Raw genomic sequence first — 144,179 nt, forward strand, 5'->3', positions numbered from 1 at the left:
CATTCCCTCCAAAGAAATCCCAGGGCTGATCTCCTTCAGAATGGACTGGTTGGATCTCCTTGCAGTCCAAGGGACTCTCAAGAGTCTTCTCCAACACCACAGTTCAAAAGCATCAATTCTTCGGCACTCAGCCTTCATCACAGTCCAACTCTCACATCCATACATGACCGCAGGAAAAACCATAGCCTTGACTACAAGAACCTTTGTTGGCAAAGTTATGTCTCTGCTTTTGAATATGCTATCTAGGTTGGTCATAACTTTCCTTCCAAGGAGTAAGTATCTTTTAATTTCATGGCTGTAATCACCATCTGCAGTGATTTTGGAGCCCCCAAAAATAAAGTCTGACACTGTTTCCACTCTTTCCCCATCTATTTCCCATGAAGTGATGGGACCGGATGCCATGATCTTTGTTTTCTGAATGTTGAGCTGTAAGCCAACTTTTTCACTCTCCTCTTTCACTTTCATCAAGAGGCTTTTGAGTTCCTCTTCACTTTCTGCCATAAGGGTGGTGTCATCTGCATATCTGAGGTTATTGATATTTCTCCCGGCAATCTTGATTCCAGCTTGTGTTTCTTCCAGTCCAGCATTTCTCATGATGTACTCTGCATAGAAATTAAATAAACAGGGTGACAATATACAGCCTTGATGAACTCCTTTTCCTATTTGGAACCAGTCTGTTGTTCCATGTCCAGTTCTAACTGTTGCTTCCTGACCTGCATACAAATTTCTCAAGAGACAGATCAGGTGGTCTGGTATTCCCATCTATTGAAGAATTTTCCACAGTTTATTGTGATCCACACAGTCAAAGGCTTTGGCATAGTCAATAAAGCAGAAATAGATGCTTTTCTGGAACTCTCTTGCTTTTTCGATGATCCAGCAGATGTTGGCAATTTGATCTCTGGTTCCTCTGCCTTTTCTAAAACCAGCCTGAACATCAGCAAGTTCACGGTTCACATATTGCTGAAGCCTGGGTTGGAGAATTTTGAGCATTACTTTACTAGCATGTGAGATGAGTGCAATTGTGCAGTAGTTTGAGGATTCTTTGGCATTATCTTTCTTTGGGATTGGAATTAAAACTGACCTTTTCAGCCCTGTGGCCACTGCTGAGTTTTTCAAATTTGCTGGCACATTGAGTGCAGCACTTTCACAGCATCATCTTTCAGGATTTGGAATAGCTCAACTGGAAGTCTATCACCTCCACTAGCTTTGTTCATAGTGATACTTTCTAAAGTCCACTTGACTTCACATTCCAGGATGTCTGGCTCTAGGTCAGTGATCACACCATCGTGATTATCTGGGTCGTGAAGATGTTTTTTGTACAGTTCTTCTGTGTATTCTTGCCACCTCTTCTTAATATCTTCTGCTTCTGTTAGGTCCATACCATCTCTGTCCTTTATCGAGCCCATCTTTGCATGAAATGTTCCTTTGGTATCTCTGATTTTCTTGAAGAGATCTCTAGTTTTTCCCATTCTGTTGTTTTCCTCTATTTCTTTGCGTTGATCGCTGAAGGCTTTCTTATCTCTTCTTGCTATTCTTTGGAACTCTGCATTCAGATGCTTATATCTTTCCTTTTCTTCTTCGCTTTTCGCTTCTCTTCTTTTCACAGAAGGTCACATAAATAGCAGTGGTGGGATTATAACTCAAATCAGTTTAATAAAGCACTAAAGGGACTTCCCTGGAACTTCTTGCTTCCAATGTAGGGGGCCTGGGTTCAATCCATGATCAGGGAACTAGACCCTACATGCTACAATTAAGAGTTCACATGCTGCAACTAAAAAAACAAAACAAAACAATAAAACCTGCATGCCACAATGAAGATCAGAGGTCTCGTGTGCCAGAACTAAGACATAGCACAGCTGAATAAATGAATAAATAAGGCAATGAAAAGCAGTGCTCTTTTAGATGTACATCCTGATGTTACTAAGATGGCACCCAATGAAAACATCTAATAATCTCAATACTACCTAATTGCTATACTACCCTTATTTTTCTCATCCCCTATTGTTAAAAAAAGAATCCACAAAAATAATGTGAGAAAAACCATAGTGGGCTTTAACAAAACAATTGTAAATCCAAACAGAACCACTAAAAATTTTCCACTGGAAGGTGGCCTGGAGGCAATCTCATTATCATTTTTCCCATGAGCATCTCCCATGAGGATGCATTTAATTTTATTGTTAAACTTGACTTTTAAGACTTGTAAAAAGCAACATTTACAAAGTTTTTAGCAGAGTCTCCCTTAAGGTAGGAGATATATAGATTAGATTAGTCTGTGTTCTCAGGCATGTTGGAAAGGGAGTTATCTTGGGAGTTAAGTTTGAATTTAGGGACTGTAATCTCAACCCAGGAAAAGTCTGTCTGCTTAACTAGAATACTTGTTTTTGTCCCAGTGGTCTAGTGAATACCCTGCATTGTCAAAATGCTTTGTAATAGCTGAAACCCACAGTATGTGAGAACACAAGGCTGTAGGTGGGATGCTGGTGGCATTTGAACATCCACATAAGAACTAAGCAGGAATCATTTTTGTGATTTTTCTGCCTTTGTTCAGAATCATAGAAGCAGAAACACAGAACTGGAGGGAATATAAGAAATCATCTTGTCTAACTCTAGAATTTGGGGGATTTTCCTATTAAAATGATTTCTAAACAGCTAACATTCAGTGTGTGTGTGCTAAGTCACTTCAGTCATGTCTGACTCTGTGCCAATCTATGGATGGTAGCCTTCCAGGCTCTTCTGTCCATGGGATTCTCCAGGCAAGAATACTGGAGTGCATTGCCATGCCCTCTTCCAGAGGATCTTCCTGAACATTCAGTGAGCTCTTATGCTCAATATTATGCAAGATATGTTTCATTGTTTAAGTTTCACAATTCTCTGAGTTGGATATTACTATTTACAGTTTATAGATGATGAAACTGGGTCTCAATAACTTGTCCTAGGTCACACAGCTAAGAAGTAATATATTCAAGTCTGAAGTCAGGGCTAACCAAAAAGTCTGTGCTCCTTTCATCCCACCACTGATTTCCTTGGTATAAAGTTTCCATCTTCTCTGAGGAACTTGTTGATATGTTAATAGTTATTAATAACTACTACTGGTGTAAGAAAAATTGTGAATTAGATAAAATCTGCTCTTAGTATCTTTTGAGTCATCATCGTAACCTTTTTACACAGTTGGCTCATATACCTTGGCCCAGTGTCTTTAAGACGTTTTTCCTTTGTCTACCATTGGGATTTTCTCAGACCCAAAGATGCCATGGAGAGAGTCAGGTAAATTAATACTTATGAATGTGAAAATGGGAAATTATTCAGTGAGTACGTTTTAGAGAAGAGGTACACTTTTTTTTTTTTTTTCCTAAGACAGAGTTAATACTTGTGTCGAATTTATTGAGGTGAGATTTTTCTGGCCAGTCTATACAAAGTTGTGTGGGATCAAGTCTGTTATGAAGTAGAGAGAACCACATCTGTAAAAATGTATTATTAATGCTCAGATCTTCTATGTTATCTGTTTCATAACTCCTGATAGGTTAGCCACATAGGTACAAGAAATAAAAATGGTACATCAGGAGGTGTAAAGAAAGTTTGAGTTCTAATGTAATACAAGTAGTTTATTATTATTAGACACAGAGAAGTTTAAGAATGCTTGGTTAAAGGTTTTCATTCTTTTTCTGCATAAAAATTTATAAAGAATATAAAATGTAGTAGCAGAAATAACAGAATCGGAATTAAGTAGTCATGATAGTATCAAATCAATTTTGAAATCAACTGCTGATCTCTATACCCACAGCACTTCACTCATTTCATTGCGCAGAAGAAGTTCAAATGGCTTGAGAGTTTTACAGTGCTCCCACTTTATTACGTGGAAATATGGAGAAGTTCTTGTTCTAATCATAATGCCTGAAGATTATTCTATGTCAAAGCAAAATTCACATCTGAAACCCATGTGTTTAACATCTGCAAAAGGAGGGAAAAAGGAAGGTGTTATCAATGGATTACCAAGCTCTAGATATGATTAATCTTCCACGTGATATGGAAACTTAGGAAAGAAATGGAAAATTATTGTTATCAAATACATTTTATGTTTAATAGTTTCAAAGAAAAAAATATACACACATACATAGAACTATACATGTGCATGAATGTCTCTATTATCTAGTGTGCCAAATTAGGTGATAAAATATGATAGGAGGAGAGTTAACTAGCTCCAAGGCAGGGCAATGAAGATAAACTGCTCTCCTTACAAAGGAAAGGTAAACAGCTTCTGATCCTCCATATTTAGAGAAATCTAGTGAAATAACTCCTTACTAAATTTCAGAAGCTGTGATGATCTGCTTCAGTAAAAAGAAACTGTGACTGGGCTACCATCTTTTTAAAGTTGCAATGGTTCACCCTCACCTGCCGGGATACATCTGGTGTTTGGGAGGGTCTAGGTGAGTTGATAAAGACACTGCCATTGCACCCTTCCGCTCTTTTGATGGTGCTGGATACTCTGCTATTCTTCATAAGAAGTAGCCTTTCCTCTGATTACTTCTGCTTATTTACCTTAGTGGGTGGATGCAAATTTCAGAGACTGCCACTATAATCTCTCTCATTCCAACCAATGTGAGTAGCTTCATATACTTTCATCAATTATATATTTAGGACCTGTGGAAATTACCAAAGAATAGGCTCAAAGACCTTATTGGACCCACAAGCAGATGATCCTGTAAGTACATTGATTACTTGGCTTCCATAAACTCTCATTCATATTGGAGGACTGAGATGCTGTTCTACCTTTCCTGAGAAAGTCTTGGTATTATTGACTCCCCCATGGCCTTTACCCTGGGCAGTGTCTTTAGATTTCTCTGGAGCAAGAAAAAAGGAATAGTTGCTATATATGCCTGAGTGGCACTAGAGGGTGATTCTTCAAAGGAATCTAACCTCCCTTTCAAACAATGTTATAGATGTAAAGCTGCAAACTGGGTAGAAAGTAGTGGTTTTCCACTACAGTATTGACATCAGCCTTTTGCTCACCAGATTTCAATTTCTCTTTGTACACAAATCAAACAACACCTTAGTCAGCTTTTCTTATATCTAAGCTCTGCAGACTTCATGATCTGTTCACCATCATGAGGTCTCTATGTCTTCAGTGCATTAAACATCACTTTAGTCTTGATACCATGATGATGCCAATGCCTCGCCTCTGATGGTTAGGAGTTTCCCACAGGCTTCTGCATCCTGGAGCCCAGATCTATGGTAGACAACACTCACCACCAAGGTTCTCAAAATTTCCAGTGTCCCCTTAACAACAAAACATTTATCTCTGAGGCCAAATCAAGGATGGAAAGACAAGAGCACAGAAACAGAGAGAGGAATTTGGTATGAATCAGTGGGCAATCAGTAAAGAGAGGATTTAATAAATAGAGCTGTAAACTTGGTTCTCCTTAAGGAGAAAATAATTAAATACCTGGATTGTATTCCTATCTCATGCCATACAAAAATAAATTCCAGATGAAGATAAATTCATATCTTAAATTTGAAGAGCAAACCAAAACCAAGAAAACCAAAGAAAAACTTCATGATCTTAGATTAGGAAAAGACTTCTTAAACAAGAACACACATGCACGAAAACAAAAGGCACGAAGTGAGGGAAATATTGATAAATATTACAACTTAACATTAAAAACTTTAATACAAGAGACAACCCACAAATTTAGAGGCGATCTTTTCAATATTTTAGCACATGATTTATATCCAGAAAATTCCAAGACCATCTACCAGTAGGTTAAAAAAAAAAGATACAAATAGTATGAATAATAAATTCATAGAATAGGTAATCCAAATGGTAAATGATAATGGCAATTAAAGTAGTAATGAGTTACTATTTTGCACGTCAGATTTCCACAACTCTACGTTCAAATGTTCTTTAGATGAATTTGTGGGGGAGAAAGTGGTCTCCCCATGCTGTTCCTCTGCCATCTTAGGACCGCCCCTCTCCACAACTCTAAATATCTCAAGAGTGAGACAGAGTGTGGGCTAGTAACAGTTAAACAGGGCTAGAGGTAAAGCTGCAGATGATGACTGCAGCCATGAAATTAAAAGACGCCTACTCCTTGGAAGAAAAGTTATTACCAACCTAGATAGCATATTCAAAAGCAGAGACATTACTTTGCCAACAAAGGTCCATCTAGTCAAGGTTATGGATTTTCCAGTGGTCATGTATGGATGTGAGAGTTGGACTGTGAAGAAAACTGAGCGCTGAAAAATTGATGCTTTTGAACTGTGGTGTTGGAGAAGACTATTGAGAGCCCCTTGGACTGCAAGGAGATCTAACCAGTCCATTCTGAAGGAGATCAGCCCTGGGATTTCTTTGGAAGGAATGATGCTAAAGCTGAAATTCCAGTACTTTTGCCACCTCATGCGAAGAGTTGACTCATTGGAAAAGACTCTGATGCTGGGAGGGATTGGGGGCAAGAGGAGAAGGGGACGACAGAGGATGAGATGGCTGGATGGCATCACTGACTCGATGGATGTGAGTCTGAGTGAACTCCAGGAGTTGGTGATGGACAGGGAGGCCTGGCATGCTGTGATTCATAGGGTCGCAAAGAGTCGGATACGACTGAGCTACTGAACTGAACTGAGGGGTAAAGTATTTAATACAGCTGAATGCGTTCCTATCCTACAATGCAGCAGTTTCATTTCCAGGATGATTGTAATTGGAACCACACAGAAAATGTCTTCCTCTTTAGTTTGTCATGATATTCAAAAGTCCTGTAAACAGATGCTTGTCTTTAGATTAAGTTACTGTTTATGAAAGTTCATGGCTGAAATACAAATATCTTTCATTGAAGGAATATACCAACCAGCAATGTGGATTATTTGATTGGCTTAACTTTTCTCTTTGACAAGAGTCCTAGGGGAGGATCCATGGGAAGGACAAAAAGAAACGTTTTAGAAGTAAAAATGCTGTTGAGAGGGGATTCAAGGAAATGACAATAGGCACACTGTCACCTTTTCTTTCTTGTCCAAGTTTGATTTAGCTGCATTGTCTCAGTTAAGTATTTATTGGGTTTAATGAAACCTTTGGTTTTGTGGGAACATTAGCAGAGAACACTAATGGGGGGCTTCTTTCCCAGTGAGCTCAGTAAGCACTTAGAGGGGGAATTGGAAAAAGGACTGTAAAGTGAGAGACCCAGGGATATTACTAAAATGATAAGCATTGTGGATCAAGTTTATAGGAGGAAGGTAAGCTTAGCTATATTTCATGAATGTAACTGGTCCCACTGGCCTTCAGTGGAGATGTGGCTGAGTTCCTAGCCTTGAACTTGCAGGAGTAAGGGCAAGGGAGACTCCCACTGGTTTCTTAGCAACAGTCTAGAGCCCATGATAGGGGTCACTTTTACTCTCAACTATTTGGGGGACATGCTGCCTCTTAGAGTAACCAGGAACCAAAGCCCTAATGAGTATAGCCAACAACAAGAATATAAACATTGTTGTTGTTCAGTCACTAAGTCATGTCCATCTCTTTGCAACCCCATGGACTGAAGCATGCCAGGCTTCTCTGTCCTCTACTATCTCGCTGAGTTTCCTCAAACTCATGCCCATTGAGTCAGTGAAGCCATCCAATCATCTCATCCTCTGTCGTCCCATTTTCCTCTTGCCCTCAATTTTTTCCAACATCAGGATCTTTTCCAGTGAGTTGGCTCTTCGCATCAGGTGGCCAAAGTATTGGAGTTTTGGCATCAATCCTTCCAGTGAATATTCAGGACTGATTTCCTTCAGGATTGACTGGTTTGATCTTGCTGTTCAAGGGACTCTGAAGAGTCTTCTCCAGCATCACAGTTCAAAGGCATCAATTCTTCAATGCTTAGCCTTCTTTATGGTCCAACTCTCACATCCACACATGACTACTGGAAGAAATATAGCTTTGACTGTATGGACCTTTGTCAGCAAATTGATGTCTCTGCTTTTTAAAACACTGTCTAGGTTGACATAGCTATTTTCCAAGAAGCAAGTGTCTTTAAATTTTGTGGCTGCAGTCACAATCTGCAGTGATTTTGGAGACTAAGAAAATAAAGTCTGTCACTCTTTCCATTGTTTCCCCATCTATTTGCCATGAAGTGATGTGGCCAGATGCCATGATCTAATTTTTTTGAATGTTGAGTTTTAAGCCATCTTTTTCACTCTCCTCTTTCACCTTCATCAAGAGGCTCTTTAGTTCCTGTTCACTTTCTGCTGCTTAAGTGGTATCATCTATATATCTGAGGTTGTTCATATTTTTCCTGGAGATCTTTATTCCAGCTTGTGATTCATCTAGCCCAGCAATTCATAAACATACGAAACAATAATAACAATAGTAATATTTTAGTGGGTCCAAAAGCCTGAGAAAAGATACATGAAAAACAGATCATATGTCCAGTGAATTAGAACCACTGAAATAAGCAGATGGGTGCTCCAATCAAGATGACAGAATAGAAGCATGTGGAGCTCACCACCTTCCACAAATACATAGAAAATACATCTACATGAGGAACAGTTCTCACAGAATACCAACTGAACGCGGGCAGAAGATTTCAGAAAGCCAAAATTTCAAGAAAGATCTCCCAGTAACTGGGTAGGATGAATGAAATAGGTAGATTGACAACATGAACAAAAAATAATAAATGCGCTTGAAGAAAGTAAAGTTGACCTACTTACACAAAGAGAGATCTAAATGAATTATAAAAGCCCAAACCATACATTTCAAACTAAGTAAATTAGTGGATGGGATATCTGCTGCAGTGATAATGTAGCAACTGACTTATCTAACTTATCTTCCCATAGTAAACAACCGAAAAACAGAATAAAATAGATGAACAATAGTCTTCTAACTGGGCAGCAGGCTGCAGCAGGGAGAAACGCAGATGAAACTGGTGAACCCTTCAATCACACTGTACTGTTGTCTGCAGGCACTTTCCAGACCACAGCATACGGAGGGCCTTCCAAGCACAACACAGTAATTTCACGATCAGAATTTGGGGTGGGGGGCGGGGGCGGTCAGGGTACCAGAGGAGAAAGAACCAAGCAGAGAAGAGCTCCAGAAATTTGCGTTAAGAGTCCCCTTGACTCTGTTATATCAATAGAGTGAAACTACATAACAACTCCAAGAACTCACATAGATTTGGAAGATATCTGAGTTCTGACTAGCCAGATTGGACTGTCCTTGTTGAATTCTCAGGGAATTCAATGAAATCCCAGAAGGATCTTGCATTACTATTAGAAAAAAATGTAGCTCCAGCATAAAGATAACTTTAGATCTATGCTAAGAATGTTTAAAAATAGTCCTTCAGAGGACCAGGTATGCCAACTGATTTGTAATTTAACTGTAAATCCAAAACAGAGCCCAGCACTCCTGAAGGAAGAAAATATATTCCAGTATTTAAATGTAAATTTCACAATATTCAGTATTTAAGAAAATTACTAGATGTGATGAGGCAGAAACAGACAATTTCATCAATAGAAACAACTTTGAAAATGATAGGAATGGTAAAAATATAAGACACAGACTTAAAAACAGCTGTAGAATTTACAGGAAATCATGAATAAAATGAGAAGAGAAATAGAAGATATAAAAATGACAAATGGTACTTCTAAAAGTGAAAAATACAATAACTGAAATGGAAAATTTACTGCAGAGGCTTAAGAGCAATGTAGATTTTGTAGAAGAAAGTATATGTGATAGACACAATTCAAACTAGGGCAGAAACAGAAATGAGATTGAAAAAAAGATGAACAAAACAGAAATTAGTGAAATAGAAAATGAACAAATAAAACAAGCAGAAAATTGCTTGTTGAGCAATTTTCTCAGAAATTGCTGAGAATATCAGCAAAATTGATAAGCTCTAAATAGACAAATCAAGTAGAAAAAGAGACAAGACATAAATTGTCAATATCAGGGATAGAAGAGAGGAAGTTACTGCAGATTCTACAGATGTTAAAAGGATAATAAGAGATTATGATTATGAACTGTAGACTAAGCAGAATAGATAACCTGAATTCCCTATACTTATTAAAAAAATTGAATTCACCCTATAATTGAATTATGCCCACCTCCTACACTCCCCCAAATCAAGGTAAAGGTGATTTCACTGCTTAATTTGATCAAATCTGTAAGGAAGAAATAATACCAATTCTATACAAACTCTTACAGAAAATGGAGAGGCAGGAATACTTCCCAACTTGTTTTATGAGTCCAAAAGTTGATTTGTGACATTGTGAGGAAAACAAGCTAAAGATCAATATCCCTCATAACATAGATATAAAAATCCTTAAAATATATTAGCAAATAAATCAATAACTATTAAAAAATGATAATACATCATTGAAAAGTTAAAGTCTCACAGTTGTGTCTGACTCTTTGAGACCCCATGGACTGTAGCCCTCTAGTCTCTGTCCATGGAATACTCCAGCCAAGAATACTAGAGTGGGTTACCATTTCCTTCTCTAGGGCATCTTCCTGACCTAGAGATCGAATCCATGTCTCCTTCACCTCCTGCATTGGCAGGCAGATTCTTTACCACTAAGCCACCTAGGAAGCTGGCCAAGGGCATCTACAAATGAGTAAATAATATGTAAGAGAGGATGGTCACATTAATTCAGATTCAAATGAATGGCTTTGAAGGCCATTTGGAAGAAATATTTGAAAACTTATAATAAAAGTATGAAGAGTTGGAAATTGAAAGAAAAAGGACAGAAGGCTTATATAATGGATTCAGAATACATATCATAAAAATAAGCATTTTAGAAGGATATGCAACTGATAGAAGCAATAATTGAACAACTAATATAAGAATTTCCTTCCAAGTTGAAGATTTGAATGCCAGTTAGGCTGGACCAGTTAAACTCAGAGACAGGTAACAACAAAAGGAAACAAAGAGAACAGAAGGTAAGAGACACATGTAATCCATTCAAATGTCCTAAAATTAATGTTATTATAGTCTCAGAGGGAAAGAGGGAAGAGCACTGGACAGAGCAATATTTGACAACAATAGTGAGTCATTTTTTCAAAAAAATTGATAAAAGAGGTCAACTTACAATTTAAAGGAACTTAGTGAACCCTAAGCAGAGTAAATAGAAAGAAAGTCATGACTAGGAACATCAAACCAAAAATAATAGGAAAACAATCATAAAGTCAACTGGGCAGGTATAAATTGCTTTTAAAAGATGAAAATCAAAGTTGATGGCTGAATTTTCAACAGTATTATAGAAATCACAAAACAATGAAATGACATTCTTTTAAAGTGCTAAAAGATTCTGTCACCTCCTGTCATTTTATTTTGTATTCATTCAAATGTGTTTTTTCTTGTGTATATTATAAAACTATATTTTATGATCTCCTACCTAAATAACTACTTGCAAATGACTTAAGGAAAAAAAAAATAAAATGCTAAAAGAAAAAAAAACCCTGTCCATTGGGAATTCTACATTCAATTAAAACACCCTTCAAAAGTGAAGTACATACTCAATGGTGAAAAGTTGAAAGCTTTTCCTCTAAGATCAGCAAGACGAGAATGCTCCCTCTCTTCACCTTTATTCAACATAGTATTGAAAATCCTAGCCAGAGAAATTTGGCAAGAAAAGAAAGAAAATTCATTCCAAATCAGAAAGGAAGCAGTAAAACTCACTATTTGCTGATAATATATTGTGTACTTAAATTTAAAGATTTCACCATAACCCTGTTAAAGTGAAGTGAAGTCACTCAGTTGTGTATGATTCTTTGCGACCCCAGGAAAGTAGCCTACCAGGTTCCTCCGTCCATGGGATTTTCCAGGCAAGAGTACTGGAGTGGGGTGCCATGTCCTTCTCCAGGGGATCTTCCTGACCCAGGGATTGAATTTGGGTCTCCCGCATTGTAGGCAGATGCTTTACCCTCTGAGTCACCAGGGGAAGTAAAGAACAGGAAAGCACAAACCTATTAGAAGCAATAAATAATTCAGCAAAGTTTCAGGATATAAAATTATTATTAAATTCTATAAATCTAAATACTAAACAGAAAACTCAGAAATCAACAATTCATAAGTTTTAAATTGAAAGCAGTTATGTACTCACGATGAAACTTTGCACCATCCCACCAAAGATGTGAGTCATATTTTTGTCCAGCATATCCACACTGTGTAAGCCACCTGTCTAGTGGTCACTTGGTAGCTGTCTTGCTTATAAGGTCTACTGTGGTGGTGTTGCAGTGCTTGTGTTCAAGTAGTTCTTATTTTACTTAATATCACTCCTAAGTGCAAGCTTAGTGATGCCTGTAATTTGAATTTTCTTTTACATAATTTGCATAATTTATAAACTAAACTTTATTATATATAAGCATGTATAAGAAAAAATGGTGCATACAGGCATTCCTCATTTTATTATGCTTTGTGAATTCTGTGTTTTTCACATATTGAAGGTTTGTGGCAACCCTGTGTTGTCAGTTGATGGTTAGCATTTTTCTTTTTAGCAATAAAGTTTTTAATTAAGGTAAATACATAGCTTTAGTTAGACATAATACTATTGCAGACTTAATAGACTACAGCATAGTGTAAACATAACTGCACTGGGGAACCAAAAATGGTGTGACTCTCTTTATTGTGATTTTCACTTTATTGTAGTGGTCTGGCACTGAACTTATATTATCTCCAAGGAATGCCTGTTTGAGTTTGGTATTATCCATGGTTTCAGGTATCCACTGAGGGTCTTCAACTGTATTTACTGAAGATAGGGGGAACTACTACACAACAGAAAAAGGACTCTCTCTTCAATAAATTGTGCTGGGTAAACTGGACAGCCACATGCGAAAGAATAAAACTGGAATTCTGTTTTACACTATAAATAAAAATTAACTCAAAGTATATTAAAGAGCCTAAGACCTGTAACCATAAAACTAGAAGAAAACAGAGGCCATAAGCTCCTCTATTTTGGTCTTGGGGGGTGGTTTTTTTGGACTTAATGTCAAACGCAAAGGCAAAAAAGTAAAAACAAACAAATGGGACTATATCAAACTAAAAGTTTGGACATAGCAAAGGAAGCCATCAACAAAATTAAATGGCAACCTAGGGAATGGGAGAAAATGTTTGCAAATCATATACCTGACATAGTATATCTGAAGTATATAAAGACCTCAAACAATAACAAAAAAACAAACAAATTAAAAAATGGGCCGAGGATATAGACATTTTCCTAAAGACACGCAGAGGTAAGCAGGCACGTAAAGAGGTGCTCAACATTATCAGGAAATGCAAATCAAACCCAGAACGAGGTTTTTATCTCTCATCTGTTAGAATGAGTATTTTAAAACGAGAAGAAATAGCAAGTGTTAGAGAGGGTGTGAAGGAAAGCGAACACTTGTACACTGTTGGAGGGAATGTAAATTGGTATGGCCACTATGGAAGACAGTATGGAGATTTCTCAGAAAATTAAAAAAAGAACTACCATATGATCCAGAAATTCCACTTCTGGGAATATATCGAAAGAAAACAAAAATACTAAGTCAAAAAATATCTGTACCCCAACTGCAGCTTATTTATAGTAGCCAAGATACAGAAACAAACTAAGTATCTATTGATGGGTAAATGGATAAAGAAGTTGTGGTACTTATACCTGCCCTGGAATATTATCCAGCCATAAAAGGAATGAAATTTTGCCATTTGTGACAACGTAAACGGATCTTGAGGGCATTATGCTAAGTGAAAGAAATCCGATAGTCAGAGGAGGACAAATACTGGATGGTGTCATGTATCTGGATGTTTTTAGAGGGAATCTAAAAACAAACAAACAAATCAAACTCATAAATTTATTTATTTATTTTTTTTTTTTTTTTTTTTTTTTAATTTTATTTTATTTTTAAACTTTACATAACTGTATTAGGTTTGCCAAATATCAAAATGAATCCGCCACAGGTTTACATGTGTTCCCCATCCTGAACCCTCCTCCCTCCTCCCTCCCCATTCCATCCCTCTGGGTCGTCCCAGTGCACCAGCCCCAAGCATCCAGTATTGTGCATCGAACCTGGACTGGCAACTCATTTCATACATGATATTTTACATGTTTCAATGCCATTTTCCCAAATCTTCCCACCCTCTCCCTCTCCCACAGAGTCCATAAGACTGTTCTATACATCAGTGTCTCTTTTGCTGTCTTGTACACAGGGTTATTGTTACCATCTTTCTAAATTCCATATATATGCGTTAGTATACTGTATTGGTGTTTTTCTTTCTGGCTTACTTCACTCTGTATAATAGGCTCCAGTTTCATCCACCTCATTAGAACTGATTCAAATGTATTCTTTTTAATGGCTGAATAATACTCCATTGTGTATATGTACCACAGCTTTCTTATCCATTCATCTGCTGAGTAATAAATGCTGGAGAGGGTGTGGAGAAAAGGGAACCCTCTTACACTGTTGGTGGGAATGCAAACTAGTACAGCCACTATGGAGAACAGTGTGGAGATTCCTTAAAAAACTGGAAATAGACATGCCTTATGATCCAGCAATCCCACTGCTGGGCATACACACTGAAAAAACCAGAAGGGAAAGAGACACGAGTACCCCAATGTTCATCGCAGCACTGTTTATAATAGCCAGGACATGGAAGCAACCTAGATGTCCATCAGCAGATGAATGGATAAGAAAGCTGTGGTACATATACACAATGGAGTATTATTCATAAATTTAGAGAATAGATTGATGGTTGGGGAGTGGTCAAAATAGGTCAAGGTGGTTAAAAGGTACAAACTTCCAGTTATAAAATAAGTAAGTAATGGTGACAATGTGTAGCAGGGAGACCAGAGTTAAAAATCCTATTTTGTGTATATGAAAGTGGCTAAGAGAGTAAATCTTAAATGTCATCATAAGAAAAAAAGTGTAGGTATGTGTTGTTATGGATAGTAGCTAGATTTATTGTAGCAATTATTTTGCAATGTATACAAATATTGAATCATTATGTTGTATACCTGAAACTAATATAGTGTTATACATCACTTTTTTTTTTTTTTAAAAAGAAGCAAAATTAAAATGTTCTCAGACAAAAAGTGCTATGGAAATTTGTTGCTGGTATACAATAAAAATTAGTAAATGAAGTCATTTGAGAAAAAGCAGTCTCAGAGAAGAAAATAGAGAATACATCTTAAGGTAGTCACAAGTGGAAACAAAGAAGTTAAAGAGAGAATGAAAATCACTAGAAATTAATTATGTTGATAAATAGAATACTAGCTGTTTAAAACGAAAGTAATAATGTATTATGGTGTTTATATCTCATATGGAAATATCATATTAATTGTACAAAACATGGGAGGGATTAAATGTTGTTACATTTCTTCAGCATTCTTGTATTATTTGAGAAATGCTAAATATCTGAATTTAAGTAAGACTGTAATATGTTAAGCATCCACTAAAAGAAAAATACAAAATGTTCTAACTACAACACTAAAGTTAGATAAAGTAGGTAAAAAAGAATTTTTAAAAGTATTTCATTAATACAAACACGGCAGGAACGGAGAAATAAAGCAGACAGGTGGGATAAAGAGAATACATAAAAAACAGAGAAAGTAGCAGAATCAAATTAGTAATAGGAAAATGTAAGTGGTAAAAAAACTCCAATGAGAAGGCAAAGATTATTAGGTGGTATTTAAGAAAATAAGACTCAACTGTATCCTATTTACAAGAGACAAACTTTAAATATAAGAATATAGATAGGGAGAAGGTTAAAGAATAAATATATAATAAGACATATTAACTCACAGAGACTATACTCATCAGAAAATTTAGACTTTAAGGCCAAAGATTATTTCATAATGAAAAGAAGAAAATATAATTCTAAAATTATGTGCAGATAGTAACAAAGTTTTAAATTGTATTAATCAAAAATTGGCAGAAATATTAGAAGAAATAGACAAATTCACAATCAGAGTTTAAGATAAGGCAAGTAGAAAAAATTAGTAAAGATATACATAATTTGAACAAACCTGACATGATTGACATAAGGAAGAAGACATAAATTTTTTAAGTGGCCATGGAACATTGAACAAAAGATAGTTTATACTGAGCTATAAAAAAAATCTTTGGAAATATTAAAGGATTGGAAACATAACAAACTATGTTCCTTTGCCATGTTGGAAATAAGTTATAAATCAATATAAGAAACACAGCTAGAAAATCTCCCCAAATCTGGAAATTTCAAATTTTGAGGCAGTACATTTCAATATAACTCACTGAGCCAAATGGTAAAAACTCAATTGAAATGAAAAAATATTCTGAACTGAATAATAATGAAAATATAATATATTGAAATGTATAGGGCATAGAGAAAACAGTATTTAAAGGGAAAATATGAGCTTTGAATGTATATATTAGAAGGATAGTTGACAATCTATGATCAAACTTTTATTTTAAGGGGTAGAAAAATAACTGCAAACAAGAGAGAGAGAAGAAGGATATGTGAACAGAAAAAGAAAAATAACTGACGTGGAAAGCAAAGGCACGATCAAGAATATTGACAAAGCCAGAAGTCATATGATGACAATTAATGGGTCAACTGGACTGGACCACAGGGTGCCCAGATACTTGGGTAAACATTATTTTGGGTGTGTCTGTGAGGGATGTTTTTGGAAGAGATTAACATTTGAATCAGTAGACTAAATAAAGCAGATTGCCTTTCCCGAAGTGGGTGGGCCTTTAATTTTGTAAAGGCCTTAATAGAACAAAAAGGTTGAGTAATAGGGTATCATTTCTCTCTCTGAGTCTTCAAGCCGGGATATCCTGCCTTCACATTTGAACTCAAACTGGAACTTTCATCATAAGTTCTGTTTCTCAGGTTTTTGGACTAAGACTGGAAATATGACACCAAGTCTCTTTGATCTCCAGATTTGTGACTGCAAATAATTGGACTTCCCAGCCTCCATAATCGTGTGAGCCATTTCCTACCAGTTCTGTTTCTCTGGAGAATCCTTACTAGATTTTGATACCAAGAGTGGTCTTCTTGGGATTCCTCAGCCTCTATAATCCTGTAAGCCAATTCCTTATGAGAAATCTCTTTATTTACATTCCTTATTTATTCTGTATTACTGGAGAACCCTGGTTCTCAAGTTGCATATTTGAATATTTCTGTAAAATTTTATTAACATCTAGAAAAATTGATCAAGAAATAAGAGAAATAAAATAATTATTACTAAAAATAAAAAATTTGTCATCACATATTTATGATATATGAAGTTAACTAAAAATATAATAAAGTATATTTTGTACAACATTAAGAATAGGTGTAAAACTTTAAATGAAAAATTATATTAAAAACATAACTCACCACAAATGACATAAGAAGTAATTGAACCATCTCAAGGCTTTTCATCTATTAAAAGAAACTGAATTCTTCTTGTAAAGAAAACTCCATGAAGAAGACAACCTGACTGGGAAATTCTTCCAAATATTTAAAGAAGAAAAAAGTATCAACCAAACATAAACTCTTTAAGAGATTCCAAAAAGAGACAACAGTTCTTGCTTCATGAGTCCAATATAATCCCAACACCAAAACCTAAAAATAACATTAAAAGGAGGTAAAATTAGAGGCTTATATCTCTTATGAAAATAAATGTGAATTCTTAAACACAAGATTAGCAAATTGAATCCAGTAAATGTGAAAAGGGTAATAAATCATGACTGAATAAGGTTTATCCAAGGAATGCAAGGTCAGCTGAACATTTAAAAAAAAAAATCAAACAATAAAAAAAAATCACTTTAATTCATTGCATTAACAGAAAGGGAAAATAATGTCATTGCAATATATATAGAAAAGCATTTGATAAAATTCAACCCATATTCATAAGAAGTACTCACAGAAAACTGGGAGTAGAAAGGAGCATCCTTGACCTGATAAAGAGCACATATAAAAAATATACAGCTAAGCTCATACATAGTGTTAAATATTGAATGTCTCCTCTCTCCTTGAGTTTGGGAAAAAGAATGTCCACTATCACCATTTCTACTCTATTCAACATTATTCTGGAGGTTATATCCAGGACAAAAGAGCAAGAGAAAGAAATTAAAGTGTAAATATTAGAAAGAAAGAAACAAAATTGCTTTTAAGAAGACATGAATATATATATAGAAAATCCAAAAGAATCTACAAACTGTCATATTTAATATTTGAATTTTGCAAAGCCTTTTCAATATAAAATTATTTGTTATAAAATAAATATACACATTTTTAATATATTTCCAGTACCAAATAGTAAACAAATAGTATCAAAATCATACAAATTTCTAGGAATAAGGAATTTGAAACTAAGGAAGATATAAATATCTGGAATAATATTTCATTTTCATGGAATGCATGAAATTCATTATGCATGTATGAAATCAATGTCTTTAATGTAATTGTTGGAGGAAATCAAAATGTCAGAGTTGGAGGATGCAGAAGTCACCTTCCCTTACAAATGTGTCAAAAATACACCTACAAGTGGAACAGTTCTCACTGAAAACTGGAGACTGGCAAAAAAAATTCCTGCACAAATGAGGTTGTAAGAGAGATTCACATGGGATCAGGTAGGAAGGAAAGAAAAATGATCAGGTTGGGATCTGCATCTCAGGGAGGGAGCTCAGAGAAAAAGGGAGATTAAATGGGGAGAGATCTTGCTGGGGGTGTGAGCAGTTTGAAAGACATATTGGGCATCCCAGTCCTGGGGTCCTGAATGGGAAAGACAAGCCCCCTTGGCTGACTGGAAGGCTGGTGAGCCTAACAGGAGGACTTTTAGGAACAACTAACAGCAGGAAGGCTAGACTTCATTCAGGAGGAGTGTGTGTATCCTCGCTTGCTCCTGAGGCACGGTGGAGAGGGGGTAGTAAAACTGTGAGGATCGCTGACTGGCTTTCCTCAAATGCCCCGGTGTGTGTCCCAGTCTGAGCTGAGGGAACACTCCAGACCCTGTTTCTTCATTTTGCAGCTCTATGCTGGAGCCAGGGCTGCCATGACTGAGGAAAGAGGGCTCAGCTGTGAGAAACGGAGGTAGCTTAGACCCCAAACGGCATCTGAGCAGGGTGGGGGCAATCCTTACTGGCACTTTCAGAAGAAGCCCCAAAGCCTTTCTCCAGCCAAACTCCCACAACCTGCACCCCGTCACGTGCCAAAAGCTCATATAGGTGCTATTTGCTCTAGCACTGCTCCCCTCTGGGGTTAGAGTGTTGGTGCTCGGATGAGAAGAGCTCACGCTTAAAGAAAAAAACACAGGATGCATCTGACCCTCAGGGCTCAGCTCTAGCTACTTGAGACCACTCCACTCGTCCCCTTGAGCCTGGTGACAGCCACTGAATGGGGGAAACCCGGCTTAACATCTGGTTCCTACCCTAGCTCACGCGTCTTCAGCCTCACTTCTTACCAAAGTGACTAGCTGCCAGGACACACTGAGGTAAGCTGTGACTTGGGATCATGTAAAACCCAGCTCTCTCCCTAAAGCCACTCGGCACAGGCAGAATGTATAGGATGCTCCCACATGAGATTACGTCAAGATTGCAAAAGATTTTTGTTTCATCTAATTTCAGAGAGACAGAGAAAGTTGAGCAAAATGAGAAGACAGAGGAATTGGTCCCAACTGAAAGACAAGAGAATACCTATGAAAAACAACCAATGAAACAGAAACAATTTATCTGGTAAAGAATTAGTAATAAGAATGCTAACTGAAGACTTCCTGGTGGCTCAGACAGTAAAGCGTTTGTCTACAATGCAGGAGACCTGGGTTTGATCCCTGGGTTGGGAAGATTCCCTGGAGAAGGAAATGGCAACCCACTCCAGTACCCTTGCCTAGAAAGTCCCATGGATGGAGGAGCCTGGTGTCCATGGGGTCGCAAAGAGTCAGACACAACTGAGTGACTTCACATGCTAGCTGAATTAGGGAAAAGATTAGATGAACACAGAATTTTCACAAGGCTAGGAAAAAAAAAAAGAACTAGTCTATTTTGGAACTTGAGAATATGATAACTAAAGTGAAAAACACACTAGAAAGAATCAAGAGCAGACTAGGTGATACAGCAGAATACATAAGTGATCTGGAAGACAGAATAACAAAAATCACCCAATCAAAACCATACTGTTGTTTTCAGTCACCCAGTTGGGTCCGACTCTTTGCAATCGCATGGACTGTAGCAATTAAGGCTTCACTGTCCCTCACCATCTCCCGGAGTTTGCCCAAGTTCATGTCCATTGCATCGGTGATGCCATCCAGCCATCTCATCCTCTGATGCCCTTTTCTCCTTCTGTTCTCAATCTTTTCCAGCACCAGGGTTTTTTCCAATGAGTTGGCTATTCACATCAGGTGACCAAAATATTGGAGCTTCAGCATCAGTCCTTCCAATGAGTATTCAGGGTTGATTTCCTTTAAGACTGACTGGTTTGATCTCCTTGCTGTCGGAGGGACTCTCCAGCACCACACTTCAAAGGCATCAATTCTTTGGTGCTCTGCCTTCTTTACAGTCCAGCTCTCACAGCAATACAGGATTACTGGAAAGATCATAGCTTTGACCATATGGACATTTGTCCGCAAAGTGATGTCTTTGGTTTTCAACGCACTGTCTAGGTTTGTCATAGCTTTCCTGCAAAGAAGCAATGGTCTTCTAATTTCATGTGCAGACACTATCTGTATGATTTTAGAGCTTAAGAAGAGGAAATCTGTCACTGCTTCCACCTTTTCTCCCTCTATTTGCCATGAAGTTATGGGGCTGAATGCCATGATCTTTGTTTTTTTTTTTTTTAATATTTAGTCTTAAGCCAGCTTTCTCACTCTCCTCCTTCACCCTCATCAAGAGGCTCTTCAGTTCCTCTTCACTTTCTGCCATTAGAATGGTAACGTCGGCCTATGTAAGGTTGTTGATCTTTCTCCTGCCAATCTTGATTTCAGCTTGTAACTCATCCAGCCTGGCATTTCTCATGATTTGCTCAGTGTCTAATTTAAATAAACAGGGTGACAACAAACAGCTTTGTTGAACTTGCTTCTCAATCCTGGACCAGTCAGTTGCTCCATACAGGATACTAACTGTTGCTTCCCAACTCACATGCAGGTTTCTCAGGAGACAGGTAAGATGGGCTGGTATTCCCATCTTTTTGAGAGCTCTCCACAGTTTGTTATGTTCCACACAGTCAAAGGCTTTAGTGTAGTTGAGGAAACAGAGGTAGATGTTTTCTGGAATCCCCTTGCTTTCTCTATGATCCAGCAAATGTTGGAAATTTGATCTCTGCTTCCTCTGTGCCTTTTCTAAACCCAGCTTGGATGGCTGGAGGTTCTCAGTTCACATAATGCTGAAATCTAGCCTGTAGGATTTTGAGCATAACCTTACTAGCAATGGAGATAAGTGTGACTGTCCGGTGGTTGGAACATTCTTTAACACTGCCCTTCTTGGGAATTAGGATGAGGATTGACCTTTTTTGGTCCTGTGGCCATTGCTGGGTTTTCCAGATTTGCTGACATATTGAGTGCAGCACTCTGATAAAATCTTTTAGAATTTTAAATAGCTCTACTGGAATTCCATCACACCCACTAGCTTTATTGACAGCTGTGTTTCCTAAGGCTCACTTGACTTCACACTCCAGAATGTCTGGCTGTGGGTGACTGACCACACCATCGTGGTTATCCAGGCCACTAAGAACTATTTTGTACAGTTCTTCTGGGTATGATTTCCATCTCTTCTTGATCTCTTTTGCTTCTACTAGGTCTCTACTAGACGTATAGAGTCTGAAATGCAGTACTTGGGTGCAACCTCAAAATGACAGAATGATCTTGGTGTGTTTCCAAGGCAATCAAAACTATAGAAAAAGACAAATTTTAAAAAATTAAAACATTTCAATGGCACCCCACTCCAGTACTTTTGCCTGGAAAATCCCACGGACGGAGGAGCCTGGTAGGCTGTAGTCCATGGGGTTGCTAGAGTCAGACACAACTGAGCAACTTCACTTTCACTTTTCACTTTCATGTACTGGAGAAGGAAATGGCAACCCACTCCAGTGTTCTTGCCTGGAGAATCCCAGGGACAGGGAAGCCTGGTGGGCTGCAGTCTATGGGGTTGCACAGAGTCGGACACGACTGAAGCGACTTAGCAGCAGCAGCAGCAAGAAGTCTGTGGGAAAACATTAAATGTACCAACATTTACATTATAGCTGTCTCAGAAGGAGAAAAGAGAGAAATGGTCAAAAATCTGTTTGAAGAGATTATGGCTGAAATTTTCCCATAGCTAAAGAAGGATACAGAAACCCAGGTGCAGAAAGTACAGAGGGTCTCAAACAACGGGGACAGAAACAGTCCCACACCAAGACATACCATAATTAAAATGACTATAGTTAAATATTAGGAGGAAATTCTAAAGGCAGCAAGAGAAAAACAGGGTCAGTTGACTAAGGAACCCGCATAAAGTTATCAGCTGATTTTTTTTCAGAGCTAGGACACACACAGACAGAAAGTGAGGGGATGGAAAAAGTATTTCATGCAAACAGAAGCAACAAGAATGCAAGGGTAGCAATACTGATATCAGAAAAAATAGACTTTAAATAAAACAATAACAAAAGACAGAGAATGTCATTATATAATGATACAAGGATCAATACCAGAAGAGGATATTATACTTATTAACATATATACATTCAACACAGGAACACCTAAATTCATAAATCAAATTAACAGACATAAAGAGAATTGATAACATTACAACTAGTAGGGGAATTTAACACCCCACTTATATCAATGGACAAGTCATCCAGACAGAAAATCAATATGAGTGGTCCTAAATGATGCAAAAGGCCACTTGGACTTAATAGATTTATCTACAGGACATTCCACTCTAAAACAGCAGAATACCTTTTTTTTAAGTGTGCATGTAACTCTAGGATAAATCAGATTTTAAGCCAAAAAAGCAAGTCTTGAAAAGTTTAACAGGATAGAAATTATACCAATTATTTTTTCTAAACACAACACTATGAAACAAGAAATTGGTTAAAGAAAAATGGGAAAAGCACAAACACACGGAGACTAAATAACACGCTACTAAAAAAACCCCAATAGATGACCAATGAAAACAAAGAAGATATGAGAAAATACCTTGAGACAAATGAAAATGGAAACACAATTTTCCAAAATGTATGGTATGCAACAAAAGCAATTATAAGAGGGAAGCTTACAGCAATTTAGGCTGACCTAAAGAAACAAGAACAATGTCAAATAAACAATCTATAGGAATTAGAAAAAGAAGAACAAACAAAGCCCAAATTCAGCAGAAGGAAGGAAATAATAAAGACTCAAGAGAAAATAAATAAAATAGAGGCCATAAAAATGGAAAAGATCAATAAAACCAAGGGTAGATAAAGATAAAGATATTTTTAAAGATAAAATTAATAAACCTTTACCTAGGCTAATCAAGATGAAAAGAGACATGACAAAAATAAATAAAATAAGAAATGAAAAAAGAAAAATATCAACCAATATCACAGAAATATGAAAACTCATAAAAGAACACTACAGTTACATGGCAACAAATTGGACAACCTAGATTAAATGGACAAACTTCTAGAAACACAGAAACTTGCAAGGTTGAATCAGGAATAAATAGATAATCTGAACAGACTGTTCACTAGTACTGAAATTGAATTTGTAATAAAAAATGTAATTAAAAAAAAAACCTCTCAGATAACAAAACTCTAGTACTATATGGCTTTACAGGGGAATTCTATCAAACATATAAAGAAGAGTTAATACCTATCCTCAAACTATTCCAAGAAGTTTAAGAAGTTGGAAACCTTAAATGTAGTCTATAAGGACATAATTACCCTGATACCAGAATCAGACAAAAATATTACAAAAAATTAATATTACAGGCCAATATCTCTGATGAACATAGATGCAAAAATCCTCAAAAATTTTACCAAACCAAATTCAGCAGTATATAAAAGTAATCATACACCATGATCAACTGGAATTTATTCCAAGTATGCAAGGATTGTTTAACATTCACAAATCAATCAACATGATATACTACACTAACAAAAAGAAGGATAAAATCACATGATCATCTCAATAAATGCAGAAAAAGCAATTAACAAAATCCAACATCCATTCACGATAAAATCTCTCATCAAAGTAGGCATAAAGGGAATATATCTCAACATAATAAGGGCCATTTATGATAAATTCAACAGCTATCATCATGCTCAATGGTGAAAAACTGAAAGCCTTTCCTCTACAAGCAGGAATAATACAATGATACCAACTCTCACCACTTTCATTTAACAAAGTATAATACTATGTTAAATACTAAGTATTTAACTTCTATCAGAAGTCTCAGGCTTAGCAATCAAGCTAGAAAAAGAAATACACATCAAAATTGGAGAAGAAGTAAAATGGTCACTAATTGCAGATCACACAATACTATACTACTTCTACTAAGTCGCTTAGTAGTGTCCAACTCTATGCGACCCCATAGGCAGCAGCCCACTAGGCTCCCCTGTCCCTGGGATTCTCCAGGCAAGAACACTGGAATGGGTTGCCATTTCCTTCTCCAATGCATGAAAGTGAAAGTGAAGTTGCTCTGTCGTGTCTGACTTTTCACAACCCCATGGACTGCAGCCCACCAGGCTCCTTTGTCCATGGGATTTTCCAGGCAAGAGTACTGGAGTGAGGTGCCATTGCTTTCTCCAACACAATACTATAGAAAACTATAAAATCAGCACCAAAAAACCTGTTAGAATAAATGAATTCAGCAAAGTTGTAGGATAAAAGATAAATACACATAAATCTGTTGCTTTTCTATACATAATAATGAACTATCAGTAAGAGTAAGCCAGAAAACAGTACAGTTTAAAATTGTTTCAAAAACTGGAGCCTATTATACAGCGTGAAGTAAACCAGAAAGAAAAACACCAATACAGTATACTAATGCATATATATGAATTTAGAAAGATGGTAATGATAACCCTGTATGCAAGACAGCAAAAGAGACACAGATGTATAGAACACTCTTTTGGACTCCGTGGGAGAGGGCGAGGGTGGGATGATTTGGGAGAATGGCATTGAAACATGTCTATTATCACATGTGAAACAAATCTGCCAGTCCAGGTTTGATGCATGATACAGGGTGCTCGGGGCTGGTGCACTGGGATGACCCAGAGGGAGGGGATGGGGAGGGAGGTGGGAGGAGGGTTCAGGATGGGGAACACGTGTACACACATTGCGTATTCATGTTGATGTGTGACAAAACCAATACAATATTGTAAAGTGATTAGCCTCCAATTAAAATAAATAAATTAAAAAAAAATAAAAAAATAAAATTGTTTCAAAAATAGCAAAATATCTAGAAATAAACTTAACCAAGGAGGTGAATGACATATCCTCTAAAAACTACAAAACAATGATGATGGAATTTGCAAATGATATAAACAAATAGATATTTCATGTTATTTGACTGGAAGAATTAATATTATTAAAATATCCATACTACCAAAAGCAATCTGGAAATTTAATCCAAACCTAATGAAAATATCCATGACCTTTTTTTTTTAAGAACTTGAACAAAGTATCCTAAAATTTGTATGGAATTATAATACACCCCAAATTGCCAAAGCAATCTTGAGAAAAAAGGACAGTGATGGAGGTATTACATTTCCTGATTTCAGAGTATACATACTACATAGTTAGAGTTATCAAAACAGTATGGTGCTGGCAAAAAAAGGAGACACAGATTATAGGAACAAGATAGGGAGCCCAGAAATAAGCCCACACAGCTATGGTCAACTAATCTATGACAAGCAAGGCAAGTATATATGATGGAAATAAGACTCTTTCTTCAACAGTTGGTGCTGGGAAAACTTTACAGTTATCTATAACACAATGAGATTACAACATCTCCTCATACCATATGCAAAATAAATGTAAAATAGGTTAAAGGCCTAAATTTAAAAACCGAAACCATAAAACTCCTAGATGAAAATATAGATAGAAGATTCTTTGATAAATATACTTTTATCAAAGTATATATACAATATACCTTTTGATCTGCCTTCTGAGGCAAAAGAAATAAAGCAAAAAGAAACAAATGGGACCTAATTAAAGAACACAATCAACAAAATAAAAAGACAACCTACCGAATGTGAAAAAATATTTTCAAATAGTATGGACAAAAAAGAGTTAATATCCCAAAATACATAAACAGAACATACAACTCATTTAAAAAAAAAGAAATAACCTGATCAAAAATTGGGCATAAGATCATAATAGAAACTTTCAAAGAAGACATACAGATGTCTAATAGGCAAACTAAAAGATGTTAACATCACTAGTCATCATAAAAATGCAAATCAAAACAAAAATGAAACACCACCTCACATTTGTTAGAATGGCTATCATAAAATTCTTCAAATAACAATTGTTGACCAGGGTGTGGAGAAAAGGGAACCCTTATACACTGTTGGTGCAGATATAGATTAGTGCAGACACTGTGGAAAACAGTGCGGAAAAGAGTACAGTAGTTCTATTTTTAGTTTTCTAAAAAAATCATATTTTCCAGCAATTCCTGGGTATTCTTCTGATGAAAACGAAAACTCTAATTTGAAAAAGATACATGCATCCTGATCTTCACAATGGCATTATTTACAATAGCCAAGATACAGAAAACACTTAAGTGTCTATCAAAAGATGAGCGGATACAGAAGATGTGAAAGCTGTCATCTATAATGCAATATTATTTAGCCATCAGTTCAGTTGCTCAGTCACGTCTGACTCTTTGCGACCCCATGGACTGCAGCACACCAGGCTTCCCTATCACCAACTCCCAGAGCTTACTCAAACTCATGTCTATCAAGTTGGTGATGCCATCCAACCATCTCATCCTCTGTCATCCCCTTCTCCTCCTGCCTTCAATCTTTCCCAGCATCAGGGTCTTTTCCAATGAGTCAGTTCTTCTCATCAGGTGGCCAAAGTATTGGAGCTTCAGCTTCAGCTTTCAGTGAATATTCAGCTTCAGCTTCCAGTGAATATTCAGGACTGATTTTCTTTGGGATGGACTGGTTGGATCTCCTTGCAGTCCAAGAGACTCTCAAGAGTCTTCTCCAACACCACAGTTCAAAAGCATCAATTCTTTGGTGCTCAGCTTTCCTTATAGTCCAACTCTCACATCCATACATGATGACTGGAAAAATCATAGCTTTGATTAGATGGACCTTTGTTGGCAAAGTAATGTCTCTGCTTTTTAATATGCTGTCTAGGTTGGTCATAATTTTTCTTCCAAGGAGCAAGCATCTTTTAATTTCATGGCTGCAATCATTATCTGCAGTGATTTTGGAGCCCAAATAGATAAAGTCTATCACTGTTTCCATTGTTTTCCCATCCATTTGCCATGAAGTGATGGGACTGGATGCCATGATCTTAGTTTTATTTAGCCATAAAAATTAAATGAAATTCTGCCATTTGCAATAATGAGCCAGAGAATATTATGCTTAGTGAAATAGACAAAGATAAATACTCTGTTGTCACATATCTGGAACTTAAAAAATAAAAGAAACAAATGTATAACAGCAAGAGATTCACAGATACAGTGAATAAACTAGTGATTATCCATAGGGAGAGGGAAGTTGGGAGGGGTAAAATAGGTATATGGGATATGGAATAGATAAGCAACAAGGATACATTGCATATCACAGGAAAATACAGCTATTGTTTTATAATAATGTTTATATGTAGTATAATCTATAAAAACATTAAATCACTTTGCTGTGCACCTCAAAGTAATACAGTATTGTAAATCAACTATGCTGTGCTGTGCTGAGTCGCTCAGTCATGTCAGAGCCTGGTGACCCCATGGACTGTAGCTGGCCAGGCTCCTCTTTCCATGGGGATTCTTCAGGCAAAAATACTACAGTGGGTTGCCATCCTCCATGGGATCTTCCCAACCCAGGGATTGAACCCAAGTCTCCTGCAGGAGGATTCTTTACCTTCTGATCTACCAGGGAAGCCCATGAATACTGGAGTGAGCAGCCTATTCCTTCTCCAGGGGGGGGATCTTCCTGGACCAGGAATCAAACCAGTGTCTCCTGCATTGCAGGCAGATTATTTACCACCTGAGCTACCAGGGAATTTAAAAAAAAAATGTCCATTTTCCCCAGGTAGGCGATTTTTAAGGAATAAAACAAAATTTAAGAATTTATGCACTACTAGATATCAAGACTTACTAAAAAGATACTAAGCATGTGATATTTACCCAAGGATAGAAAGTTGTCCAACTGTAAAAAATACAGACTGCAGAAAAGTTCTATCCCCATATGGTCACCTGATTTGCTACAAGGATATTTGCTATTTCCTCTTGCTATTTCAGGAGGAAAAGAATGGTCTTTTCCATAAATTATCATGGAACAATTAGTATGTATATGGAAAAAATAAACTTTGATCCCTTACAAAGAATTCTGTTCAAGGTGGATCAAAGCTCTCAATATAAATGTCAAAATAAAAAGCGTGCAGAAGGAAAGTGAAAGTCGCTCAGTTGTATCTGACTCTTTGTGACCCCATGGACTATAGTCTTTCCCTTCTCTAGGGGATCTTCCCAACCCAGGGATTGAACCCAGTTCTCCTATATTGCAGGCAGATTCTTTACCAGCTGAGCCACTAGGGAAGCCCAAGAATACTGGAGTGGGTAGCCTATCCCTTCTCCAGCGAATCTTCCTAACCCAGGAATCGAACTGACGTCTCCTGCATTGCAGGCAGATTCTTTCCCAATTGAGCTATTGTGGTTTTATTAAATAGGATACAAAAAAGCATGAACTATATAATAAAAGATTGGTAAATTGATAAATTGAACTTCATTAAAATCAAAGACTTCTGTTTTTCAAAATATCATTGAAAGAGGGAAAAGGGAAGCCACACACTGGGAGAAGATATTCATAATACATATATCCAAAATGGCAAGAACCTCGAATACACAAAGAGTATTTTAGTCATTAATTAAAAGACAGATAATCTCTTTACAAAATGGACCAAGGCTTTAAATAGGCACTTCATAAAACTGACTTCAGAAAGACAACAAGGGCACAAAATAAAGCTCAACATCATTACTTACCAAGGAAATGCAAACCAAAACCAAATGAGATCCAGTTTCACATATACCCAAATGGCCAAATTAAAAAGACTGTCGATTAGTACCACATATGGACTAGAAAATGAGACAAGTAGAACCTACATGTTTTCTTTGTGAAAATATAATTTAGTACAACAACCTATTTGGAAAACTATTTTGAAGCAGCTAAACCTGTATACCTCATGGCCCAGTAGTTCTCATCATAGTATATACCCAGGGGAATTGATTGTGTATATCTACCAAAAGACACATAAAACAATGCATCTTTTAACAGCTTTATTTACAATAGTCTCAAGGGGAAAAGATCTGAATTTTTAAGTAAATTGTAGAACACCCATGTATGAAAAGCAATGAAAAGATGGAATTATTTCCACTCCCTACAATATAATCAAATTCATAATTGCAACACTGAGTAAAAATAGAAAATAATGAGTTTGCTTTATATAACCATTTACATGATGTTCAAGAATAATCAAAATTAATCTAAGGTGACAGATATCAGAGGAATGATCTAGGGATGGAGTGAGGGAGCAGTTTGTATTGCTGGCAAAAGGGTACATGAAATCCTTTTCAGATGTTGTTAATATTTTGTGTCTTGATCTGGAAGGTATATGCTTATTCAAAATTTCATCCAGCAGTACACATAAGATTTGTGCATTTTACTATATCTCAATGTTAAAAAAAGAGTAAATGGGAAATTCTCAGAAAAACTAATACAAATGGCCAATAAAGGGAAATATGCTCAAATATATAAACAAAGAAATGTATGTTAAAGTAATAGTGAACATCATTAAGACTGCAAAAAAGTTGAAAAGAAGGGAGTACATTGCTGGTAGGAATGTGAATTATCACCATAGCTTAGAATGCAACCTGGCAAGACCTATTAAAACTATAAACGCATATACTTTTGACCAAAGATATCATATCTGAGAATCTCTTTCATTGCAATAAAAACTCTAGTTCTTAGTTGATATTTATAAAAGTTGCAACAATAAAGGGTAAAGATGGAAATAAAGTTAATGTACAAATAGAGTTACTGATTTTAAAAATTTTGATAATACACATGATGTCATAGTAAATAATAATTAAATGGGGTTAGTTAGAACTATATAAGTTGACTTGGAGTGATATAGTGAGAAATGGAAGAAAAAGAGACATGGATATATTTTTATTGTATATTGGTGAAAAAATTAGAACAATTCATATACATGTATATTTGTATGGAATTGTATTTTTATGCATAGTTATACATGTCTCCTGCCTCTTGAGAAACCTGTATGCAAGTCAGGAAGCAACAGTTAGAACTGGACATGGAACAACAGACTGGTCCCAAATAGGAAAAGGAGTACTTCAAGGCTGTATATTGTCACCCTGCTTATTTAACTTATATGCAGAGTACATCATGAGAAATGCTGGGCTGGAGAAAGCACAAGCTGGAATCAAGATTGCTGGGAGAAATATCAATAACCTCAGATATGCAGAAGACACCACCCTTATGGCAGAAAGTGAAGAGGAACTAAAAAGCCTCTTGATGAAAGTGAAAGAGGAGAATAAAAAAGTTGGCTTAAAGCTCAATATTCAGAAAACGAAGATCATGGCATCTGGTCCCATCACTTCATGGCAAATAGTTGGGGAAACAGTGTCAGACTTTATTTTTTTGGGCTCCAAAATCACTGCAGATGGTGATTGCAGCCATGAAATTAAAAGATGCTTACTCCTTGAAAGAAAAGTTATGACCAACCTAGACAGCATATTAAAAAGCAGAGACATTGCTTTGTCAACAAAGGTCCATCTAGTCAAGGCTATGGTTTTTCCAGTGGTCATGTATGGATGTGAGATTTGGACTATAAAGAAAGCTGAGCGCTGAAAGAATTGATGCTTTTGAACTGTGGTGTTGGAGAAGACTCTTGAGAATCCCTTGGACTGCAAGGATATCCAACCAGTCCATCCTAAAGGAGATCAGTCCTGGGTGTTCATTGGAAGGACTGACGTTGAAGCTGAAACTCCAATACTTTGGCCACCTCATGCGAAGAACCGACTCATTTGAAAAGACCCTGATGCTGGGAAAGATTGAGGGCAGGAGAAGGGGACAACAGAGGATGAGATGGTTGGATGGCATCACCGACTTAATGGACATGGGTTTGGGTAGACTATGGGATTGGTGATGGACAGGGAGGCCTGGTGTGCTGCGGTTCATGGGGTTGCAAAGAGTTAGACACAACTGAGCGACTGAACTGAACTGAAGTGTGTTATAAGAATATGGAAAAAAGGAAAAATATACTAGATTTTAAAACATGGATAAGATGGTGAGATGGGTGATGGGGGTTTGGAAATGTTGACTAGGATGGTAAGTAAAAAAAAAAAAACAATAAATAAGAGTGCACAGAAAATTCCCATTGAATGTGGATTGGACTATATTTACACATTTATGTCAAAGTATTTATACATGTACATATGTAAAAAGAAATTTAAAACTGGCATTTACTTATAAAAATTACCATTAATTAAACCCATAATTATTTCACATAAGTATTTTTTATAAATCTATTGCTGTCTTTGTACAACTGTGCATTTTAACAAAATTTTATTTGTAAATACTTCTTTGTATATCTATGAGATCTATACAAAGAGCTCATAGATCTTTGTATTTCTATGATATTTATATTAAATAAAGATTTATTATGCAATCTTTAATAAATCATAATAAATACACAATTTATTATGAACCAATAAATTGCTTCATATTTCCTTCTAGAAAATATATAATTTACCGATTTTCAAATGCCAAATCATGCACATTTTAAAAATCAAGGCTATATTAACATTCTTGTCATAACCATTTTTGTATATACATTTTCCCTTTGTTTTTTAAAAACAATTTCATTACAGTAGTTTAAATTCAGGCTTCCCTGGTGGCTCAGTGGGTAAAGCGTCTGCCTACAATGTGGGAGACCAGGGTTCAATCCCTGAGTTGGGAAGATCCCCTGGAGAAGGAAATGGCAACCCACTCCAGTACTCTTGTCTGGAAAATCCCATGGACTGAGAAGCCTGGTAAATTCCTGGGTATGTGGTTATTAGGTCAAAGGTTATGAACATTTTTATGACTCTTGAAGCATGCTGCCAGATTTTATCCTCAAAGAAGGAAACAATGGATATTATGGATATTAATGGATATTAATACCAGAAATTTGTATCTCCAATTTTTCAAATTGTCCTCTAAAAATTTTTAATATCAAGATATTAAAGGCACATTTTATTGCTTTAGAGATAAAGCTTGATTGTTTTTCAATATTGAGATAATCTTATCATTCCATTTTTGTTGATGCCTTTGAACTACATTCCCCCTGGACTTTGGCATTACTCTTTTATAAACTGACATTTAAAATGTATTTTAGATAATTACTCTTTTGAGAGCATATGGGAATTTTATGAGGAATAAAGGGATTTGATTTGTGCGAATGGAGTCTTGCCTGGACACTCAGAGTTAGGGACATATAGAAGACACTGAAAAATTCAGGGGAGTGGGAATTCCGTAAGGAAAAGTGCTCAGTAGCTGAGTAGCTACGCTTGGAGATGATTATGTTGCAATGTATTGTCCTTTGCCTCTCTAGCGTTCAATAATCCTGTAAGACTCAGTTTCAGTGTTGCTCTTCCGAGGAGGCTGTTTAGACACTTCCATATTTAAACTTCCATGCTCACACAGAACCTAGGAATGTCCCTGTCATCTTCACTTAACATTCTGTTTTATTACATTTGGGTTATTCATCTCCTCATTGAACTTGAAAACTATGAAGGCTGAAACTGTCACCTAATAGGGTAGTTAACATGTAGTAGGCTGCAAAAAATAATGAATGAAGCAATTTATCTCAAATAGGAAGTGAATGTCTTATATGGGATTGTTGATAATTAAGCTCATTCATATTAGCAGGAATGAACATGGTTGTTCTTTTATTACCCACAAAAATTATAAATTTGGGAGGAATCTCAAATGATACATCCACACAGACAGATAACTATATATATAATTCTTCAGTGAAGGGGTTTTTATACCTTGATGTAATAGTCCATTCAATGTGTAACAGTGAAGTAGTATAAGTAATTTGTCAAAAAGTCTGTTGCAGTTGACCATGTGATTCTATGAGAAAATTATATAAAGTAAGCTATTTATCATTTCCTGCTGCTGCTGCTGCTAAGTCGCTTCAGTCGTGTCTGACTCTGTGCGACCCCAGAGACAGCAGCCCACCAGGCCCCGCCGTCCCTGGGATTCTCCAGGCAAGAACACTGAATTGGGTTGCCATTTCCTCCTCCAATGAATGAAAGTGAAAAGTGAAAGTGAAGTCGCTCAGTCGTGTCCGACTCTTAGCGACCCCATGGACTGCAGCCCACCAGGCTCCTCCGTCCATGGGATTTTCCAGGCAAGAGTACTGGAGTGGGGTGCCATCACCTTCTCCCTTATCATTTCCTAAAGTGATATAATCCTTTAAATAGTTTGTCTTCATATTTTAGTGGTTTTTAGCCTTATATCTACTATAGCTCAATAACTGATATCCTGGGCCCTAACCAAAAAATTATGAATAGAATATCACTGAGAGAGAGCACATAAACACAGTAATCACCATAGAAGGGATACCAGCTGTTTACATATCGCACCTGGAACAAAAACAATAGTAAAAGCTAATGTTTAGCCTGTATGTATTAATACATGCATTATATGCCAGGCATTGTTCTAAAGGTTTTATTAATACTTTTAAATCCATTTAATTTTCACAAAACCCTAAGAGGTGTTATAATTACGTGTTGACACTCCAAAATATTCTGGTGTGAACCTAATTAAGTCAGGATACTCAATCACACGGAGCTTATGTGATTACAATTACATAGTCAATGTACCAGGAGGGCCAGTGCTTGGTCTCAGACTTCCTAAATAGTATAATTTAGGTCTATTTTCCTTCCACTGATCATTTTCAGATATTTGGATTTTAAGTTTTAAACAAAAAAAGGAGAGCTAACATGATATTGAAAACTTTTTTCTTAATCCAAGTAAGGTAATTAAAAACCAGTGTCTTTTTTTTTTTTAATAATAGCAATAGCAAAAAAGGAAAAAAAAGAAGTTAAAACCTACAAAAAGCAATGAACAATAACAATAATCTTACATAACATCTATTAACTTTTTTGCTATTACCCAGACACTGTGCCACATTTTACATGGATTATCCTGTTTAATCCTCACACAATCCCACAAAGTTAAGTACCATTATTTTCATTTTACCTTTATCCTTTCACAGGAGAAAGTATATTTTCTTAAAAAAAAAATAGGTAGAAAGGCCATGACTTTAGAATAAAATTTAGACTTTTCAATGGAATAAAATTTAGCTTTTTGAAAATGAACAGTGTGTGTGTGTGTATTTTTGGGTTGCTTGTTTTTCTGTAATCTATAAAACTAATCCATGGGATGATGATGTAATAATGGATACCTGTCATTACACGTATAACCAAAGCCATAGAGCGTGCAAGACCAAGAGTAAACCCTACAGTTAACTGTGGACTCTGGATGACTGTGGTGAGTCGGTGTACATTCATCAGTGGTAACAAGCGTAGGGGATGTTGATCATGGGGGCGGCCATGCCTGTGTGGGGGCAGAGAATATATGGGAAATATCTGTACCTTCCACTCAATTTTGCTGTTAACCTAAAGCTTCTCTAAAAAACCTATCAAGTCTTGGGAATTTCCTGGTGTTCCAGTGGTGGCTAATACTGTGCTCCCCATGCAGACAGCCTGTGTTTGACCCCTGTTCAGGGAAATAGTTCCCACATGTCTTGACTAAGAGTTCACCTGACTCAACTAAGACCTGGTCAGCCAAATAAATAAATGAAAAATTTAAAATAAGTAAGTTATAAAATCTTAAAACACAAAACAAATATCCTTCACCATGGATCAGTATTGGCTAGCTTTGGCCTTAATGCTATATTGCTTGCTCTCCTAACAAAAGACAGACAAACTTTAGCAGCTATTTGGAAAACTGAAGCAAGAAAAGACTGCAGGTTCCAGAAGAAGAAATGCTCACTTGACATGCTGAAATACAATGTAAAGCCTTGCTGTATAGTTAAGATATTCTGAGTATAGCAGCAGCCAAAAGACCCAGTTGGCAGTGAGTAAATCCATGTAGCTCTTTTAGAGCAAAGACATCAGTAACCCATTGAGCAAAGAGACAGAGTCATGAGAAATGATTTCTTCTAAAATGGTCTCTAGAGCTACAAAAATAGGACAGTCCTCCAGTACATCTGCCCATGTGGCAAGATTGTTAGTCTCTCTCTGAGATTTTTAACCTTATCCATATATATGGCAAACAACTCCATTAGTAGAGTTATCTGTGACTGCAAACTACAACAATACATTATATATGTGCACTAACATATTTGCTGAATTTTAAAGTATGCAGCAATGTGAGAGTTGGAGTAAGGCTGTTGTTTATAATGTATATCATGAAATGGAGAACAGATGATCTAAGAATGAACATTTGTTGGAGTGATCTCTCTGGGCTTAAATATTTATTTTACTTCCTCTACCCCCCTCCCTTTTTGACAAAGTACTATGTTTTCCAAAATCTACAGTATGAAACCATGGAAAGTTTATGATAAAATCACCTCAAATTGCTACCATAAATTATTACCTCCTACATAGTCTTTTTTCCTGCAATGTGCAATTAATCAAGGAAGCAACTTATTCATTCTAATTAAAAAGTTGGTTCTCAGAGTTTTATTTTAGGTGTGAGAGGGGGTCTTGATTTCTGGGGGAAAAATACATGGTTGCTCAATAGTACATTCTGTATTTTCCCTTCAAGCTTGAGGGTTTTGTATACGAGCCCAGGGAAAGGATGCACCTTGTCCTATTCCTCAGGGCAAGTGGGAACTCAGCACTATAAAAGTTTAAGGTTGGGAAGGCAGTCTTGAAGGTAACAATGTCTTAATAGGCAGTTTACACAGTAGATTTTTGGGAGACACACTCACAAGAGTTGGTTAAGATCAATTTCTAGAGCTCATTAGAGAGGATGAAGATTTATTTTCTATGTTAACTCCTGCAGGGTGTGGTGAGAATCTCATTGCTTATTTCCCAGGTTTTTAAAAAATTTGTTCTGATAAATTATTTTACCCAGAGCTCATTTATCCTTGTGGTGTGATGATTTATCAGTTTACTCATCCATCTGTCTATTCATCCTTCTATCCATGAATCCATCCAACCATCTTCTAACCAACTAATACATCAATGCATCTGTATTGGGCACCTGCCAGATACATACAGTGTAAGTCTTGACAATCCAAATATGAATTAATTGATCTCTGCCTTTGAAAAACACCAAGGTCAATATAGCCATGCAATAACATTTGCTTCGCTCCTTGAATTAATTTTCTAAAACTGGATCATGATAAGATACTTCGAGGGGTCTATCTTGTTATCAGAATAAAACTAGCCAGTGCACAGTTTGAGGTCTTACCTGCATTCATCCTTAATTACTGTTAAAGCCACACTGTGTACCACTTTTCCTTTTCAAGGCCCACACTTTGGCCCAGATACCTACTTCCCTTATATATTCTGTCCTTGTATTTTCCTGTCTCCTGAACCTTATTTGCATTGTTCCATTAGCCCTGAATGGGATTTTTCCAATTCCAGGGCTAAGCTCAAATCCTTCCTCCTTGAGGAATTTATTCTATTTTCTTTTTTATAATCCAGCTGTATATTGTACCTCTTTTGAGGGCCTCCAGCTGTATTCTTCTACAACTAATTATCAGAATGTTCTCTTAAAGCATCAACTTGATCCCGTCACTCCATTTTAAACCAAGTGATGATTTTCTGTGGCCCCTGTAAGATGAAGTTCCAGGTTTTCAGCAAGGCATCTGAGATCCTTTATGGTTTGACTCCAGCCCCAGCAAATCAGGATTGTGTGACATTCCTTGAGCACAGCACATTCTCCTGTGTGTGCAATCCTTTGCACAAATTATCTTCTTTTCCTGGATTGCATCCATTTCCCTTTTTTACCTGATAATCTCCTGATTTTCTTTCAGCTTCCAATTTTGATGTCACTTCCTTCAGAAAATCTTCTTGATTCTTGAAGATTGGGTCAGGTGTCTCTTATGTGTTCCTTTAGTGTCTTGCATTTCCCTACAAAGCACATCAGGTACCTTGTCACATTGACATGCAGTAGGTACCAGCAATTGGTATTCAGTGAATGTTTGCTTAGTTGAGAATATTGAGTTGAGCCACCATAATTTCCCTTAGGAAATGTGCAAGCTGGAAATTGACAGTAATGTTCCACCACATGGCCAGACAGCATGCGAGAACTGGTGGGAAGCAGGTGAGCACTGAGGTTAAATATTCCCACCCCAATATGCATACACTAAAGTTTCTTATACAACTTGGTCTGAAACATAGTTTCCACAAGGTAAGGATAACAATTTTCTGTCTAAAATACAGCAGTTATGGATTCAAAGAGTCAAATCACTAAGAGCTGCAAAACCAATTAGCATATGGTGTTCAAGCAGTTCTTTTTTGATTTCATTTGTTCTTGGGAGTGGATATATTTCCTTGTACCTCAAGAAACCACTAAACTCTAGGTTAATCAACAGAACTCCTCCTTGTAGGCTATGTAAACAGTGAGCATGGCCCTGGGGAGAGGGTCATTTCTGCAGTATATTCAGGTTCTAGTAGTTACTGTAAAAGGTACCCAAGTGTCAACTACAGACTGGCACTTGCCATCTACCTCTACAAGGACTAAATCATGTGCTGCTGCAGCTGCTGATTTTCAACACCCCCAAAAAGAGTTCAGAATCGAGAGCAGAAATGAGGCACTCTGTGCTGGGGCAGGGTGGGGGTAACTGGCAGAACAGGTCTTTGGATAGTTATTTTCAGGAGCTGATTTTACGAGCCCAACACTTTCATCTCCTCATATTTAGAAGTGAAAGTGAAGTCGCTCAGTCGTGTCCGACTCTTTGCGACCCCATGGACTGCTGCCTCCCAGGCTCCTCCATCCATGGGATTTTCCAGGCAAGGGTACTGGAGTGGGTTGCACTAAAATCCTTCATGGTGATGACTGCTCCTCATGACTAGCAGAATCCTGCAAAAAATATGTGCTTCACTGTATGCATCCCCTCTTCACCAAAATCACATATACACTGACCTTTCTCCTCTGTCTCTTTGGAGAAGTTTCGCAGAGGTATCATAGGTGTTGTTTTCCAGGCTGCTGTCCTCATTTTGCCCCAAATAAAACTTAACTTGCCACTCTCACGTTGTGTGTTTTTTTATGTTAACACAAGGGAGCCTAGATCATCAAGACAGGCTCTCTTGAATTCACCCATTGTGGAAATCTGTAGTGAATATGTCTGAGTTACAAACCAGAATAAACAAACCTGGGGATTCTTCATAATTTGTGTATGTGTGGGGTAGGAGAGAACTATTATGACTCTCAGGATGTGGTAATTAGTGTCCCATTGGAACTGGTTCACTGGATTTTAAAGGTAATGCCGCTAAATTTCATAATCACAGTCTGGGGAAGATTGGGGGCTTCTGAGTTGTATATCATTAATTAAGCCATACCAATTTACCCCTTCTTTTTCAAATAATCCATAGTTTTCACATTTAAAAAGTGAATTAATATAAACCCATGGAGCATAGGACCTTAAAAAATTATACATTGATTTCTCTGTCTCTAAGCAGGTCCTCGCTATAGGAGTTGCTTGACTCTTTAAAAATCTTCAAAGGGAAAGGTTCCATAACTACTCTTGGTAGTACTTTGTCTTCCTTGAAGTAATTTAGTTTATTTCTATAATAGTCCTTCCTGCAACAATCTAAAATCCTGTTTTCTTTTTGCTGGTCTTGACTTACAATGACAGCATTGCTTAGTGTGCTATAAATGAAGCAAACTTTCAATTATCTGTGCTAATGGGGTGGGCAAGTGAAGAAGAGCATGGATAAATGAAATTTAGCATAGTCTCCAAACCTCATTTTGTCTATTAGTTTTGACATTTTCTCCAACTAACCTTTCAAAGGGTCTACTGAATTTCATGCCTTGTCTTTTTTTACCTTCTTATCTGGTGGACATGATAATGATCATTGAGATCCCCAAAGGAGAGGGAGACAGTGGGAGAGGGAGGAATCAGGGATGTGGATAAATTGGAGGCTACATTCATGCATTTGTAAAAAGGTTTAGGGTTCTGGCTTACCAATCTGCTTTCTCCAAGTGCTCTATAACTTCATTTAGCATTGTAAGTCGTGAAATCATTGTGCATGTGTGTCATTTAGGATGGGCAAAATGTGCACCTGGACAATATTCTGCACTCAGCAATGGCGATGTATCCAGTCTGAGCTCAAAATCCAGGAACAACCAGGTGCTACGTAGGAGAATGCACTCACCGTTGTATAAAAATAAAACAATAAAATAATAAACGCTCCTTAGTAATTAAAAACACAGCCAATTAAAGGCATGTACATTTCCATAAATGGAAGAACCTTAAATTTTGCATTTCCTAACTGATAGGATTAAACTTCCAAAGAAAGTGTGAATTAATGCAAATGTTAACATGGCATCTCCTAAATCCTTTTCTACTTTTACCACCATGAACAGAATATAGAAAAGTAAAAACACATAATGAGAGGCCAGTCTCTGCTGGTTTTGTCATTTACCCAAGGAATACCAAGCGTGCTTAGAAACTGTGGAGGAAAAGGGGAGGGGAGGGATAAATTGGGAGATTGGGATTGACATACACACAGTACTATATAGAAAATAGATAACGAATAAGGTATAACACAGAAAACTCTACTCAGTACTCTGTAATGACCAATATGGACCGATATGGGAAAATAATCTAAAAAAGGAGTAGATATATGTATGTGTATAACTGATTCTGGAGAAGGCAATGGCACCCCACTCCAGTACTCTTGCCTGGAAAATCCCATGGACGGAGGAGCCTGGAAGGCTGCAGTCTACTGTACACTTGAAACTAACACAATGATGTAAATCAACTATACTACAAAAAAATTAAAAAAAGAAACTGTGGAATATTTAGCAAGATTTCAGGTAGCAAACATGTATAGAGATTATATCTATGTCTATCAATTTCTAGATCTATATGGTTATTGGTGTTATTCAGTAGCTAAGCTGTGTCTGACTCTGCATCACATGGACTGTAGCACACCAGGCTTCCCTGTCCTTCACTATCTCGAAGTTTGCCCAAATTCATGTCCTTTGAGTTGGTGATACTATCTAACCATGTCATCCTCTATTGCCTATTTCTTTTGTCTTCAACTTTCCCAGCATCAGGGTCTTTTCCAATGAGCTGTCTCATCACATTAGGTGGCCAAAGTATTGGAGCTTCATCAGTCCTTCCAATGAATAATGGGGGTTTATTTCCTTTAAAATAAACAAGTTTGATCTCCTTGCTGTCCAAGGGACTCTCAGTCTTCTCTGGGACCACAATTTGAAAGCATCGGTTCTTCAGCACTCAGCCCTTTTTATGGTCCAACTCATCCATACGTTACTACTGGAAAAACCATAGCTTTGACTATATGGATCTTTGTCTTTAAGTGGTATCTTTGCTTTTTAATACTGCTGTATAGGTTTTTCATAGCTTTCCTTCCAAGGAACAAGCATCTTAATTTCATCACTGCAGTCACTGTCCACAGTGATTTTGGAGACCAAAAAAGTAAAATCTGTCACTGTTTCCACTTTTTCGCCTTCTATTTTCCATGAAGTAATGGGACTGGATACCATGATCTGTGTGGATCACAATAAACTGTGGAAAATTCTGAAAGAAATGGGAATACCAGACCACCTGACCTGCCTCCTGAGAAACCTGTATGCAGGTCAGGAAGCAACAGTTAGAACTGGACATGGAACAACAGACTGGTTCCAAATAGGAAAAGGAGTACGTCAAGGCTGTATATTGTCACCCTGCTTATTTAACTTATATTCAGTGTACATCATGAGAAACGCTGGGCTGGAAGAAGCACAAGCTGGAATCAAGATTGCCGGGAGAAATATCAATAACCTGAGATATGCAGATGACACCACCCTTATGGCAGAAAGTGAAGAAGAACTAAAGAGCCTCTTGATGAGAGTGAAAGAGGAGACTGAAAAAGTTGGCTTAAATCTCAACATTCAGAAAACTAAGATCATGGCATCTGGTCCCATCACTTCATGGGAAATAGATGGGGAAACAGTGGAAAGAGTGGCTGATTTTATTTTTTGGGGCTCCAAAATCACTGAAGATGGTGATTGCACCCATGAAATAAAAAGATGCTTACTCCTTGGAAGAAAAGTTATGACCAACCTAGACAGCATATTAAAAAGCAGAGACATTGCTTTGTCAACAAAGGTCCGTCTAGTCAAGGCTATGGTTTTTCCAGTGGTCATGTATGGATGTGAGAGTTGGGTTGTAAAGGAAGCTGAGCCCCAAAGAATTGATGCTTTTGAACTGTGGTGCTGGAGAAGACTCTTGAGAGTCCCTTGGACTGCAAGGATATCCAACCAGTCCATCCTAAAGGAGATCAGTCCTGGGTGCTCATTGGAAGGACTGATGCTGAAGCTGAAACTCCAATACTCTGGTCACCTGATGTGAAGAGCTGATTCATTTGAAAAGACCCTGATGCTGGGAAATATTGAAGACAGGAGGAGAAGGGGATGACAGAGGATGAGATAGTTGGATGGCATCACCAACTCAATGGACATGAGTTTTGGTGAAGTCTGGGAGTTGGTGATGGACAGGGAGGCCTGGCGTGCTGTGCTTCATGGGGTCGCAAAGAGTCGGACACAACTGAGTGACTGAATGGGATGGGATGCCATGATGTTAGTGAGACCTGATTTCATCTGGTATATCCATGCTGTTCAGACTCCCTGATAAGAAACTCCTGACTAGCTTTATCTTTTCAGAGGCTATCATCTTTAGTGGTCCCATTCCTTAAGTGAGATCTTCCTCTTTATTATCTATAGCAGCCTTTCTAGGATGGCTGCTTTCTTGACCTCTGTCCTCAGCAAAGCATTTGTTTCCTTCTTTGTTCCTCTGCTTGTTTCCTTTCTAGTGGGACCTAGGTTCTATAATGGTGGTCTATTTTCTTTAGACATAGCCTTTTATGTCCAGTCTTCTTTCCAACTGTACCCCTTACTCATCACCCTGGGCTGGGGAAATCCAGGTCTCCACAGGGTTGCCTTTACATGCCTATGACCCTGTAAGGTCAGGCATGTTGCCAAAAATATTATCCCTATTGAACCTCAAGCTCCACAGTGTTAGGTTTATGGTTACATTTATGGCTGTGCCAATGAAAGTACTTAGGACAATTGAATATTGGAGTCTGGATTGATCTTTATTTACCAGATTTGCTTTGGAGATGGTTGTAAGATACTACATGCTAAAAGATCTCTGTTTTCTTTGTTTTGCATGGTTGACACTGCTTAATAAACATTCATGCGTATTTCTTCTCATCATTACCTACTCACTTATTGAATATCTCATTGAAATTAAATATTTTGTAACCGGCAATTGCAAAAGCTTATGCTTATTTTTATGAAGATTCATTTAAAATATAATTTCTAGAAGTGTTCTGCATTGTAAAAGCTGGAATCATTTGTCAAAGATAAATGCCTACCTGCTCAACCAAAGATATAGACAATACAGTGTTTGAAAAATGAGTTTCCATAAGACCACAAGTTACAATGACCCATAAAATACAGTTCTTTGAACGCCATCATGTGCAAAGTCTTCATTCAGTTTCAAATAACTTTCAAAGAGTTTCTGCAGCCCATCCTCTCCTGACAATCAATATATTTAATATTTTTATTTCTCACAGATGAAAATCATTTGTGCAAATCAAGGTTTTATGGTTCAGGCATGTTGGGATGATTTACTGCAGAAAAGAAGCTGTGGTTCATTGCCTTGTGGTTCATGGCTTCTTTCCCTTTTAAGGTGCTGAGGGGTGTGTCTCACTAGAGTTTTAGAACCTCCAGCCAATCAGAAATGGATCTCTGGTTGTACTCTCCTCTTAAGGATGTGAATTTGAGGTCAGAGATGACTCAGTCTAGCTGATTATGTAACAGTGAAGAACAAAATCTAACACCATGTTGGATTTATTTCTTTAACATTTGCTTTCCATTGCTTTTGTTGCTATAAAGACTAAAAGGATGCTGTCTAGAGCTATCAGTTCAGTCACTCGGTCATGTCTGACTGTGACCCCATGGACTGCAGCACACCAGGCTTTCTTGTCCTTCACTATCTCCTGGAGCTTGCTCAAACTCATATCCATAGAGTCAGTGATGCCATCCAACTATCTCATCCTCTGTCATACCCTTCTCCTCCTGTCTTCAATATTTCCCAGCATCAGGGTGTTTTCTAAGGAGTCAATTCTTTGTATCAGGTGGCCAAAGTATTGGAGTCTCAGCTTCAGCCTCAGTCCTTCCAATGAATATTCAGGACTGATTTCCTTTAGGATGGACTGGTTGGATCTTCTTGCAGTCCAAGGGACTCTCGAGAGTCTTCTCCAACACCACAATTCAAAAGCATCGATTCTGTGGGGCTCAGCTTTCTTTATAGTCCAACTCTTACATCTGTACATGGCTACTAGAAAAATCATAGCTTTTACTAGATGGACCATTGTCAGCAAAGTAATGTTTCTGCTTTTTAATATGCTGTCTAGGTTGGTCATAGCTTTTCTCCCAAGGAACAAGTGTTTTTTAATTTCATGGCTACAGTCACTAACTGCAGTGATTTTGGAGCCCCCAAAATAAAGTCTGTCACTGTTGCCATTGTTTCCCCATCTATTTGCCATGAAGTGATGGGACCAGATGCCATCATCTTAGTTTTCTGAATGTTGAGTTTTTAGCCAGCTTTTTCACTCTTCTCTTTCAATTTCCTCAAGAGGCTTTTTAGTTCTTCTTTGCTCTCTGCCATAAGGGTGGTGTCATCTGCATACGGGAGGTTACTGACAATCTTGATTTCAGTTTGTTCTTCATTCAGCCCAGCATTTCTCATGGTGTACTCTGCATAAAATTTAAATAAGCAGTGTGACAATATACAGCCTTGATGTACTCCTTTAACAATCTGGAACCAGTCTGTTGTTCCATGTCCAGTTCTAACTGTTGCTTCTTGACCTAAGTACAGATTTCTCAGGAGACAGGTAAGGTGGCCTGGTATTCCCATCTCTTGAAGAATTTTCCACAGTTTGCTGTGATCCACATAGTCAAAGGCTTTGGTGTTGTCAATAAAGTAGAAGTAGATGTTTTTCTGGAATGCTGTTGCTTTTTCAATGATCCAATGAATGTTGGCAATTTGATCTCTGCTTCCTCTGCCTTTTGAACATCCAGCTTGAACATCTGGAAGTTCATGCTTCAGGTACTGTTGAAGCCTGGCTTGGAGAATTTTTATCAATACTTTGCTAGCGTGTGAGATGAGTGCAATTGTCCGGGAGTTTGAGCATTCTTTGGCATTGTCTTTCTTTGGGACTGGAATGAAAACTGACCTTTTCCAGTCCTGTAGCCAATGCTGAGTTTTCCAAATTTGCTGGCATATAGAGTGCAGCACTTTCACAGCAGCATCTTTTAGGATTTGAAATAGCTCAGCTGGAGTAGCTATAAGCATGCATAATGGCCTGTCTCAGGGAACCCTGCACCTTGCCTGAATGTTAGAGTGCCTTTGTTCAGCTCACAGGGAAACTCCCTGACACTGCCTACCTGTGAATAGCTGGAAGAAAGAAGAAATTAACACCCCCACTCCCCATCGCTGCCCCAAGGCTGGCTGAACCAGAAGATATTTCACAAGACTTACAGCCTTTTAACTTTACTTCCTCACCTCCTCCCCCTCTCAGTTCTATAAAAGAAACTAGCCTCAAGACCCTAATAAGATGGTTCTCTAGGACTCCAGTCTACCATCCTCTTGGGCTATTTGGCATTCTGAATCACGTTGCTATTCCTTGCCTCAACACCTTGTTTCCAGATTTTTGGCATGTTGTGTGGCAAGCAAACCAAACTTGGACTTGTAACAGTGAGAGGTGAGGAAGAGCAGTCTGGAATCTCAGGATTCAACTCCCATCTTCTTTTTCACCAACACAGCCCTGCATTTTATGGTTTGTTTTTAAAGTTCATGATTGAATTCAGAGGAAGTCTTCTGTCATTGTCCAGAAGGCACTTTGGGTTTTGAAAATTACATTGTTTTAATTTTTTTTTTACTCTAAATGAGCCATTTTTAACATCTCTAGGGTATTTTAAACTTGCTACCATAGCATAGTCCTCTCTGCTTTAAGACAAAGCCAATGTCCCTTGATTTCCTCTCTCAGATTTTTCCCAAGAGGTTTTTGTGGGCTCCACAAATATTCTGGTAATTTCCTATATGGAGTGTTAGGGGAATCTATTTCCACCAAATTTCTTTTGCTCAGAAGCTTCCCACCCAAACGAGCCTTGTCCCAGGTTGGGTTCTCCAGAAACAGATGCTGAGTCAGAGACTGGAGTGAAGGATGTACGTTAGGGGACAATAAGTGTGGAAGGAAGTAGATACGGGCAGAGGGCAAAGTTGAATTGAAATGCTGGCCAGACCTCTCAGGAGATCTCTGGCATTTCTACTACCAGAGTTGTCCCTTGGGGAGCTGTAAGTGAGATCATGTGGTGTTTGTCTTCCTCTGACTGGTTTCATTTTGTGTAATACCCTACAGGTCCATCCATATTGTCACAAATGGCCAGATTTCATTATTTTTATGGCTAATATTTCTGTGTGTATCTCAGTTTCTTTACTCCTCTGTCCACAGACATTTCTGTTTTGCGTATGTTGGCGATCACACACAATGCAGCAGGGAGCATGGCTGTGCCCGTGTCTTTTCAGCTTAGTGTTTTCACCTTCTTCTGATGAATATCCAGAACTGGAATTGCTGTATCATGGCGTAGCTCTAGTTTTAATTTTTGAGGAACATCCATACTGGTTTCACAGCAGCTGCACCAGTTTGTATTCCCACCAACATTACACTGGGCTCTTTTTCTCCACATCCTCACCAGCACTTTTTACTTCTTGTCTTTTTGATGCTCACTGTTCTAACATGTGTGAGCCGATAGGCACAGCATGGCGACTGTAGCTAATAACCCACTACTGCATATTTGAAAGTTACTAAGAAATTAAATCTTAAGAGTTCTCATCACAAGAAAAAAAAATTTGTAACTGTGAATGGTGACATGTTCACTAGACTGATTGTGGTGTCCATTTTGAAATATATACAAATATCAAACCATTATTTTGTATACCTGAAATGAATATAACATATGCTGATTATATCTGTATTAAAAAATTTAAAAATCACTCTGAATATCAAAACGTGTTTTCATTGCTTCAATATGACACTCTGTTATAGCTGACCCACAGTAGGAGTCACACATGTTCTCATTCATGGAGAAAGCAGGCAGCTCCCCAAAGAGAAAGGGATCCAGTTTACACATCTCCCCAGGCAGGGAACAACATGTCCCAGTGCTTTGTTGGACGTGCTTCTCCAGAGGGATTGGTTTGTGTCCCAGCTTCGTGGCCACACCTCTTGGGAAATTACTATAAACACTACTCAAAAGTAGAAAGTCAAGAGATTCCTGGAGTAACAGGCAAACTTGGCCTTGGAGTACAAAATGAAGTAGAGCAAAGGCTAACAGAGTTTTGCCAAGAGAATGCACTGGTCATAGCAAACACCCTCTTCCAATAACACAAGAGAAAACTCTACACGTGAACATCACCAAATGTTGAATACCAAAATCAGACTGATTATATTCTTTGCAGCCAAAGAAGGAGAAGCTCTATACAGTCAGCAAAAACAAGACCGGGAGCTGACTGTGGCTCAGATCATGAACTTCTTATTGCCAAATTCAGACTGAAATTGAAGAAAGTAGGAAAAACCAGTAGACCATTCAGGTATGACCTAAATCAAATCCCTTAAAATTACACAGTGGAAGTGACAAATAGATTCAAGGGATTAGACCTGATAGAGTGCCTAAACTATGGACAGAATCATGATGTTGTACAGGAGGCAGTGATCAAGACCATCCCAAAGAAAAAGAAATGCAAAAAGGCAAAATGGCTGTCTGAGGAGGCCTTACAAATAGCTGTGAATAGAAGAGACACAAAAGGCAAAGGAGAAAGGAAAGTTATACCCATTTGAATGCAGAGTTTCAAAGAATAGCAAGGAGAGATAAGAAAGCCTTCTTCAGTGATCAATGCAAAGAAATAGAGGAAAACAATAGACTGGGAAAGACGAGAGATCTCTTCAAGAAAATTAGAGATACCAAGGGGATATTTCATGCAAAGATGAGCTCGATAAAGGACAGAAATGGTATGGACCTAACAGTAGCAAAAGAGATTAGAAAGAGGTGGCAAGAATCCACAGAAGAACTGTACAAAAAAGATCTTCATGACCCAGATAATCATGATGGTGTAATCACTCACCTAGAGCCAGACTTCCTGGAATGCGAAGTCAAGTGGGCCTTAGGAAGTATCACTACGAACAAAGCTAGTGGAGGTGATGGAATTCCAGTTGAGCTACTTGAAATCCTAAAAGATGATGGTGAGAAAGTGCTGCACTCAATATGCCAGCAAATTTGGAAAACTTAGCAGTGGCCACGGGACTGAACAAGGTCAGTTTTCATTCCAATCCCAAAGAAAGGAAATGCCAAAGAATGTTCAAACTGCTGCACAATTCTACTCATCTCACATGCTAGCAAAGTATCGCTAAAAATTCTCCAAGCCAGGCTTCAACAGTACCTGAACTGTGAACTTTCAGATGTTCAAGTTGGATTCAGAAAAGGCAAAGGAAGCAGAGATCAAATTGCCAACGTCCGTTGGATCATTGAAAAAGCAACAGCATTCCAGAAAAACATGTACTTCTGCTTTATTGACTATGCCAAAGCCTTTGACTGTGTAGATCACAACAAACTATGGAAATTTCTTTAAGAGATGGGAACACCAGACCACCTTACCTGCCTCCTGAGAAATCTATATGTAGGTTAAGAATCAACAATTAGAACTGGACATGGAACAACAGACTGGTTCAAAATTGGGAAAAGAGTATGTCAAGGCTGTATATTGTCACCCTGCTCATTTAACTTTTATGCAGAATATATCATGTGAAATGCTAAGCTGAATGAAGCACAAGCTGGAATCAAGATTGCAGGGAGAAATACCAATAACCTCATTTACCCAGATGACACCACCCTTATGTCAGAAAGTGAAGAAGAACTAAAGAGCCTCTTGATGAAAGTGAAAGAGGAGAGTGAAAAAGCTGGCTTAAAAACTCAATGTTCAGAAAACTAAGATCATGGCATTTGGTCTTATCCCTTCATGGGAAATAGGTGGGGAAACAGTGGAAATTATGACAGACTTTATTTTTTTTGGCTCCAAAATCACTGCAAATGGTGACTACAGCCATGAAATTACAAGATGCTTGCTCCTTGGAAAAGAAGCAATGAAAAATCTAGTTCAGTTCAGTTCAGTTGCTCAGTAGTGTCTGACTCTTTGCAACCCCATGAATCGCAGCACGCCAGGCCTCCCTGTCCATCACCAACTCCCGGAGTTCACTGAGACTCACGTCCATCGTGTCAGTGATGTCATCCAGCCATCTCATCCTCTGTCGTCCCCTTCTCCTCTTGCCCCCAATCCCTCCCAGCATCAGAGTCTTTTCCAATGAGTCAACTCTTCACATGAGGTGGCCAAAGTACTGGAGTTTCAGCTTTAGCATCATTCCTTCCAAAGAAATCTCAGGGCTGATCTCCTTCAGAATGGACTGGTTGGATCTCCTTGCAGTCCAAGGGACTCTCAAGAGTCTTCTCCAACACCATGGTTCAAAAGCATCAATTCTTTGGCGCTCAGCCTTCTTCACAGTCCAACTCCCACATCCATACATGACCACAGGAAAAACCATAGCCTTGACTAGACAGACCTTTGTTGGCAAAGTAACGTCACTGCTTTTGAATATGCTATCTAGGTTGGTCATAACTTTCCTTCCCAGGAGTAAGCGTCTTTTAATTTCATGGCTGCAGTCACCATCTGCAGTGATTTTGGAGCCCCAAAAAATAAAGTCTGACACTGTTTCCACTGTTTCCCCATCTATTTCCCATGAAGTGGTGGGACCAGATACCATGATCTTCGTTTTCTGAATGTTGAGCTTTAAGCCAACTTTTTCACTCTCCACTTTCACTTTCATCAAGAGGCTTTTGAGTTCCTCTTCACTTTCTGCCATAAGGGTGGTGTCATCTGCATATCTCAGGTTATTGATATTTCTCCTGGCAATCTTGACTCCAGCTTGTGTTTCTTCCCGTCCAGCATTTGTCATGATGTACTCTGCATAGAAGTTATATAAGCAGGGTGACAATATACAGTCTTGACGTACTCCTTTTCCTATTTGGAACCAGTCTGTTGTTCCATGTCCAGTTCTAACTGTTGCTTCCTGACCTGCATACAGATTTCTCAAGAGGCAGTCAGGTGGTCTGGTATTCCCATCTCTTTCAGAATTTTCCACAGTTTATTGTGATCCACACAAAGGTTTTGGTGTAGTCAGTAAAGCAGAAATAGATGTTTTTCTGGAACTCTCTTGCTTTTTCCATGATCCAGTGGATGTTGGCAATTTGATCTCTGGTTTCTCTGCCTTTCCTAAAACCAGCTTGAACATCAAGAAGTTCACGGTTCACATATTGCTGAAGCCTGGCTTGGAGAATCTTGAGCATTACTTTACTAGTGTGAAAAATCTAGACAGCATATTAAAAAGAAGAGACATTACTTTGCTGACAAAAGTGATCTGTGGTGTTGGAGAAGACTTGAGATTCCTTGGACTTCAAGGAGATCAATCCAGTCAGTCCTAAAGGAAATCAATCCTGAATATTCATTGGATTGATGCTGAAGCTGATACTCCATTACTTTTGGCCATCTGATGGGAAGAACTGACTCTTTGGAAAAGACCCTGATGCTGGGAAAGATTGAAGGCAGGAGGAGAAGTTGGACGACAGATGAGACGGTTGGATGGCATCAGTGACTCGATGGATATGTGTTTGGGTCAGCTTGGGAGTTGGTGATGGACAGGGAAGCCTGTCGTGCTGCAGTCCATGAGGTCCCAAAGAGTTGAATACGACTGAACGACTGAACTGAAGAGTTTCATTATTATTTTTGGTTTAGAAAGTGTCCACAGATTGAAAAAAAAGTTTGTGAATCCAGAAAGATATATGTAAAATTAGAACATTTTTCACTTAGAGCAATAAAATTAAGTTTTTCCCTCTCTATGATTGAGTTGCTAAATATGGAATCTGAACAAGTATTGGTTGGATGATCCAATCAACTGATGAGGCTGATGATCTAATCAGCTGTGTCCAACTCTTTTTCAACCCCATGGACTGTAGCCCATCAGGCTCCTCATTTCATGGAATTCTCCAGGCACGACTACTGCAGTGGGTAGCCGTTCCCTTCTCCAGGGGATCTTCCCAACCCAGGGATTGAACCTGAGTCTCTGGCATTGCAGGAAAACTTTTACCATCTGAGCCACCAGGAAAGCACTCTCATCAGCTAGTGACCTGCAACCATTATGGCCTGATTTTGCTGTGCTTGTCATATTCTTGGGACAGTGCAGTGCTGGTGACATCCCTCAGCTCCTTTCCAACAGATGCCTTTTATTTATTTATTATTTTATTTTTTGACCATGCTGCAAGGCATGTGGGATCTTAGTTCCCCAATCAGGGATTGCACTCACCTCTGCCCCCTGCAGTGGAAGCACCAGTCTTTAACACTGGATGTCCAACAGACACCTTTTAGACTGAGCCATTGAAAGCCCATTCGGAAATGGTGAAAACCTTTTTCAAAGATGCTTCCCCAAAAGGGAAAATATATTTTGTAAAATATTTTAATAATATTTATAAGGGATTTGTATTAACAACATTGTCAAATGTTATGCCACTTTTTGTTTGGAATATTTTCTTAAAAGACCAAGGTTATGTTGATTATATTTTGAGTTCTGAACCTCTCAATCTCCTGCACTGTGTCATTTCGAAGGTCATTCTATTTTAACATGTTCTATAACATATAACAATTTGGAGAAGGCAATGGCGCCCCACTCCAGTACTCTTGCCTGGAAAATCCCATGGATGGAGGAGCCTGGTAGGCTACAGTCCATGGGGTTGCTGAGGGTCAGGCATGACTGAGTGACTTCACTTTCACTTTTCACTTTCATGCATTGGAGAAGGAAATGGAAACCCACTCCAGTGTTCTTGCCTGGAGAATCCCAGGGACAGGGGAGCCTGGTGGGCTGCCATCTATGGGGTCGCACAGAGTTGGACACGACTGAAGTGACTTAGCATAACATATAACATATTTAAAAAGGCCATATATTCTAAGTGTTTTACTCAGTGGGTTTTCACAAACTGAAAATACCCAGTGGAACTAGCACTGGATCAAGAAACAAAATTTTCAATACCTAGGAAACCACCTCACCACACCCTGAGGCGCATGCCCCCTTCCACTCTCTAACTATTCATCAAAGAGTAAACACTATTCTGACTTCTGTAGCACAGAATCGTGTGTTGAGGTTGGGACACTTTGTATCATCAGAATTTTGTTTGTAGGTGGTTGTGTTGATTTCAACCTTGTCGTTGCCCCATATCCTGCATATAGATAGGAAGTTACTGGAGGAAGGGCTACCCAAACTGAACTGCTCCAACCGCGTGATGTACTCTGGGCAGTGATTACACGTAGACAATGGAAACTGGGAGGCAGTGGGCACCATGGTAGAAGGACTAGAAAAATAAGACAGGCAGAGGTCAAAGAAAATGCTTCCTGTCTTCACACCTCTGCTTTGGAAAATCTCTAGGGAACAGAGTACTCATTTCTCTTTGCAACTTTTCTCTTGAGACCTATGTATGGTTTTCACCGTTGACTTCACCATTTGTGCTTGTAAAGATCAAGTGTTATTTTTAGTACCAGACAACTTGGTGAGTATTAAAGACATAAATACTGAGATTTATAAGAACATTCTGCTTATACGAGTATTTTATTTTTGTGCATTTTCAGGGAATGTCTCTCTCAGGGCTGAATAGGACCGTATTTTTAATTCACCAGCACATAGAAGTTACTAACAAGAGGTACAAAGGTCAGTCAAAGCATAGGCTTGCATTATTGATGACAGGGTGGAGGGTGAGCAGAAACTGATGCCTTCAGGGGTGGGTTTCTAGTGACTAGTAAGAACTACTGAGAAAAAATAAAACACTGAGGAACTTCCAGAAATACCCATCAGCACTCATGTGCTAAGGGTTGAGGCAGTTCTTTATTTCCCTCTTTAAGGAACATCAGTCATGAGCGCCCCTTACTGAAGATGAGAGAAGGCAGTGGCAGTGTGTATTATCCTGAGAGCAGGACCTTTTCTAATTCCCAGCATTATTCTTGGAAGGTCTACTTCCTGGAAGAGGATGGCTCAAAGAAACACCTTAATAGCCCTGGATGCTTCGTTTTCTTTTATTTGAAACAGACCCCACCTTTCCAAATGCAACAGTGATTTCAGTTGTTTGAACACGTGACACGTGACTTACTAAGGCATCTTAAGGGCCTTAGTTGCTTTTCTGTCTGATCTACTTTTATATGGTCCCCTGGTAGCTCAGGTGGTAAAGAATCTGACTGCAATTCAGGAGACTGTGGTGTGATTCCTGGGTTGAGAAGTTCCCCTGGAGAAGGGACAGGCTACCTACTTCAATATTCTTGGGCTTCCCTTGTGCTCAGCTGGTAAAGAATCTGCCCACAATGCAGGAGACCTGGGTTGGATCCCTGGGTTGGGAAGATCCCCTGGAGGAGGACATGGCCACCCACTCTAGTATCCTTGCCTGGAGAATCCTCATGAACAGAGGAACCTGGTGGGCTGCAGTCCATGAAGTCACAAAGAGTCGGACACGACTGAGTGACTAAGCACAGCACAGTGTTATTTCCAACAGAGTTAGCACTTGAACTGGAGTCAAGAGAGACACAGAGCTAGGCAAGCCTGGAGAGTCACTAATCCGTTCCCCCGCACACGCCAGAGCAGCTGCACCTGCCAGCTGGAAGGGGTTTGTATATCCTGTGAAGTCTTGGTAGTCAGTAGGCTGGGAATAAAAGACCCCTAAGTGTTAGGTCTGGGGCTCTCCTTTCAGGTTCATTCTGAGCCCTAGGAATCTCACTGAGACCCACACAAAAAGAATTCTCTGAAGTCCGTCCTTATTTACAGCTCGCTTTCTGCCATGCTTTCTTCTCCAGTCTCAGTTCTCTTTGCCTTCCGATTTTGATCTCTGTGTCATTTTCCCCCTATTTGTCTCCCTCTCAAATTCCTCTCTTATGCTCAGTAGGTTTCTTTTGACTTCTGCTCTGATTCTGTTCATCTGGTATTCAATTTAGCTCCCACTTTGTGCAACTGGGTCTACCAAGGTGAAACTTTGATAAATCCTGGTTTCTATGTTCTAGTTATTTTCAAGAAGGACAGCTCAAGCTGTGGTTTGGTGCAGGGCTCTCCCTCTGCCTTTACTGCCCCTCCTCACTTCTTTCATTTTTCCATCCATGCCAACTTAATTCATTTATAATGAGAAATACAAATGTCAAGTTTATTGCAGTGCTTGTATTGTTAGATTGCTTTAATTTTTTCCCTATAGGTAAAAGAAATCTTGCTTAGCAAACATGGCATCTAATGTAGGGTAGTCAATTATTATTTGATTGTTTAATCATCTTTAAAACAGGAAAATACTTTCCATCCCATGCTTGTGCTTAGGAATGTGTCTGCCATGTACGGTGATACCAGTATTATATGTGGGAAATTCTCTTTCTCCAGGCTCCAATGCAGGCAGCTTATGTGGCTAAAAGTTTGGCCTTGAAAGTGCTTTTAACTTCTCAGTATCTCCTTCCTTTCTGCTTTATTTTTCTGCTGCTTTAATATTGCATTTCGACTCTTCTCTTTTGCCTTCATTTTCCTATCTTTTGTTTTTTTTTTTTTAAATTATTACTCTGTTTATTATTTACTCTGTTTATTATTATTATTACTACTCTGTTTATTATAATTGCTTTACAATGTTGCGTTTCTGCTGTACAATGGACTGAGTATATGTTTGCATATATCTCCTCCCTCCTGGGCATATGCCCAGTAGTGGGATTGCTGGGGCATATGGTAGTTCTATGTCTAGGTTTTTAAAGAAACTCCATACTGTTTTCCATAATGGCTGTATCAGTTTACATCCCAACAACAGTGCAAGAGGGCAGATGAAGCAACTGACAAGGGATTAATCTCTAAAATACATAAACAGCTCATGCAACTCAATATCAAAACAACCAATGACCCAATTAAAAAATGGGCGGAAGATCTAAATAGACGTTTCTTGAAAGAAGACATATAGATGGCCAGGAGACACATGAAAAGATGTTCAACATCACTAATTATTAGAGAAAAGCAAATCAAAACTACAATGAGGGATCACCTCACACTGGTCAGAATGGCCATCGTAAAAAAAAATTAAAAAAAAAAAAAAAGAAAATCTACAAGAAATCAATGCCGGAGAGGATGTGGAGAAAAGGGAACCGTGCCTTTTGTTTCTTTCCCCAGAAAGCACTTTCTCTTGTGGCATCCTATGCTTTCCTGCATGCTCCTGTCATTACGTATATCTCTCTGTCCTCCTGGCCTCTGCTTCTATTCATTTACCACAGAAAACAAGATCATCATTGGTGACTAAAGACAGATACCCACAAAATTCATATATCTTTACACTCCCTGGAAATAGGAAAGTGCAATCACCATTTATTCTTATTTCTCTAGCTTCAGCAATGTGGTAGGGACCAAGGCACACCAAAGGTTTTGGGACAACCTCAACTATTAATAATTGTCAGTCATGGTAGTGACCCATGAAAATACTACTTTGGAGCTTTTGATGCATTATATTTATAGTGAGTGTTATGTCATAATATTTACCTTAACAATTTTGTTGTTTATCTATCTTACCAGGTTCAAGTGGAGTGGGAGTGCCTCATCTTAGAATATGTTCTGAATTAGTTACTTTATGACTTCCTCTTAGCAGTACTTTTCTCTCTGTGTGTATGCTTTTCCTGAGTAAATGAGTAAATATGTGGGGGAATTATCAAACTTGATGGGAAAATGAACCCAAGAAGAATTGAAGATGGGTAAAGATATAATTTTCTTTTGCTTTTAGTGGTCAAAATTCCACATATTCATTAACTAAAATGACGGCACTAGAAATGAATGAAATTAGAATTAAAGTGGGATAAAGTAGAGTATTTCTAAAGAAAATCTTTTTGTTTTCATTTTTTGACAATGTGAATGAACTCCACTTATTTGCTTACAGCACATTACCATGTAGAACTCCTACCAAAACTGTTTAAATGAACAGCAAAGACTCATTTGTAAGTAGTCATTTTTTTCTCCAATGATATTGTGAAAATATGTTTTTTTCTTGGTTTGCTCTTCCCTGTACAATTTGGCTTATACTGATTTTCTCAGACCCTTGCTACTCAAAGTACTTTTGCACACTGGGAGCGAAGGACTAGCAGTGTGTGAAAGTCACTCAGTCGTGTCGGACTCTTTGTGACCCCAGGGACTATACAGTCCATGGAATTCTCCAGGCCAGAATTCTGCAGTGGGTAGCCGTTTTCTCCAGGGGATCTTCCCAAACCAGGGATTGAACCCAGGTCTCCTGCACTGCAGACAGATTCTTTACCAGCTGAGCCACCAGGGAAGTCCTGAAGGGCCGGCAGGGAGTCAGTAAAAACGCAGACACTCAGGGCCCCACCCCAGAGCTGCTGGAATGCATTTAACAAGATCCCCAGATGATTCCTATGAACATTAACATTGAGAAATATTGACCTAGAAGATCATTCTCCCCAAATTAAAGAGCTAACTTTAGTTTATTTTCAATGAGATTATCTGAAATTCTGAATTAACAGAGTCAAAATTAATCAACTTTTATTAGGTTTCACTTCTAGTGTTTATAGACTGAATTTTATCATTTGATTTTACTTAAAATTTTATTATCTAATAGCTTATTTCATAGGCTCGTATTATCTACTTTAGAGAAAAACATCTATTAAAACCTGGAGTCATCTTCTTTCAATGCTCTTTTAATCTATTCAGTGTAGATGGGCTCTAGCCTTAAGATTCTGCTTGAAAGAGGTTTTGACATCTTAGCATTTCCTTTTCTGGTGCATTGTATTCTTTCCTCTAATGGTGTATTGGACAATTTCCTCAGTAGCAACCTATGTTTCATGTTTATTCCCTGAATTAAGAACTCTCAACAAACTTAGAGAAGTCTCCTGATATATGTTAAACTGACAATATTTGGAACCTAGTTGATGAGTTAGAGATTTCTTAAATTCTATAAAACATTCAAAGGTTGAGTTTAAGCTTTTGGTTCAAATAGGAGGTAATTTGCAGAATGTCAGAGCAAACCTCTACTTATGTTATACACTTTGCTTTTCTTACATCTACTTTGTCCATTATTTTTGTGCTTCAAACAACAGCTCTAAGTGGCCTAAACATGTGCAAGCCAAAAACTATAAGGCCAAATAAAAACAGTACAAGTCACATTTCCCTGATATCACATTAAAAGGAAAATTTATTGATCTATCTGAGAATCCATATTTTCTTTTAAAGACAGATAATACTGTAGCTATCTGGATGGCATCCTTTATCCTTTGCCACTTTATTAAAAAATAATTTTAGACAGTAATTTGTTTGCAGATGACTCTCAAATGATTGTAAAACTAAGATATAAACTCTCTGGAGGCAGTATTTTTCTCTGATGTATCTTGTAGCACCTAGGACAGTGCCCCACAGAGGGTTTATGATGAACTCTTGCTGACAGGATGAATACATGAATTAAAAGATTAAAAAGAGGAAAAATATAAAGTCTCTTCAGAATTAAACAATTTAGATTCATTTCTTACTGGAGCATTTTGCCAAAAATATATCTTTGAGTAAGAGTCTCCCTGGAAACAAGATCTTATCTAAACAACTAAATAAGGGAAGCCAAAGATAATTGTGATTCTTGAAAGGACTGTGTAGGAATGGTCCCAACAATACTCTCAGTGTACCTACAGCTCATCTATTTCACAGCTTTTATCTATGGTGGTATCACAGCTAAAGTGCTTTTCTTTTAAAGCACCTCCTCTTCCTATCACTTGACTTCTGGTAACAAAATTGTTCAGAGGAGCTTCCTTTCTACTTCACACCCATCACCTTCCTGGACCTGAGACAGAGCCATTTTTTTTCCTTTTAAGCTTGACTTTGATGCCCTTCTCTTTATATGGCTGGATGGTGATATGGCTCTCTGATAAATTTATCTGATAGGCTTATGACCCCCAATTTACCTCCTTTTTCCTTATGGAAGAACATACTCTATGTTAATGGTAGGGTGGGTAGACAGGCAGGTAGGGAATAATGGCATGGCTATTTTCCCTCTTGGGGGCTTTGTGGTCAGAATAACTTCTATCCTCTCCCATTTCACGTGTATGTCCTATATCCCCCTGCACCCCCACAGAAGATACCTGGCCTTCCTACAGCCCTGCTGAGTTCCATAGCATTTCAACAGGGCTCATTATTTTTAAAATATATTTTATAATTTTAAAAGAAAAAGCCAACTCTGTTGTTTTCTACTTAATTTCACTGCTAAAAATGTGATGAGCAATTCCACATGTTTTGTGGACTGGCCCAGGAAACTTAATTCCTCCTGGGAAATACATTACATTAAAAAGCCACAATTTGCTAGTGAACTTTCATAAGCTGGGAACTGTAATATACAATAAAGTAGGCTTACAATCCAAAATCATAAAAGATTTTGAAAGGATTATATAATGATTATAATTCCTTAAGCATTGTAAAAGCAAACAATTATCCATCCCATTGGTAAAAACAATGTGTAGTCTATATCATAAGAGGTGCATTCACAAGCAAAGTGTGTATGTAGAGCTAACACATTAACGATGGCCAATGGATGTGGGCTCTATAGTCAGAATCCCACTTCTTTTACTTACAAGTTCTTTGCGATCAGCAGGTTACTTTTCCTGTTGGTGTCCCAGTTTTCTCATCTATAATAAGAGACATAATAATATGACTTATTTCTAGAATTTTTGTAAAGACTAAATAAAATACTGTATGTACAGTATTAAGATACTGTACATACAGTGATTATCATGCATTAAAGTGAAAGTGAAAGTGAAAGTGAAGTCGCTCAGTCGTGTCCAACTCTTTGCGACCCCATGGACACCAGGCTCCTGCATCCATGGGATTTTCTAGGCAAGAGTACTGGAGTGTGTTGCCATTTCCTTCTGCAGGGAACGCACCGACCCAGGGATTGAACCCAGGTCTGCCACACTGTAGACAGACGCTTTACCGTCTGAGCCACCAGGGAAGTCTTATAGCAGTGCTAATAGACTTTTTGTCCTTGTTCAGTTACTTAATTGTGTATGACTTTGTGATCCCATGAACTGCAGCATGCGAGGCTCCTCTGTCCTTCACTATCTCCTGGAGTTTGCTCAAATTCATGTTCATTGAGTAGATGATTTTATGTTTATCTTTGAAAATTCAACTGCCTTTGAATGAATCTAAAAATCAATGGCAAGTTAAGACATTCTGAGAGTTTTACATCATGTGCTCTATTAAAAACATGGTATAAGAGTGAGTTGATTAGCTGGAGAGGGAGCTTAGCTCACTTTGGCATCCACATTTTGTGTGCTTCACACTTTTCCATTTGATCCCAGATGCAAATGATGGCACTGGAAAGGAAGCCAGGTACTTCTGTTGGTGACAGTATTGGAAAATTTGAAGATACATGGACATGTTCTATATAAGAGCTAATAGTCTATTTGCTATATTTGTTATTCCTTAAAAATATAAGCTGATAATATCATTATTTTGAAAATAAAATTCAAGTCAAATAGTCCACAATATATGACTATACTACATCAGTGGCAGATCAAATATTACAATTCAGACATTTTTGTTCATGTTACAGAGGCAGATTCCAATGACAGCTGAGCGCTTCAAGGCACAGAACTAGCTGAGACATAATTCAGGCAAATATGCCTGTTTGAGCCAGGCCTGTAATAAGAGGGTGCAATCGAAAGAAGGAATCACATTGTTCCCCCCACCCCGACAGTGAGAATTTAACATAAAGAATTGTTAATTAATGATTGAAGAATTGACAAGGCTAAAAGACAACCTGAAGTTATCTCCAAGGTAACAATTGCAGGGAGCAGCCATCAACCCTGAGGCTGAGAGAGGTTGGGAACGTAAAGGGAGGAGTCGGAGTTGTTACAACTTAAAGCTTGGAGGAGGGGGCTGGTTTTTGGATGGTCAGAGGAGGGACCCTGTGGATCTGGGACCTGAATTTCTAAAGAGAAAACACAAGCTGCTGCTGGTATCTCTGAGCGGGCATATAAAATTGGGGGAAAAAAAAAAAACAACCTGCAAACTAGATTTGCTATTAATTGGGATTAACTGCCAGGGTGAAGCAGAGGCATGGTTGATCAATGCTGTCAGGAACAGAAAGCCCATGGAGAGTGAGCAGGAAGCAGGAGACTCTCTCCCTTTCTCCAGGCCTGTAGTCTCCTCCAGCAGCCCTATTGGAAGAGTCTAACAGAGCCAGCCGGAGAAGGCAATGGCACCCCACTCCAGTACTCTTGGCTGGAGAATCCCATGGATGGAGGAGCCTGGTAGGCTGCAGTCCATGGGATCGCTGAGGGTCGGACACGACTGAGCGACTTCACTTTCACTTTTCACTTTCATGCATTGGAGAAGGAAATGGCAACCCACTCCAGTGTTCTTGCCTGGAGAATCCCAGGGACGAGGGAGCCTGGTGGGCTGCCGTCTATGAGGTCGCACAGAGTCGGACACGACTGAAGTGACGCAGCAGCAGCAGCAACAGAGCCAGCCAGCAAAACAGAAATGCAGGCTGCAGAGTCCTAGTCTCAGCATCACAAAGCCGAGAAGAGAAGGGCGAGTTTGAAGCTGATGGACTGTAGCATGGGGTCTGCAGGGTAGTGACTTGAGTAGTCAGAGGAACAAGGCAGGATCAGGGGTCCCATGAGATCGATCTGTCCTTCCTAGGGCAAATGGGGTACTATCAGATAGGATAGCCTGGTGGGGGGGTGTGAGTCATAAGTGATGCTGAGGCAGTCTTGGGGGCGTGTCCCTAGAACTTAATGTTTTGGCTGCTGGTCTTGCGGCAGGATGCCATAGCCTGCTAAGTGCTAGGCTGAAGCTGTTGCAATTATTGTCGCCCTTGTCAAAATGACTCAGAAGCTGCTGCAGGTCTGAGGCTGTAAGTGAGGGTCATCAAGTGACTGCTGTGTTGGTGAAGGAGCTAATGTCAGGAAAGAGGATTGAGAGCCCAGGTTAGTGCTCAAAATACCCCATGGAGACAAAAGCCAATGCTCCCATAAGCAGACAGGAAATACTTGTTTGAGTTTGCAGCAAGTGAGTTGTGAGAGAGAGAGAGAGAGAGAGAGAGGATGGGAGAGAGTGCTTTTTACTATTGTGTCTATTGACTAAAAAAGGTAAGTGGTCCTCAGGACACTGTAGAACTGATCATGGAAAACTCACATTCATTCAGTCTCCCAAGATTCTCGACCAATTGGAGAGTCCACGATGAGGGATGATGTGGTCCCAGAGCAAGTCAGTCCTTAATTGCCTTGAGCTGGCATTTATGCTCTATAATTTGACCCTTTCTCATGTCTCTAGGGCTGCCCACTCCCATTCCCTGCCAACATTCCCTGTCAATCAGCCATGGAACACTGCCGTTAATACTGGTGCTCTATCTCTCCCAGACCAATTAAGCAAGACTATTTGGAGATGGGACAGGGTCACTGGTATTTTTAAAAGTTCCCCACGAAATTCTAATGTCAGCCAAACTAATGAACTATGTGTTTGAGAATCTAATGCCCCAACTAATCTGTTTTTCAATTTAATTTCCCAGGCAATATTCTTGGTGCTGGAGACACAAATGAGACAAGATAAATATCTTATGATTCAATAGGTGAGATCAAGATATATATATATATATATATATATATATATATATATATATATATATATATATGATTTAATTTGGTAAGTTTTATGAATAATTAGCTATTGAAAAGGATGATAATTAATTCTACCTGCGTATGTCTGAAGAGAAAAGATGTGGAAACCCTCACATCACAAAGCAAAATATGCATCTAGAATGTAGAAGATTAGTCTATAACTGAGTTAATTCTTGGAGGATGAATAGGCTTTTAACAGAGCTTAGAGTATGAAAGAGCATGCCTTGTTCAGTCATGATGAATAGTCTATATGACTAGAAAATTGGGTGAATTGGATGAAAAGTTGGAGATGAGACAGAAAAGGAGAGTGAAAACCACATTGTAGATCATTTTGAATTCAATGTCAATTGAATATCCATGAGAATCCTAGTACTCAGCTAGGTTCTGAAGGTACAAAAATGAATAGAAATCAGTGCCTATTTTTAAGATGCTCTCAGTTATATGGATGAGTCAAGTACAAGGTGGTGTGGGGCAGCAGGGCAGGAAGAGAGAGCTATATGGACGAAAACACAGGCTTGACCACACCTGTGATCTCAGTAATAATGGGTGAGAGAGACGGATGGAATCTTACAAGCCAGAGTGAATGAGGTTGGAAAGCACTCTGCACTGTATTTATTTATTATTTTTAACATTTCTTATTGGAGTGTAGTTGTTGAATAGTATGAAAGTTCCGTGAAAAACTAATACGAGAGCTACCTTATGGCCCAGCAATCCCACTACTGATCACAGACTCAGATAAAACTGTAATTCAAAAAGATACATTCACTCTAATGTTCATCGTAGTAGCGTTTACAATAGCCAAGACACGGAAGCAACCTACATTTCCATCAACAGAGGCATGGGTAAGAAGGTGTGTACTGTATTGAGGAGTTTGGATTTTATGCTGTGACTTAACAAGGGAGTGCAAGGATTTTAAAGTGAAGATTGACATGGTTCGTATCTGACTTATAATTGATAATTTAGGTTGCACCACACAATTTTTGACTTTGCAGAAAGGTGGAAAGGAGAGATTAGAGAACAAAAGACCAGGTAAATACTATATTAAGTAGTCCAGATAAGAGATTTTCTGATTTAAGGCAGCTAGGTTTTGTCATGAATGGGTTGAATTTTATGGGCTTAGGAAGATAGGGAAGGGGAATTTTTTTCCTTTGCATACTTTTTGGTGAGAAGAAAGAGGATACCTGGAGTCTGAGGTTTCTGGGTTATCCAGGGGGAGCAGGGGACAGTTGAGAATACACCTCTAGAGCATAGACTAATATAGCCTGGAAATGGCTGTGTGGTGTCAGCAGCTTGTGGGGCCTGGATGAAGCTAAGTAAACAGCCAGACATGAACTGACTTGTGGGGAAAGTCAACACTTAGAGATGAACAAAAGAAAGATGCAGAAGGAGACTAGTAAAAATGGGAGGGCATCAGGAGGGATGACTATTTCAGAGGTCTCGTTTCTCTCTAGATATTAACATTAGGGAGAAGATCCTTCCAAGAGGAATGGATTGAGCAACAGTGTCAATTTTTGACTGAAAAGAAGTCAAATAGGATAAAAAACTGAGGAAAAAACCCTTTCAGACAAAATTCCATGAACAAAGGGACCATATATGTCTTTGATACATATTAGGTACCTAATGTTTGTGGAATGAATGAAGGGATTTATATTTTGGATTTACCTTAAGGGAGATTACTGCTACTGTTCTCCAATTTTCTCTTGCTTGTATATAAGATAACCTATATTTCAAACAATAACCTATATTAGATATGAATATTTCTCTGGTTTTCAAAGAAAGGAGATAGAATTAACCCAAAAGGAATATAGCCACATTTTTCTAGTTAAAAATGGGCATTATTTTGCACAAAAAAGGATCTTCCTCTCATTTTAAGATAAATGATATATTAGGTATTAAACAATAGAAGATGAACTAGCACATATTTAATTTCCTTGGTCATTAGAAGTATGTTCCTTTTGACCTTTACAAGTTAAATTCAAAAGTTAATTCAATTTTCTGACTAAAGGCTATTAAGGTTCCGAGGCAAGGATTTAGGTTGGATTCAGAAAGATTTTAATGAGTTGGAAGTGGGTCAAAAAACATTTACTACTAATTTTCAAAACTACTCCTATTTATCATGACTTTTTCTCTCTTTTCATAGTGTGTCCTCTATCAAAATTAAATCCTATTAGGTGATCAACTGCTATATTCATTTGAAAGGAGCCAAATGTCTTTCAAGGGACCTAATGAAATAATTTGTAGACTATTTAAAAAATACATCACTTGAAAGGAATTTGACTTAATTTTTTTTCAGTGAAGAAGTTTCAAAACTGCTGCAAACCTAAATATTATTTTACATCTTATTTGTACTCTTCTAACTTTCCATTTATATTCACATTCACTAGGATGATGTTTAGTTTTAGATTCTCTTTGAGGGAGAGGTTTATGAAGGTGATTAACAGATTATGTGAAATTTTAGTTGGTTAATATAAACCAATTCATAATAATTCTGTTTTTGAGCATTGCATGTACATAGATGACTCATTATAGATTGGTAAGGAATGCAGATGGCATGGTTTTATTAGTGGTTTGAGCTATTACCTTAGCTTAGTTTTTCCAGAAACAGCCTCAGAGATGAAGATTTGGGGCCAGGTGATTTATGAAGGAGGTACTTCCAGGAGAAAGTAGAGAGACAGGGCAGGGAAGGAGGCAGGCCAAGCAAGGGTGGGGGTTCAGGCAGGGTCCTTCTTGGCCTCACCTTGAACCCAAAGGACAGATCTGGGGCATTTTGAATACTCTGAGTGCCTTATCCTAGGCAAAAAACTTGGACTGTCTAGTTTGGTATCAACTAGACATTTGCTTAGTGCTATGGGCTTCTCTAGTGGGTTCAGATAGCAAAGAATCTGCCTGCAGTGCAGGAGACCTAGATTTCATCGTTGGGTTGGGAAGATCCCCTGGAGAAGGGACTGCCTACCCACTTCCCTGGGTATATACAATGGACAGAGGAGCATCACAGGCTACAGCCCACGGGGTTGCAGAGTCAGACAAGCCGGAGTGACTGACACATTTCACACAGTGAAGGTGGAGGAAGACAGGGGAGTACACTCCCAGAACTTTCTTCTACTTTATTTGGCAAAGCAGTGCTTTCAGTAGCCTGAGGACAGACCCTGAAGGAGAGTCTGTGGCACTGGCCATTGAAGTCAAAATAGGTAGGGGTAGGCTGTGAGGGCTGAGTAGGGGGTAAGAAATGATAGAAGTGATATGCAGTGATCTCAGCGAAGCAAAAACAATATGCTTTATGTAGTCAAAACCTAATTTGTTTGAAGATATTACAACTTCTACATTCCTTTAATTTCACTGTAGTTCTTGATTCAAAAGTCCATACCAACAAGGTTTTATGTAACTACTTACAGCGGGTTGGTTGCTGAGTTAAAAATGTCCACCCTTTTTTATAGATAAAACCAGGTGGAAATGCATTTAGAGACATGCTAGCTGGCCAAAGAAAATGTTCTTTATTGCTCTATTTGTTGTTTGGAGAGGCTCTTTTCTGATCCTAGAACAAACTATTCCACATGACATTCTTCGATAGTAGAAATAGGTACCTGATTCACCAAGGTAGCTTCCACATCACATTTGACAAATGACTATTTTTCTCATTAAGCAGGGTTTTTTTTTTTTTTTACAGATCCACATGAAATTTGTTTTGCTTTTGTTATGGGGAGTCACTTTTCTCATCTTAGTTTGGCAAAGATTTTTTTTTTTTTTGGTCCAAGGATAAAGAAACCATATAAAAGCATATGATGATGTTTTTTAGCTCAAAAACACTTCACAAAAATCTCTATGTCATTAGTTTTTCTTTATTGAGAGTATGAGAAGTTGGTACAAAAGTTCCTTCATGGTTTGCAGTAACTGCTGGGAAGATTAAGAAAAGTAGTTTGAAACATACGCTTGCTTTGCTTTTGCAAAGAGTGATATTCTAAGCTCCATTGTCCTCTGAAAAGATTCAGATTTTGATGGAAGAAAATATGACAGAGATCTTAAGATCATAACTACTACTTCTTGTAGATTTAAATATTTCATTATAGTGTTGACAAACCACAGATAATAGGCAACCCAGGTCAGAGTTTACCCCCTGCCTTCTCTTGTAGGGGACTGAGAGAGGAAGATGCCTCAAACTGAAGGTGAGAGGGTAATCCAGTCTCTGTTAGTCCATCTTGGCTGCAAGTGGAAACTGAATCTTTGTCTTTGGAAAGTGGATTTGATTTTTAAAAACAGCCCATAGAGGGGATCCAACCAAGATGGCAGAATAGCAGGACAGGAAACTCACCTCCTCCCATAAATACATCAAAGATACATCTTCAAAAAGAAAAATTCTCACAGAACATGTACAGAATATCAGCAGAAGACCTCACATACCTGAAAGGACAGGAAAGGTCTCTCTGTAACTTGATGGGACAATAGGAAAAAAATGAAAGTGGAAGCAGGATGAGACCTGTGCCCCTGAAAGGGAGCTGAAAAAGAAGAAAAGTTTACAGCCTGGAAAGCCCCCTCACTGGTGTGAAGATCAGGCAGGACAGAAAAGAAGTATCACAGGATCAGAGGAGAGCACAACAACTCTTTGTGACGGGCAGAACAGAGAAAGATCTGCGCAGAGAGTCCGTGCCAGCACCTGGTTCCTCCAGCCTGAGATGTGCAACTGCTGGTGTGGGTAGGGGCTTGGTGACGGAACTCAGGGTTCAGAGGACAGACTCAAGGAGAGGACTGCTGCTGGCTGTAAGGAGACAGTTGAAGAGACTGGAATGTGGTACTGCAGCAACCGGAGGTGTTTGTCAAAGAAGCCCTGGGCCCACCATAGAAGCAAAGCTCCATCATTTAGAGCACCTAAAGGGAGGGGTGACGCCACCATTACAGTCTTTGCTCTGTGAATTGGCCCCTGCCTCCACCAGCTTGACCTTGGACGTGGGGTGGCTCCTCTCACCTGCGCTTCAGCGCGCCCGTCGCAGCCGCCGAGTACCAGACTGTGCCGGCGCAGAACAGCCGAGAGGAGCTACCCCGTGTCCGAGGTCAGAGGGGGCGGCCGATAGGAGATACCCAGCGTCCGAGGTCAGGGGCGGTGACGAGAGGAGTTACCCCGCGTCTGAGGTCAGGGGCTCCCGCAGGGAGGCGCTACCCCACGCCCTCATGCCCGAGGCCAAGGGCTGCGGCCGGGAGGAGCAACCCCACGCCCGAGGCCATGGGCGGTGGCTGGAGGACTAACTCCAGTTCCAAGGAGCCGTGGATGTGCGGGCGCAGGAGGGCCTAGAGGAGCTATCCCACGTTGAAGATCAGGAGGGCAGCGGTGAGGAGATACCCCTCGTCCAAGGTAAGGAGCAATGGCTGCACTTTGCTGGAGCAGCCGTGAAGAGATACCCCACGCCCAAGGTAAGAGAAACCCAAGTAAGACGGTAGGTGTTGCAAGAGGGCATCAGAGGGCAAACACACTGAAACCATACTCACAGAAAACTAGTCAATCTAATCACACTAGGATCACAGCCTCGTCTAACTCAATGAAACTAAGCCATGCCTGTGGGGCAACACAAGACGGGCGGGTCATGGCGGAGAGATCTGACAGAATGTGGTCCGCTGGAGAAGGGAATGGCAAACCACTTCAGTCTTCTTGCCTTGAGAACCCCATAAACAGTATGAAAAGGCAAAATGATAGGATACTGAAATAGAAACTCCCCAGGTCAGTAGGTGCCCAATATGCTACTGGAGATCAGTGGAGAAATAACTCCAGAAAGAATGAAGGGATGGGGCCAAAGCAAAAACAATACCCAGCTGTGGATATGACTGGTGATAGAAGCAAGGTCCGATGCTGTAAAGAGCAATATTGCATAGGAACCTGGAATGTCAGGTCCTTGAATCAAGGCAAATTGGAAGTGGTCAAACAAGAGATGGCAAGAGTGAATGTCGACACTCTAGGAATCAGCGAAATGAAATGGACTGGAATGGGTGAATTTAACTCAGATGACCATTATATCTACTACTGCGGGCAGGAATCCCTCAGAAGAAATGGAGTGGCCATCATGGTCAACAAAAGAGGCCGAAATGCAGTACTTAGATGCAATCTCAAAAACGACAGAATGATCTCTTTTCGTTTCCAAGGCAAACCATTCAATATCACAGTAATCCAAGTCTATGCCCCAACCAGTAATGCTGAAGAAGCTGAAGTTGAATGGTTCTATGAAGACCTACAAGACCTTTTAGAACTAACACCCAAAGAAGATGTCCTTCTCATTATAGGGGACTGGAATGCAAAAGTAGGAAGTCAAGAAACACCTGTAGTAACAGGCAAATTTGGCCTTGGAATATGGAATGAAGCAGGGCAAAGACTAATAGAGTTTTGCCAAGAAAATGCACTGGTCATAACAAACACCCTCTTCCAACAACACAAGAGAAGACTCTATATACATGGACATCACCAGATGCTCAACACCAAAATCAGATTGATTATACTATTTGCAGCCAACAGCAAAAACAAGACCAGGAGCTGACTGTGGCTCAGACCATGAACTCCTTATTGCCAAATTCAGAGTTAAATTGAAGAAAGTAGGGAAAACCACTAGACTATTCAGGTATGACCTAAGTCAAATCCCTTATGATTATACAGTGGAAGTGAGAAATAGATTTAAGGGCCTAGATCTGATAGATAGAGTGCCTGATGAACTATGGAATGAGGTTCGTGACATTGTACAGCAGACAGGGATCAAGACCATCTCCATGGAAAAGAAATGCAAAAAAGCAAAATGGATGGCTGGGGAGGCCTTACAAATAGCTGTGAAAAGAAGAGAAGCAAAAAGCAAAGGAGAAAAGGAAAGATATAAGCATCTGAATGCAGAGTTCCAAAGAATAGCAAGAAGAGATAAGAAAGCCTTCTTCAGTGATCAATGCAAAGAAATAGAGGAAAACAACAGAATGGGAAAGACTAGAGATCTCTTCAAGAAAATCAGAGATACCAAAGGAACATTTCATGCAAAGATGGGCTCGATAAAGGACAGAAATGGTATGGACCTAACAGAAGCAGAAGATATTAAGAAGAGATGGCAAGAATACACAGAAGAACTGTACAAAAAAGATCTTCATGACCCAGATAATCACGATGGTGTGATCACTCACCTAGAGCCAGACATCCTGGAATGTGAAGTCAAGTGGGCCTTAGAAAGCATCAGTACGAACAAAGCTAGTGGAAGTGATGGAATTCCAGTTGAGCTATTCAAATCCTGAAAGACGATGCTGTGAAAGTGCTGCACTCAATGTGCCAGCAACTTTGGAAAAACTCAGCAGTGGCCACAGGACTGGAAAAGTCAGTTTTCATTCCAATCCCAAAGAAAGGCAATGCCAAAGAATGCTCAAACTACTGCACAATTGCACTCATCTCACACGCTAGCAAAGTAATGCTCAAAATTCTCCAAGCCAGGCTTCAGCAATATGTGAACCGTGAACTTCCTGATGTTCAAACTGGTTTTAGAAAAGGCAGAGGAACCAGAGATCAAATTGCCAACATCCACTGGATCATGGAAAAAGCAAGAGAGTTCCAGAAAAACATCTATTTCTGCTTTATTGACTATGCCAAAGCCTTTGACTGTGTGGATCACAATAAACTGTGGAAAATTCTGAAAGAGATGGGAATATCAGACCACATGATCTGCCTCTTGAGAAATCTGTATGCAGGTCAGGAAGCAACAGTTAGAACTGGACATGGAACAACAGACTGGTCCCAAATAGGAAAAGGAGTTCATCAAGGCTGTATATTGTCACCCTGTTTATTTAACTTATATGCAGAGTACATCATGAGAAATACTGGACTGGAAGAAACACAAGCTGGAATCAAGATCGCTGGGAGAAATATCAATAACCTCAGATATGCAGATGACACCACGCTTATGGCAGAAAGTGAAGAGGAACTAAAACGGCTCTTGATGAAAGTGAAAGTGGAGAGTGAAAAAGTAGGCTTAGAGCTCAACATTCAGAAAACGAAGATCATGGCATCTGGTCCCATCACTTCATGTGAATAGATGGGGAAACAGTGTCAGACTTTATTTTTTTGGGCTCCAAAATCACTGCAGATGGTGACTGCAGCCATGAAATTAAAAGACGCTTACTTCTGGGAAGGAAAGTTATGACCAACCTAGATAGCATATTCAAAAGCAGAGACATTACTTTGCCAACAAAGGTTCGTCTAGTCAAAGCTATGATTTTTCCTGTGGTCATGTGAGAGTTGGCCTGTGAAGAAAGCTGAGCGCCGAAGAATTGATGCTTTTGAACTGTGGTGTTGGAGAAGACTCTTGAGAGTCCCTTGGACTGCAAGGAGATCCAACCAGTCCATTGTGAAGGAGATCAGCCCTGGGATTTCTTTGGAAGGAATGATGCTAAAGCTGAAACTCCAGTACTTTGGCCACCTCATGTGAAGAGTTGACTCATTGGAAAAGACTCTGATGCTGGGAGGGATTGGGGGCAAGAGGAGAAGGGGACGACAGAGGATGAGATGGCTGGATGGCATCACTGACTCTATGGACGTCAGTCTGAGTGAACTCCGGGAGTTGGTGATGGACAGGGAAGCTTGGCGTGCTGCGATTCATGGGGTCGCAAAGAGTTGGACACGACTGAGCGACTGATCTGATCCACTAGCTTTGGGAGGATAATCCTAGCTGCCACTTTGGCAGGTTCCTCCTGGGGCAGGCTTTGTAAATTTAGTGCCTTCAGGACCTCTTAATGGACAATGGATACTTTTGCAGTTAGGACCAGTGTGGCCATAGCAGCTGTCAGCTTTGTAAGTGTGTGCATGTTGGGGCTGCGCTGAGCCACCTCCAAAGCTCCCAGAGCAGGTCCGGGCGTGCAACTACTACAGGACCTGACTTCTGTGGATTTGCACTGATGACTTTGTGAAAACAATGCCTGAGGGATACCAGGGCTGATTATCAGCATTCCTAAGGTTGAGACAGGGTCAAGGGCAGTGCAAACAACAGTGTAGTTTGTGAGCCCACACAACAGGTGATAGGTGACAAAACAGTACAGTCAATGGTGAACAGCTCTGACAGAGAAATGCTCAGTGGCTCTTCTCCCAGTGGAAGAGCTCCAATCCCACCAATTTCACACCACAGATCAGAAACACAGCACAAAAATGGATCTCAAGGGCTAGGGAACAGACCTTGTCCCTGACAGGACTGTGAGAACCAACCAGCAAAGAAGCCCTGCTCATTTCAGTGCAGGCTCTGGCCACCACAATACCAGTTACACCTCCTATCAAGGGGGACATGGCCAGCATACGCTGAGAAGAGAGGTGACAGGCATCCATACTAAAAACAGCCTTTGTGCCAAAAATATTAAACCCACACGGGCTATATGGGGATGTTCCCACATAAAGATAGCCCTCCAAGACCACAGTAGATAATTGTTTCTCCTAAACTCATAGAGCAAGAGAAATAAAAGTAAAATGAAGAAGCAGAGGAACGATTCCCAATTAAAAGATCAAGAAAATTCCCCTGAACAAGCGAACAATGAAACAGACCTACTCAGTCTAATAGACACCACTTTAAAAAGGAGATAATGAAAATACTGAAATTAAGAAAGACTATCAACAGAAATGCAAATTACTCTTAAAAAGAGCTAGAAACTGTAGAGAGGACCCAAGAAAAATTAGAAAATTCATTTGCAGAGATGAAAGCTGAACTAAAGGCAATGAATAGCAGGATGAATAATGCAGAAGAATGAATAAGTGATCTGAAAGACAGAATAATGGAAATCACCCAATCAGAACAGCAGATACAATACCAAACCAAAAAAAAAAAAAAAAAAAAAGAGAGAGAAAACAATATAAGAAACCTATGGGATAATATAAAGTGTGCCAAGCTATGCATAACAGGGATTCCAGTAGGAGAAGAAAGAAATAAGGGGATTGAAAATATAATTGAAGAAATTTTGACTGAAAAGTTCCCAATTAAGGAAGGAAAATGATATCCAGGTACAGGAAGAACAGAGCATCCCAAATAGATAAACTCAAATATACCTACACCAAGACATTTAATAATAAAAATGGCAATAAAGGCAGAAAGAGAAAAGCAAAGAATTAATTATGAGGGAACCACCATAAGGTTATCAGCTGATTTCTCTACAGAAAGATTGCAGGCCATAAGGGAGTGACAAGATATATTCAGAGTCCTGAAAGAGAAAAGCCTATAATCTGAGATATTCTATCCAGCAAGATTACAATTTAAAATAGAAGGAAAGATAAAGAGTTTTTCAGGAAAGCAAAAGCTAAAAGAATACAGCACTACTAAGCCTATTCTACGGAGAAGGCAATGGCAACCTACTCCAGTACTCTTGCCTGGAAAATCCCATGGATGGAGGAGCCTGGCAGGCTGCAGTCCATGGGGTCGTGAAGAGTAGGACATGACTGAGTGTGTCCCTTTCACTTTTCATTTTCATGCATTGGAGAAGGAAGTGGCAAAAAAAAAAAAAAAAAAAAAAAGGAAGTGGCAACCCACTCCAGTGTTCTTGCCTGGAGAATCCCAGGGGCGGGGGAACCTGGTGGGCTGCCATCTATGGGGTTGCACAGAGTTGGACATGACTGAAGCAACTTAGCAGCAGCAGCAGCAACAAGTCTATTCTAAGGTAACTATTGAAAAGTCTTCTCTAGAGAGAAAAAGAGTAATACTCTAGCAAATAGAAAATCACAACTGGAAAGTAAATCACTTAAATATGCCAGTACACAGATCAAAAAAAATATAAAAAATAAACATGTGAAAGTGATGATAACCACAATGAGCAGCAAGAGGATGAACATGAAAATGTAAAATATAAAATAATAAAATGTGGGTGAAAAGAGTAAGAAAATGTAGTTTTTTTCCCCCTAGAATGTGTTTGAGCCTATATGACTACCAGTCTAAGGCAAGAAGATATAGGAAGGTGTTACTACACTTGAAAAATAGGTTAACCACAAACCAAAAATATACAATAGATTCACAAAAACCAAAAACAAGAGAACATAAGCATAATACAAAAGAAAACCTTCAAACCACAAAAGGAAAAAGAAAAAGAAAAGAACAAAGAAGAAATATAAAATCAAAGGGGGAAAAAAAGGTTTGAAATGGAAATAAATACATATCTAACAATAATTTCCTTAAATGTCAATGGACTAAATACTCCAATCAAAAGACACATAGTGGCAGGTTAGATAAAAGAAAAAGAGCCTACAATATGCTGCCTATAAGAGATCCACTTTAGGGCAAAAGGTACATATAGATTGAAAGTGAGGGGATGGAAAAAGATGTTTCATGCAAACATAAATGATAAGAAAGCAGGGATCACAATACTCATATAAGACAAAATGGAGTTCTAAATAAAGGCTGTAAAGAATTAGAGAAGGGTCAATACAAGGAAAGGATATTGCACACATCAACATATATGTTCCCAATATAGGAGTGCTCAAATACATAAAATAAATACTAACAGATATAAAAGGAGAAACTGGTAGGAACACAATAATAGTAGGAGACTTTAACAATCCACTAACATCAGTGGACAGATCTTTAAAACAGAAAATCAATAAGGCAACAGAGATCCTAAATGATACAATAGTACAGCTAGACTTACTTTATATTTTCAGGACATTACATGGCAAAAAAGTAGAATATACATTTTTTCAATTGTACATGAAATATTCTCTAGGACTGACCATATACAGGGCACAAAACAACCCTCAAAAATTTAAGAGTATAATAATTATTTCAAGCATCTTTTCTGACCACAAGGTTATGAAATTAGAGATCAAGCACAGAAAAAGAAATTAAAAAAAAAAAACAAACCAACAACAATTACATGGAGACTAAACAACATGCTACTAAAAAAGCCAATGGGTCAATGGTGAATCAAAGAAGAAATTTAAAAATACCTTGAGGCAAATGACAATGAAAACGCACCATATTAAATCTATGGGAGGCAGCAAAAGCAGTTCTTAGAGGGAAGTTCATAGCAAAACAGGCCTTCTTTAAGAAATAAGGAAAATCTCAAATAAATAATCTAACCCACCACATAAAAGAATTAGTAAAATAACAACCAAAATTTAAAATCAGCAGAAGGAAGGAGATAATAAAGATCAGAGAGGAAATAGATATTTTAAAAATCAATTGAAAAAAATCAATAAAACTAAGAGCTGGTTATTTGATAGGGTAAACAAAATTGAGAAAGCTCTGGCCAGGCTCTTCAAAAGAAACGAGAGAAAACACAAATAAATAAAATAAAAAATGAAGGAGAAGAAATCACAACTGACACTATAGAAATGCAAAATGAACAGAAGAGAATACTGTGAACAATTATATGGCAACAAATTTGATAACCAAGGAAAGATGGACAAGTTTCTAGAAACATATGGCCCATCAAAACTGAATCAAAAGTAAACAGGTAACTTGAACAGACCAGTCACTGGAAGTGAAATACAATCTGTAATTTAAAATATAACTCCACACAGACAAAAGCCCAGGACCAGAGGGCATTCCAGGAAATTCTACAGACGTAGAAAGAAGAAGAACTTAAACTGATCCTTCTCAAACTCTTCCCAAAGGCTAAAGAGGAGGAAACATCTCCAAAGACATTTTCACCTCAATACCAAAATCAAAAACACTTCCAAAAAAGAAAATTACAGGCCAATATCTTTGATGAATATAGATACAATAATTCTCAATATTAGCAAACTGAATCCAACAACACATTAAAAAGGTCATACACCATGACCAAGTTGGATTCACCCAGGGTCACATGGATATTTCAACATATGCAAATCAATCAGTGTGATACACCACATGAACAAAAGAAAAGATACAATCACCTTAATAGCATTTGATAAGATCAGCTCTGGGATTTCTTTGGAAGGAATGATGCTAAAGCTGAAACTCCAGTACTTTGGCCACCTCATGCGAAGAGCTGACTCATTGGAAAAGACTCTGATGCTGGGAGGGATTGGGGGCAGGAGGAGAAGGGGAAGACAGAGGATGAGATGGCTGGATGGCATCACTGACTCGATGGATGTGAGTCTGAGTGAACTCCGGGAGTTGGTGATGGACAGGGAGGCCTGGTGTGCTGCGATTCATGGGGTCGCAAACAGTTGGACACGACTGAGCAACTGAACTGAACTGAAGATTCAACATCTGTTCATGATAAAAACTATTTAAAAAGTGGGTATAGAGGGAATGTATCTCAACATAATAAAAGCTACTTATGACAAATGCACAGTCAATATAATACTCAACAGTGTAAAGCTGAAAGCCTTGCCACTGAAATCGGAAACAAGACAAGAATTACCACTCTCGTGACTTCTATTTAACATAGTGCTAAAAGTCTTAGTCACAAAAATCAGACAAGACAAAGAAATAAAAGGTATTCAAATCGGTAGGGAAGAGGTTGTATATAGAAATGGGTTGCATTTCTTTACACTGACAAGGAAATATCAGAAAATGAATGCAAACACAAGACCCCTTTAAAAATTACATTAGAAAAGACAAAATACTCAGGAATAAACCTTACCAAAGAGGTGAGACTTATATGCTGAGAAAAATAAAACATTCATAAATGAAACTGAAGATGATTCAAAGAAATGGAAAGATATTTCATGCTCTTAGAAGAATTAGTATTTTTAAAATGGCCATACTACCCAGAGAAATCTGCAGATATCATGCATTACCTATTCAAATTTGCATGACATTTTTCACAGGACTAGAGTATATAATCCAAAAATTTATATAAAAGCATGAAAGACCCCAAATTGCCAAGGCAATTCTGAGGAAAAAGAACAAAGGAAGAGGCATAAATTTCCCAGACTTTAGGCAGTACTACAAAGCTACAGGAATCAAATGTGTGGTATTGGCACAAAAATAGGCATAAAAAGGATGAATGGATAGAGAGCCCAGAAAGAAACCCATATACCTATGGAAAATTAAATCTTCAGCAAAGGAGGCAAGAATATACAATGAGAAAAAGAATCTCTTCCGCAAGTGATGTTAGGAATGGCGGACAACCACATGTAAATCAGTGAAGCTAGGACACACCCACATATCAGACCCCAAATTAAACTCAAATGGCTTCAACACTTAAAGACAAGACACCATAAAGCTCCTAGGAGAAACATTGTCTGACATAAATCATACCAATGTTTTCTTATGTCAATCTCCCAAAGCAATAAAAATAAGCAAATGGGACCTAACCAAACTTATAAGCTTTTGCAAGGTGAAGGAAATCATAAATAAGACAAAAAGACAACCTACAGGCTGGGAGAAAAAATTGCAAATGATGCAGACTGGCAAGGGATTGATTCCCTAAATATACAGGGAGCTCATACAATTCAGTATCAGAAGAAAGCAATCAAAAAATGAGCAGAAGATGTAAATAAGACATTTCTCCAAAGAAGACATACAAACAGCTAGTGGGCATATGAAAATATGTAGAAATGCAAATCAAAACAATAATGAGCTGCCAACTCACACCAGTCAGTATGTGCTGTGCTGTGCTCAGTTGCTTCAGTCGTGTCTGACTCTTTACGACCCCATGGACTGTAGCCCACCAGGCTCCTCTGTCCATGGGATTCTCTAGGCAAGAATACTGGAGTGGGTTGCCATTTCCTTCTCCACCAGTCAGTATGGTCATCATTAAAATGTCTACAAATAATAAATGCTAGAGAAGGTGCAGAGAAAAGAGAACCCTCTTATACTGTTGGTAGGAATGTAAAGTGGTATGGCTACTATGGAAAATGGTATGGAGGTTCCTCAAAAAACTATAAAGAGTTGCCATATGATTCAGTAATACCACTCCTGAGCATATACTCAGACAAAACCATAATTCAAAAAAATACTTGTACTCCTATGTTCATAGTAGCACTACTCACAATAACCAAGACATGGAAACAACGTAATGTCCTTGACAGATGAATGGATAAAGATGTGATATATACATGCATATATATGTCAACATGTGTGTGTGTGTTTATGTATACACACCCACATATCAAGCACAAAATTATGATATGATATTATTACACATTCACACACAATAGAATATTACCCAGTCATAAAAAAGAGTGAAATAATGCCTTTTGCAGTAACATGAATGGACCTAGAGAGTGATATTATTATTAAGCTCGGTAAGTCAGAAAGAGAAAGATAAATATGGTATGATATCATTTATGTGTGGAATCCAAAATATAACACATATGAACATATCTGCAAAACAAACATAGACAGATATAGAGAATGGAGGTGTGGTTGCCAAGTAAGAGGGTAAATGGAGGGGAGGATTGAGAGTCTGTGACTAGCAGATGTAAACTATTATATATATGATGGATAACAACAAGGTCCTACTGTAATACACAGGAAACTGTATTCAATATCTTATTGAATATTGAATAGGTCATAATGGAAAATAATATGAAAAAGAATATATGTATGTAATAACTGAGTCCAGGCAAGAATGTTGGAGCGTGTTGCCATTTCTTTCTCCAGGGGATCTTCCCAGCCCAAGGATTGAACCTGCATTCCTTGCATTGGTGGGTGAATTCTTTACCAATGAACCATCAGGGAAGCCCAGTTTAAGCTCTTACTTGGAGCAGTAATGTTTATTTCTTGTTTGTTTACTATTTTTTCCACGTCCTCAGATATTAAGAAAAATGACTCTAAAAACGCTTAAACATATACTCTTCCTATTGCCAAAAATGTAATGCAGAGTAAGGTCTAAATGGATAGGGCACAATGGAGTTGATTGCAAAGAAGCAGAGGAAGCAGGGAGAAAAAGTTCCTGGACACTTGAAATGAGTGGTTCACCTACACTAGGAGACATCACTTAACTTCAAATTTGTTATCAAAGCGAAAGAAAACATATTTTGATTTCTCTCTTCCTTTGCCATCAATCTCAGATCACTTTGACTTGAATGGGCCACAAGCTAGAAGAAACGTGGCTCAGTTTCTCCCCACCAATTCTGTCCTTTTCTTTCCAAATTCCCATCAGAAATCATGAATTTCAGAGGATGATATTCCATGTGAAACTAAACACTGGAAAAATGAGGTCCAGAAGTGACGTGACGACTGAAGCATGTATGACGTAATGGAAATGAACTTAGACATCACCCCTTGCCTTGCCCCTGGACTGCTATATTTCCTACCATTGTGCTTTCAGTGTGGAGTGAAAATGATGTCAGAAGGAACAGCAGCTATTCTGTCCTCTGAAACCATGGTGGCTGCCAGGCTGAGGTGACCATTCCTTTCCTCCCTACTTCTGTCTCACTCGTCATTCCTTTTGATCTCACTATCTTCTCACTAGTTTGAATGGACATGCTTTAGGTCCTGCAGTATCTACATCTGTGGCCAAACTGCAGTTTGACAGGAGGCAAATCATTGTTCCTGTTGAGTTATCCATTTTCATCACTTAAAAGCAAGGGAGTTGGTCCTTATCTTCCTTACCTCATAAGAATCTGAGGAGGAGGAATAAGGAAGTGTGCACAGAATGTTCTAGATATGCAGGGTAAAGGTACTACATATCACAGGTTATCTACCTATCTCACAGGGATGTTATAAACTAAGCGAGATCATATGTGAAATATTTTGAGTCCCATGGAACGTAAGCAGCATATGCATTTGAGCTGTTATGATTTATGTTCTATGTAGCTATGACAGTATTTTACTTAATATGTTTATTCATTTCTTTATTAATTCTATACCAGACTCTACATGGGCAGTGATTCAATAGTGGGAAAAAAGATTGCATTTTTAAAAATTCCCAAGGAAGTATACAGTCATCCAATAAATATTGCAGGTCCTGTCTACATACCACCACCAAGCTGTTGTGATTTATATTTTCATTTCAATGAGGAGGGAGGTGGAAGGGATGGTAATGAAGGGAGAGAACAAAGAGAAAATAATGTCAGAGAGGTTTATATTCAAGTAATTCTAGCTCTCCTAACACTCAGCATACTGAAAGAGCCTCCAAGTATTAAGACACTGAAATGTCTCATTGGGAATAACTGATCAGTGGAATGGACTTGAATTTCTCTGTTTGCTACAGGATAAAAAGTTTTTATTAAAAAACAAAACAAAACATACTTTCATGGAAATCTGTTTTAAGAAATATAGGCCATCCAGATCAACCCCCTCCATAGACCATTCACATTTCAAAGCACCATGAAAAATGTCTGCTTACTGCTTGTTTAGAGTTTATTATAATTAGCATATTATTTAGACAGGCTAACAGAAAACAACACAGATTAATTTGAGCAACACAATCTTTAGGAGGGAAGCCAGGTGGCCCACACAGTACAAGAAAGAGCTAAACCAGCAGACTTTGAGAAAGGCAGGAACATCTGCTTCTGCCATCTGAAGAGCAGGAATTCAGGGCTCTCTCCTTTGGTTGGGGCCATCACTCAAATCAGTATCTCTGTGCTGCTCAAGATTCAACTCCGTGTGAGAAAGTATAATTAAGTTAGTTTGGATCAAGTGCCCATCTTGGTGGTGGTGGTGAAGGGTTCAGTACATTGGCAGCCCTGCCAAAAAACATGGACCTTTCCCCAAAAGGAAAGGACGTTGGTGGACCAAAATCCAAGACATCTACTACTTCAAACCTATACTATATACTAAATTGGTTTTTTGAGAGGCTAGTCTGCCAACTTCTCAGTCTGCTAGCTTTCTGATTAAAATCATTATTCCTTGTTCCAAGAACTCATCTCCCAATTTATCGCCCTGTTGTGAGATTTAACTTCTCTCTCAGCTCCTGACTATCAAACATACCATATCCAAACCCTACTCAGGAAAACAAAGGGCCTCAGTCAACAAGATTCAACCCTCCTAGAAGGCAGAAACGTGCCGGCTGCAAGGGACCATGCAGAAGCATGGCTGAGAGGAGCTATCCCTCGCCCAAGGTCAGGGGCGGCGACCGAGAGCGCCAGGCTGTGACGGCACAGGAGCGGCTGAGAGGAGCTACCCCATGTCCAAGGAGTGGCAGCTGCGTGTGCACAGGATAGCTCTAGAGGAGCTATTCCACGTTTAAGGTCAGGAGGGGCGGCCCTGAGGAGATACCCCTGGCCAAAGGTAAGGAGCAGAGGCTGCGCTTTGCTGGAGCAGCCATGAAGAGATACCCCACGTCCAAGGTAAGAGAAACCCAAGTAAGATGGTAGGTGTTGCGAGAGGGCATCAGAAGGCAGACACACTGAAACCATAATCACAGAATACTAGCCAATCTAATCACATGGACCACAGCCTTGTCTAACTTGATGAAACTAAGCCATGCTGTGTGGGGCCACCCAATATGGGCAGGTCATGGTGGAGAGGTCTGGCAGAATGTGGTCCACTGGAGAAGGGAATGGCAAACCACTTTAGTATTCTTGCCTCGAGAACCCCATAAACAGTATGAAAAGGCAAAATGATAGGATACTGAAAGAGGAACTCCCCAGGTCGGTAAGTGCCCAATATGCTACTGGAGATCAGTGGAGAAATAACTCCAGAAAGAATGAAGGGATGGGGCCAAAGCAAAAACAATACCCAGTTGTGGATTTGACTGGTGATAGAAGCAAGGTCCAATGTTGTAAAGAGCAATATTGCATAGGAACCTGGAATGTCAGGTCCTTGAATCAAGGCAAATTGGAAGTGGTCAAACAAGAGATGGCAAGAGTGAATGTCGACACTCTAGGAATCAGCGAAATGAAATGGACTGAAACGGGTGAATTTAACTCAGATGACCATTATATCTACTACTGCGGGCAGGAATCCCTCAGAAGAAATGGAGCGGCCATCATGGTCAACAAAAGAGGCTGAAATGCAGTACTTAGATGCAATCTCAAAAACGACAGAATGATCTCTGTTCATTTCCAAGGCAAACCATTCAATATCACAGTAATCCAAGTCTATGCCCCAACCAGTAATGCTGAAGAAGCTGAAGTTGAACGGTTCTATGAAGACCTACAAGACCTTTTAGAACTAACACCCAAAGAAGATGTCCTTCTCATTATAGGGGACTGGAATGCAAAAGTAGGAAGTCAAGAAACACCTGTAGTAACAGGCAAATTTGGCCTTAGAATATGGAATGAAGCAGGGCAAAGACTAATAGAGTTTTGCCAAGAAAATGCACTGGTCATAACAAACACCCTCTTCCAACAACACAAGAGAAGACTCTACACATGGACATCACCAGATGCTCAACACCGAAATCAGATTGATTATATTCTTTGCAGCCAAAGATGGAGAAGCTCTATACAGTCAGCAAAAACAAGACTGGGAGCTGACTGTGGCTCAGATCATGAACTCATTGCCAAATTCAGAGTTAAATTGAAGAACGTAGGGAAAAGCACTAGACCATTCAGGTATGACCTAAATCAAATCCCTTATGATTATACAATGGAAGTGAGAAATAGATTTAAGGGACTAGATCTGATAGATAGAGTGCCTGATGAACTATGGATGGAGGTTCGTGACACTGTAGAGGAGACAGATATCAAGACCATCCCCAAGAAAAAGAAATGCAAAAAAGCAAAATGGCTGTCTGAGGAGGCCTTACAAATAGCTGTGAAAAGAAGAGAAGTGAAAAGCAACGGAGAAAAGGAAACATAAGCATCTGAATGCAGAGTTCCAAAGAATAGCAAGAAGAGATAAGAAAGCCTTACTCAGTGATCAATGCAAAGAAATAGAGGAAAACAACAGAAGGGGAAAGACTAGAGATCTCTTCAAGAAAATTAGAGATACCAAGGGAACATTTCTTGCAAAGATGGGCTCGATAAAGGATAGAAGCAGAAGATATTAAGAAGAGGTGGCAAGAATACACAGAAGAACTGTACAAAAAAGATCTTCACGACCCGGATAATCACGATGGTGTGATCACTCACCTAGAGCCGAACATCCTGGAATGTGAAGTCAAGGGGGCCTTAGAAAACATCACTACGAACAAAGCTAGTGGAGGGGATGGAATTTCAGTTGAGCTTTTTCAAATCCTAAAAGATGATGCTGTGAAATTGCCGCACTCAATATGCCAGCAAGTTTGGAAAACTCAGCAGTGGCCACAGGACTAGAAAAGGTCAGTTTTCATGCCAATCTCAAAGAAAGGCAATGCCAAAGAATGCTCAAACTACTGCACAATTGCACTCAACTCACACGCTAGTAAAGTAATGCTCAAAATTCTCCAAGCCAGACTTCAGCAATACATGAACTGTGAACTTCCAGATGTCCAAGCTGGGTTAGAAAAGGCAGAGGAACCAGAGTTGAAATTGCCAACATCTGCTGGATCATGGAAAAAGCACGAGAGTTCCAGAAAAGCATCTATTTCTGCTTTATTGACTATGCCAAAGCCTTTGACTGTGTGGATCACAATAAACTGTGGAAAATTCTGAAAGAGATAGGCATACCAGACCACCTGACCTGCCTCTTGAGAAACCTATATGCAGGTCTGGAAGCAACAGTTAGAACTGGACATGAACAACAGACTGGTTCCAAATAGAAAAAGGAGTATGTCAAGGCTGTATATTGTCACCCTGTTTATTTAACTTAAATGCAGGGTACATCATGAGAAACACTGGCCTGGAAGAAGCACAAGCTGGAATCAAGATTGCTGGGAGGAATATCAATAACCTCAGAGATGCAGATGACACCACCCTTATGGAAGAAAATGAAGAGGAACTAAAAAACCTCTTGATGAAAGTGAAAGAGGAGAGTGAAAAACTTGTCTTAAAGATCAACATTCATAAAACGAAGATAATGGCATCAGGTCCCATCACTTCATGGGAAATAGATGGGGAAACAGTGGAAACAGTGTCAGACTTTATTTTTCTGGGCTCCAAAATCACTGCAGATGGTGACTGCAGCCATGAAATTAAAAGACGTTTACTCCTTGGAAGGAAAGTTATGACCAACCTAGATAGCATATTGAAAAGCAGAGACATTACTTTGCCAACAAAGTCTAGTCAAGGCTATGGTTTTTCTAGTGGTCATGTATGGATGTGAGAGTTGGCCTGTGAAGAAAGCTGAGCGCCGAACAATTGATGCTTTTAAACTATGGTGTTGGAGAAGACTCTTGAGAGTCCTTTGGACTGCAAGTAGATCCAACCAGTCCATTCTAAAGGAGATCAGTCCTGGGTGTTCATTGGAAGGACTGAGGCTAAAGCTGAAACTCCAATACTTTGGACACCTTATGCAAAGAGTTGACTCATTGGAAAAGACCCTGATGCTAGGAGGGATTGGGGGCAGGAGGAGAAGGGGACGACAGAGGATGAGATGGCTGGATGGCATCACCGACTCGATGGACATGAGTATGAGTAAACTCTGGGAGTTGGTGCTGGACAGGGAGGCCTGGCGTGCTGCGATTCTTTGAGTCACAAGAGTCGGACATTACTGAGCGACTGAACTGAAGTTGATTTGGAAAAACATGCAATAGAGGAATAGGTGGTTGGATGGCGTCAGCAACTCAGTGGACAACATGAGTTTGAGCAAACTCTGGGAGATGGTGAAGGTCAGGGAAGCCTGGTGTGCTGCAGTCCATGGGATCACAAGGAGTCAGAAAGGACTAAGTGACTGAACAGCAACATTTTATAGTGCATTGGAGTCCTGACAGGTTTCATATTTGCATAAAATCTTTAAATTTATGTAAGGGGATACAAGGGGTGACGTGGTCTATATACCTGGGTTTGCCTTGGTATGGCCACTAACTAGCAATTGTACCTGGGTAGGGACCTTAATCTCTCAGGGTCTCAGTTTCCAGAATTGAAAATGAGGGCATTTATAGATCTATCACTTTTTCCATATATTTTTGTTCTTGTCATTGATCTGAGTTACAGGATTATTAATTATTTACCCCAGTATATAGCACCCTATCACATTCTTCTAAGCAAGGTGCCTTTCTAGTTTTATTTTATTTTCTACTTTATCCTTAATTCCATTCTTTTCATTCCATATATAACCAATCCAATATTTTCAATACATATTCTGGTATATGTAAATATATAGCATTTTTGCTATGTGTTTGTATATGTATTCATATACAAATTCATTATATATACATATTTAAGCTGGTTATAAATAGTATTAGCTGTTTGTACCTATCATCAGTAATTAGCTACTGATCTCATTCTGCTTTTTAAAGTGTTTTCATGCAACATTATGATTTTTAAGGCTACCCACATTGGCCCAGGTATGTCTAATGCATTGTTTCTAACTGCTTTATAACATTTCATTGTATGTCCCACTAGTGAAACAACTGAGTGACTTCACTTTTAATTTTCACTTTCCTGCATTGGAGAAGGAAATGGCAACCCACTCCAGTGTTCTTGCCTGAAGAATCCCAGGGACGGGGGAGCCTGGTGGGTTGCCGTCTCTGGGGTCGCACAGAGTCGGACACGACTGAAGCGACTTAGCAGCAGTAGCAGCAGCAGCAGCAGTGAAACCACTAGTGATACCATGAGTGTACCACTAGTGATAAATACACAAAGCATTGCCAAATCCCACTAGCAAACTGCTTGCTTTTACCTGTCAAGAATTTCTTTGGAATATTCCTATTGTAATAAGATTAAGATATAAAATTTATAATTTCACTAAATATAGTAAAACCACTTTTCCATCAGTTTAGGCTTAACATCTCTTTGTCTATATTTTCTTAAAAACTTGGCATTATCCAACTTTACAAATACATATATATACAGAAATATTGATATATGTTTATATACATATTTATATATATACATATTTTACCCCCAATCAGCAAGACATTCACCTATACTTTCTCCTATTTGCTTTATCATTTTAAGTTTCATACTCAAATCTTTAGTCCATTGAAATACATCTTTGCTTTTCTTTATTTGGTTGTTTTTGGCTGTGCTGGGTGTTTGTTGCAGTGTGGGCTTTCCTGTAGTTGCCACAAGCGGGGGCTAACCTCTAGTTGCAGTGCTCAGGCTTCTCTCACTGCAGTGGCTTCTCTTGTTGCAGAGGATGGGCTCTATTGTACACCAGGCTTCAGTACATGGGCTCAGCCGTTGCAGCTCCTGGGCTCTCGAGCACAGGCTCAATAGCTGCGGCACACAGGCCAAGTTGATCTGTGGCATGTGGGATCCTCCGAATCAGCGATCAAACCCTTGTCTCCTGCCCTGGCAGGTGGATTCTTTACCACTGAGCCACTTGGAAGCCCATAAATCTTTGTTTTTCACTTTGACTTTCTCCATGTAAACTAATTTTCCCAGATCATCTATTAAATAAGCCTTATTTCATCTTTTCTCACATATTTTGGTGTCAACTTTATATTAGTATAGCAAATAATATATAAATATTAGCTTACTTCAAGCACTCTGCTTTGTTCCATTGATCAGTCTGTTTATTTTTATACCTATACCACATTGCCTCAAATTATTGCAGCTTGTGGCATACCTTAATATCTGAGAGGTTAAGTCCCTGTTCTTTGTTTCCCTTTTTCCCAAAATTGACCAAAACTGACTAGCTATTCATATGGAAAAAGAAAAATATGACCTATTGTCAAAACTTAACTCCAGACAAATAAGGGCTTAGAATTAAAACTTGGCTAGGTATCTATGAGCATAAATGCAGAATGGATGGATTACTGAGATCTTCCTAGTGAAACTGGAAATCCAGAGGCTATACAATAGGAGATAGAAATATTTGACTATGTATAAAATTAAAACTTTTTTAATGGCAAAACACCCCATAGAATATCAATAGACAATGATGGAACAAGAAAAACACATTTGTAACTCAGATAAAAAAGTATTAATTTCTATATTATTCAAAGGTAAACCACTCAATTAAAAATGGATATGAATAGATAATTCAGAAAATGGCAATTTAAATGGCCAAATATGAACAGAAGTACACAAGATGACAGAGAACTTCATACTAAAGAAATATTAAATGAAATATTCTCCTCATTGGACATGGATATAGAGGAAAGGGCAGTATAATAAATATTGGTGGTGAGACTGTTAAGATGTATAGCATTTTGGAAAAGAAATTAGTTAATATCTACTAAAACTAAAAATACACTGTCTCTTGGTCAACTAACATTTGACAAGAGAGCAAAGAATATTCAAAAGAGCAAAGACAGTCTTCAATAAATGGTGTTGGGGGAAATTGGACATTCACATGCAAAAGAATGAAAATTTGATCCCTATATTACCTCACTCAGAGAAATTAAATTAAAATCAAAGATTTAAAGGTAAGATCTGAAACCATGAAACTATTAGAAGAAAATAAAGGAAAAAAATCTTCCTCATGAGGTCTTGGTAGTGAATTTTTGGAAAACATACCTGACGGCTTCTTCAATAAGTGGTGCTGGAAAAGCTGGACAGCCACGTGTAAAAGAATGAAACTAGAACAGTTCCCAACACCACACACAATAAAATAAACTCAAAATGATTAAAGGCTTAAATGTAAGGCCAGAAACTATAAAGTGCTTAGCAGAAAACATAGGCAGTATACTCTTTGACCTAAATCACAGTAAGATCTTCTTTGACCCACTTCCTAGAATAATGGAAACAAAAACAAAAGTAAACAAATGGGACCTAATTAAACTTAGAAGTTTTGTACAGCAAAGAACAACAAACAAGATTAAGAGACAACCCTCAGAATGCGAGAAAATAATTGCAAACAAAACAACTAACAGAGGATTAATCTCCAAAATATATAAGCAGCTCATACAGCTCAATATCAGAAAACCAAACAGCCCAGTCAAAAAATGAGCTGATCTAAACAGACATTTCTGCAAAGACACACAGATGGCCAAGAAACACATGAAAAGATGCTCAACATTATTGAGAAATGCAAAGAAAAAGTACAAGGACCTCACAGCAGTCATAATGGCCATCATCAAAAAAATCTACAAACAGTGAACACTGGAGAGGAGGTAGAGAAAAGGGAACCTGACTGCATGGTTGGTGGGAATGTAAATTGATACAGATACAGCCACTATGGAGAATACTATGGAGATTCCTTAAAAAACTAGGAATAAATCTATTGCATAACCCAGTAATATGGTATATACTGGGCATATACCCTGAGAAAATCATAACTGAAAAAGACACATGTATCCCAATACTCATAGCAGCACTATTTTCAATATCTAGGACATGGAACCAACCTAGATGGCCATCAATGGATGAATGGATAAAGATGTGATACATATGTACAATGGAATATAACTTGGCCATAAAAATAGTAAATTTGAGTCAGTTCTAGTGAGATAGATGAACCTAGAGCCTGTTGAAAGAGTGAAGTAAGTCAGAAAGAGGAAAACAAAAGTCATATATTAACATATATACGTTGGAGGCCCAAGAGGGAGGTGTTATATGTATAATTATGACTGACTTGCATTGTTGTATGGCAGAAACCAACACAACATTGTAAAGCAATTTTCCTCCAATTGCAAAATAAATTTAAAAAAAAACACACCTGAAACACAAGTAATAAAATAAAAAATGAACAACTAGGACTATATCAAACTAAAAAGCTTGCACAGAAATAGAAATCAATAGAGTGAAAATGCAACCTACAGAATGGAAAAAAAGTATTTGCAAACCATATATCTGGTAAGGGACAATATCCAAAATATATAGAGCTCATACAATAGCAAAAATTTCCCCACATAATCCTTTTAGAAATGGGCAGAGGCTCTGAACAAACATTTTTCCAAAGAAGATATATTAGTGGCCAATAGGTACATGAGAAGTTATTCAACATCACCAGTCCTTAGGGAAATGCAAATTCAAACAATGAGGTATCACTTTATGTTTCTAAGAACAGCTATTATCAAAATGACAAGACATAGCAAATGTTGGGTGGATGCAGAGCAAAGGGAACCCTGGGCATTGTGGTAAGATTACAAATTGGCATAGACATGTTGGAAAACAATATAGAGGATCCTAAACAAATTAAAATAGTATCATATGATACAGCAATCTCAATTCTGAGAAAGTAATAAAACAATAAAGATACCAACTCAGAAATATATCTGTACCCCTCTGTTCGTAGAAGCTTTATTTATAATAGCCAAGATATGGCAACAAGCTGTCTGTTGATGGATGAATGGATAAAGTTGTGATTTATACATACAATGGAATATAATTCAGCCTTAAAATGAGAAAATTCTATAATCTGTGACAACATGGATGAACCTCAAAGACATTATGCTAAATGAAATAAGTCAGACAAAGACAAAAACTGCCTGATTTCATTTACATGTGGAATCTATAAAACAACCCCAAAACTCAGAACACCAAACTCTTAAAAAAGAGATCAGATTTGTGGTTACCAGAAGTAAGGGTGGTGTTAGGGGGAGTTGAAAGTGATCAAAACATATCAAGTTCTATTTACAAGATAAATAAGTACTAGGACTATAGTAATATTCAACATAATGACTATAGCTAACACTGCTGTATAATATATAGTGAAGCTGTTAACAGAGTAGAACTGAGTTCTCATCACAAGGAGAAATCTTTTCCTTTCCTTTTATTGTACATATATGAGATGAATGTTAACTAAACCTATCGTGATAGCCATTTTAACACATGTCAATCAAACCATCATGCTTTACACTTTAAACTTAAAATGTGATGCATGTCAATTATTTCTCAATACAACTGGTAAAAATACATATTCTCTTCTACTCAATGATTCTATTCCCAAAACCTCTATTATAGAAATAAAAACATAAATCTTGTCCACAAAAATAAAAGTACACATTTGTATGAATCTACAACTTACAAGGACATTTATTGCAGCATTCTTTATATTGACCAAAAAGTAAGCAAAGAATATGACTAAAGAGATGAACATAATCAAGGTTCAAACTCTATATACTATTTAAAGCCATGAAAATCAGAACATATATGTATGTGTAGGACATATGATTATGGGAAAAAATAAAATGTTAGCTTGAAATTGAGGATCACAGTGGAGCAAAGATATCCATGATATGACACCTATATAAAACTATATATATATACCTATGCATAAGTAACACAACAATGAATGATTTTAGAATATTATAGGTGATTATCACAGGGTGGTGAAATTTCAAATATCTTTACAGTGACTATGTTTGTATAATCAGAAGAAGATAAAAATATTTTCATTATGGGAAGACGTTTACAAAAATGCAAAACAAATACAAAATAAAATTGAAAATTATTTATGAAGATTTATTTTTCTGTGTAATATTAGGAAAAGTTTCTCACGTTTACAAAGAATTCCTATTGACATCTTTATTTCCATTAAGTTGAATTCAAGAAAAATTCTTTGCAGATTTGATATCTTTATAATATTACATTGTATTTTATATTTATTTCTAATTTTTTAATCCTTAAGATTTTAAACATTTTCTCTATAAAGTTCTTTTTTACCTTTTATTAGGATAATTCCTAAATGCATTATTATTTTTATTGCTATTTAAAATGTTTTCTTCTTTTCTATTTTATTTTGAGGTATAGAAGAATCTTTTTCACATCAATAAGTTTATCTTATAGTTATGCTGATTTATTCACATTTATTTTTAAATTAAAGCTATTATATTAGGGTGAAAACAGCATAAAAAGTACTATCATATGCAACTGACAAGGGGTTAATATCCAAAATATACAAACAACTCATACAACTCAATATAAGAAAAAAAACAAACAACCCGATTAAAAAATGGGTAGAAGACCTAAATAGACATTTCTCCAAAGAGGACAGACAGATGCCAATAAACAGGTGAAAAAACACTCAACATCACTAATTTTGACTTTTGGTTTCACTGAGTATTCCTCTTCAGAAAGAGTCTGTTTTTCTCTGCTGTGATCTACTATTATAATACTGGAACCCTAGTGGTATCATTGTAGTGGACAGGGGTGGGTGAGTGTTCTGGAATACTCCAAGTAAGTTTCTGTCTTTTGGTGAGCCATAGTGTCTGGTTTGTGACCTTCACCAGCATTTCTTCTGGTGTAACTCCCCCACTCTTCTTAGGTCAGAGAGGGAGACTGGAGAGGACTGGAGTGAAAGGAGCATCCTTCCCACTACAAATATTGCACAGGCTCTGGTAAAGCATTTCTTCCTGGAAAGTAGGCCTTTATTTTAAATAGAAAAGTCTATGGGCATATTTACCAAGGATTACCAAGGTTAGGTCCGCGAATCAAGGTAAACTGGAAGTGGTCAAACAGGAGATGGCAAGAGTGAACATCTACATTTCAGGAGTCAGTGAACTAAGAATGGACTGGAATGGGTGAATTTAATTCAGATGACCATTGTATCTGTTACTGCGGGCAAGAATCCCTTAGAAGAAATGGAGTAGCCCTTCTAGTAAAAAAAAAAAAAAAAAAAAAAAGTCCAAAATGCAGTACTTGAGTTCAGTCTCAAAAACGACAGAATGATCTGTTTGTTTCCAAGGTAAATCATTCAATGTCACAGTGACCAAAGTCTATGCCCCAACCAGTAATGCTGAGGAAGCTGAAGCTGAACAGTTCTATGAAGACCTACAAGACCTTCTAGAACAAACACCTAAAAAAGATGTCATTGTGATCATAGGGGACTGGAATGCAAAAGTAGAAAGTCAAGAGATACCTGGAGTAACAGGCAAAACTGGCCTTGGAGTACAGAATGAAGCAGGGCAAAGGCTAACAGAGTTTTGCCAAGAGAACGCACTGATCATAGCAAACACCCTCTTCCAACAACACAAGAGAATAACCAACACATAGACATCACCCAATGGTCAATACCGAAATGAGACTGATTATATTCTTTGCAGCTAAGGACGGAGAAGCTCTATACAGTCACCAAAAACAAGACCGGGAGCTGATTGTGGCTCAGATCATGAACTCCTTATTGCCAAATTCAGACTTAAATTGAAAAAAGTAGGGAAAACCACTAGACCATTCAGGTATGACCTAAATTGAATCCCTTATGATTATACAGTGGAAGTGACAAATAGATTCAAGGGATTAGATCTGAAAAACAGAGTGCCTGAAGAACTATGGATGGAGGTTTGTGAACTTCCAGATGTTCAAGTGAATTTAGAAAAGACACAGGAGGCAGTGATCAAGACCATACTGAAGAAAAAGAAATGCAAAAAGGAAAAATGGTTGTCTGAGGAGGCCGTACAAATAGCTGAGAAAAGAAGAAAAGCTAAAGGCAAAGGAAAAAAGGAAAGATATATGCATCTGAAAGCAGAGTTCCAAAGAATAGCAAGGAGAGATAAGAAAGCCTTCCTCAGTAATCAATGCAAAGAAAGAGAGGAAAACAACAGAACGGGAAAGACTAGAGATCTCTTCAAGAAAATTAGATATATCATTGGAACATTTCATGCAGAGATGGGCACAATAAAGGACAGAAATGGTATAGACCTAACAGAAGCAGAAGAGATTAGAAAGAGGTGGCAAGAATACACAGAAGAACTATACAAAACGATCTTCATGACCCAGATAACCACAACAGTGTGATCTCTCACCTAGAGCCAGACATCCTGGAATGGGAAGTCAAGTGGGCCCTAGGAAGCATCACTACAAACAAAGCTAGAGGAGGTGATGGAATTCCAGTAGAGCTATTTCAAATCCAAAAAGATGATGCTGTGAAAGTGCTGCACTCTCTATGGCAGCGAATTTGGAAAACTCAGCAGTGGCCACAGGACCGAAAACGTCAGTTTTCATTCCAATCACAAAGAAGGGAAATGCCAAAGAATGTTCAAAAGTCAGTCAAGTCGCTCAGTCGTGTCCAACTCTTTGCGACCCCATGGACTGTAGCCTACCAGGTTCCTCCGTCCATGGGATTTTCCAGGCAAGAATACTGGAGTGGATGGCCATTTCCTTCTCCAGGAGATCTTCCCTACACAGGGATTAAACCTGGGTCTCCCACATTGTAGGCAGATGCTTTTACCGTCTGAAACCACCACACAATTGCATTCATCTCACATATTAGCAAAGCAATGCTCAAAATTCTCCAAGCAAGACTTCAACAGTATGTGAACCATGAACTTCCAGATGTTCAAGTGGATTTAGAAAAGACAGAGGAAGCAGAGATCAAATTGCCAACATCCGTGGAATCACTGAAAAAGCAACAGCATTCCAGAAAAACGACTCTTTCTGCTTTATTGACTATGCCAAAGCCTTTGACTGTGTGGATCACAATAAACTGTGGAAAATTCTTCAAGAGATGGGAATACCAGACCACCTGACCTGCCTCATGAGAAATCTGTATGCAGGTCAGGAAGCAACAGTTAGAACTGGACATGGAACAATGGACTGGTTCCAAATGGGGAAAGGAGTAAATCAAGGCTGTATATTGTCACCCTGCTTATTTAACTTATATGCAGAGCTCATCATGTGAAATGCTAGGCTGGATAAAGTATAAGCTGGAATCAAGATTGCTGGGAAAAATATCAATAACCTCAGGTACGCAGATGACACCACCTTTATGGCAGAAAGTAAAGAATTAAAGGGCCTCTTGATGAAAGTGAAAGAGGAGAGTGAAAAAGTTGGCTTAAAACTCAACATTCAGAAAACTAAGATCATGACATCCCGTCCCATCACTTCATGGCAAATAGATGGGGAAATAATGGAAACAGTGACAGACTTTATTTGGGGGGCTCCAAAATCACTGCAGTTAGTGACTGCAGCCATGAAATTAAAAGACATTTGCTCCTTGGAATAAAAACTATGACAAATCTAGACAGCATATTAAAAAGCAGAGAGCTTTGCCAACAAGGTCCATCTAGTCAAAGGTATGGCTTTTCCCACTAGTCATGTATGGATGTGAGAGTTGGACTATATAGAAAGCTGAGCACCAAAAAATTGATGTTTTTGAACTGTGGTGTTGGAGAAGACTCTTGAGAGTCCCTCGGACTGCAAAGAGATCAAACCAGTCCATCCTAAAGGAAATCAGTCCTGAATATTCATCGGAAGGACTGACATTCATACCGAAACTCCAATACTTTGGCCACTTGATGCAAAGAACTGACTCATTCAACCAGACCCTGATGCTGGGACAGATTGAAGGCAGGAAGAGAAAAGGACGACAGAGGATGAGATGGTTGGATGGCATCACCGACTCTATGGACATGAGTTTGAGCAAGCTCTGGGAGTTGGTGATGGACAGGGAAGCCTGGCGTGCTGCAGTCTGTGGGGTCGCGGAGTCAGACACGACTTAGTGACTGAACTGACTCCTCGTCTTGACTCCTCTTAGAGCCACAGTGGGAACTTCCTTGGATCTTTACCCTGAGAACCTCGTAGGTCCTTGAAGATAAGGACAAAACGACCCTTGGATTTTCACTTTTAATACATGTTCATCTCCCAGAAAGTAATCAAAATTGTCATTGAAGTATTCCTACCATTGTGTGGCTTCCAAGGCTTCTGAGTAGATGTTGGCTGTAACTCTCTGGGTTTGTCTATATTTCCAGAGTTTGAGATGGTAGTTAGTCCTGCAGACTCAGTTCTGATTTGTTCAAGAAAAGTTATTGATTTTCTTTTTGCTTAGCTTGTTTTTGTGAGAAAAGGACTTGCATATTGAAGCTGAAACAAAATTCAGCTCACTGCTTACATCTTTGTTTAATGCGTCCACCCATTTCATTGTTTTCAGCTTTTCTATATTCTCCTCTTACTATGTCTCTTGTGTTGGATGCATTGCTGGATAATGCCCTTTTTAGTACAATCTAAAAGTCTTGATCTGTGTAGTTAAAAATTACATGTATTGTGAAGTGAAGTGAAGTCGCTCAGTCGTGTCCGACTCTTTGCGACCCCATGGATGATAGCCTACCAGGCTCCGCGGTCCATGAGATTCTCCAGGCAAGAACACTCTTGGAGTGGGCTGCCATTTCCTTCTCCAGGGGATCTTCCCAACTCAGGGATTGAACCTGGGTCTCCTGCATTGCAGACAGACGATTTACCATCTGAGCCACTAGGGAAGCCAGACAAAGCAAAACGGCCATCAAAAATCACAACATAGGGGAGGAGCCAAGATGGTGGAGGAGTAGGATGGGGAGAACACTTTCTCCCCCACAAATTCATCAAAAGAGCATTTAAACATCGAGTAAATTCCACAAAACAACTTCTGAATGCTGGCAGAGGACATCAGGCACCCAGAGAAAAGCAACCCAACTCTTCGAAAGGAGGTAGGAAAAAATATAAAAGACAAAAAAAGAGACAAAAGAGGGAGGGATGGAGTTCCGTCCCGGGAAGGGAGTCTTAAAAGAGAGAAGTTTCCAAACACCAGGAAACCTTCTCACTGCTGAATCTGTGCCGAGCTTTGGAAGCACAGAGGGCAACATAAAAGGGAGTAAAAAAATAAATAAACAATTAAAAATCGCAGATTGTGAGCCCTACGGTAACTCCCCCAGCGGAGAAGCAGCGCAGACGCCTGCACACGGCATTAGCAAGCGGGGGCTAGGCAGGGAAGCACGGTGCGGGCTGTGTCCCTTAGAGTAAGAATTGGCCCGAATGTCCTGAGCGCTATCTGAGCGAAATAGTTTGGGCTAGCAAACCAGACTGTGGGATATCTACCACGCGAAAAGCCAGCCCTAACCTAGACACTGCCAGGCCCGTCAACAGAACAAAGGACTGAACAGAGATAGCCAGTTGCAGACCTTCCCCCTCCGGTGACAGGCAGCCAGAGCCCGAAGGGGGCAATCGCAGCACAAGAGAGACACTATCTATAAAACTGTAAGCAGGCTTCTTTGCTAACTAAAACTTCTTGGGGGTCTGGACGGTCAACAGCTGCCTGAGAAGGTGCGCCAGTTTTACACCCAGATAACCGAGCGGCGGGGAGGCGATAAGTCGCAGCATTGGCGCCCGCCAAACACATCACCTGAGCTGCTCAGATCTGGGAAGAGCACAAAACGCAGGCCCAACCGAGTCTGCGCCTCTGAGGACTACCCGAGTGCCTGAACCTGAGCAGCTTGGACCTGGGAGCTCAGCCCAGGGCCGGCCTCTGATTGTTCCCGGCGGAACAACCTAGAGCCCGAGCAGTGTGGGCAGGGAGGCTACACACGCCGTGAGCGGGGGCAGACCCAGTGTGGCTGAGGCACTGCGAGCGCACGCCAGTGTTATCTGTTTGCAGCATCCCTCCCTCCCTCCCCACAGCGCGGCTGAACAAATGAGCCTAAATAAAATAAAAAAAAAAATAGGGTCCTCCACCGTCCCCTTTGTGTCAGGGCGGGAACCAGACACTGAAGAGACCAGCAAACAGAAGAAGCTATAACAGAGGGAAATGCCTTGGAAGCTACAGGCCATAGATTAAAACCCTGTGGTTACTACGGACTACATAGGAAGGGGCCTATAGATCTTGAGAAATATAAGTCAGACCAAGGAACTAGCCAAAAATGAACTGAACCCACAATACTCACAACAAAACCAGAGAAAGACCTAGATATATTTTTACGATCAATCTTTCTTTCTTTTTTTTCTTTTTCTTTTTTAATTTTTTTAAAAAAAATTTTAAGTCCTCTATTGTCCTTTAATTTTCACTTTTATAACTATTACTTTGCAAAAAAAAAAAAAAGACCCTATTTTTTTTCTTCTTCAGCAAACTTCATATATATATTTTATAATTTTTTGACCCTGTTTTGTTTTGTTTTCTTTTCTTTTTCTTCTTTTCTTTAACATTGTATTTTTGAAATTCCAAACTCTACTCTAGATTTTTAATTTTAGCCTTTTGGTATATGTTATCAATTTTGTACCTATAGATTTTTTCATAATTTCTGTGACTTTTTTCCCCCTCTGTTTCTTTCTCTTCTTCTTTTGTATAACATCATATATCTGCAATTCCAAACTCTATTCAAGATTTTTAATTTATGCTTTTTGGCATTTGATATCAATTTTGTACCTGTATTTTCTTTATAATTTTTGCGACATTGTTTTTGTTGGTTTGTTTGTTTTCTCTCTTTATTTTTCTTCTTCTTTTTTTTAACATTGTATTTTTGAAATTCCAAACTCTACTCTAGATTTTTAACTTTTGCTTTTTGGTATTAGTTATCAATTTTGTACCTGTAGTTTCTTTATAATTTTCACGACCTTGTTTGTTTTTCTTTGTTCGTTTTTTCTCTCTTTCTTTTCCTTCTTCTTTTCTTTAACATTGTATTTTTGAAATTCCAAACTCTAGATTTTTAATTTTAGCCTTTTGGTATATGTTATCAATTTTGTATATATAGGTTTTTTTTTTTATAATTTCTGTGACTTTTCTTTTTCTTTTTCTTTTTTTTCCCCTCTGTTTCTTTCTCTTCTTCTTTTATATAACATCGTATATCTGCAATTCCAAACTCTACTCAAGATTTTTAATTTATGCTTTTTGGTATTTGATATCAATTTTGTACCTGTATTTTCTTTATAATTTTTGTGACATTGTTTTTGTTGGTTGGTTTGTTTTCTCTCTTTATTTTTCTTCTTCTTCTTCTTTTTTTAACATTGTATTTTTGAAATTCCAAACTCTACTCTAGATTTTAATTTTTGCTTTTATGTATTTGTTACCAATTTTGTACCTTTAAAAACCCAATCTTCAGGACCCATTTTTCACTAGGGAACGAGATTACTGGCTTGACTGCTATCTCTCCCTTTGGACTCTCCGTTTTCTCCACCAGGTCGCCTGTATCTCCTCCCTAACCCCTCTCTACTCTGCCCAACTCTGTGAATCTCTGTGTGTTCCAGATGGTGGAGAACACCTAGGGAACTGATTACTGGCTGGATCTGTCTCCCTCCTTTTCATTTCCCCCTTTTATCCTTCTGGCCACCTCTGTCTCCTGCCTCCTTCTTCTCTTCTCTGTATAACTCTGTGAACATCTCTGAGCGGTCCAGCTGTGGAGTGCACATAAGAAAGTGACTACTGGCTAGCCCACTCTCTCCACTATTGATTCCACCTCATCTCATTTGGGTCACCTCTAACTCCCTCCTCCCACTTCTCTTCTCCATGTAACGCTGTGAACCTCTCTGGGTGACCCTCACAGTAGAGAAACTTTTCATCTTTAATGTAGATGTTTTATCAATGGTGCTGTATAGAAGGAGAAGTTTTGAAACTACTGTAAAAATAAGACCGATAACTGGAAGTAGGAGGCTTAAGTCCAAACCCTGACTCCAGGGAACTCCTGACTCCAAGGAACATTAATTGACAGGAGCTCATCAAATGCCTCCATACTAACACTGAAACCAAGCACCACACAAGGGCCAATAAGTTCCAGGGCAAAACATACCAAGCAAATTCTCCAGCAACAAAGGAACACAGCCCTGAGCTTCAAGATACAGGCTGCCCAAAGTCACCCCAAAACCATAGACATCTCATAACTCATTACTGGACATTTCATTACACCCCAGAGAGAAGAAATACAGCTCCATCCACCAGAACATCGACACAAGCTTCCCTAACCAGGAAACCTTGACAAGCCACCTGTACAAACCCACACACAGTGAGGAAACGCCACAATAAAGAGAACTCCACAAACTGCCAGAATACAGAAAGGACACCCCAAACTCAGCAATTTAAACAAGATGAAGAGACAGAGGAATACCCAGCAGATAAAGGAACAGGATAAATGCCCACCAAACCAAACAAAAGAGGAAGAGATAGGGAATCTACCTGATAAAGAATTCCGAATAATGATAGCGAAATTGATCCAAAATCTTGAAATTAAAATGGAATCACAGATAAATAACCTGGAGGCAAGGATTGAGAAGATGCAAGAAAGGTTTAACAAGGACTTAGAAGAAATAAAAAAGAGTCAATATATAATGAATAATGCAATAAGTGAAATTAAAAACACTCTGGAGGCAACAAATAGTAGAATAACAGAGGCAGAAGATAGGATTAGTGAATTAGAAGATAGAATGGTAGAAATAAATGAATCAGAGAGGACAAAAGAAAAACGAATTAAAAGAAATGAGGACAATCTCAGAGACCTCCAGGACAATATTAAACGCTACAACATTCGAATCATAGGGGTCCCAGAAGAAGAAGACAAAAAGAAAGACCATGAGAAAATACTTGAGGAGATAATAGTTGAAAACTTCCCTAAAATGGGGAAGGAAATAATCACCCAAGTCCAAGAAACCCAGAGAGTCCCAAACAGGATAAATCCAAGGCAAAACACCCCAAGACACATATTAATCAAATTAACAAAGATCAAACACAAAGAACAAATATTAAAAGCAGCAAGGGAAAAACAACAAATAACACACAAGGGAATACCCATAAGGATAACAGCTGATCTTTCAATAGAAACTCTTCAAGCCAGGAGGGAATGGCAAGACATACTTAAAAGGATGAAAGAAAATAACCTACAGCCCAGATTATTGTACCCAGCAAGGATCTCATTCAAGTATGAAGGAGAAATCAAAAGCTTTTCAGACAAGCAAAAGCTGAGAGAATTCTGCACCACCAAACCAGCTCTCCAACAAATACTAAAGGATATTCTCTAGACAGGAACACAAAAAGGGTGTATAAATTCGAACCCAAAACAATAAAGTAAATGGCAATGGGATAATACTTATCAGTAATTACCTTAAACGTAAATGGGTTGAATGCCCCAACCAAAAGACAAAGACTGGCTGAATGGATATAAACACAAGACCCCTACATATGTTGTCTACAAGAGACCCACCTCAAAATAGGGGACACATACAGACTGAAAGTGAAGGGCTGGAAAAAGATTTTCCATGCAAATAGGGACCAAAAGAAAGCAGGAGTAGCAATACTCATATCAGATAAAATAGACTTTAAAACAAAGACTGTGAAAAGAGACAAAGATGGTCACTACATAATTATCAAAGGATCAATCCAAGAAGAAGATATAACAATTATAAATATATATGCACCCAACACGGGAGCACCACAGTATGTAAGACAAATGCTAACAAGTATGAAAGGAGAAATTAACAATAACACAATAATAGTGGGAGACTTTAATACCCCACTCACACCTATGGATAGATCAACTAAACAGAAAATTAACAAGGAAACACAAACTTTAAATGATACAATAGACCAGTTAGACCTACTTGATATCTATAGGACATTTCATCCCAAAACAATGAATTTCACCTTTTTCTCAAGCGCACATGGAACCTTCTCCAGGACAGATCACATCCTGGGCCATAAAGCTAGCCTTGGTAAATTCAAAAAAATAGAAGTCATTCCAAGCATCTTTTCTGACCACAATGCAGTAAGATTAGATCTCAATTACAAGAGAAAAACTATTAAAAATTCCAACATATGGAGGCTGAACAACACGCTGCTGAATAACCAACAAATCACAGAAGAAATCAAAAAAGAAATCAAAATTTGCATAGAAACGAATGCAAATGAAAACACAACAACCCAAAACCTGTGGGACATGGTAAAAGCAGTCCTAAGGGGAAAGTTCATAGCAATACAGGCACACCTCAAGAAACAAGAAAAAAGTCAAATAAATAACCTAACTCGACACCTAAAGCAACTAGAAAAGGAAGAAATGAAGAACCCCAGGGTTAGTAGAAGGAAAGAAATCTTAAAACTTAGAGCAGGAATAAATGCAAAAGAAACAAAAGAGATCATAGCAAAAATCAACAAAACCAAAAGGTGGTTTTTTGAAAGGATAAGTAAAATTGACAAACCATTAGCCAGACTCATCAAGAAACAAAGGGAGAAAAATCAAATCAATAAAATTAGAAATGAAAATGGAGAGATCACAACAGACAACACAGAAATACAAAGGATCATAAGAGACTACTATCAACAATTATATGCCAATAAAATGGACAACGAGGAAGAAATGGACAAATTCTTAGAAAAGTACAACTTTCCAAAACTCGATCAGGAAGAAATAGAAAATCTTAACAGACCCATCACAAGCACGGAAATTGAAACTGTAATCAGAAATCTTCCAGCAAACAAAAGCCCAGGTCCAGACAGCTTCACAGCTGAATTCTACCAAAAATTTAGAGAAGAGCTAACACCTATCCTGCTCAAACTCTTCCAGAAAATTGCAGAGGATGGTAAACTTCCAAACTCATTCTATGAGGCCACCATCACCCTAATACCAAAACCCAACAAAGATCCCACAAAAAAGAAAACTACAGGCCAATATCACTGATGAACATAGATGCAAAAATCCTTAACAAAAATCTAGCAATCAGAATCCAACAACACATTAAAAAGATCATACACCATGACCAAGTGGGCTTTATCCCAGGGATGCAAGGATTCTTCAATATCCGCAAATCAATCAATGAAATACACCACATTAACAAATTGAAAAATAAAAACCATATGATTATCTCAATCAATGCAGAGAAAGCCTTTGACAAAATTCAACATCCATTTATGATAAAAACTCTCCAGAAAGCAGGAATAGAAGGAACATACCTCAACATAATAAAAGCTATATATGACAAACCCACAGCAAACATTATCCTCAATGGTGAAAAATTGAAAGCATTTCCTCTAAAGTCAGGAACAAGACAAGGGTGCCCACTTTCACCATTACTATTCAACATAGTTTTGGAAGTTTTGGCCACAGCAATCAGAACAGAAAAAGAAATAAAAGGAATCCAAATGGGAAAAGAAGAAGTAAAGCTCTCACTGTTTGCAGATGACATGATCCTTTACATAGAAAACCCTAAAGACTCCACCAGAAAATTACTAGAACTAATCAATGACTATAGTAAAGTTGCAGGATATAAAATCAACACACAGAAATCCCTTGCATTCCTGTACACTAATAGTGAGAAAACAGAAAGAGAAATTAAGGAAACAATTCCATTCACCATTGCAATGGAAAGAATAAAATACTTAGGAATATATCTACCTAAAGAAACTAAAGACCTATATATAGAAAACTATAAAACACTGGTGAAAGAAATCAAAGAGGACACTAACAGATGGAGAAATATACCATGTTCATGGATTGGAAGAATCAATATAGTGAAAATGAGTATACTACCCAAAGCAATCTATAGATTCAATGCAATCCCTATCAAGCTACCAACAGCATTCTTCACAGAGCTAGAACAAATAATTTCACAATTTGTATGGAGATATGAAAAACCTCGAATAGCCAAAGCGATCTTGAGAAAGAAGAATGGAACTGGAGGAATCAACCTACCCGACTTCAGGCTCTACTACATAGCCAGTTATCAAGACAGTATGGTACTGGCACAAAGACAGAAATATAGATCAATGGAACAAAATAGAAAGCCCAGAGATAAACCCACGCACATATGGCCACCTTATCTTTGACAAAGAAGGCAAGAATATACAATGGATTAAAGATAATCTCTTTAACAAGTGGTGCTGGGAAATCTGGTCAACCACTTGTAAAAGAATGAAACTAGAACACTTTTTAACACCATACACAAAAATAAACTCAAAATGGATTAAAGATCTCAACGTAAGACCAGAAACTATAAAACTCCTAGAGGAAAACATAGGCAAAACACTCTCTGACATACATCACAGCAGGATCCTCTATGACCCACCTCCCAGAATATTGGAAATAAAAGCAAAAAGAAACAAATGGGACCTAATTAACCTTAAAAGCTTCTGCACATCAAAGGAAACTATTAGCAAGGTGAAAAGACAGCCTTCAGAATGGGAGAAGATAATAGCAAATGAAGCAACTGACAAACAACTCATCTCGAGAATATACAAGCAATTCCTACAGCTCAACTCCAGAAAAATAAATGACCCAATCAAAAAATGGGCCAAAGAACTAAATAGACATTTCTCCAAAGAAGACATACAGATGGCTAACAAACCCATGAAAAGATGCTCAACATCACTCATTATCAGAGAAATGCAAATCAAAACCACTATGAGGTACCATTTCACACCAGTCAGAATGGCTGCGATCCAAAAGTCTACAAGTAATAAATGCTGGAGAGCGTGTGGAGAAAAGGGAACCCTCTTACACTGTTGGTGGGAATGCAAACTAGTACAGCCACTATGGAGAACAGTGTGGAGATTCCTTAAAAAACTGGAAATAGACCTGCCTTATGATCCAGCAATCCCACTGCTGGGCATACACACTGATGAAACCAGAAGGGAAAGAGACACGTGTACCCCAATGTTCATCGCAGCACTGTTTATAATAGCCAGGACATGGAAGCAACCTAGATGTCCATCAGCAGATGAATGGATAAGAAAGCTGTGGTACATATACACAATGGAGTATTACTCAGCCATTAAAAAGAATACATTTGAATCAGCTCTAATGAGGTGGATGAAACTGGAGCCTATTATACAGAGTGAAGTAAGCCAGAAAGACAAACACCAATACAGTATACTAATGCATATATATGGAATTTAGAAAGATGGTAACAATAACCCTGTGTACGAAACAGCAAAAGAGACACTGATGTATAGAACAATCTTATGGACTCTGTGAGAGAGGGAGAGGGTGGGAAGATTTGGGAGAATGGCATTGAAACATGTAAAATATCATGTATGAAACAAGTTGCCAGTCCAGGTTCGATGCACGATACTGGATGCTTGGGGCTGGTGCACTGGGACGACCCAGAGGGATGGAATGGGGAGGGAGGAGGGAGGAGGGTTCAGGATGGGGAACACATGTATACCTGTGGCGGATTCATTTTGATATTTGGCAAAACTAATATAATTATGTAAAGTTTAAAAAAAAAAATCACAACATAGAACACAGAGTTAAAACACACACATATAAACCTGGCAGTCCTCATCAGACACTCCCTTAAATACAAGAATAGAGTCTCTCAGAAAACCTCCTATAGAGACACAGAACTTCAGCAAAGGGAGGAAAGGAAGCCAGGTTGAAAGAAGAAGGGGGAGGAGGCGGGAGAGGGGGTGAAAGAGGTGGCCTTACAGACGTCTCCTGCCACCTACAGATACCCAGGCGTTATGGGACTTTTCCCTGGGCCTCCAAAGAAGGGAGGACTGGAACTCGGCCCTACCAGAAATCAGACCAGACCGTAACATGTATTGTAGTTACTGCTAAAGTACACATCTTTCAACTTAAATATCTTGTATTTTCTGTTTGCTTCTTGTATGTTTCTTTTCCTGTATTCTATCTATTGCATTTTCCTGACTTTAAAGTTATGCCTTTGTTTTTAGTTTTTGGGAGACTCCTCTTAAGCTATAAAAGCTCACACCTAAATTTCTGTTTCTTATTCATTTTGAAGTTTCTTTATCCTATCTTCCTCCTGAACCACATGAATACTTCTGTGCCCCTACAGCCACTCTCATTCTTCATTAGCAACACTCTGTACTCTTCCTTAATACTGTATGTTGGTATTTCTCCGGGTTTAAGTTCAGGTGAAAGAGCCATCAACCATGCTACTTGCCACTGTGTTAAGTGCTGAAAAATCGCTGCTCTAACATTTCATGGGTCAAAGTCCCAACTGCTACTCCATGTTTCACTTGGTAGGGGCAGTAAGGATGTACTTGTCTTACGAAATGAGAATCATACAATTTGTGTCCATAAATTGACCTTACAGATTATTTAGTATAATTGTCTTTTTGAGCATATAAAAAGGCATTTTCTTGTGGCTTTCTAAGCAGGTTGCTCCCATTGTCTTCATGTTGTGCAAAGGAATACAGTTAATTACAAAACTTAGCTACTCTACACAGTATATTTAGTATCACTCTCTCCTCTAAATGAGCTTCTAGAAAATTTCAGATAAAAAACAATGTCACTTCAGTGTAATAAGGGATACCTGACTTAGTTTAGTTGCATGCTTTTCAGAGAAATCAATGTAAAACTAGGTAGATGAGGTGACTGTGGTCCAGCTCATGTAACATTGTAGAAGAAGAGCCAAGGCTGGGTCCTGGGCTCTGACACCTGTTCCAGTGCCTAGTCCCTGGAACCTTAATGGCTCCTATTTAGATTCTATTTTGTGTTGGTGCATATGAGGAAATAGCTACATGTGTGTACATGAAAATTCCATATCACAATACAATGCTGTGTTAGAAGGAGAAAGTAATTTTCATTATAAGCCACTCCTTTCTGTTGTTCAAAGCCTTCTGAAATAATCTCTTTTAGATATAAATTATCCTATCCTTGAAAAATGTCTGGTCAAAGACCAGAGGTAATTTTACTTTGAAGAATTTGGGCAGACTCTTTTGAGATATATCAGATTACTAGACAGTTAGAGAAGAAAGGAATTAGTGAAGACTCACTCTTCTTAGCTTTTATTCAATGCCCAACTTGCGGAATTCTTAACTGTCTTCAAATTATTCATTTAATTGGAAGAAAAGCATATAATAGTTGAATAGTTAAAATTTTAGGCCACTTAATTTTTAATTAATGGAAAATACCAATAAGCACAATGACCCTTATTTTTCTTGCCTTTAAAAGAAAAAATGGCACTAGCTGAAACATACACACACACTAACAGGACCACCCACAGAAACTTGTATGTAGGTAGGTTGTTTGAACACTGTAATGTCAGTTTTCAAAATTAAGTTTCTTTATGAAATAAAGCTCAAACTCAATATTTATTGCTATTTCCTATTTCTTGCTGAATATTTAGCTAGGCATTTTTGCACTGATTGAAAGGGATAGAGACCTGTCCTAACAAGCCAAGCAATGGGGGCTTTTGGGGAGAATGCATGTGGGCTGAAGCTAGAAGAGGAAACCCACTGAAAACTGAACTGCTCTTTCTTGATTTCACTCATTCAGTTTTAGTTTCTCTCTAGGTGTCTTTTTGGCTCTTTTCTTTCTTCTGGCAGATTCTTTTGTTTATTTAAATCTTTCACTCCCTCCTAACTTCAATGTGTCATTGCAGACTCTCTGGCCTTCCTATATATACATCATGAGTATTCATCTCCACATGATCCTTAGGGAACAGAAAACATCCACCCACAGGTCACAGTGATGTTCTCCTTGATGCACTTGGTTTCAGGTAGATGCAGTGAGGTCATGTTATGCAAGCTATGGCTGCAGAGTTCCTCACATCTCCAGCACAAATAGGTACTTATGTACATATTTAACCAGGAATGACAAATGGGTATATATACATTACCATGTCCAGCTTGTCATTATAAATTACAGTTATTGGGGGCCTCAGTAAATTACTCCAAGATGTCAAAAGTGATACTATATATAGGGTACAACTGTCAAAGATAGTTTCCCAAGATACTTATTATTAATCTCTTAGCTGGATATTATTTCAGCATTTTTAGGTAATTCACACACATTTCATGAATTGCGACATATACAGTTGCTACACATCATCATATCTCAGGAGTTTCTATTTCTAGTTTTATTGAGGTGAGGGAAAAGGGGGATAGAGAATACATGGATTTTTTTAAAAACAGAAAAGTAAACTCAAATTGTCAAATTTTTTTGCTTTGATCCATGCATATATACAAAGGTAGAAATATTTGGTGGTTATCTTTGAGACCACAGGTTCCTCCCCAGACTATTTTTAGCAGACTTTTCTTTGCAATATCCTTTTCTTCACCAAGTGTTTTCAGTTGACTGTATTTGAATCCCTAGGAAGAGGCAGCCTGAACACTGAGCTTATCCCTGGTACAATTATGACCTTTCACGGCAATTCATGGATCATGCTGTTCCAAGCAGGTTGTAGGAAATGGAGAAAATTTATTCTAAAAGCTAGTTCTTTGAAAAGATAAAAAATACTGACAAACCTTTGGCCCCACTCATCAAGAGATAAAGGAGAGGAACCAAATCAACAAAATCTGAAAAAGTTAAAATTGACACCACAGAAATACAAAAAACCTTAAGAGACTACTACAAGCAACTCTGTGTCAATAAAATGGACAATCTAGAATAAATGGATAAGTTCTTAGAAAGGTACAATTTCCCAAGTCTGAACCAGGAAAAACTAGAAAATATGAACAGACCATTTGCAACTGCTGAAATTGAATATACAGTTTAAAATTTCCCACCAAACCAAAGTCCAAGAGCAGATGGCTTCACAAGTGAATTCTATCAAACATTTAGAGAAGAGTTAACACCAATTCTTCTGAAACTATTCCAAGAAATTGCAGATAAAGGAACACTTTCAAATTCATTCTATGAGGCCACCATTACCCTGACACCAAAACCAGACAAAGATACTACAAAAAGGAAAATTATAGGCTAATATCACTGATGGTAAAGCGTCTGTCTGCAATGCGGGAGACCCGGGTTTGATCCCTGGGTTGGGAAGATCTCCTGGAGAAGGAAATGGCAACCCACTCCAGTATTCTTGCCTGGAGAATCCCACAGACGGAGGTGCCTGGTGGGCTGCCGTCCATGGGGCGGCCGAGTCGGACACCACTGAGCGACTTCACTTTCACTGCCATCACTGATGAACATAGACTAAAAAATCCAACAAAATACTAGCAAACTGAATGCAATACATTATATACAATACAGTGTATTAAAAGGATATCATGATCAAATTGGATTTATTGAATGGATACAAAGATATTTCAATAGCTGCAAATCAATCAGTGTGATACACCACATTAACACAATGAAAAATAAAAGACATATGATCATCTCAGCAGATAATAAAAAATTTTTAATAAAATTCAAAATCTATTTATGATAAAAACTCTCCAGAAAGTAGACATAGAGGGAACCTACCTCAATATAATGAAGGTCATATATGACAAACTTGTAGCTAACATCATACTCAATGGTGAAAAGCTGAAAGTCCCCTTCTCCTCCTCCTGCCCCCAATCCCTCCCAGCATCAGGGTCTTTTCCAATGAGTCAACTCTTTGCATGAGGTGGCCAAAGTATTGGAGTTTCAGCTTCAGCATCAGTCCTTCCAATTAACACCCAGGACTGATCTCCTTTAGGATGGACAGGTTGAATCTCCTTGCAGCAGTCCAAGGGACTCTCAAGAGTCTTCTCCAACACCACAGTTCAAAAGCATCAATTCTTCAGCACGCAGCTTTCTTCACAGTCCAACTCTCACATCCATACATGACCATGGGAAAAGCCATAGCCTTGACTAGACGGACCTTTGTTGGCAAAGTAACGTCTCTGCTTTTGAATATGCTACCTAGGTTGGTCATAACTTTTCTTCCAAGGAGTAAGCATCTTTTAATTTCATGGCTGCAATCACCATCTGCAGTGATTTTGGAGCCCAGAAAAATAAAGTCTGACACTGTTTCCCCATTTATTTCCCATGAAGGGATGGGACCGGATGCCATGATCTTCATTTTCTGAATGTTGAGTTTTAAGCCAACTTTCTCACTCTCCACTTTCACTTTCATCAAGAGGCTTTTTAGTTCCTCTTCACTTTCTGCCATAAGAGTGGTGTCATCTGCATATCTGAGGTTATTGATATTTCTCCCGGCAATCTTGATTCCAGCTTGTGGTTCATCCAGCCCAGCGTTTCTCATGATGTACTCTGCATATAAGTTAAATAAGCAGGGTGACAATATACATATAATAAAATATTACTCGGACATAAAAAAGAATGAAATAATTAAATCTGGAGCAAACAGACATACCTAGAGGTTATCATACTAAGTGAAGTAAGATAGAAAAAGACAAATATCTTATGTCACTTACATGTGGTATCTAAAAACATTTTTACAAATAAACTTATTTACAAAACAGCAAGTTGACTCAGACCCAGAAAACAAATTTATGATACCGAAGGGGAAAGGGGGACTAGAGGAAGGGATAAATTAGGATGTTGGGATTAACAAATACATAATACTATATATAAAATAAACAACACGGACCTACTGTATAGCACAGAGAACTATACTCAGTATTTATATATAATAATATATAAAAAGCTATATATATGTGTGTGTGTGTGTATATATATATATAGAGAGAGAGGGGCTTCCCAGGTGGTGCTAGTGATAAAGAACCCACCTGCCAGTAGAGGAAATTGCAAGAGACGTGGGTATAATTGTTAGGTTGGGAAGATCCCCTGGAGGAGGGCATGGCAACTGACCCCAGTATTCTTGCCTGGAAATCCCATGGACAGAGGAGCCTGCTGGGCTACAGGTCATGGGTTGCAAAGAGTAAGACATGACTTAGCAAAAAAACCAAAAAACCAAAAAACAAAACAAAACAAAAAACACAGGAAAGCCTACTTATAAGTTATCAGAATGCAGGTAACTAAGAAGAGAAAAAGTAACGTGATCAATGAAAATAATTTGAAAAGGAATACATAGGTATGTATAATTGAATTACTTTGCTGTAAGAATCGGATATGACTTAAATTACTTAGCACACATACATATTGTTGTTGTTGTTCAGTCACTCAGTTGTGGCCGACCCTTTGCGACCCCATGGACTACAGCACACCAGGCTTCCCTGTCCTTCACATCTCCTGGAGTTTGCTCAAACTCATGTCCATTAAGTCAGTGATGCCATCCAACTATCTCATCTTCTGTTGTTCCCTTCTCCTCCTGCCTTTAGTCTTTCTCAGCATCAGGATCTTTTCCAATGAGTTGGCTCTTCACATCAGGTGGCCAAAGTATTGGAGCTTCAACTTCAGTATCAGTCCTTCTACTGAATATTCAGGATTGATTTCATTTGGGATTGACTGGTTTCATTTCCTTGCAGTCCAAGGGACTCTCAAGAGTCTTCTCCAGCACCACAGTTCGAAGGCATCAGTTCTTCAGCACTCAGTTTTGTTACTGTCCAGCTCTCACATCTGTACATGGCTACTGGAAAAAAAAAAAAAACGTAGCTTTGACTATATGGAATTTTGTCAGCAAATCTCTGCTTTTTAATATGCTGTTGAGGTTTGCCATTGCTTTTCTTCCAAGGAACAGGCATCTTTCAATTTCATGGCTGCAATTACTGTCTGCAGTAATTTTGTAGTCCAAGAAAATAGTCTGTCACTCTTTCCATCATTTCCCCATCTATTTGCCATGGAGTGATGGGACCAGATGCCATAATCTTCATTTTCTTAATGTTGAGTTTTAAGCCAGCTTTTTCACTCTCCTCTTTTACTTTCATCAAGAGGTTCTTTAGTAATTCTTTCTATCAGGTATCTGAAGTTATTGATATTTCTCCCCACAACCTTGATTCCAGTTTGTGCTTCATCTATCCTGGCATTTTGCATGATGTACTCTGCATATAAGTTAAATAAGCAGGGTGACAAGATATACTTCTTTCCCAATTTTGAACCAGTCTATTCACTTGCATACAGGTTTGGCAGAAGGTAGGTAAGGTGGTCTGGTATTCCCATCTCTTTAAGAATTTCCCACAGTTTGTTGTGGTATACACAGTCAAAGGCTTTTGCATAGTTAATAAAGCAGAAGTATATGCTTTTCTGGAATTCTCTAGATTTTTCTATGATCCAGTGGATGTTGACAATTTGATCTCTGGTTCCTCTGCCTTTTCTAATCCAGCTTGTACTTCTGGAAGTTCTTAGTTCACATATTGTTGAAGCCTAGCTTGAACAATTTTGAGCATTACTTAGACAGCATGTGACATGCATGCAACGTATGGTCGTTTGAGCATTCTTTGGCATTTCCCTTCTTTGGGATTGGAATGAAAACTGACCTTTTCCAGTCCTGTGGTCACAGCTGAGTTTTCCAAATTTGCTGGCATATTGAGTGCAGCACTTTCACAGCATCATCTTTCAGGATTTGGAATAGCTCAGCTGGAATTCCATCACCTCCACTAGCTTTGTTCAGTGCTTCCTAAGGCCCAGTTGACTTCACATTCCAAGATGTTTGGCTCTAGGTGAGTGATCACGCCATCATGGTTATTTGTTTTTGTTTTTTGTTTTTCTTTGTATAATTCTTCTATGTAGTCTTGCCACCTCTTCTTAACATCTTCTTATAATCATATATATATGTGTGTGTGTGTGTATAATTGAACTACTCTGCTGTACACCCGAAAATAACATGATATTGTAAATCAACTATACTTCTATAATTTGTTTAAGGTAAGTCTGTCCTCACCACTCTGGTCTTTAAAGTCCCAAAACTGCATAAGAAGTAGGAAAAGTAGACAGATACAGCAAGAGGCCAAGCTTCTTCTGGAATAGTGGCATCTATGGATGGATAGGTAGGGATCAGGGATCCAGATGATCAAGTCCCACTCTACTCTCTACCTGCTTTCAGGTTCCTTCAGGCTGTCTAATTAACCAAGTGGTTCATGGGAAAACCATTAATAGTCTGGTTTGCAAAAGCTCTACTGAAGTGCTGATCTTGTGTTTATGCGCATGCATCTGGTATTTTTAAATCGTCTACAACAGCAGAGGCTCTGACCAGAGCACATTTCCTTAGCAGGAAGATTCACTGTGGCATAATGGAAAAAAGCCTGGAATAAGAATTGAGGCATTAGAACCTGGATTTGTCCTCATGAGCTGTTTGACCTTTGGTGTTTATGGGACTGGGTTCTTCATCTGAAAAATGCAGGTGCTTTTTTAAAAATTATTAAACAGTGAAACACCCACCCAACTTTTCCTTAAAATGAAATCGTAAATAGAAACCTAGTATGTTCAAGATTTTATGCTGAGTGGCAATACTCATCAAGCTTTCTTTTCACTCTTAGAGAAGTCCCTGAACATCTTCTGCAGAGTCTTAGGACTCAGAAAAGAGTCAGATATGATCAGATTATCTTAGTGCTTCCTGGGCTGTGCTCCCAAAGATTCTAATTCAGAAGTGTTGGGGGAATTGCCTAGGAATCTGAATTTTTCATGTCCCTCCCTCACCAAGTGATTCTGACATGGGTCAGGATTTTTGAGGGTCTCTTGGTCTGTTACTTTTGTGAAATTTCACTTGGATAATCTGTACTTATAAAGATTAAAACAGTATCTTACTTCAAAGAGTTTTTTTCTGTGTGTGAAAATCACATGAGACAATGTATGCAAAATTATGAATTTTAAAAAGACATCTGTTGAAAGATGATTTAAATACCTGACAGACTATAGAATACTATACTCTACTAAAAATAGCTTCATGTAAAAATGCAATCCAGATAGTGTAAGAAGGAAGCTTTAATTCCAAAACTTCTATATGAAGATCTTCTAGAAAGAACAACTCTATTTGGGTGGTGGTTTTTTCTAACAAAAAAAAAAAGTTATATGTACTATCTGAGTAATTAAAGTGAAACAGTTCTTAAAAGAATAGCACTTTTTACAAGTTTTCTTTTAGGAATTTCTGTGTAACAGGGGTATATAAAGAGACTCTTAGCTATTAAATTGATTCTCATTCCAAACAGACCTTTAATTTGACAAGAGGTAGAGGGTCTCTGGCTAATTTTCACTGCATATAAAGAGCATTCCTTTTTTTTTTTTTTTTGGATGAAAACACACTTGTGCACATTCGAAGAAGTTCAGCTCTGGGATATATTATGTTCAGTTTGACACTAAAACACTTGTTCATTTCAAAAGTCTTCAGAACTGTATTCCCACATCTATAATATAAGAACCCAGGGACTTCCCTGGTGGTCCAATGGTTAAGAGCATGCTTCTACTGCAAGTGGTATGGCTTCAATTCCTGGTCTGGGAACTAACATCCCACATGCCCCATGACCAAAAAATTAAAAACAAGCAACCAGATCACCTCTAGGTCCTTCAACCTAAGTGTAAGCCTTTGCAGCGTGTAAACAGCACTCTGGAGGGGATAAATTACTTCAAGACATCTATATAAGAGGGTGAGGCTATTGTTTGTCTTAAGTCTTCAATTTTTGCAGTAGCTGATATTTCTTATGATTCTGTAGAATTTCCTTATTTAACTAACAGTGACTATCCATTAGCCTGGGCTTCCCTGGTGGCTCAGTGATAAAGAATCCACCTGCCAATGCAGGAAACTCAGGTTCGATTCCTGGGTCAAGAAGATCTCCTGGAGAAGAAAACAGCAACTCACTCCTGTATTCTTGCCTGGAAAATCCAATGGAAAGAGGAGCCTAGGGGGCTACAGTCCATGGGGTCTCACAGAGTCAAACATGACCTAGCAACTTAACAATTCATTAGCCTATAACCAGGAAAACAACAATTCATTAGCCTATAACCAGGAAAGCAACAATTCATTAGCCTAGAACTGGAAGGTACGCTTAGCCTTTGCTTCTGACACAGGCTCCTCTCAGACCTAGTGAAGAGTAGAATTGGAATGATTGATATTTTCAATGTGGGTCTTTCTGAAGCAAGATACAGCATATCTTGCTGCAATATACAGAGCACTTGCAGCAAGAGCAATCTGAACTTTCATCACATTATCATGCCAAGTTTCTCTTTCCAATGAAAATTTCCTTTTGATTGAATTTTTATAAAATATAGGCTTTCTTATAGCTTTATAGTTATGGGGAATAATAAAAGCATGCAAATAAGTTGGGCCATATTATATTTCCAAATAGAATTAAATGAAAATGCTTTCAGGAATTTAGTCAATATGCCTTCCTGAGCCCTCACTGCTTTATACACATGCAAACATGTATTTCTCTACAGTTTCCCACTGACACCATGTGATGCATGCTGAGGGCTCAGTTATTTCTCCTCAACTCCAGAATTTCTTTGTAGATGAAGGGGAAAGCTATTTCAAAAGAAGTAGAAAAGAGAAGTGTGGAGTATTAAAAAGTTGCTCTTGAAAGAATTTATGATAAATCAATAACCCTTTCTATCTCTGGCATATCCTGATGTAGGGCTTTCAGTAGATTTTTTATAATTGCCTTTGAATATCTTCTGTGTTTCCTCCTACAGCCTGGACATCTTCCTTGCACCTGTGTTTTCTCTAAACAACTGGCATAGAAAATGTTTTCCTTTGGTTGTGTGACAGCTGGTAACCTTAACTTTTTACCTCATTGTATTCTTCTGAGCTCATTGTTTTGATTACACCACTCTTCTAAATATGGTACAGATATGTATCATACCATGGGTCCTCTGCAGAGTTCTTCAGGCCTAATCAGTAATATGGCCAAGTGAATGAGCACACACACAATGAATACTTAATGATGATAAAATGTCCCATTCATGTATCTCATACATGTTATCACAGGAATTCTAGCAGAAAGTTTCAATCTGAAATCTTGAATTATGACTTTTTATAGCTGACTATCTTAGGGATTCTGTTAGCAAAATCAAGCTCACTCAAGCCAGCATGAATAAAGGGGTTGTCTCACATCTTCTCACTGCAAACTAGGAAGTTAGATTATTCCTTTTTCCCCCTATTCTTGTCACTATGGATGTAATGTCTTCAGCTAGTGTCTCTGGTTGTCGATTCCCAGAAGAGAGAACCAGATGGGCTCAGGTGTTATGTAATCTCAGTGCTGGAAATTGGTGGGGAGCAGAAAATACAAGAGGTGGCATGGAAACTGGGCAGAAATGATATTTATGGTAAATACCAATGCTACGTACTGAATTTTGGTTGTAATATCTACTATACATCTTTTTTTTCCCTAATGTACTTCCATAGTTAAAGCATTTTAAAAACCAGATGAATTCACTTCACTAGGATCCTTGTTCTATTATTATTACTATTATTATTTTCTGATGCTATGCTGATCTTGGGCCAGACTACCCCCATCTTTGTTCCCTTCTCTTGCTCTGATCCCTGTGGTCCCATTGCCTGCTTCCTACAGTAGTTAGGATTAGCTAATAAATGGTACCCAGAAGACCAGGGTAGGTGGAAGGGAGATGCATGGGTCTTCTTTCCTCTTTTTCCTACTTCGGCATCATTTTTTTGGTGTTAGCACCTTCTTGGTGTCCTCAGCTCCTATGGGCCTCAGTGGTTCCAGCTTCCTCTCTGCCCCAGCCCCTGGCTCTCATAAGGCCTCTCTCCCTTTGTCTTTTCAGCTTTAAGGGTACATGTTGTTTCCTGCCATTGCAAATCAAGTTGCCCTCACTGTCTGCACCCTCTCTGATTTTCATCTTCCACCTCACCTATGTAACTAGTCCTTGTTCTTAAATTCCCTCTGGTTTAAATAATTAACAGTGGTTTCTGTTTTATCATCTATCCCCTCCCACTCTCAGTGTTAGTAGTTTGCATTAATATGGTACATATGATGACTGCATGCCTGGGTGCTCAGTTGTTAAGCTGTGCCCAACTCTTTTCAACCCCATGGACTGTAGCCCACCAGGCTCCTCTGTCCATGGGATTCTCCAGGCAAGAATACTGGAGTGGGCTGCATGCCCTCCTCCAGGGGAATCTTCCCAGCTCAGGGACTGAACCTGCATCCCCTGCGTCTTCTGCACTGTCAGCTGGATTCTTTACCTCGCAGTCACCTGAGAACTCACATTTGGTAAGACTGATGAACAGACAGTGATATATTATTATTAACTAAGTCCATAGCTTACTTTAGGGCTCACTCTTCATATTATGCATTCTATATGCTTTGATAAATATATAATGATATATATCCACCAATATAGTATCATAGAGGAATCTTCTGTGTTCCACCTATTTATCCTTCACTTCTTTCTTCCTTCTCCATCCTACTGGTAACTCCAGGCTTTTTACTATCTCTATAGTTCACCTTTTCAGAATGCCATATAGTTGGAATATATGGCATTTTCAGACTGGCTTCTTTTTAAGTAGTAAATATACATTTAAGTTTCTTCCCTATATTTTTGTGGCTTGATAGCTAATTTTTTATTGCTGAATAAATCTCCATTCAGATCACCTTAGCTGCCTCCAAAGAAACCTCTGTGAAGGTCAAGAAGCAATAGTTAGTACTGGACATGGAACAATGGATTAGTGGTTCAAAATTGGGAAAGGAGTACATCAAAGCTGTATATTGTCACCCTGATTATTTAACTTCTATGCAGAGTACAACATGCAAAATGCCAGGCTGGATGAAGCAGAAGCTGGAATCAAGATTGTCAGCAGAAACATCAATAACCTCAGATACACAGATGATACCACCCTTATGGAAGAAAGTGAAGAGAAACTAAAGAGCCTCTTGATGAAGGTGAAAGAGGAGATTGAAAAAGCTGGCTTAAAACTCAACATTCAAAAAATGAAGATGGTGGCATCCGGTCCCATCACTTCATGGCAAATAAATGGGGAATCAATGGAAACAATGACAGACTTTATTTTGGGGGCTCTAAAAATCACTGCAGATGGAGACTGCAGCCATGAAATTAAAAAAAAAATTTTGCTCCTTGGAAGAAAAGCTATGACCAACCTAAACAGCATATTAAAAACCAGAGACATTACCTTGCCAACAAAGGTCTGTCTAGTCAAAGCTATAGTTTTTCCAGTAGTCATGTATGGATGTGAGAGTTGGACTATCAAGAAAGCTGAGCACCCAAGAATTGATGCTTTTGAACGGTGGTGTTGGAGAAGACTCTTGAGAATCCCTTGGACTGCAAGGAGATCAAACCAGGCAATCCTAAAGGAAATCAGTCCTGAATATTCATTGGAAGGACTGATGCTAAAGCTCCAATACTCTGGCTACCTGATGTGAAGAACTGACTCATTGGAAAAGACCCTGATGCTGGGAAAGATTGAAGGCAGGAGAAGGGGACGACAGAGAATGAGATGATTGGATGGCATCACCAACATGATAGACATGAGTTTGAGCAAATTCCAGGAGATGTGAAGGACAGGGAAGCCTGGCATGCTGCAGTCCATGGGGTCACAAAGAGTCAGACACAACTGAGTGACTGAACAACAACAGAGCTCCTCATGGACTTCCCTGGTATCCCAGTGAGTGGCACAGAATATACCTGCCAGTGAAGGAGACATGGGCTTGATCTCTGGGTTGGGAAGACCCCCCTGGAGGAAGAAATGGCAGCCCACTCCAGTAATCTTGCCAGGGAAATCCCATGGACAGAGGAGCCTGGTGGGCTGCAGTCCATGGGGTCACAAAGAGTTGAACATGTCTTTGGAACTAAACAACAACAACAATGCTCCATTATATGGATATACTACAGCTTGTTTATCTATTTACATATTGAAAGATATCTTGGTTGCTTTTGAGTTTGGTTTTGAGTTATGAATAAAAGTGCTATAAACATTTGTGTACAGATTTTGTTGACATGTAAATTTTTGACTCACCTGAGTATCTAATTTCTGGGTGATATGGTAAGAGTGTATTGAGTTTGGTAAGAAATTCTCAGGCTATCTTCCAAAGTTGGTGTGCCATTTCACACTCCCACCAGCAATGAATGAGAGCGAGTTCCTTTTTGCTCCACATCCTTGCCAGCTTTTCAGGGTTTCAAATTTTAGCCATTTTAACCACAATGTTAACTTAATCTTTTTTTCTTTTGTGGCATAAAAAATTTAGCTCAATGGCTATGTCATGTCTGTTGGTAAGATGCTTTGTTAATTATTACTATTTCTTAAGGACTTATATGTTTTGAAACATCTGTTATATATTTGCTTCTTTTGGGTCTCATTGCTTCTTTGGTCACAGTTAGTCTTGTGTTTCATTTCTTAATTGGTAGTAAAATCCAGAAATCAAGGATGGGTGTGTGTGTGTGTGTGTGTGTGTAAAAATCAAGGATGGGTGTGTGTGTGTACATTTGCTTGTGTGTTGTAGTGTGCACCAACACATCCACATCCAAGGCAAGAGAACAAGACATATTTCCTATATTTTCTGTGACAACTATCCTGATCCATGCTTTCTTTGTTAAATATGTAGACCAGTAAGCCTAAATCATTATTTACTATGGCAGTCTATAACTCACAAAAGAGGAACAAGATTGTACTTTTCCATTATGGTTTTGGAAAATGTTCTAGGGCTTAACCTATTTTTGCTGCATCTCTCATGTTCATTTCCAATACTCCAACCTCAGTTCTAGCCTCGTTATCACTTGGTTCACACCAGTAATCCTCCAAGTGACATTTCTGCTTGCACATTCTCATTCATTTACTCCACGACTACATACAAGGTCATGACAAATCTACTACAGGTCAATATTATGCTAATCAGTGGGGATAGAGAGACCAGTGAGATATGACCTCTGCCATCTAAAATATTATATTGTAATATTATATTGCCATACAGTAGGAGAGAAAATTAGGTAATGACATAATCAGAACAGAATTTAGTAGGTCAGACAATACAGATATCACACAATAACAACATACTTACTCATGAATACGCCCAGGTAATTAGTTTTGGATGGAAGTTATTGGTTACTATGCCAATAACTCCAACAAGAAAAAAATGAGGAGGACCTTGACCTTGATGTTAAAGCCTTTGCCCATGACCTCCTCATGGGCAAAGCCTTTAAGATCATCTGGGAATTTAGCCACATAAAGTATAGTGTAGATCTTGGTCGTTCAAAAATCCTTCAGTGGATTCAAACTTACTTTTAAACTAAAACCAAATGCCTTAGCTTGAAAATTAAGGCCATTCATGTCTAGACCTTTGCCTCCCTCTCCAACCCTGTCATATTTTACTTCTGCAAATCTTTTGTACATATAGTCAAACTAGGCTGTTCTCTGTCTTCTGCATTCATTCAACCTATCATTCAACCTATAAAATTCCCTCCTCACCTCTACCTGTCAAAAATTTTACCTACTGTTCCAGTTCAAATAACAAGATAATTGTAAATATACTGGGATCTCTCCAAACACATTCAATCTGATTTCCTCAATCATTTATAACACATATATTTTTCTCTTTGTGTCTTACCAGAATGTGAATCTTTGCATTATTTGCATAGTTATCTAGTGTACTTTAATAGATTAGAGGTCTCTTGAGGGGTTTTTTGCCCCATAAAGTATATAGCACAGGGCTGTGACCATAACATGATCTCAAGAAATATTTGTTGAAGGAGTGAGAGCTTGAGTTCTCCCTCTCTGTTAATGTCAGCTGAGTCTTCAGATGTGCAGTTTGAGAAGCTTTAACTCTTAGGGAAGCATAAATCTCATTGTCTTTCCAACCGAGAGGTTCAGATTTAACTGGGAAATAAAAAGCATACTCTCTGTTCTACAGAAAAAAACCAAGTGTCTGTTTAGAACATTGCTTGTTCTTCTTACAAGTTTCCATTAAGGTAGCATATAACACCATAAATATCTTGCATCTGGACCTGCAATAGAGCTATAGTTGTTTTCCCCTCTGGCTCTGACCGTTCTAGCCTGTGTCTAGAAATTTGGGGTTGTATGCAGAGGCAAGTCAGAAGTCTTCCCGGTAAAGGGGCAGCAGAGAGAGGCTCATCTCTAGGGGCGTCCATGGAAAGGGAACATCAAGCATGTGGACTCGCCACATGGAAATGGCAAAACCATACCCACACGCGTGTGCATGATCAAGCAACCCACAAAACTGTTCCTCAGATCTCTAAAAATATGAGTTGTTAGTGAACAGTCTAGGTGTGTGGTAAAACACTAGGCTCTTTTGCATCTATGATTACTTTGAAATAAACAGGCTACCAAATTTGTCAGCAAAGAGATGGCTTGATGAGAGTAGTGTTGGGGAGAGGTGGCCAGTGTACTGATGAGTGCAGAGAAGGGGTCCTTGCCAAGAAGCTTATGTTTGAAGCTCAAGGTAATAGGGAGAGCTTGAAGAAGGAAGGAAAACTAATAAGAGCAGTACTTTAGGAAGTTTGCACAGCAGTGTTTCCCCCAACCCAGAGAAGTTGACAGGACAGGTGGCCCTTTGCAAAGAGGGCTTGGGTTTGCAATGAGCTCAGAGGTTGCCCTCTGGTCCTCAGCTCTGTGTTCTCTGGAGAACGCTGTAGCCCTGCCCTGTCTGGCTTTTTTTGGTGTGTCCTCTGCCCTTCCAGTTTGGAGGTCCACTCCGCTCTGAAGGTGGGGATGAAGGTGTCAGAAGCACACATGTAGCAGTTGATCCCTAAGAGGGAATCTGGTCAAATGGAAGAGGCAGGACTCAAGGACTCAACCTTGGGGGAGAGAAAGGAAAAGGAGTCAGCAAAGAATCAGAGGCCTTTGTAACAGATTCTGAGATGAACACTGAATCAGGCTATACAACCAGCAAAACCAAGTGAGTTTCAAGAAGAAAGGACTCTTCTTTGGGATCAAGGGCAGTGAGTCTGTGAAGCATCTAGGAAACCTGTACCCTGACCCTGGTTAAAATGAATTACTCTCTCATCTCTGCATACCCTGAACAGCTCTTATTTTTGGAAGCTCAGATATATAATTGAGTCCATGGCCTTTTATACACATGTTACTTAAGTAATTATAGGTTTATGAAATAAATATCTTTATCATCATCATTATTTTCTGGTTGACTGCAGATGAGGAAACTAAACTCAGAAAGGTGAAATAACCTATTTAGGTTTATGCAGCCGGTCAGTCGACCTGGGATTAAAACTCAGGTCTGTTTGTGTCCAGCGTCTGAGTTTTCAGTACTAGTAGTCATTGGTGGCACTCGAGTTTTGGTTTGTGTGTCTGCCACCCCCAAAAGTTAAGACCCTTTTTCAACTGCTTCTTTGATCTTTACCACCTCATGCACACAGTAAACATACAAGGCAGATTAAATGGGTAAGAGAGAAATGGAATGAAAAAGAACAGGCTGTCAGCACGGGTGACAGAGACATAGTAATTGGTACCTCCTGAAATCAGACTGCAAAGGAGTTACCTCTGACTTAAGCTAGATTTGCTATTCCCTATCCTGGGTAGTCTGGATGCATCTCCAGATTCCCATTTCCATTTATCTGACTGGGCTAAGAGTTACTGTGCAGCCATCCCATAACCGTAATTGTTAAGGGTCAGGTTCTAAAGCTAGAATAATGTTTGACTCACTGGCCCTTACCATGTCCTGAACATGCTGTCTAACAACACTTATTTGCATAGAATTTTCTATAGTTTTTATTTTTTTTAATGCTTTGTAAGCTAATCTTGGTAAGAGAAAACTCAAGGACCACTGAGTGAAATTGAAGTACTTTTGCTCACTTTGAATATAACATTGGATTTGCCCTTCCTTGTCATCTGAAAAAGAGGCTACCTACATGACTCATCAATGGAACAGCAACAAAATTGAGTGAAGAAGGATTGTAGATCCTTGGATAAACACGATCTATAAAAGATCTGAGTGACCCTATTTAGAGATAGCCCTTTGCAAATTAGAGTTGGATTTTCCCCTAGACGAGTGAATGTTGGGTGACATTTAAATTGGTGTGGTATACTGCCTTTTTGGAGAAGGTAATGGCGCCCCACTCCAGTACTCTGGCCTGGAAAACCCCATGGACAGAGGAGCCTGGTGGGCTGCAGTCCATGGGGTCGCTAAGAGCCGGACACAACTGAGCGACTTCACTTTCACTTTTCACTTTCATGCATTGGAGAAGGAAATGGCAAGCCACTCCAGTGTTCTTGCCTGGAGAAACCCAGGGACGGGGGAGCCTGGTGGGCTGCCATCTCTGGGGTCGCACAGAGTCGGACACGACTGAAGCGACTTAGCAGCAGCAGCAGCAGCAACTGCCTTTTTATTTAAAAATATGTGTATGCTGGAAGTTTACATTTGAACGAAACACAGGGATCACTAGATTCACACTGATGAGAAAACTGAAATTAGCCAACTGGTTTTAAAAATCCCAAAACTAAGAAGGTGGGGAGTACACCAGGACACTTGCCCTATCCTGTTTTCTGGTTACCATGGCAAACTGCCACCCAGCAACCCTGTGGCCCCGTCCTCTCAACTCCCTGGAGACATAATTCTGAGCTTTTCAAACGTTTCTTATCTGGGGTCATACAATTTGTTTTAGGATGTTAATCCCAGCACCCACTTTTTGATGCATATATTATACAATAATTAGGGGGACTTTTTAAAAGAGTCATGTTAATTCAGTGACTTAAGAAATGTTTACTGAACTTCGGCCATGTGCCTGCCAGGCACTGTGCTAAAACCAAGGGACACAATGGTGAGCCAGGCGTGGGCCCTTGACTCCAGACACCTCAATGATAGTAAAACTGGCTTCGTATTCTGCTATTTGGGAGCTTAACCTCGGGTTAATTACCTAACCTCTTGGATTTTCAATTTTCCTTATTGTACAAGGGAACGATATCTCATAGGGCTTTGTATAAAAGTACACATGAAAATCCTAACATACAGGAGCTCAGCAAATGGAGCTATTATTAGAGGCTCATTTTATAAGCAAGGAAGCTATGGTCCAGGAAGGCCGAGCTATTTGTGGAAGGTCACACAGTTGTGGGCAATCTGATTCATCATCCGGCCCTGATTAAATGGCTGGGACTTTCTGAGCATGCTCAGCAAAGAACCCTTCATTTACATTTTGCCGAATAATAGCTCATGCAACAATTGCTTTCTATGGTATTTTGTTACACTGAAATCTGTTTGAATGTTGAAGTGGATGACAAAATAGCCAATAATGATTTCGCGGGTGTTAAGGGGGATAAAAACGGATATTCTTGACTTGAATTCTTCATCTCTTATAATGAAAGAAATCTCAGAGGTCATTCAGATAAATACTTTGTATGTATAGGTACTGGCTTTCTTAAAAGCTGTCTGGTGTTAATTTTCAAGGATACTTATTAAGTATCAGATAATCATCTTACAAAGCACGCTCGGTGTGATAAAGCTCTCCAGTTTAGAAAACCATACATTTTCAAATACTGTTTACTTTTCAGACCATCATGGTAGGTTTGTTTCTGTGTAAAGTAAGTTGAAGAGGTTACCTAGTGGCCATGCAGTGGTTCAAGTAGTTTTAGAAAGATTTAAATTTCAGGGAACACACAATTTTAATAAGTAGTCATATGTTCAGCTATCCTATACCACATTTCATTTTACGAAAAAAAAAAAAAAAGCTGTTACCTTTTTCGGGACTGAGTTTGAGTGAGCTCACTCTGGGACCAAGGTTAGGAAGGGTCATCCTCCGGAATGGACTTCCACCTCTCTTCTGCTCCTCAGCCACCATCTCTTCCCCAGGGTGTCTCGGGATCTCTGGGAGCTTGTTATAAACGTAGATTCATCCAGACCAACTAAAGCTGATCCTCTGGGGGAGGTGCGGGGTGGGTTTGAGAAAACACAACTTCAACCAGCTCTCCAGGTGGTTTACCTCCTAATAAAGTTTGAGAACAACTTCAGGTGTGTCTGTTTATTGTCTCACTCTGGCTCCGGTGTGAAAACGGTGGTTCTCAAACCAGGTTGCCTGGAAGAACCACCTGGAAACCCTTGAAAAAATGCTGTTGCCAGAGCCACACCCCTAGTGATCCTGGAATCGCTGGCTTGGGATGGAGCCCAGCCACCGTTGTTTTCTCCAGGGGATTCTCACGTGAAGTGGAGAACTACAGCAGACCTTCTGGGCTCCCCCCGGCCCCAGGCCACTCTCACACCCTCCCTCGCTCCCAGTACTGTGCTTTCTTCCACCACTTTCCAATTTGCTGCTTCCTTTACTTGCTTTGTACATCCCTCATTCCTGACAGATGGGATTCACGGACAGCTTGGCCTATGAAAAAGAATACTGTAAAACATGGACAGCAGGAAGTCACTCCATATTTAACGTCTGTATTGCTTACTTGTAACCTCCAGGAAGGTTGTGTTCTACGCACCATCCTATAATCCAAATGGTGCCCTTTGCACCCAGCTCTGCGATTCTGATTATGAGGTGACACGCCTTAAAAATAAAACTGCAGAAAAAAGGAAGGATTGATCCTATTGCTGCTGATGTTTCCATTTGCTATTGTGACATGGGGGAGTGCTGGGACACCTTTCATTGGGCCATAAGCTATATTGCCTGTCACCTTTGGAGACCCAGTTTCAAGACTAAAGTTGTTCCACTTCTTTCATTCCATGACATGTGGAGATTTACTTCCTCTTCCGGATCTTAGCGATCATTGTTTTGTGCATTATCTTCATTTATAAATATTTATTGGATGCAGGCCCTACTGGGATAAGAATGATCTACAACCACATGCAACAATATGGATGGTTCTTCCTAACATAATGCTGAACAAAAGAATTAGACCCAAAAGCAAACGTACTGTATGATTTATGTAAAGTAAAAGCAAGCACAAAACTAATCTATGCTGTGATAAATCAGGCTTATCATTACCCACTGGGATGTATTGACCAGTAGAGGCACAATGAGGGGCTTCACTGGATCATGTTCTATTTCTTAATCTGGGTAATGTGCTGCATTGGATTTATGGTAATTTACTGAGCTTTTAACTTATGATGTGGGCATGATTTGTAGCTATTTTATATTCCAATAAAAGTTTAGAAACAATGTGAAAAAGTATTTATTTCATGGGCACTGCAGGACACTAGGGATTTGATGGTAAGTCAGTCAGACCTGTACCCTGCCCTCCAAGTCTTTTTTTACAGTCATGTGGAGAATGCAGGAATGTTAGAGCAAATAAGGTTTAGGGAGAAAATGAGAGCTAAGGGGTTTGAAGTGTGAACAGGAGTTAGCTAGTATAAATGGTAAGGGAAAGACAGATGTTTACAGTAGCAGGAGCCATATGACCATGGTTCAGAGGATGAGCAAGCATGGAGGGATGGAGGAGCAGAATGACTTGGTGGGATGGGAATATAGTGAATAAAGGAAAGCAATGGAGGATGAGACTAGATAGATACACGGGCCAGAGCAGAAAGACCTTTATAAATAATTTAAGGGGCTGTATGCCAAAGCCTTTGACTGTGTGGATCACAACAAACTGGAAAATTTGTGAAGAAATGGGAATACGAGGCCAATTGACCTGCCTCCTGAGAAATCTGTATGCAGGTCCAGAAGCAACAGTTAGAGCTGGACATGGAACAACAGACTGGTTCCAAATCGGGAAAGGAGTACATCAAGGGTGTATATTGTCACCCTGCTTATTTAACTTATATGCAGAGTACACCATGAGAAATGCCAGACTGGAAGAAGCACAAGCTGGAATCAAGATTTATGGGAGAAATATCAATAATCTCAGATATGCAGATGACACCACCCTTATGGCAGAAAGTGAAGAGGAACTAAAGAGCCTCTTGATGAGTGTGAAAGAGGAGAGTGAAAAAGTTGGCTTAAAATCCAGCATTCAGAAAACAAAGATCATGGCATCCGGTCCCATCACTTCATGGCTAATAGATGGGGAGACAATGGGAACAGTGTCAGACTTTATTTTTTTGGGCTCCAAAATCACTGCAGATGGTGACTGCACCCATGAAATTAAAAGACGCTTGGTCTTTGGAAGAAAAGCTATGACCAACCTATATTGGAGTATAGTTGATTACTCCAACTATATGCTGGAATGTTAGGAAAGACAAGGCAAATAGAGAAGAGGGTGGCAGAGGATGCGATGGTTAGATGGCATCATTGACTTAATGGACATGAACTTGAGCAAACTCTGGGAGATAGTGGAGGCCTGTGAAGCCTGGCATGCTGCAGTCTGTGGGATCACAAAGAGTCAGACAAGACTTAGGGACTGAACAACAACAATAGTTGATTAACAATGTCGTGTTAGTTTCGGGCACACATCAAAGTGATTAAGCTATGCATATACACCTATCTCGGAGAAGGCACTGGCGACCCACTCCAGTACTCTTGCCTGGAAAACCCCATGGACGGAGGACCTGGTAGGCTACAATCCATGGACTGCAAAGAGCTGGCGGAGAAGGCAATGGCACCCCACTCCAGTACTCTTGCCTGGAAATCCCATGGACGGAGGAGCCTGGTGGGCTGCAGTCCATGAGGTCGCTAAGAGTCGGACACGACTGAATGACTTCACTTTCACTTTTCAGTTTCATGCATTGGAGAAGGAAATGGCAACCCACTCCAGTGTTCTTGCCTGGAGAATCCCAGGGATGGGGGAACCTGGTGGGCTGCCATCTATGGGGTCACACAGAGTCGGACATGACTGACGTGACTTAGCAGCAGAAGCATACACCTATCTATTCTTTCTCAAATTCTTTCTCATTTGGGTTATTACAGAATATCGAGTGGTGTTCCCTGTGCTGTACAGTATGTCCTTGTTGCTTATTTTTAACAGAGTAGTGCAAGGCAGCAGTGTGTACATGTGTTAATTCTCACTGAGAACTCTCTTACAAAGGTGAGCTTTCTGGTCAGCTTCCAGTCCTCCCTAAGGGGGAGGGCTATTTCAAAACAAGGGCATTAATGGTGAAATGAAAAGAAGTTGTTAGATCCATCCATGGGGCAGCTTAAGGCAAGTCTCTTAACCTGAGATTTCTCAGCTTCTTTCCTTGTAAAATGATGATGACTAGCAAGCCCCACCGACCCCAGGGAAGACGAGAAGGTAAAGTGAAATCCTAACTGTCATCACCCTATACCTAGATGCAAGGAGTTACTCTTACTATTTCACCCTAGTAGGTCTTAGAGAGCCTTTCCCAGTGTTTCCTTCAGGACTCTTGTTGCTGCTGCTGCTGCTGCTGCTAAGTCGCTTCAGTCGTGTCTGACTCTGTGCGACCCCAGAGACGGCAGCCCACCAGGCTCCCCTGTCCCTGGGATTCTCCAGGCAAGAACACTGGAGTGGGTTGCCATTTCCTTCTCCAATGCATGAAACTGAAAAGTGAAAGTGAAGTTGCTCAGTCGTGTTCGACTCTTAGCGATCCCATGGACTGCAGCCCACCAGGCTCCTCCGTCCATGGGATTTTCCAGGCAAGAGTACTGGAGTGGGGTGCCATTGCCTTCTCCGCAGTACTCTTGTTAGATGATATCAAATGCCTATGTTTTAGCTTCATGTTCCTAGGAAAGGTGTTTCTGATATGTGTGTGTGAGTTGCTCAGTCATGACTGATTCTTTGTGACTCCATGGACTCTAGCCCACCAGGCTCCTCTGTCTATGGGATTCTCCGGTCAAGAATACTGAAGTGGGTTGCCATTTCCTCCTCCAGGGGATCTTGCTGGCCCAGGGATCGGACCTACATCTCCTGCACTGGCAGGTAGATTCTTTACAAATTGCACAGCCTGTGTTTCTGATATTCCTGGAAAAAGGACTGGAATCACCCTGTCCTCATTTTTACCCTTGAGGTGGATCTTTCTGTCCCTGTCTTGGCCATGTTGGCATTTTGGTTCATTCTGTGTTCTGACAAGCTGCTTCTGAAGCGTGTGAACCTCCTGGATCTTCTGGAAGCATGTTTTAGTTCTACAAGTGGCCCCACCATCCCACAGGTGGGATGTGCAGCCTTGGGCAGGAACCAGAAAATGGAAAAACCTCCACTTCACAGACTGAAAGACAAAATCACTGCTCTCCAACTGCCTGCTTCCCGCTCACCAGTGAAGAAATCATAGGTGTCACATTATAACTACTATCACAAGGACAGAATGAACTAGGTTCATTTCCAGGGCAAACCATTCAACATCACAGTAATCCAAGTCTATGCCCCAACCACGAATGCTGAAGAAGCTGAAGTTGAATGCTTCTGTGAAGACCTACAAGACCTTCTAGAATTAAAACCAAAAAAGATGTCTTTTCATCATGGTGGACTGGAATGCCAAAGTAGAAAGTCAAGAGATACCCTGAAAAACAGGGAAGTTTGGGCTTAGAGAACAAAATGAAGCAGGGCACAGGCCAACAGAGTTTTGTCAAGAGAACACTAGTCACAGCAAACACCCCCTTTCAACAAAAGAGAAGACTCTACACATGGACATCACCATAGGCCAACACTGAAATTAGATTGATTATATTCTTTGCAGCTGAAGATGGAGCAGCTCTATACAGTCAGTCAAAAAAAAAAAAAAAAAAAAAGTCTGGGAGCTGATTTGGCTCAGATTATTAGCTCTTTATTGCAAAATTCAGACTTAAGTTGAAGAAAGTAGGGAAAACCACTAAGCAATTCACATATGACCTAAATCAAATCCTTTATGATTATATAGTGGAGGTGATGAACCGATTCAAGGGATTAGACATGGTAGAGTGCCTGAAGAACTGTGGACAGAGATTCATATCATTGTACAGGGGGTGGTGACCAAAACCATCCCAAAGAAAAACAAATGCAAGAAGGCAATGTGATTGTCTGAGGAGGCCTTACAAATAGCTGAGAAAAGAAGAGAAGCAAAAGGCAAAGGAGAAAAGGCAAGGTATATACAACTGAATGCAGAGCTCCAGAGAAGAGCAAGGAGAGATGGGAAAGCCTTCTTAAGTGGACAAAGAAACAGAGGGAAAAAAATAGGATGCGAAAGACTAGCAATCTCTTCAAGACAATTGGAGATACAAAGGGAACATACCATGCAATAATGGGCACAATAAAGGACAGAAACAGTATGGACCTAACAGAAGCAGAAAGGATTAGAAAGAGGTGGCAAGAATACACGGAAGAATTATTCAAAACAGATCTTCATGACCCAGATAACCACCATGGTGTGATCACTCACCCAGAGCCATACATCCTGAAGTGTGAAGTCCAGTGGTCCTTAGGAAGCATTACTAAGAACAAAGTTAGTGGAGGTGATAGAATTCAGCTGAACTATTACAAGTCCTAAAAGATGATGCTATTTACGTGCAGCATTCAATATGCCAGCAAATCTGGAAAACTCAGCAGTGGTCACAGGACTGGAAAAGGTCAGTTTTCATTCCAGTCCCAAAGAAAGGCCATGCCAAATAATGTTTAAACTACCATGCCATAAGGCTCATTTTGCATGCTAGGAAGGTAATGCTCAAAATCCTTCAAGCTAGGCTTCAACAGTACTTGAACTGAGAAATTCCAGATAAACAAACTGGATTTAGAAAAAGCAGAGGAGCCAGAGATCAAACTGCTAACACCCACTGAATCATAGAAAAAGCAAGCAAATTCCAAAAATACATCTGCTTTATTAACTACACTAAAGCCTTTGACTTTATGGATCACAACAAACTGTGGGAAATTCTTAAAGACATGGGAATACAAGACCACAATACTTGTCTCCTGAGAAACCTGTGTGCAGGTCAAGAAGTAACAGTAGAACTGAGCATGAAACATGGACTGGTTCACATTTGGGAAAGGAGTATGTCAAGGCTGTATATTGTCACCTGCTATTTAACTTATATGCAGAGTACATCATGTGAATGCCAGGGTGGATGACTCACAAGCTGGAATCAAGATTGTTGGGAGAAACATCAATAACTTCAGATATGCAGATGATGTAACTCTAATGGCAGAAAGCAAAGAGGAACTAAAGAACTTCTTGATGAACATGAAAGAGGAGAGTGAACAAGCTGACTTAAAACTCAACATTCAAAAAACTAAGATGATGGCAACTGGTCCCATCACTTCATGGCAAATAAAAGGGGAAAAAGTGGGACCAGTGACAGATTTTATTTTCTTGGGCTCCAAAATCACTGCAGATCATGACTGCAGCCATGAAATTAAAATACACGTGCTCCTTGGGGAAAAAAGCTATGACAAACCTAGACAGTGTATTAAAATGCAGAGACAATACTTTGCTGACAAAGGTCCATATAGTCAAAGCTATCATTTTTCCAGGAGTTATTTATGGATGTGAGAGTTGAACTAGAAAGAAAGCTGAGCGCTGAAGAATTGATGCTTTCGAATTGTAGTGCTGGAGAAGACTCTTGAGAGTCCCTTGGACTGCAAGGAGATCAAACCAGTCAATCCTAAAGGAAATCAACTCTGAATATTCATTGGAAGAACTGATGCTGAAGCTGAAGCTCCAATAATTTGGCCACCTGATGTGAAGAGCTGACTCACTGGAAAAGACTGATGCTGGGAAAGATTGAGAGCAGGAGGAGAAGGGGACGACAGAGGATGAGATGGCTGGATGGCATCACTGGCTCAATGGACATGAGTTTGAGAATCTCTGGAAGACAGTGAAGGACAGGGAAGCTTGGCGTGCTGCAATCCATGCAGTTACAAAGAGACAGACACAACTTAGTAACTGAACAACAGCAACAATGTCTAAGAAGATACGTGAAAATCCTTTTAATATGTAGGTTTGAAAACTGCTCCAGTATGAAAGTTTGGATTTATGTAATCATGTTTTATTCACAATTTAAACCATAAATCACAAAATTATATGTTACTTGTATGGCTAACTACTGTTTCTAAGTATCGTTTGCTGTGTGGTATTTTTGAATGGAGTATCTGTCTTAACTATGTATCCTCCCTAGTTTCAGAAGAAAATATGGAAACATTATTTACCACTATGAAAGTTCATCATTTAAAAAAAATATTTGTTATTTTTAAATATTTTTAGTCTGTGCTGTGTGACATGTGAGATCTTAGTTCCCCAACTGTGGGTCAAACCTATGATCCCTGCATAGGGAGTGTGGAATCTTGACCACTGGACTGCCAGGGAAGTCCCCATGATTTTTAATATTAGACAAAACATGAACAACTATATCATAAATATTAGTCACAATAATCAATTTGTATAGTTCTAAGATACAATAAATAACTTGAGATATGTTGAATACATAGTATTACATGGTATTATAAAACAATTGAGCACTGAAGAATTGATGTTTTTGAATTCTAGTGTTTGAGAAGACCCTTAAGAGTCCCTGGGACTGCAAGGAGATCAAAGAAGTCAATCTTAAAGGAAATCAACCCTGAATATTCATTGGAAGGACTGATGCTGAAGCTGAAGCTCCAATACTTTGGCCACCTGATGCAAAGAGCCGACTCATTAGAAAAGACCATGATGCTGGGAAAGATTGAAGGCAGGTGGAGAAGGGGATGACAGAGGATGAGATGGTTGGATGGCATCACTGACTCAATGGACATGAGTTTGAGCAAGCTCTGGGAGATAGTGAAGGACAGAGAAGCCTGGTGTGCTGCAGTCCATGGGGTTGCGAAAAGTCAGACATGACTGAGTGACTGTACAACAGAAAACAGTTAATCTTACTGAAGTATTTATTACACATTTAATTTATTTTTAGTATATGTGCATCCAGCTACATTCCTAAGTACTGAACTTGCATAGTGATCTTTAATCCCAGGGCTTCTGGATATAGTTGAGATATATTATTTTAGATTCCAGATACATTATTTTCTTTCTCATGTCTGTCTTCCAACGCACCCTTTCATTCCCTGTGCTGTGCTTTGCTTAGTTGCTCAGTCATGTCCGATTCTTTGTGACCCCATGGACTGTCACCTACCAGGCTCCTCTGTCCATGGGGATTCTCCAGGCAAGAATATTGGAGTGGGTTGCCATGCCCTCCTCCAGGGGATCTTCCCAGCCCAGGAATCGAACCCAGGTCTGCCGCATTGCAGGTGGATTCTTTACCATCTGAGCCACCAGGGAAGTGCAAGAATACTGGAGTGGGTAGCCTGTCCCTTCTCCAGGGGATCTTCCTTACCCAGGAATTGAACTGGGGTCTCCTGCATTTCAGGTGGATTCTTTACTAGCTGAGCTACCAGGGAAGCCCAATTCTTTCCTTACTTGGGCCTAGACTATTTTTTAATCCATCCATTAAGATTTTTATTTCACTGATTATTTATGTTTGGTTGCTTTTCAAACTTGCTTGTCTTGTCTTTGTTTCTCTGAACACTGAAAACCATCTCAGGTTGCTTTTTACCTGTAACTCTTAGGTTGTGAACTATGCTGTTTGTTGAGGTTCTTTTCTGGGGTGGTTGTTCCCATCTGTAATGTTTGACTCTTCCATGCAAACTCCACTACATGCCCTGCCTAGGTGACTCAACATTCCATGGGTCCCAGTTTCCCCCAACACTGACTTTCTCATACCTTCCTCTTATCAGTTTTGCCTTCTGCTCTACCTCCAGATGGAGAAGGCAATGGCACCCTACTCCAGTACTCTTGCCTGGAGAGTCCTATGGACAGAGGAGCCTGGTGGGCTGCAGTCCATGGGGTCGCTATGAGTCGGACACGACTGAGCGACTTCACTTTCACTTTTCACTTTCATGCATTGGAGAAGGAAATGGCAACCCACTCCAGTGTTCTTGCCTGGAGAATCCCAGGGACGGGGGAGCCTGGTGGGCTGCTGTCTATGGGGTCGCACAGAATCAGACATGACTGAAGTGACTTAGCAGCAACCTCCAGAAATGCCTGCTGTCACTGATTTCTGAACAACTGTACAAGTGAGCTGTATTCTTCTATTTGCGTTTCATCCACAGAATTGTGGATAAGAAAAAGCCATAGTTGAAAGCTTTAGTTAAGAACATTTTAAAACACTATTATGAAGAACATGAATTATGGGTATTAATTAAAAATATAAGCATTTATTACATATTAGGTGCCAGACCCCTTCTGGTTATTGGAGACACAGAGCTGAGCAGAGCTTATCCAGGTAGGAGATTGACAAGCAAACAATTATTACATGATTTGATAAACACTATTAGAGAATCATGACAAAGTGTTCTGGGAGAACAAGTGATAATGATTACAGCAGCTGTTGGTGGATTCTTTGTGCCAGGCACTGTGCTAAACATTTAACTTTGTAGTGATTGAACACCGCACACACACACACACACACACACACACACAAAGAACCCTGAGAGGCAGCTGACAGTGACACACACATGTTTATATGCTTATTTTACAAAGGAGAAAACTGGGGTCATCCTGTGAACAGGAGTTATACCACTAATAACTGGCAGAACTGGTTTGTCCCCCTCCCCCCCAAGCATATCTTTGACTCTGAGACACTCCTTGTCAGGAGAAATTGGAGAGACTGCAAAGAGGAGTCAGCGACTGATCTGAGTCCTGGATGGGTAGATGGTAGCCAGTCAGGAACGTTCTTGGAAGAGAGAAGTCGTAACAGCATGTGGAGGATCCAGGAGTGGGGGGCTGCTTGCTGAAATGCGGACATAGAGACCGTGGAAGCACTGTGGGAACGGGGTAGAAGATGGGTCTGGAAAGGTAGACTGGGGACCAGATGCTGAGGATATCATGGCCACTATTGTCTCTATCACTGACCAGCTCCAGCACATCCTTGGGATTGGAGGGAAATAAGGGATTAGGGGAGGGGTTGGGGTGATGGGTAAAGTATACAACTGGTGTGTATTTCAATAAGGAAAACCTAAAATTAAGATCCTGGCTGCTGCTGCTGCTAAGTCGCTTCAGTCATGTCTGACTCTGTGCGACCCCATATACAGCAGCTCACCAGGCTCCCCATCCCTGGGATTCTCCAGGTGAGAACACTGGAGTGGGTTGCCATTGCCTTTTCCAATGCATGAAACTGAAAAGTGAAAGTGAAGTCGCTCAGTCGTGTCCAACTCTTCGCAACCCCATGGACTGCAGCCCACCAGGCTCCTCTGTCCATGGGATTTTCCAGCCGAGAGTACTGGAGTGGGGTTCCATTGCCTTCCCTGCATTGCATATAAATTCCCAGCTCCTGTTTGCCGTGTGTATAAAAGCACCATGGAGCTACTGTCCAAGGAGCGGGTGCAGCCACCATCCCGATGCTGTGTTTACCCTGTCAACACTTACGCCTCACTGCACCGTCCTTCCCTCACTGCAGAGCATCTGTTGCGGTTTATTACTGGACTCCACCTCAGCGGTTACAACTATCAACTTTTTTTTTTTTTTTTTTTAATGGTGTGCTGTGGTTGAAACTTTGCAAAGAAGAAAAAAAATTCCCCCTCCTTCAACTGTGTTCTGGAGAGTCTATGCTCTATTTAATGACTTCAGACAATCAAATTAAGAACACAATAATAGTAACTGGTGATGTTTACAGGAGGGACAGTGACCTAGGGCTTTTTGCCCTCTGGTTGGCACATGGTCATCACGTAGGTAGAAATGTCTCCTGGGTAATGAACATCTCTCAGGGAATAAGCTACGTTTGGGGCTTTTTTTTTTTTCAATGATACAGAGACAGTTTTACCAATCTGCAGGCCAAATAATTTTTTGAGGCATTTTTTTCTGCATTCACAACATTCCTTTGCTTTACTAGTGGATATTGTAGAGAAAGTGTAGACATGAAGTGTTGTTACTTACTGTGGCCCTTTATCTGTATAAAAATTTCCCTCTTAGGTACATGCACAGTGATTAAATAGAAATGCTCTGAGTGATTTGAGCACATTATTTCATTTGAAATCCCAATTGAAGTGTCTTATAATTATCACAGGTTTAGCTGAACTGTGTTCTTGGCTTGTGCTGTCAGCCATTCTTTTTATTTCAGTGCTGGATCATCACTAAATTCTTGTATTTATTTCCATTTTGCCAATTAGCTTAAGTTGTTAGTGCAAATTTATATGTCCTGGTTCTTCTAAGTCCTTGCCAATTACTTTGGAACATTGAACACTTAACTGCACTTGCTCTGGGGTACTAGCAATGAAACAGTAATTAACTGAGATATTTGCCTCTTTTCCTTAAAAGCTGGAGAATAGGATTATACTCCAATAAACAAGCTTAGAGCAACATGATGGTAACTCTTTTGATAACAAGTTTTTAATCATCGTTTACATGCAATTTTTTTTTTTGCATTAGTTAAACGCTACAGAAATGAAAACAAACCAAATTAGGGTTTGTCAGATATAATAAAATGCTCACAGATCAAATCTGGCTTGGCTTAGCAATGCTCTACAATTTACATGACGTTTTAAATAAATCATAAAATGTTAATCATGCAGAAATCTTGACCTAATCCAAGTAATCGGATTCAGTTCTGCTATAGATGGGAAGCCAGTGGGATTTTCCTTTCTAATTACATTTTTATGTAATTTTTTACATTTTTTATCTTTTAAAAATCCATTTATGGTTATTGAGACTTTGAAATAATTTTTAAAATACTACTTTAAAATTAAACTCTTTCATCATGTTCAACAGTTTGGTCATTTTCCAGTGGAGAAAAACAAAATGGGGATTAAATGATTTCAAATGTTGTGTTAATAGTTAAGCTGAATTTCAGACACACTGAGGGACAATCAATAGATTGGCAACTTTTGCTGAGTCTCTACTAATGCATCTAGATAAGGATGCTGCTAAGGATCTGAAAAGATATTAAGGAACATGTGCGTGTATTGAAATGTATATATGTATTAAAAGCATATACATCTATATGTATATATGTATACACACAGACACACACAACCCACTGTAATTTTATAAACTGCTTACTTACTATGGCTCTAGGACTTTAGAAGCATAAAATCCAGAGATGATATATGAAAGGATTATTTTGTGTTGTGTGACCTTCAGATACTTGGCTTGGGGTAAAGACTGTGATGCAGATGAGAGCTCTGAGTTGGGAAGTTCTGAAAGTGACCCAGAAGAAGAGAAGCTTTGTCTAAACAAAGGTGTAGTGTTAAATGGGAGGACCAACCGCTTATTCCAACACTTCTTAAAAGTCTTTGGTCTACTGGGAGATCATTTTTTAAAAGTCAATATACAGTCAATTGGATAAATTAAAAACATTTAGCGAAAATACTATATAACCATTTCCTAGATAGTATGTGGGTTTCATAAAGTCAGAGATTCTTATGAAGCATTTTACAACTTTCTCCTAAATTTAATGCCATTGGTTCTGTAGTGGGAGATGCCACTGCCCACAGATGACATTCTTTAGTTGGAGCTTCTTGCTTTCAGATCTAGGTTTCAGGGCAATAGGAATTTGCACAACCAGGGAAAACTAGCTTGTTTTAGGCTTCCAAATCCCCAAGGAAATTTATTTCTTCTTGCTGTGAAACCTCTCCATGTAGCTTACATTTTACGTTTTTCTCTTTTAAGATCCAAGTGTCTATTTCCTATGAAGTTTATTACATCTCTGAAAGTAAGACGTAATACTACTATTCGTATATGGACATGTCATGACAAGACACAAAGATTTCAACTTCATTTATATCAAAATCTAAGCTCTTCCTTAGAAGGTAATGGTTCATTAGGACATCTGTATCTTTGTTTCTCTTTCAGTTCAGTTCAGTCGCTCAGTTGTGTCCGACTCTTTGTGACCCCATGAATCGCAGCACGCCAGGCCTCCCTGTCCATCACCAACTCCAGGAGTTCACTCAGACTCACATCCATCAAGTCAGTGATGCCATCCAGCCATCTCATCCTCTGTCATCCCCTTCTTCTTCCCACAATCCCTCCCAGTATCAGAGTCTTTTCCAATGAGTCAACTCTTCACATGAGGTGGCCAAAGTACTGGAGTTTCAGCTTTAGCATCAGTCCTTCCAAAGAACACCCAGGACTGATCTCCTTCAGAATGGACTGGTTGGATCTCCTTGCAGTCCAAGGGACTCTCAAGTAGAGGTTTCAAATTTCCCTTTCAACCTCTGAATGAGTATCAAGAACCGTTTTCCTGCTCAATCTTAATATAATGCAGAATCAAGTGGATCATCAGATGTTCATTTCTAATAGACATCTCTTTCTCGGCATATCCCAAACTGAACTTCTGATCTCCAACCTTCAGCCCACATGCCCCATGACCCACCCCTCGTGCAACTTGCTCTTGCCTCCATCTTCCTAATATCATTTGATGACCAAACCATCATTCTTAGTCACTTAGTAAAAAAACTTTGGTGCAATTCCCCACCCTGCCTTAATCACCCCATCCTGGTCTACTTTATCCCTCTTACCACGCTCCACTTTTTCTTTTACTCACAGCACGTACCATTTTCTAATACACTGTAATGATGTACTCATGTATAATGTGTATTATGTAATATCTGTCTCTCCAGATTAGAATATAAGATTCACAAAGGCATGAGGACAAGAATCTTTGACCCAAGGGCCTAAAATAGTGCCTTTCTAGATGAAACTCAGGAAATATTTGTGAATAAGTGACAAAATAAGCTATGAACAAATTCCGAAAGAGATTCTTGAGTTAGCTATTTTTATTGCCTAGATGTAGCTAAACGTACCCAATATCAAGGAATCTCCTGCTGACTCTCTAATTTAGAACAGTCCCAGAATTGCTAGGATTTGACTTTCAAAGTAAGATTGAGCTGGGTTAGGTTGGTTTCTAGAGACACCCTGAAAGTGAAATTAATGTGAAAGATGGGAAGAATGATCTCCAATGTTACTGATATCTGATTTTCGATAGATAATTTGCATAGAACCTTTTTAGAACTGAAGGGTGTAGGCAAAGACATTCACTATGGTCTTAAGAAAAACACAGCTTATATTTTGCTGTTCTTGCAATTCAGCATGATCACTTTATTTAAAGAGCCTAGCTTTAATTCTGACAACACTCTCAGTAAATTTGAATGATTAAATTCTTTCTATTTAAACTGACTCAACCTAGCTAGGCGCTTAGATAGTTTTGTACTTATTTCTGTCCTCAATCAAGAAAATACATTTAATTAGTTTTCTTTCAAAAATTTCCGAGAATAGGGAAAAAGCAATAATAAGAATAAAAAGTTCAGAATATATTTCATTTTCTTCTCAGATAATTAAGATAAAAGGCTATTGTTGATCAGATAAATTGTGTAGGTAATTTGTGAGATATAAATTTGAATTTCTATAGTTATTACTATTTTGTTTTTTTTTCCCAGAAGGACTGGCTTTTATTTAATGTACTTGATTAAAATATCTGAATCCTACTTAGTTGTGAGAAATATCAATTTGATGGAATTTTGACTAGCAGACATCAGGTGATTTACCCAGAGGTTCCTCACCACATAGCTAGTCAATGTCAGAGCCATCCATGGAACCCAGGACTAAGGACTGCCAGGTCAGATCTTTTTCCCAATGTATATGCAGATTGCTTTATTTCTTTCCTTCTTGATTTAAGCTTCATTTTATTACTGCTGTTACCACTGGAATATAACTTCTGTTGTGTTTAAGACCAAAAGATAACCAAAAAGCCAGGCTAGTGTGGAATGGCATACACTCTGCCTTGGGGCGTAAACTTGCCCTTTTGGCACCTGATCAATCCTTTTATATATCTAATCAGTTATATGTGATTTTCTGATTCTTCCAAATTTTTCATAAAGAAGAGCACATGCTATTTTACAATGGAAACTTAATTTTAAAAAACATTATTGAAGTAAAATTGTTTTTCATATGTAATAACAAAGTAAATATATCAATACAGTAAATATAATTATCTAGACTAAAGTAGAATCCAATTTATTTTTATCTTTAGGGAATAAATTATGTCATGTTTAGAAAGTTGTTTATTACTTTTGATGTTTAGAAAAAAAGCATACTAAAGTAAGCTTTATGAGTACTCATCCTTTCTTTTTCTGATTCCTTTTGTATAAACAGCACTTATCTAAATATATCTGCTTGTTATTCAAATATTTAAAACAAACCTTTCAAGAATTGGATATATGGGAAATAGATGGGGAAACAGTGTCAGACTTTATTTTTCTGGGCTCCAAAATCACTGCAGATGGTGACTGCAGCCATGAAATTAAAAGATGTTTACTCCTTGGAAGGGAAGTTATGACCAACCTAGACAGCATATTAAAAAGCAGAGACATTACTTTGCCAACAAAGGTCCGTCTAGTCAAGGCTATGGTTTTTCCAGTGGTCATGTATGGATATGAGAGTTGGACGGTGAAGAAAGCTGAGCGCCGAAGAATTGATGCTTTTGAACTGTGGTGTTGGAGAAGACTCTTGAGAGTCCCTTGGACTGCAAGGAGATCCATTCTGAAGGAGATCAGTCCTGGGTGTTCTTTGGAAGGACTGATGCTAAAGCTGAAACTCCAGTACTTTGGCCACCTCATGTGAAGAGTTGACTCATTGGAAAAGACCCTGACTCTGGGAGGGATTAGGGGCAGAAGGGGACAACAGAGGATGAGATGGCTGGATGGCATCACCGACTTGATGGACATGAGTTTGAGTAGACTCCGGGAGTTGGTGATGGACAGGGAGGCCTGGTGTGCTGTGATTCATGGGGTCACAAAGAGTCGGACACGACTGAGCAACTGAACTGAACTGAACAGTTTATTGTATTCACTTTTCCATTTGTGGTTAAATGTAATCGATGGTAGTTACACTTGACTTACTCAGTCAGGCACCGCTTTTCTTGATACTGTCTCTATGTATAATCAAAGGACAGCAGAGATTTAAACTATATTTAGGTTCTCTAGTGCTTTTCATTTTAATTTTCCAGAAGCTGAATTTTGAGCTTAAATTAGCTGGCTACCTTGTAACCTGACCTGACCTTCTAGTTTAGTTTGGTGGAAGAGAGCCTTCTTATTATATAGAGAGAATTCCTACCAGGCAGCAATTTGTATCTAAGAACTATCATGATTCAAATACCATTAGGAGAAGCCTTTAACAGTACTGATCCATTTGGATAAATCTGGAAGAGAAGACAGAAATCTGTAAATCATTATCAGAAATGGAGTCTACAGATTGGTTGAAGGAGAAAAAAAAAAAAAAAAAAGACCAAAAGAGGAAGGAACTGATATCCTGGATAAGACAGTGTGGGAGAGCGAAAAATGCACTAAACTGCTAAGGTATCCCACTACCTCTTGAAAGGAATATGGTATGGGGTAAAATGGCCTTGGATGGAGAATAAGTGGAATTAAAGCTCATCAGTCCAGGGGTCCTGGATTGATGAGTCCAACAGTCATGGAGAGGAGAGATGACAGTTTACCTGGAATCAAGTTGACTGTGGTTCCAGAACTTGGTGGGTGCCAACTACAAGGACATAGCTTAAAGATGGAATTTCTTGCATCCAGAATTTGTCTTGAGGAGGAGTCAGGATATGATACATACAGAGTATGAGGAAACATGGGAATCTGTTTAGCCTAAACAGAGGAGCAAACATAAATTTAGATCTCATCAGTTAGTCCCTGGAGGGACATAGCACCAGAGGGTGTAGGGGATGTAAACTTGCTTTGATATACTAAGTAATCCCTGGGTTTTTCCTGTCTAGACATTTTCTATGTAGTGACTATTAAAACGTGTTCATGATGGCATGTTATTTGTACTTCGTCTATGGTCAGTCCCTCCTGCTCTGTTCCTCTCTTCTTCATGAGATTCTGCTTGATTCTTTTGAGGAGGGACCACGTACTGTCCATTGTTTTATACCTCAGCTATTGTTTTATACCACTAACAATTGCAGCCCTATTGCCACCCATGATCCAGTATCCCCAACCTCTCTAGCCTGTCCCATTTTCATCTCCTTGGATTCATCATGATCTAACATGCTATATCATGTACCTATATATTATGTCTAAGTTATTATCTGTTTCCTATTCTGGAATGTAAACTCCATGAGGACGGATTGTTGTCTCTTCTCTTAGTTGTTTTCCAAAAGCCTAAAAAAGTGCCCGGGGGTTAGGAAGTACTGAGTAACTAAGTGTTGTTTAAACTGTTGTGTTCCTTGTTAAATATCTTGGTTGGTGGCATATATCTTATGGTTATGCTATTCTCCTCTTGTAAGCAGAGCTGCAAAGCTTAAATCAGCAGAGTCTCTCCTATTTTTCTGTAAGGTGGGAGCAATTATAATAGATGTTGACCTGAAAGGAGAGACAGGGCATCAGTTAAGGTGGGACTGACCCTGGGGCCTGGAGAGACAGATGCACAATGAAGAGCGCTTCTGCTGCAGCCTGTCCTGATTCTAAGAGGCTCAGAACTTCCTTCAGTGCCCAGAGTTCCTACCTAGGAGAGCTTGGCTCTAGGTTCGTTCTGTCCCTAATTTACCAGGTGACATTGAACAAGTCACTGTATTCGTCTCACTGTCTATAGTATGGGAATAATAATAGTCTGCTATTTTTGTTTCACAGGTTTCCGAGTTAACCCTGTATACGACATGTTTAAATAGTTTTAAAAGTTTGCTGTTGTTTTAGTCTCTCAGTCACCTGACTCTTTTGCGACCCCATGGACTGTAGCCTGTCCATGGGATTCTCCACGGAGTGGACTCTTTTGCGACCCCATGGACTGTAGCCTGTCCATGGGATTCTCCATGGAGTGGACTGCCATTCCCGTCTCCAGTTTAAGATGCTATATATTTGTAAAAGCATTTGTTATTAGTACTATTACTGTTATTATTATTGAAGTTTTTATTTTTTAAAATACTTTCCCTAAGATATCATATCTCTATGTACAGAACAAGATTTGAAGCTACAATATACAATTTGTTTAGGTGATATTATTTGTTTAATATCCATATGAGATATTTCCTGGTTTTGAATATCAATCGTTTTTGTAAGGCATGATTTTTTTTGGTATTTTCTTCATTTTTATAAGAATATAAGTTACTCTGTAGACAATCAGACCACGAAGTTTGGTTCTTTGTGATTTTGGCTGAGAAGGTGGTGGGTTTGAAGTGGAGGTTGTATGGCGGGCTCGTGAGGAAGGCTGAGGTGGCTCGTGAGTGCACATGAGGATTACCTATGTCAGGAGCCAGCTCATCAGGTGCGTGGGCCATAAAACGAGGGCAGGAGGGACACAGTGTTCCCAGTGACAGTAGTAAATCCGTTTCAAATAAAGTGAACTGTTTGCTTAAACTTTCCTATGTTCTGTCAGACCTCTGGCGCTGAGAACCAACTCAATATAGAAATTAGCTCACCCAGAGGCTGTAGGGCAGAAAGACTCAAAGGACAGACTGTTGCATCAAAATTGTGTTTAGAAACACAAAGTTCTTATGAAATATGTGGTGTGTTGCTTTTTAGAACTTTCTAGTTTGAACAAATTTACCATTTCTTATATTACTGCTCTTTAAGTATAACATTTGCAACAAAGTACTTACCTGATGAAATATATATATATATTCAGGTCTTTGACAAATCTGTGCTCTTTAAAATTTTTATTAAAATTATACAAGGAAAATTACTTAGCATCCCAAGAGGAATTGACTGTACCGATTCTCATGGATATTTCATTAAAAAAAAAAAATTATGTGGACTCTTTTCAACTCCAGTTTCTCCAGTGAAGATTGTTTCAAATAAAGCTGTCTGATATAGAAAGACATGGTTGCTAGGGAGCCAGAGTCACGATGGCTGATGTTACTAGGGAGGATACAGAGGTGAGTCCCTGATTATAGAAGAGAACCATTTTTCATTCTCCTTGAAAGTGAGTCTTCTTTATACACAGATGACAAGCTCACTAACTCGGTAGGAGTAATACTTCAGAAAGAAATATGAAATTTTAATATGTTTCCTCAGTAACGTAAATCTAAAGCTATTTCTTCAGTATGAATACAGTTTATGCCCACCTGTACCTTAATGGATGGTGGAAATGCTTTTGGCAGTTCCACGTGGTGCAAATCTTTTGGCAAGCTCTCTAAGGCCTTGCTACCTGAGTGGAATGAGGAATTTCTGTCTAATATTTCTTCCATCTTCATATTGGTTGAGTATAGGCCAATAAACATTTATTGAAATTTACTACGTGCTAGGCATTTTATGAGGGACTTTTATCCCATTTTCTCATTTAATCCTATAATCCTGATGCAAGTTATTATCATTTCAATAAACACTAGGAAATATTAATATTCTTTGTCAGTTAAATGGTAGGATCTGAACCCCATTTGGTGTCATGAAGTTCTCTCTTTTCAAATGTCTCATGTTAAGGAAGAACAGGAAGGATGAGATGGTTGCATGATATCACTGACTCTATAGACATGAGTTTGAGCAAGCTGTAGGAGTTGGTGATGGGCAGAGGAGCCTGGCGTAATGCAGCCCATGGGGTTGCAGTCCACTCCACATAGAGTCGGACATGACTGAGTGACTGAACTGAACTGAAAGAAGAATAAATACATAAGTATATTCATGTAATTTTTCTGTTAGTTTTACCAGAGTTTTTAAAAATTTGTATGTGGGAATGTTTAGTGAAAGACTTTCAGGAGATTATCCTGACTATTGAAAATAAAATGTGGTGAGCAGTGCTTAGTTTTACCATTTGATAGTGCCTTGTTGTTTGGGCTCCCTGTGGGACATTAATAAATACAATAGAACTCAACTTAAAAAAACAAACAACTTAGTAGATTCTTTGTATAGAATATTGTGTGAGGAAGGGTAAAACTCTCATTATGAAGCTTTCACTATAATGCTGTGAGGATATTACCAGATGGTAAAAGGAAAGCACCCTGAGTAGAAATCTTAAATGCTCCTGCAATAATTGAGCTTTGCAAAGAGGGAGTCCTATCAATGATATGTTACTCTGCAACTTTAGATACCTTCAGTCTTCAGCGTGCTAGAACTTTTTCATGGAGTCACAAGGTCAAAGCCAAAGAGTGTCTGCAACTTTTTCCAAGATGATGGAATTTTCACTTATGGAAGCTGAAGGAGGGCAGATGGGATCGACTGCTACCCTTTAAGAAAAGGTTGTGAGTGTTTGGGTTCACGGGTGACCAAAGTGAAGACTAGAAAGGGCACCCTGCTAGCCTGAGAAGCCACATCTTGTAGCCCAGAATATCTTTTAGAAAGCAAAAGTGGATTAAAAAAAGAGAAAGCAATGTTCTTGGAGAGCAAGCTGTGTGGCCTGAGTGAGATTTATGGAGGTAATTATTGTGTCTGGGTCTTCAAAAGTGCTGGAAAATTTTATGACCACCACCAGGTCCTTGTAGCCTGGCCAGTGGAGACTGAAGAGAAAGGTTATTCAATGTTTCTGAATATGGGTTTATTGCCCATGGGAATTAAAATTGAGAGTCTTTCCCATGTAGTGCTTTTTCTTATGCTATATTATTTTTAGAAGTAGTTTTTTAAAAAAAGAGAAAGGTCTCTTCCTTTGAAATACCTCTTTGTTGATTACTATTAGGGGCAGGATATTTGATTAGATAGATGAGAGCACGTACAGCAAATGCCACCCTACTTGAGTAGAGGTTGCTAAGAAACATAGTGTTTGGGAACTACTACCTTAATGGTTATCTACAAATTTAACACCACCAATTTCTTATCTCACAGAGGGCGTGGGCAAACTAAATGACTCCAATTTTAGAGACTGTGGCACTGTGCATTAGACATCAGCTTTTGCAGCAGACCTGAGCCTTGGATTGGACATGGACCAAGATAAGAGATATACGTGAAAGACAAGACTTGTTTGTCAAACCACTGGCTGCTCATAAAACATGACAATCAGATAGAGCTGTATGAGTCTTAAACATAGGAAAGAGGAGGCTGTATTCTTCCACACACTCTGTGATTTTTTATCTATAAGCTGGCTTTCCAGGAAAAACCTTATGAACAGTTGTAATAAGATGACATATCAATGCAAGTTGTTAAGGGAAACAGCAATGTTAAAATCATCTGTAGGACTGCATTGTTCATAAATGAGCCAGTTGGTTTTGAAGGATTTGATTGATCCAGTGAGTCAGAATAGCCAAAATATTTGTATAAATTACCTGGATTGATATAACTAGGGATTATATATACATGCAATTCACAAAGCATTCAGATATTAGTAGAAAGTCTTGGATGTAGTCTAATGTTGGCCTCTCTATAATTCAGAAAAAGATACATTCAATTTACTACTAATGTATCTGCTGAGTCCTTATTTTATGTCAGGCATCGCAGATGTGACTATGGACTAGATATAGGGAAAATCGTACTTCTACAAAGAAGAATATTTGCTGAATCCAACATTGCTATTGAGACAGATTGTGGCACACAAAACGGGACTATTTGACCTTGGTTGTCATGTCAGTCAAAACTGACTGTTCTAGAGGATATTGGTCCATCATAGCAAAGACCAAAAAGACCTGCATATTTTAGGTTATAATCATATGAAATTTTAAAAATCTGCTTCATAAACATTTAAAATCTTCTTTGTTCTTTAGACATACACAAATGATTGCTGCTACATTTCTTCTCTTTCCCCTATTTTAACAGGCAGTGGCTACAATTGATTCAGCACTACTTTACCAGACTAAGCAAAAGTCTATTTGCCTTGCATGATATTATTAACAAATTAAATCTGAGAAATAACTTAAATTTTAATGCTTCACATTTAAAAGTTCATCTGTGCTAATACTTAAATAACACAATACCCTATCTTTCAGACTCAGATTCCATACCTTGGTCTTCTTTGGTTTTAGGCTTTTGTTGGAAGCTCTAAATTTATTTAATCATTCTCTTTTCCAGAAAGGTGAGAGTATTGCTCTAAATTTTGTTCAACTGAAAAAATGGTGCAAATCTTACTTCAGATTCATTCACTGAGTTATTTATTTTACTAGGTTAGATAAAGAGTTAGTCACAAAGGCAAATAATATAAAGCAATATTACCTATAATATTCTTTTAGTATATTTGAAGAGAAGGGAATGGCAACCCACTCCAGTACTCTTGCCTGGAAAATCCCATGGATGGAGGAGCCTGGTAGGCTGCAGTCCATGGGGTCATGAAGAGTTGGATATGACTGAGCAACTTCACTTTCACTTTTCACTTTCATGCATTGGAGAAGGAAATGGCAACCCACTCCAGTGTTCTTGCCTGGAGAATCCCAGGGACGGGGGAGCCTGGTGGGCTGCCGTCTATGGGGTCGCACAGAGTCGGACACGAGTGAAGTGACTTAGTAGCAGCAGTATATTTGATAGAAGTATAGAGTGACCACATCATCAAATGTATGCCTATAAAGAAATTTGTCTCATTTCATTTCTCACTGATTTGAATTACTACTTTCCCCAAATCACTGAAGATGAAGCAATCCTTCTAGGATTTCTATATAAATATAGGTAGTTCTTTTTCACTTTTCATATATCAGATGAACCAGTAAACTCTAAATACATTTTCCTTTCCAATTTTCTCCTACTTTATATTGGAATATATTGTTGCCAAACTGCCTCCCTCCATTTTTGTGAAGGTCTATATGTATATGCTTGCTGTCTCCCCACACTCAGACATAGACACACAGGTATGCTCACTTTGCCTCATGAGAAGAGACAGTGTGAGAAAAAAAATTCAAGACCCTAACACTATTCTTTCCATCAAATGTTTAAGTTTCTAAACCTCAAAGAACTTTAGTTTCTTTATTTACAAAACGGAGTCAATCAAACCTACCTTTTTGGCGTTTTATGAAGATTAAATGAATATGCAAAACAAATAGATTCTGACAAATTACGGGCAATAAAAATGTATCTCTTTTCTTCTTATTGCTAATTGTTGAATGCATTAGCAAGGCAAAATATGCTACTCTTTACTTTTTTCCACTAAGATCCAGGAGACAAGGTAAGATTATATTTTACTTTTCAAAATGTATAAAGTTGCCATTCAGAAGAAGTAAGATTTAGTACTAGGTGAAATAATTTAGTACTAGGAGATAAACAATAATGATATTGTTTCATGTATTTCCTTAGAAGAAATATATTCATTTGGAATTTTATTAACCATAGAAACTATTCTATAGTTTGACAAATTGTTTCAATGAATGAGGTTGTTTTTAAATTTTGTGTGTTTTTGGAAAAGCTTGTATACACTCCAACCTTTTTTTTCACCATGCCAATTCAATTTACAATTATGCCAGAAGGACATCCTAATGAGTTTAACAACACAATGCTCAGATGTAGTGTTCACACCTAATCTTTTAAAGATTCTTTAAGGTTTAGGCATTTGTGGTAGGTAGTATCTAGCTATGGC

The 144,179-nt window shown here is 38.9% G+C and overlaps 2 long non-coding RNA genes across 2 annotated transcripts; both read right to left on the bottom strand.

Annotated features, from left to right (window-relative positions):
- Window positions 1–3,594: 3,594 nt before the first annotated feature.
- On the bottom strand, window positions 3,595–120,924 carry LOC123330008. The gene is made up of 4 exons (XR_006545686.1): window positions 120,690–120,924; window positions 58,099–58,152; window positions 17,295–17,522; window positions 3,595–3,948 (listed from the first exon to the last, which is right to left on the bottom strand). It is a non-coding gene; the product is annotated as an uncharacterized LOC123330008 (long non-coding RNA).
- Window positions 120,925–129,969: 9,045 nt separating this feature from the next.
- LOC123330072 lies at window positions 129,970–137,412 on the bottom strand. Its single transcript, XR_006545780.1, has 2 exons — window positions 137,263–137,412; window positions 129,970–130,597 (listed from the first exon to the last, which is right to left on the bottom strand). It is a non-coding gene; the product is annotated as an uncharacterized LOC123330072 (long non-coding RNA).
- Window positions 137,413–144,179: the final 6,767 nt, after the last annotated feature.

Source organism: Bubalus bubalis, chromosome 17, assembly GCF_019923935.1.
Source record: "Bubalus bubalis isolate 160015118507 breed Murrah chromosome 17, NDDB_SH_1, whole genome shotgun sequence".
Lineage (NCBI taxonomy): Eukaryota > Metazoa > Chordata > Mammalia > Artiodactyla > Bovidae > Bubalus > Bubalus bubalis.